At 42.0% G+C, this 144,179-nt stretch overlaps 6 protein-coding genes across 13 annotated transcripts; 4 read left to right on the top strand and 2 right to left on the bottom strand.

Moving 5' to 3' along the window:
* Window positions 1-8,472: 8,472 nt before the first annotated feature.
* On the top strand, window positions 8,473-9,993 carry sp5l (Sp5 transcription factor-like; the record flags this gene model as incomplete). Its single annotated transcript, XM_083920959.1, has 2 exons — window positions 8,473-8,556; window positions 8,953-9,993. The coding sequence occupies exons 1-2, from the start codon at window positions 8,503-8,505 to the stop codon at window positions 9,991-9,993; spliced, it is 1,095 nt and encodes a 364-aa protein (XP_083777085.1). The 5' UTR covers window positions 8,473-8,502.
* Window positions 9,994-12,308: 2,315 nt separating this feature from the next.
* arhgef25a (Rho guanine nucleotide exchange factor (GEF) 25a) lies at window positions 12,309-47,661 on the bottom strand. Of its 2 annotated transcripts, none has more exons than XM_083920721.1 (16): window positions 47,168-47,661; window positions 27,077-27,384; window positions 26,360-26,470; window positions 22,712-22,836; window positions 21,548-21,614; window positions 21,019-21,122; window positions 20,710-20,779; window positions 18,619-18,708; window positions 17,906-17,998; window positions 17,247-17,297; window positions 17,063-17,140; window positions 16,742-16,933; window positions 16,302-16,482; window positions 15,528-15,757; window positions 15,157-15,291; window positions 12,309-14,237 (listed from the first exon to the last, which is right to left on the bottom strand). In XM_083920721.1, exons 1-16 carry the CDS (start codon window positions 47,271-47,273, stop codon window positions 14,112-14,114), a joined length of 2,067 nt encoding a protein of 688 aa, XP_083776847.1. In that variant the 5' UTR covers window positions 47,274-47,661; the 3' UTR covers window positions 12,309-14,111. The 2 variants fall into 2 exon arrangements, with proteins under 2 accessions (XP_083776847.1, XP_083776848.1); XM_083920722.1 differs by having other exon boundaries at window positions 12,309-14,234.
* Window positions 47,662-69,247: 21,586 nt separating this feature from the next.
* ankrd33aa (ankyrin repeat domain 33Aa) lies at window positions 69,248-71,355 on the top strand (the record flags this gene model as incomplete). Its single annotated transcript, XM_083920530.1, has 4 exons — window positions 69,248-69,505; window positions 69,608-69,737; window positions 69,836-69,976; window positions 70,544-71,355. The coding sequence occupies 4 exons, from the start codon at window positions 69,248-69,250 to the stop codon at window positions 71,353-71,355; spliced, it is 1,341 nt and encodes a 446-aa protein (XP_083776656.1).
* Window positions 71,356-74,960: 3,605 nt separating this feature from the next.
* On the top strand, window positions 74,961-91,259 carry acvrl1 (activin A receptor like type 1). 2 transcript variants are annotated; one of them, XM_083919873.1, is made up of 11 exons: window positions 74,961-75,179; window positions 75,312-75,525; window positions 85,078-85,149; window positions 86,856-87,092; window positions 87,477-87,682; window positions 87,769-87,868; window positions 87,957-88,103; window positions 88,197-88,472; window positions 88,676-88,873; window positions 89,483-89,613; window positions 89,884-91,259. In XM_083919873.1, the coding sequence occupies exons 3-11, from the start codon at window positions 85,080-85,082 to the stop codon at window positions 90,028-90,030; spliced, it is 1,512 nt and encodes a 503-aa protein (XP_083775999.1). In that variant the 5' UTR covers window positions 74,961-75,179; window positions 75,312-75,525; window positions 85,078-85,079; the 3' UTR covers window positions 90,031-91,259. The 2 variants fall into 2 exon arrangements, with proteins under 2 accessions (XP_083775999.1, XP_083775998.1); XM_083919872.1 differs by having other exon boundaries at window positions 74,961-75,525.
* Window positions 91,260-95,647: 4,388 nt separating this feature from the next.
* Window positions 95,648-112,131, top strand: acvr1ba (activin A receptor type 1Ba). The gene is made up of 9 exons (XM_083920779.1): window positions 95,648-95,829; window positions 106,165-106,395; window positions 106,500-106,760; window positions 107,018-107,248; window positions 107,680-107,847; window positions 108,013-108,169; window positions 108,721-108,845; window positions 108,957-109,087; window positions 109,757-112,131. The coding sequence occupies exons 1-9, from the start codon at window positions 95,763-95,765 to the stop codon at window positions 109,880-109,882; spliced, it is 1,497 nt and encodes a 498-aa protein (XP_083776905.1). The 5' UTR covers window positions 95,648-95,762; the 3' UTR covers window positions 109,883-112,131.
* Window positions 112,132-113,177: 1,046 nt separating this feature from the next.
* On the bottom strand, window positions 113,178-143,039 carry kmt2d (lysine (K)-specific methyltransferase 2D). 6 transcript variants are annotated; one of them, XM_083919914.1, is made up of 55 exons: window positions 142,462-143,039; window positions 140,105-140,187; window positions 139,725-139,836; window positions 139,391-139,593; window positions 139,179-139,288; window positions 138,909-139,071; window positions 138,567-138,738; window positions 138,321-138,435; window positions 137,942-138,120; window positions 137,543-137,844; window positions 137,152-137,271; window positions 136,201-137,009; window positions 135,940-136,053; window positions 135,718-135,831; window positions 135,480-135,584; window positions 135,204-135,385; window positions 134,757-134,921; window positions 134,443-134,552; window positions 134,274-134,318; window positions 133,977-134,162; window positions 133,708-133,878; window positions 133,493-133,615; window positions 132,958-133,079; window positions 132,730-132,865; window positions 132,543-132,623; window positions 132,371-132,448; window positions 132,100-132,258; window positions 131,842-131,911; window positions 131,424-131,662; window positions 131,225-131,298; window positions 130,766-130,816; window positions 129,032-130,648; window positions 128,743-128,949; window positions 128,420-128,559; window positions 126,254-128,052; window positions 126,038-126,161; window positions 125,485-125,566; window positions 125,236-125,302; window positions 124,890-125,122; window positions 121,740-124,760; window positions 121,507-121,656; window positions 121,261-121,425; window positions 120,984-121,131; window positions 120,787-120,868; window positions 120,505-120,695; window positions 120,276-120,400; window positions 120,061-120,196; window positions 119,590-119,711; window positions 118,103-119,477; window positions 117,848-117,984; window positions 117,408-117,538; window positions 116,900-117,185; window positions 116,499-116,572; window positions 116,301-116,409; window positions 113,178-116,172 (listed from the first exon to the last, which is right to left on the bottom strand). In XM_083919914.1, the coding sequence occupies exons 2-55, from the start codon at window positions 140,151-140,153 to the stop codon at window positions 116,080-116,082; spliced, it is 15,273 nt and encodes a 5,090-aa protein (XP_083776040.1). In that variant the 5' UTR covers window positions 140,154-140,187; window positions 142,462-143,039; the 3' UTR covers window positions 113,178-116,079. The 6 variants fall into 6 exon arrangements, with proteins under 6 accessions (XP_083776040.1, XP_083776043.1, XP_083776044.1 ...); XM_083919917.1 differs by having other exon boundaries at window positions 120,523-120,695; XM_083919918.1 differs by having other exon boundaries at window positions 132,958-133,061.
* Window positions 143,040-144,179: the final 1,140 nt, after the last annotated feature.

Genomic DNA, 144,179 nt, shown 5'->3' with positions numbered 1-144,179 from the left:
GCGCCGAAGAAAGAAAAGTGTGCTCTGTGCAAGTTTGCTTAATGAAGTTTGTACAGCTCTAAAGTAAATGTATTGAATAAGAGGAAATCATATTGGCAGGAGTTGTAGTTGCTCAATATACTGTACCGAAGTTCAAACTCTCCAAAGCCGATCCATCAGTTAGAAAACTCTCATCAGGTACATTAAGAATTCTTTTTGCAGGTTGAAGGGAAAAACAACAATCCCAAAGATTTTATTTTCAAAGGCAAGCACTTGATCAGTAGTCATCAATTAAACTTACTGAGGTGCAAATTACACCACAAGGATTAGATGAAAGAGCCTCTGTGTCATTTTCTCCCCTCCTCCTCAAAGCTTGGCTTGGTTTGCAGTACACACAAACAGCCGGCTGATCCCTGGCATGGTGGTGACAGGGTGACACTTCCCCTCACATTACGCAGGCTGGGCTGACTGAGGGGCTTAACAGATAGTGGCATCACAGGCGTACATTTACAAATAAATCTAGTGCTCTGGCTGTGCGGCACTCCTCTGCACATGTAGCCCTTGTATCTCTGTTCCTGCTTTGCATTTCTGATTTCAGCTGGAGCCTTGCCATAAGATACAGTTACCATACCGATGTGAGTCCCTCTTTCAAGATGGCATTTTGGGGCTTCCTTGGTAATATTTATGAAATGGGATCCATGGCTTCTTAGGTATACTACAGGCCTTCTGCACACATTACAATTTTATTCAACAAAGTAATTTTCTCCTGTGAGGTTAAACAGGATTAAACATGATCACAATAGAGAACATTCGTGAGAATCCATGCTTTTGATAACTCGTGTGACTTTCTTCCCATTTCCTCCTGGAGTCAGTCCCATCTGAGTACAGTAGTTAAGATCAGACACCAATATCCCTGTGACAGGTGCTCACATCCCCCACAGCCACTGAACAAAGCTATAAGATCAATTGGCAGGGGTCCCTGCATGCTACAATACCCACATTGAATTGATGGCTGTAAATGATATTGTCAAGTGTTACAGCTAATTATTTACCTCTGTTCATCTTTGTCTAAACGCGTTTGGAGATGCTTCATGACGGATAATCCCATTGTTTCTTTTTTCCTTTTGTCTCTGCGTTTGCTTTTTTATTATTCATTTTATGTGGCATTGTACAGACAGGCAATTGTAGGGAATTCATCTTTTTAGGGAATTTACACAGCAACCCCTATGAATAAACAATTCATTTTTTCCTGGTAAATTAGTTATCATTAATTTTATATGTTGTGTTGGGGATATGTATTAACATAAACGCATCCGGCTCAGAAAGGATGCGTTTTTTATTATACAGCAATCAGAATTAACATTGTTGGCCAAACATGTTGACTGTGTTTGTCAAGATACAAGTATACACATAAAACTAAAGACAGATAAGCAGTCAAATTATAGCTATTGGGTAACAGAAAATACATTAAAAAATACAAAAATGCTTTCCCATGCATTGCATTTTCAATTATTTTTCATGGGAATTTATTTTCTGCTATTTTACACATCCTCGTACCAGGTGCACGCTTCAATTGGTCACATTTTTTAAAATATGGGGAATGTTGTGAATTGAAACTCAATTATTTGGATAGGTTTAAGAAAAGGTTTGTAAAGGAGGACAGAGAACAGGTTGCTCACTCACGTGGGGCCAGAGGCTTTTTGTTGACATCAATAAACGTGCCGCACAGACCAAAATAAGAAAATACGAAAATAGACACCATCACACACTTCTAGTGGGTCATCAATGATTGAGAGGGATTCATTTAGCATTAGTTTATACATAATTTTTTTTTTTTTGATAGTACAGCATGTTATACCTTTAAACAGGTAGACCTTTAGGGGCCTACTGGATGAAGTCAGTCCAACCTCCTCCCTACATTGACTCTAAACAGACTTTGATTAGAAACATGTTTGTAATAAATTAAAAACAAACATTATTCGGGACAAAATACATTTGCCTCAAAACATAATTGTGTGGTTAAGTTGTATGGGAATGTCATTTTGGGATAAGGCTGATTTATATTCATACATAAACAACAGCTATACAAACATATAGTATAACACATATAATATACATATAATGCATTATTTATATTGTCTGTACATATAAGATGACGCAACTGGTTAGCTTAGCTTAGTATAAAGCTTAAAAAAAAGGGGGCAAACAGCTAGCATTGCTCTGTCCAGAGGTAATAGGATTTGCCTACTATAATTTATACAGCTCACTAATTAATACATATATCTTGTTTGTTTAATTTAATGAAACCGTGAGGTTCCCAGGCAACAACTTAGGGAAGTTACTACTCCCAGCTAAGAAACACACACGCACAACCCCCCCCCCCCCCCCCACACACACACACACACACACACACAAACACACACACACACACACACACACAAAAGGGCTAGCTGTTCTGTTGCTCCTTCTGTTTTCATTCTTTATGTTAAGCTAACAAGCTGTTGCCTCCAACTTCATACTGACCACCTAAGAGAGGCATCAATATTCCCATCTAAGTCTCAGCGAGAAAGTGAACAAGTTAATTTCCCCAAATGTTGAAATATTCCTTTAACTGGCTATAAATGACTCCATTTATTTCTCTTTAACAGTGTGCTGTAAACCATACTTGGGGTTTTGCTAGTAGCAGTGTCACATATTATCTCTTGATTGACTACACATCTTTTCATGCAACTTTGCCACAAGTCTCTTTTTCAGATCAAACGCCATATTTTATAGGCCGAAACCTTCAAAGCATGTCATATCCTGTCGAGATGATGAAATGATTATGAAGCACTATGAAAGTGACATTTGGCAGATGGACTGCATTCATCTTTATCACTGCAGAGTTCCTGTACTACTTTCCTTTGATAAAACATGAAACACATCCTCTGCTCAGATTTCCAGTCTGTGACAAGTGTTTTAGCTCCAGCACTGAAATATAAGTGTGAATCTTGAGTCTATTAAACAAAAAGTTCATGTCAGTTTTGTGCTTTCCTTTTGTGATATGAAATTGCCAGGCAACACAGCAGTTTGTTGATCAAAATCTGTTGTGTGATAAAAAAACAAATTGCATTAACTTCGGCTGCCATACACAAGAGTTTAGTAGATTACATAGGCAGAGTAAAGGGAATTTCAGTTCATTTTATATAACATTGCCACAAAGGTGAAAAAGGCAATGATTTCTTCAATCCATTTCTTTTACATGTACTTCCCAAACAACCTCCATCTTCCCTGGATCTCTTTTTCTCTCTTCCCCCTTTCGTCTTTCGTCTCAGGGAGTATGGGTGCATGTCAAGTGATTGTTGAATTGAAATATTGATGTGGAGTATCAAAGCGTGGCATAGCACTCCTGTGTTTCCAGAACTAACCACGAAGCGCTTTGATCAGATACTCCTGTGATCTGACTTCTGAAGTTGTTAAGAGTGCTGGAAAACAAAATGCAAACAAACTTCAAGTGCTCTTGGTATTGATAAAAGTTTTCTTTGACAAGAGGAGATGCTTGCTGTCTGCCCAAGACTGGAGATTTTGGGGTTTTCGTACATGCTAATGGACAAGAGATGAGGGAATTATTGTAGTTGTCTACTGCTCACTTCCCTAGCTTTGTAAACCGTAGTGCAGGAGTGGGACTCATCACAGAATCCTGTTGTGATTTCAAAGTACTCAAGTAATAACAAAAATATCGCAATTCTGGGATTTGTGCTATAATTTTTGTTAGCTTGTGGTTATCTGTTAGGATTTACCAGCTAATTTTGTAGCAAATAACAAAGCTCAACAATGAAGTAATAATAACTAATAATGGTAATATAATAATAATAATAATAATAATCAATAATGGTAATCAATAATGGTAATACAAATAATAATTACGTGAGATAATAAACTTAAACAAATAAAAAGTTATAATGCTTATCAAAAAATAATACATTTTTAATGTTTAAAGTGTTTTTGGAGATTGAAGTACTCTTCCCAGAAAAAAAGCATATTGGATAAGTGAATGATTTAATTGAGTTATTTCTCCATTCATTCCTAATTACATTTATTTTTTGATTAGTAGCAAAAGAAGACAGTTGTTTTCATCTGTTTTTCCATCACCTTATTAGGGACAAATAATGTTTCTTAGAAACAATTAATATGATATGTAGAAAGATATGAGGAGCAGAGGCCATTTTAAAGTTTGATGAGTTTTAATTCAACTTTCTGGAGAGGTAAACATGAAATATGATGGGAGCAAGTTTCAGTTTTCCTTCTCCACAATGACGTGGCAGAACTGAAGGGATAACATGTCATGACCAGTTTTGGGTAGCATTTCCTTTCAAAGTAACTTAAGGTACATTACAGGATCACTGCCATTAAAAGGTAACTTGTTACGTTACAGCCTTACCTAGTAACTTGTTAGAGTTCTTTTGTGTTGCCAATACAGCATTGTCACTGTGATGTTCTCGTCTTTTCACCCACAAATTCAAAATAATGTGAATACTTCCACAAAGTAAAGGCTTTCCTCTCTGCCATCTGCTAGCTGAGCTACACATGCACACTGACACCAGAGAAGGATTCAATACATTTCATTAGTATACAGCTACCCACCAAAAAGTGAGAAAAAGATTATTAAAAAATACAGTATATGTGATATGACGACATATAACGTCAAAATGCTGTATGTTTATTTTTTTCCGTCACAGTGATTCATTTGCTTTTTTGTTTTTGTTAATATTTAAAAATAACGGATTGAAGAAGAAAAAAAATCAATGATAACTTGAATTGCAAAGCCAACATGTTACGTTAACCTACTCATCACATCGTCGTTCACGCTGGTCGTGACTGAGGTGAAATGTTCGTGATCGATTTGATTTGCAAACTCTCCAATGGGCTAATAAGCAGGGCACATATACGGTTAATCAATATGCCTGATTCTAAACGTCGAACTCTCTTCAATATATGTCTCCGTCCCTACCTCTAAAACAGAGACACTGACTCAATAGGAAACAGGATAGAGACTCCTGAATGAGGTATCAAATTGTTGCACTGTAAAGTCCAGCTGCTGGTGTTGCTCCTCATCCCACTGAAACTGAGTGTCATGGTAATTACGCACCATCTTGTCCTGTCTTGGATTGCTGAATGGTTAAAGAGTGAAGCACTACAGTTAGCAGCAGGCTTCTACATGCTGTCTGTCTCATCCATTAGGCCACATTTGTCACATGAGGGTCATTGAGTCGGCACGGTGCTGTAAAATTGGCTTTTTGACATGGCCACCAGTACAAAAGCCGCTCTCCTCTGTGGCTGCTCTTTTCTTGTGCAGATGGTCAAGACAGCTGGGACAATTTAGTGATCTGAGGCTTTTAAACTGCCCCCCAGGCATGATAAAAAAAACAGCTTGAGTAGCCACTTGCATATTCTACATTCAGAGTTTAAGATAATGTCTGCAACAAAAACAGCACCATTTGTTTGTTTTTTTACAGTAAGCAAAAGGACTAAAAACTCTTCCAGGATTGTGAGATTTCAGAACATTAAACTATCACAAAAAGCCCTGTAGAGTTTTAATGTCTGTTCGTTTTTTCTTGATGTATTTTATGTTTTGGAAATAGGTGCATGAGAGTTTCTGCATCGCCTTGTTGGGACTTAGCCCGTGTTAGTTTTGAAGATGAATTTTTCTGGTAGCCACCCAGTCAGAGCAGCCTGCAATGTAATGTATGACAGAGAGGGCCTGATTACCGGCAATCTCACCAGCTGTTTAATGAACACAGGGACCTCTTTCTCTGGAAATGAGTTTTCCCTTGAAAACTGTGGAAGCCGTATCCAGGTCTATTTAAATGAGGTAACATGGGGAAGGTAAGCACCACCACATGAGCATTGTTTTCACAGTTCAAAGTGAGGAGAGAGTACTTTGCACTTCAAAGCCACTCATCTGGGAGGCAGTACAGTGGGGGTGGGGTGGCGTGGGGGAGAGGGGACAGGAAATAAGAATCAGGGTAATTAACAACTTCTGCTCTGTAATAAACCAGAGACATAAACCCTCCAAGATACACTCCTATTTTCATGTCCTCCGTGCTCTTTTCCTTTACTACTGTTTTCTTTCATCCTAAATGTTCTCTTTAATTTAGAATTAGACTATTTTCCTCAATGCTCATGGATTTACATCACATGTATTGATATTTGCATTGGGGATTTGTATAATACATACATATATTTATTGTTTTAACTGCTTTATGGACCTGCATATGTTTATCCTGAAATCAATTTTGTTGCATTTGTATTTCAAGCCAAATGCATTAGGGATCAACTGGACTATTATCACTTATTATTTTTTGCCTTGTCGCTTTTGCTAAAATATCTAATAATAATAATAATAATAATAACAATAATGATATAAACTAATAAAATACTAAACATTATTGTTACTATATTTTAAAAATTCCCGATTTTCCGATATTTTCAGTCTTGTCCCCATTCAAACAAACACTATCTTTGTGATTTATTAGCAGGCTCCAGTCTGCAGTCTGCACATCATTGCGAGTCTGGAGAAATCTTTTGTTTCAAGCTGAGGTGTCTCTCTGTCAAGGACATAATATAAACTGCACTCTGTCTGCTCTGTTCTCACACCAATCATTTAAAAAAAGACTGAACCAATTGTTACAGTTTAGCAATTACCTTCATTGTCTTTCATTCATTTTGTTTTAAATCTGTAAAGTCTAACAATTACAACAAAGTGGAATACAAGAACATTTACACTTCTGTTGAAACGTAATTAAAAAGTATACATTTTCAAGTTAATTTATTTCTCCTTTTTATCTGGCTCCTCCTTGAGGTATGTTTATTTAAGGATCACAGTCTGTGAAACAGGGAGAAGCAGATAAGTAAGGAACCAGGAATTTACATGAGAAACAGGTTCCCAGCCTGGATTTAAACTCTTAACATTGTAATGGTGAACAGAGTTACAGAATGAGATTAAGCCTCAATCTGCATTTAATGGAGCAGATCTGAAGCGTCCCCTACTTGAACTCTGAAATGTGAGAATGTCACACAGGGCAGCCTATTTGACATGTCACCCACTGGTGAGAACTCTGAGGCTTTGATTGAGTTTTATCAATTAGTTTTGTGAGGGAAAATGCTGTTACTGTCTTGGTGTGTCAGCCTCACCTCACGCCTGGCAGGCCGGGGAGCTGCCAGCAGCAAACAAAAAAGTTTGTTATGTGTCATCTGGAGAAAACGAATAATCAAACAGTGAATTAAATCACCTCCAACCTACTATCTACATATTTATGCATCCCTGTAAAAAAAAAAACAACATCTACTTATGCATGGTTTGCTGCTCTTGAGCTGAATCATGCACATTAACCCCAGCTTTACATTGTAAAATGCCACATTGAACTAAATAAAAAGTGCATGTGGATGTATTGTTACCTCTCTGACATAACGCTTTGGTGTTTAGTTTTTGTTGCAATGAGTGATGCAAGCTGTATGATGACAACAAGGAAATGTATAAACTACTTTTCTATTTTCCTGTAAAATAAATATTTTTTGATATTGCTGGTTGTTTGTCTTGATGATTGCTGACTGGAGATCATAGTTTGCCCACATTTTCATTCAGAACTGCATCACTGATTGTTGCCAAAAATATAAAAAATCATGCATTTACTATATTTACTTGACTTCCCACAGTGGAGTTGAAGCAGTATGCAAATACTCCCAGAGTGGAAGATATTTTGACTAAGCTGGCTATATTAAACTTAGATCTTTTTACAGACTAAGCATTTTTTTTGTTGTGCAAACTGTGGTCCTAAGTGTAGAAATTGAAAGTTGCTGAAACATTAAATGTTTACACTTTGCTTTTTTTTTTTTTAAAAAAAGACAATCTTGCAGTTGTGTTTGAAATTTAAAGAAGTGGAACATATATCGATGTCCTGATAAGTTCAAATAGACTCTCAAATGTAGATATCACAGGAAACCTCTTATCATGCCTTCTCTTTTTTCTTTTCTCACAACAATTGGAGGAGGAGTCAGCTCTTGGGGTCAGCATTTGGTTGAAATGAGTGAAATTATGAGTAGCCCACCCCTTCAGCTAACAACCCCCCTCCCTCCTTCCACCCTCACATCTCCTCTCTATTGACTCGCTCTCCTGCATCATACTGGAGACCCCGTTGAGAGGATCTTTTCTCTCTATAAAGAGAAGATGCAGCTCATGCGCTTTTGAGATGATCGCAAGGATTTACTGCTGCGCCTCTCTGCCCCTAACTTCAGACGGTCATCCTCGGCTGCCTCGACACCAAAATATCTGGACTGCTGAGCGCAATTACAGTATTTACCTCGTGGAATGAGGGACATTTAAATGACGCTGGACTTTCCTAGGCACCTCCGCCAAAGTGTCTGAGTCATCCGAGACTCGAATGTGAGCATCTTTTTTCTTCTGCGCTCTGTAGTTGAGACTTCGTGCGTCGTCGCCTCTCGGCGTAGTTTGTGTTACAGGTGCGTGGAGGAGCGCGAGGACAGATGGCTGCGCTGGCGATTCAAAGGACTGACAACTTTTTACACACCTTTTTACAGGTTCGTTATATAATTGTCTTTTGGTGACGCATTGCACTGAGATGTATTTAGTTCCTTTGTGGTGGTGAAAGCCACTCGGCAATTTGTGCGTAATGAATGAATATGGTTCAATTCATCCATCTGTGTAACCACAAGTAAACTTGTCAAAGTGGTAAAATTATTTTCAAAAAAAACGGGAAAGCAAAATAAAAAGATAGAAGTACTATCAGGACAATGGTAATTAAATGTTTAAATTTGATAATATGTTTAAACTCTTGGATTATACAAATTGCCAATATCTGAATGCTCTATTATGGTGTAATTAAAAAGAAAGTATTTATTTAAATGAATGAACATTCAAAACTTTTAGTTTTCTTCAAAGTGGCTTATGATGTGTGTTTGTGTATCACCTCACAGGACCGGACGCCCAGCTCCTCTCCAGAGGGAGCACCCAACGCCCTCTCCTTCCTGGCCACCACCTGTAGCCAGGCCTGGCAGGTGGGGGGCACCATGGGCTCAGAAGGCTCCCAGTTCCCCTATGAAAGCACCGTCAGTTCCACATCAGGAATGTTTCAGCTCTGGAGCAATGACATGGCGCCCAGCACAGCCCTCAGCACACACCAGATGACCTTCACGGTGCCCAAGGTCCAGTTCTCCGGACACATGCAGCCCAGTCTGAGTCACCATCACCATCACCCCCATCACCACCACCACCACCATGAGCTGCCTCTCACCCCTCCGGCCGAACCTCCCTCTTCCTACTCCTTTGAACTCTCCCCTGTCAAAGTGCTGTCTTCACAGCCACAGGCCACTGGCCCCTACTACCCTCAGCACAACAGTATGGGACAAAACTTCCCCAGCTTCCTCCAGAACTCCTCAACCAGGCATCACCTGCCTGGAGGCCATGTGGATGAAGGGCAGCAATGGTGGAGCCTACCCCAAACCAACGCCACCCCCAATAGTCATCCCTTCTCCATAGGCAGACAGCTGGTTTTGGGCCACCAGCCCCAGATAGCTGCTCTTCTCCAAGGCACCTCCAAGGGCCTGCTGAGCTCCACACGCCGCTGTCGCCGCTGCAAATGCCCCAACTGCCAGGCAAATGGCGGGGGTTTAGAGTTTGGAAAGAAGAGACTGCACATCTGCCACATCCCAGAGTGTGGCAAAGTGTACAAGAAGACCTCTCACCTCAAGGCACATCTGCGCTGGCACGCCGGGGAGAGGCCCTTCATCTGTAACTGGCTCTTTTGCGGTAAAAGCTTCACCCGTTCAGACGAGCTACAGCGACACCTCCGCACACACACCGGAGAGAAGCGATTCGGGTGCCAGCAGTGCGGCAAGAGGTTCATGAGGAGTGACCACCTCTCCAAACACGTCAAGACCCATCAGACCAGGAAAAGCCGGTCTGGGCAGCCGTCACAGAGCACGGACCCCCTGCTCACCAATATCAAGAGAGAGTAGTCTCTGTGGTCCATCATTCAAACATAATAATCAACAATGAACAGACTGTGACTTACACTTACTGCTATAGGTTTGCACTAGAGCGTGAGCATCAAGCTCCCAGAACACCATCTATCGTCAAAGCACCACGTTTGACTTCAAGTAGTACCATTTAAAATATATTTAGAGACCATTTTTAATAAAAGTAATTGTGTGCTGGTTGAGGCAAGGCATCTTTAAAGAATACTTGAAGCATTTTTCAGTGATATTGTGAGAGTTTTACTTTCCGAAGAGATTTCACAACAAAACTGATTTTATGCCTTTAACAATCAACGATTTGTTTAAATTACCACGGATGTGAACATTTAAAAAAATGCCAGCGTTCATTTTGTAAATATTTTGTGAACGATGGGGCAGACATGGGAGAAATTCTGCAAGGGTCACCTTAAAATGTTGTCCATATTTTCATGTTGAAATAAATGTATGCCTTATTACAGCTAAATGTTGCTGTATAAAAAAATATAATTTCCGCTCTAGAAAACAGGCTCAGAAAAGAAGGATGCTTCTGTTGCTGTTGATAATTAGATTTTTATTTCAAAGCTTATTTTGTCAGCTTCAAGGTAGGGATCTTTTTTTTAAATGTAAGTCTTTGATCCTCAGATTTATCTTGTCTGCTCTTAAGCAGTGATGTGAAGCACCATTGATAAAGATTAGCGAACATTTTAAATGTTTAAATTCTTTGTAAATTATGTATAAATATCATTAGCAATTTTATTGGGGTTATGGCCGCATGTAAATTTTAATAAACATTGTCCTTGCTGAAACATTCTCACTTGTTTCTTATGTATTGACGACTCAATTTAAAGTAAATATCTACGACTGACAGTGAGAATTAATGCTTTGCTCTTAGCTTATTCAGTAAATGTGTGAATTTGCCGATGCCCCGGAGATCCCTGTAATCTAACAATTTATTGAAATGATAATTTGAGGCATTCCGAATATAAATGCTGCTCATTGTGCTGTTGGTGTGAAGGAAGACGATCCTAAAGAAGCCCTAACATGGTGGGCTGTTCAAAGATGTTCACACCTCAAAGTAAATACTCAATCCATTGATGGGGCTGTTTGTCTCTCCTGCTATAATCAAGTTCACAGTCATGTGGCTTTTAATGAGTGTTTTCTTTCTCTCAATGGAAAAGATTGAGTCAACAGATGCAACAGAGGGCACTGGCGAGGAATTCCCTGTGAATGGGACCCCTGTTGTTGCTGAGACCCCCTCAGTGGTGACAGGAACTCCCTTTGATTTTGCACCCTTGTGAAAGTTAATACCCCCCCCCACCCCCCAGCCTCCATATATCACAGCCGTGTTACGATCGGCCCTACTTTACTGCCCAGAATGGGGCTTTATTCAGAGGCCAGCCAACCAGATGTCTGCTCATCCAGGGGTTTCTTCTCTTTGTTTTTTTATCTTGTTTGAACTTTCTGCATGGGGGGATGCTGCAGCAAGCAAAATGCTTTGCCTTTGTGTTCCTCAGAGGTTCCCAAAAGTGGAGTCTGAGACTTTCCATGGAGTCTGTAGGAAAAATAATACTTATTTCAATGGTGGGAAGTAAATACGTATATTTACTCAAGTACTGCACTTAATCACAATTTTTAGGTGCTTAATTTAACTAGTATTTTCATTTTATTCTACTTTATACTGCTACTGAATATTTACTTCAATTTATGGTACATGCTATCAACTAATAGATTATAATGCATTATTTCAAATTAATTTTCACAGCAGTATATATTGATCACAATGAACTCCTCCTTTACCAGCAACATTAAAGTGATAAACACATTAATGAATCACAAATTATAATCCAATAATATAATATATATTATTCTGAAATGGGTCATTCTGTATAAGGAGTACTTTTTGTATTTTAGGTTTTACATAAATAAGGTTTTGAATGCAGGACTTTTACTTGTAACATAGTATATCTGCACTACTTTCTACTTCTGTGGTATTAATACTTTAACTTGGGTAAAAGTTCTGAGTACTTTTTCCATCATTGCTTTAGTTGCACTAGTTGAATTAATAAGAAACAAGCACACTGTGAGAACGCTTAAGGATGACCGTATACATCGTCATAAGGAGTAAAAAGCACTTCCAGTGAATATCCACCCACAATACAGCAGAGAAACATCTCTTTGGACATTAAAATACAGTTATTTTAATCAATAGAGATTCTGTAGAGAAGCACAAACACTGCGCTCAGTTTCAAAAAGACACTTTTATTTGATATTATACAACAGTTTCTACTCAGTCAAACATGGCATTAACCAACCCTCTCCTGGTTTATGTCCTTGCTTTTGGTTCTCTGAAGTGGTATTACTTTGTGTTAAAGAAAAACTGCCCGATCAGTATAACACACGCCAGTTCACATTAACTGCAGGTTCTGTGAGTTGGTTCCTTTCACGTAATGTAGTGTAACCTTTCAGTTTATTTTGTGCAATTTATTATTATTTCGGACAGATTATTGAGCAGCTTTTGCTTCATTGTGAGCACTGAAATATGAGGCCTATTGATCTTTGGTGCAGCTGTATGAGCTAACTAAACTGGAAGTGAAGGCCTTGTGGGGACCTCTACTGGCCACAGAGTAGAACTGACCTGATATTGACAGGTGCAGCCTACTTCTACTCCGCTATCCTCTTTTTGTCGCTAAGCAGATACAGTCCAGATAGTAATACAGATATCTACAATTGTTTTTGTAAGAGTAGCGGCAAACTGAACTATAAGTTACAGCATGAAACATTGTGAGTGGTGAGCTGCTGTTTTTGGCACTGTTGTCTGAGGATGCGGGAGCATGCAGAGTCAGCGTCACTCTGTTTGTCCGGTAACATATTATCCTTCATTTTAACCAACTGAAACGGTAACACTTCTTGGCATACCTGGGTCATTCTTCATCTTACAAATGGAAATGTATGGTTGCATTTATGGTATGTACTGTACAGTATTTAGTCCATTAGGGCAAAAGCTAACAGAGATTATAGAAATTGGTGCACAGCCTTTACATGACAACAGGGCAATAATGAAACAATTCATATTCGTTTAACTTAAACCGATGCCCCCAAAAGTGCACTACTTCGGCCTGGAAAGAAAGATCTGTGTAAAGAAGCATTGTGTCAGTTAATCACCAAGGAGATGTTGCATGCAGCACTTTGGGTCAGCACAGCAGTCCCTTTGAATGCACCTACTGTAACTTGCAACTCCTCTGGAGTTGCCCAAAGAGCAGAAAGTATTCCGAAGTGACGTCATACCCACAGAAAACCTCCAGGGGGCTCCCTCACTCCTTTTTTGTCCGGATCAAACAAGGGCCGGTCAAACAGAATAAGAGAGCACACAGGGGCTCTCAACACTGTGGCAAGAAAGAAAGTTCTTCACTTTCAGTTGAAAGTCGAGTGAGTTAAGTCTCTGTGGCATGATCACATCAAGTGTTCTGCCTTTCCCGTTTTTGTCGACACAAACAGCAGTTGTCAGCAGGGGAATGACAGTATTAATGTAGCTGTACTTGTCTTCACAATGGGGCAACAGAAAAAAAAAAAAGCTTTATCAAGGAAATTTACCAGAGAGTACAAGAGGAGCCACTTCCACTCCTTGCACACTCCACACTCTCATGCACTCAAACACACCCGCACATCGTTGCATAAACATACATTCAGGCACACACGTAACTCCAGTGACCGCCCCAATTAGGAATGAATATTTCGTCTTCAAACAAATTCCCCTTGCCCTTTGAAAGAGAGAAGAGTGTACAAACTCTCAAAAAGGTAAAAAGCAGAAATTGTCATACCACTGAGTGTCCATCGAGCCCAGTAACATCCCACTGGGTGCTGTCCATGTGCACTCAAGTTGCCCAAGGCTAGTCACCTCCCACTGAATGGCTCTCTAAAAACAGGAGCAAAGTCATTTTATAGTTGCAGCTCATAATTCCTTCATATATTCCTTCAGTTTCCTTCATTATCCTCCAGAAATCTTGACGGAACCAGTTAAGGGTCCATCCTGGCATAAACAGACAGTAGACAAGCCTTCTTGTCTCCACAGCTGTGGCATTAGCTGCTGTCCTTCTAACTCAGGAGACAGATAGCATCAGGGTTCATAGGTCATCCTCAGCGAGCTGAGCCAGGTTGCTAGGGCGACGTCCAGCTGAGGGGCCCGACAGTGGAGCCTGACTCCCAGCATCAGCAGCCTGACCTCTTCGGCAGCCCTCTACTGCTCTCTGCTGGGGATAGAGGGGAAATCCATCAGTACTTCACTCACATATCTATTAATAAAACTATATTTTCACTGACCAACAAGAACAGTATCAGTCAGTATATCATGTGATTTTTTTTTCATTTACAGCCGCAGTTTAAAAATGCATCAGTCCAAGTTCCATGTAATCATTCCAGTACCAGTATGATAAACAATTATCTGGCTTTGATAATAATCTCTCTCTCTCTGTCTCTGAATTCCTCGTCTGGCTCAGCCTACTTCCTGTTTATTATGTGCCAAGCCCATCTAGCCTGAGTAAACAAAGAGAGAGGAGGATAACAACAAGTTGCTGGCCTGTCAACACCACCTAACTGAGGACAACAGCCCAGTGATGACAGAAGGAGACGTCACTAATGGTAATGTAAAGCCCAACAACAGGATGATCCAATAATTGACTGCCAGATGGTTAAAACTTCAAAGGGCAGAGAGGACTGAAATGGAAAATGTTGTATTTTGTGTAAAACATGTGGGAATTTCCTTTCATTGTATTCAACTGACTGAAAACGATCAATTTCCTTCCGAAAAATCCAAATTTTTAGTGATTCCTTTTTCATCCAACAGGGGGAGAAAAAGCTCCTCTTATGACTCACAAATCCCTTCACTTTATGTGTGTCTAAATAAATGGTTGCCATTTACAAGTCTTTCATCTTTTAATGACCCTTAATGAGCACATTGGAATTGCTGTAAGATGTTGTACAATGGCCTATTATTTCTTTGATGGTTAGCTTCCTGTGGCTAATGTTTTGTCATTTATTTCCCCAATGCTGGTGTTGAATAATGACTACTATAGAACCCACAAGCAAATTTCAGCTTTGGTTACATTTTAAATGTAACATTGAGGTTCCCATATAGACAGCACGGTATAAGAATGCATGCATATACGCTACCTGTGCACTTTGTGTGGTGGGTGTGTACAGCCCATTTGACACAGCTTGACAGTTTGGCTGATCGGTGAAGCCCAGTTGAACATGTGACGCAGAAACAGTGTGGGAGTCAGCAGGGCATGGCTGGACCACAGTGGGCTGCAGATGCAAACAACAAGGTCACTCACCAACACTGTAGTGCATGCACACAGTACCTTTTGCTGTTCATCCCATTTTTTCCACAGACTTGTCCCACAGCCAAAAAAAAGCTTAAGAGATAAGCAGACCTGGTGTCTCAGGTGTCTCATAAATAGAAATACTGCGTTTGAGTGGGTAGTTATTGCAGAAAAGTGTCGCAGTATAGGGCAGACAAAGAGACAGCTAAAGAAACCTACATCCCGCAGTGAGTATGTCTCGCTGGGTCCTTGAACCTGGCCTTGGCTGGGCAGGTAGAGCGTGGGCAGGGAGGTGTTGTGAGAGTGAAGGGAGGGCAGCTTATGACGGTCAATAGAGGCGGAGGAGTGCGGCCGCAGGGCACTGGCAGCAGACAGAGGGGGCCTCATGCAACGGCCCAGGCTATTAGACTTGCTCTCTCGTCGCTGGTACTCAATAGGTGACTGTAAGGCTGAAAGACACAGAGGATATAGCATGTGGATTCAGCATTTATGTTGCCAGTAACACTTTACATTAATAAGCATTATATGGAGATTTACATAGTGTAGCTACAAGCACATAGGGCATTTAGGTTTTTTAATGTAAAGCGGTGGTGGATTGTAATTAAGTACAATTATAAGTACTATACTTAGTTACAAATTTAAGGTATTTGTACCTTACTTGAGTATATTCTTTACTTTCTACATTTACTACTCCAGTACTTTCAGAAGGAAATACTGTTGTTTTTACTTCACTACAATTATCTGACAGCTTTAGTTATTAGTTACTTTACAAACTAAGACTTTTTGTTCACTTAACATACTTATACTAGCTTTTAAAATTTGACCAAAAAAACAATAAAATAAGTAAAGAATCAAAAGGTCCGATTCTGAAGGTTATGTTTACTAACAGCAATATTTTCTACATATAATACCTCTAAGCAAAGAATCTATGTACTTCCATCACTGATGGACAGTGTTTGTCAACAATTTCTAAGTTACTCAGCTGGGGCTTACCGTTGAGGAAGTTGCGCTGGCTTTCCAAGATCTGAACCACGTCATTGAACCAGGCCCTGCAGATCTCAGGGGAGGACGCCTGCAACTGGAAGCGCACCACACTCCCGTCAGGGTTGCGTGATGTCAGCACAAAGCGGGCGTCATCGCTGTCCACACTGGGCTCCATCCCCAGGCAGCTCACCTGGAACATATCACATCTGATCAGCATCTGTGAGGAGTCCGTACTGCCAAGTTGTTTGTTAAATACTTTACTAACACATGCAAACTTCTAGCAGGTGCCTGCTCTGGGATTATATAACTGATTCAAACAAGAATTAGGGTGGTGTGAATCTGTTGTGTAACATATAACCTGGGGAGGAAAACACACTCTTTGGTATTTGTTTTTGCTTAAACATCCTGTGTAGCTGATCTGAGTTCACTGAGGCCAGGCATCCACCCACCTTGATGCTGTTTTTAAAGATGTATCCAGGGAGCGAGAAACCTTTCTTCCTGTCGATTGGCTCACTGAAGATGACCAGCTGCTCAAACAGGAAGATCCGTCTTTCCTTGGCTCGGGACAAGAAGCCAGTGTCCTGCTCAGTCACAGTGAAGGTGTCTTGCTGCAGCAGTTTCCCCTGAGCTGTGATCTTCCCCTGGTACCACAACAAAGATAAACACAACAGACTGAGGAAGTGGTTACGGTTTGACTTTTTTGGGCTGAACAGTTGGCACGAGAAATGTTTTGAAGACTTTAAAGGATGGTCTAAATTCCTGAGACGTACCTCGAAGCCTTGTAGTCTGCCCACATTCATCATGTCATTGCAGCGTTTTGGCACAAAGCACATCACTTCTACTGCTTTCTGTTAAAAAGACCAAACTGAGTTTATTAGGAATACTAATGATAAGCATTTTTTAGCACACAAAAATTTCACTTTAAACCTCATATTTATGAATCAGGACACCCACCTCCAACTCCTTTGTGTCCATCCCAGCTTTAGTGTAATACTTCAGGAAGTCCTGCTCAAATAAACACAGCATGGTCACCAGAGCATTCCAGGTTTACTGCTCAAGAGTAAGGTGAGGACATCTGGAGGAGTATTTATGGGTGTTGAACTCACCTTTCATTTAAATGCCAAAGTTCAAAGTTTTAGATTTAGGCCAAGTTTTATACCAGGGATGTCATTTTATGATCATCTTCAAAGACTCTTTTACAAATGATTCATTATAAAGCCTATTGTAAGAATCTCAATATGCGAATTCCCTCTTCCTCTGGTTGGAAGGTGTGTCGTCACTGTTGTCAGTTTCTGGGATGTTATGTGTGTTTGTGTGTTTACAACACTGTGCCTGACCCTGCTGTGTCAGACATTGAACACCAGAGTGGTGTGTGTGTGTGTGTGTGTGTGTGTGTGTGTGTGTGTGTGTGTGTGTGTGTGTGTGTGTGTGTGTGTGTGTGTGTGTGTGTGTGTGTGTGTGTGTGTGTGTGTGTGTGTGTGTGTGTGTGTGTGTGTGTGTGTGTGTGTGTGTGTGTGTGTGTGTGTGTGTGTGTGTGTGTGTAGGTGTTTGTGTTGGTGTTGGTGTTGGTATTGGTTGTGTGATAAACAGCATAGCAGTGCCCTGTTTTTCACCTTGAGCAGCAGCTGGTACTTCATGATCCTCTGGACAGGTTTGATGAGCAGGTCGTTGAGCTGCAGCCTATGGCCCAGCTGCTGTCGCAACTCCTGACAGCGGAGACAGACACAACAACACGACACCAGTCAACATGACAACCGCAGCACAAAACACGGCAGCTAATGGCCAATATAATCCCTCTGAGATACTGTTTGTCTATCTGATGTTTACGGTCAACGAAAAGGAACCAATTACAATCTGAATATTAGAGCAGATGAAAAGACAACAACATGTATAATATATTATAGGAACAATTTAACATCCATGTATAATACAGTACTGATTAACTACAAGTCTGAGGGGCAGACGACCGGTGTATTATTGGTGTGCAAATGTTTGTCCTGAATCCATCAAAAAACTACTGTCATATTTTGATAATAATATAATTCAAATCTATTAGGTTAAAATTCAATTCAACATTTGCTTCGAAAATTAGCTTGATTATGTCCTCATATGTGAGAATTAGCTGGTTTTCATCTTTGAAAATGTACTAATAAATTAGACTTTTGGTCAAACAAGATGTCCCCTTCAGGAACTTTTCGACTTCAAATTTTCACTATTTTCTGACATTTATAGACTAAACATGAACTAAAAATAGATCAATTAATTGACACATTTATTACAGTATTTCTGATTTCTTATTTTCTGAATTGAATAAAGAATGACTCACCTCAAAGTAAGTCTCGATATACTCTGAAACGATATGTTCCGACTTGGGCTTGTTCTGACAGTATACAACGTACATATGCAGACGCCTCTCCTGCATTACAAACCAAACAAACATCTCATTACAAAATCATTAAGTTGAAACTTTGACACAAATCAGCCGCAAAATGAAACATACTTTTTACTTTGAGAAATATTAATCTTTAAAGGACCCCATTTTACGCTCATTTTCATGTTCTCACTTGTATTTTAGGTTTCTACTAGAACACGCTTACATGCTTTAATGTTCAATAGGGGAAAAAAGCGTGTCTGGGTCTTCCACATATGCACTCTCTGCTCATTGCAGCCTGGGAATGACTGTAACAGCAGTGTATCGGCACTTTCTACCTGTATATAGTCTAATAGTGACATTAGAAGTCCTGAATACAGGTTGTGTGCGTTTCTCTGTGTATTGAGCGTTTTGATACGTTCCCAGTATTTACAAACCACAGCGCTTGATCTGCTTTATAATCAAAAAAGACATGGAAATCAATTTTCTTTTACAATATGGGACCTTTAAATACATTACATGTAAATGAAAATGCCCCCAAAAAGTAATTGTAAACAACAACAATCAATGGCAGCGTCTCTGAGCAGAGCAATAATGATTAGTCTCAGAGTGCAGGGACCTTTGAAGCTGACGCTGTCTGGTTAGCGCTTACTCTTCTGTGACTAATTGGCATGGCGCTGCAGATGTGGCAGCCCTGTGCCTTTGAATGGAGGTACACGTAGATGAGCATCAGGTTATGTATAATTCACCCCGGTTACCCTCAGTGTAACCAGAGCCTTTTTAGAGACTGCAGATATAAAGCTGTACATAGCAACAAGCTGCATGGCTCTGTAACCTAGAGACCAGTGAGCTGCTCCACCTGAATATGGACATTGTGTAACAGTGCATAAGATGGCTGCATGTGAAATATGAGTGTTCCTTGTGCGGATCTGTCTACCAGCATCCAGCACACTGGTGTTGCTGCATGTTTATGTGTGTTTATATGTTGCAAGTGTGTAAATGAATGCACATGTTGCATATACTGCTCTTGTTAAAAGCAGATTGGGCTTTCTGCTTTTCATTAGGACCATGTTCCCAGTCTGCTTGTTTTCACAGTTTGACACCATGCTTAGATTTAGTTACAAGTTTCTTTATTCCCCCACAGGCTTTTTAAGTTGATTATCCAGTGGGCTGATTCTTATTGAATTGTTTAAAGAGCTACAGACATAGAGAGTGAATATAGTAAAAGAGACATTTAACTTAATCATCTTCAGACAAGAAGTAAAGACAAGTTGGTCAAATTACCTGTCATGTCTGCCAAGCCAGCATGTGCCACCACTTAACCAATATACATAAATCTAATTTTGCTTCCCGTATAAGCCCTGTGACCCTATACCATCTCTGGCCCTATTCTATTCTAAGAACTAATTATTTAACAGTGAAATCTTTCTTTGTGTGCATCGCTTTGCTTCGTTCTTGAGCAAGGATAAGTAGGAAGAAGTAGGTCGTTGTTTTGGGAGGAAAAAGCTATCATATCAAAGAGACTGAGCTAAGGGTTTGTTATTGTTCTTCATCTTATTTGTTGTCTTTTCTGATTGTTTTTTCCCTGGTGTTTCCTGATCGGTCCTGCCCAGACTGGGAATCAGCCAGTATGTTGTTCTTATGTGTGTGTGTGTGTGTGTGTGTGTGTGTGTGTGTGTGTGTGTGTGTGTGTGTGTGTGTGTGTGTGTGTGTGTGTGTGTGTGTGTGTGTGTGTGTGTGTGTGTGTGTGTAAAAACACAGCCTTGACTGAGACGTATCAGCAACATGGAAGTTGAAGGGGAATGAGAGAAGGGGGGGGGGGGGGGGTACAGTATAGGATAAATAGGAGCTCTGCATGTTTTCTTAGCTCTATTTACCCTCATGCCAAATAGCACAAGGAAGCAGACCCAGACACAGCCATTGTGTGTGTGTGTGTGTGTGTGTGTGTGTGTGTGTGTGTGTGTGTGTGTGTGTGTGTGTGTGTGTGTGTGTGTGTGTGTGTGTGTGTGTGTGTGTGTGTGTGTGTGCCACAGAAGTCATACTCACATGTTTAATAAAGAGTTGAGCCAGCCTCTCTGGCTCTGCTATACACTTCTCCAGCTCTCCCAGGAAGTAGCTACAAAGAGAACCCCCCCGCACACATGCACACACGCACACATGCACACACACACACGCACAAACGCACACAGGCATCCCCAAAACGGAAGGTCAGATATTTCTCCTGACCTATTGTTCTTCTGTCCCTCGTCCAGCCATAAACACAATACTCAGTGTTTGTCTTTCACATTGAATGCAACTGAAGCAATCATACATATTTTCCACTTTAAATGTATCTTAAATATATCAGGGACTTACTCTTTATGCCAGTCAAATATTTGGTGAATGTTCCCAAAAACAATCTTGTCTTTTCCCTTCATGTCCTCCGGTATACCTTTGGATTGCATTGTGGCCATGTAGCCCTGCAAGGAAATGACAGAGATGCTAACGTGTGTTCACACCCACAAAAACAACACCTGGCTCTGAATAACACCAGTAAATACAGCTACACACCATAACAATGAAACACCAGTTATTATTGAGGTTTTTATTACTACTTTCAGATGGCAAGAATTCTTCTCTGAATCAATATATCTCCCTCTTTTAAGGCACCCGGGAGAAGGATCACATTGCAAAATAATACTCTTCAAGCTTAAAATTCACAGAATCTGCTTAAGTCTGGAGATGGTGGGATGGAGGCAGAACAAAGTGTTGAGGAAAGTGTGAAAGAAAGTGTAGAAATTGTGAGGAATAGGATTTAGGACTCTCTTTGACTGTGGATGACTAAGTTCTCTCTTCTCTGTCAGGCCAGATTGTGTGTTCTTAGCTGGCAGACTGTGAGGTTTACCTCCACTATGAGCCCCAGGTCCACCACATAGTGCTTCTCTGTCTCAATAAGCTCCTGCAGTACATACCTGTAAAGATAGAAATAAGGCATGATTAGTAATCTTGGTAACACTTTATTTTACGGGGTCCCATTTTCAAAAAATTTCCTCATTAGGGAGACCACATTGTAATTGTGTAGGAAGTTTCCTGGAAATGTGATTTGATAATAGTTACAGGAAAAATGGAGAAAGTGTTCAACTGATCGACCTTTAATTAAAGGGAACATATTATTCTAATTTTCGGGTTCATACTTGTATTTTGGGTTTCTACTAGAACATGTTTACATGCTTTAAAAACACATTATTTTTCTGTCTGAATAAACCTGTATTCACCCTCTGTCTTATTAGCAGCCGTCTCTTTAAGCTGCCCTACTGAAAAAAAAATCACGTTTGCTCTGATTGGTTCCAGCTGGGGAATGACTGCACTGTAGCTGCTGTAGCTGCATTTTCTACCCATACATAGTAAAGTTGTGACATCACAACCGTACGGAAGTCCTGACGGCTCGTTCAAAAGCACAGTTTCTGAATACAGACTGTTTGCATTTCTCTGTGAATTGAGCATCATACTTTCACAGTATTTATACAGAAACTCAACCTGCTTTATAATCAAAAAAAGAAAGGGAAATATCATGTTTTACGATATGGGACCTTTAAATAAATCAAATGAATTAGTTTAGCCTCCTAAACATGTTAAATTAAAGTGTTAAAGTTCACTCACCCAGGAAATAATAGTTTCAACAAATTATCTTAACTCAGTGTCCACGGACTAGCTGTTTCCAGGGCTTTGATATGCATCGCACAGTCTTCAGCAGGCTCCATTGTCATGGAGATGGCTCACTTGTCATCAGATAACCTGAGTATGGAACTTCGGTCATGTGATTGAAGCTGCTGAAGACTGAGATGTGGTTGAATGCTCAGTAAAGCTACAGTAATAAGTGGACCTTGAGTTAAGATTATTTTGTCATAGATAAAAATGTCTCTTTTTGTGAAAATTACACAAATATGGAGAATAACAATTACAACAAATAAATGAATATTTTCTTGAGTTAAACGGGTCAGGGAAATTCCTCTGGAAATCAGCAACTGCTTAAAAATGTGTTTGATTCTTTACATTGATAAAAACATACATGCTTTTCTCTAAGGCACTCCTCCTCTCCTCCTCAGTGTCAGCCGCAGCTGACCATTGACTGGAGGTGTCGTCCATCAAGACAGAGCCGCTGTCATCTGGCAAAACACTGGTGGACTCAGTGTCCTGAGAAGGCAGAGGCAGACAGACGGACAGACAGACAAATAAACTGTTTATCAAAGGTCCAATGGCAGTAATGGGGATCATGCCAGGAATAAACTAGGCAAGTGGAGATAAAAAGCAGGAGAGAGATGATAATGATGCAGGTTGCCAAGGTGACCAGAAAGAGTAGAGAGACATGAGGAACAGAGATTGAATGATTCGAAGATCAGATTCAGATTGCCACCGTTAATGATCCGTGCTGTGCACATCAGCCACAGATAGATGGAGAGAAAGAGATTAAAAGATAAAGAGTTAGAGGAACCACAGGCCCCAGAGCTGTAGGAGATGACAAATAAAGCTGTTGAAGGTGCTTGATGGAGTTTTGGCTTCTGGGGAAGAGGAATACATTTACTGCTCACCCGCTGGAAATTACATTTTTGATGTATGTTTGTGTGAATTGATAAATAACATTTTCTTGTTTTGCCACCTGAAGGTTCAAATCCATTTGTAATACATAACAGCAACATTTACGTAAGTGTTTCCTACTACTATCTTAATGCCTGTGAATAGATATGCACGGAGGATAAACATAAGGTCACTCTGATCTAATCGATTGTGTTCATGCGTTATGTACATGACCTTCTTTTCATGCTTTTTCCTGGAATTGATATAATTTCCTGTGGGGGTCCTAGTGCAAAAATAGAATCATTGTCCACGCTACAACAAAGTCTGCAAAAGCTAAAATCATCAGTAACTCAACAAGACCCTCATGGTTGTGCAACCTATTTCTCTTGCACAATAAGTATGCTTATCCCCTTTATGGTCGTACAATGGCTCACAGTCATAATCTGTACAATTGTATCTTCTTGCTAGTAAGTTCTTTCCTCTATTTTTAGATATGCTGTTTCTTTTTTAGCTATTCACTCTCTCCTGACTGTGTAAACATATCGAAGCAGCCGCCTGTCTTCACCTAAATCCTTGTGTCCCGTTGTCCTAGTGAAGCGTAACCTCCCTACCTTAAACACATACACAAACCTGGACACACACCACAGACATTAAGCTAATCCCTAGGACTCCCCTGGTGGACGGCTGCCCCATGGAGAAATAAATACATAGATTGGATAGATATGCTTTCTCCTTTTCCCCTATGGCCAAGATTGTTTACCTGTCATCTAAACTTTGTATTCAAGTTGTGAGTTTTCTATTCCGTCATAGAGACGTGTGTGAGAGAGACAAAGAATGAGGGAGACAAAGCGTAGCTAAGCAGAGCGTCAGAGGTATAGGGAGAGACAGAGAAGTTCCATAAAAACCCTCGCTCCCCCAACTCATCTTGCCCTGCTAGGAGAGCTCCAGCCTGTCTGACAGGTCTCCCCGGCTCCCTGATCACTTCCAGATGTGCTGTGGCAAAGCCCACAGGAAAAAGTTTGTTTTTTTCTACTCGGAAGCCCACAGAAGAAAAAAAATTGACAACACTTTTGGTAAAAGCTGAGGTCATGCTTTTGTGAAGGATCTTAGAAAAGCTATCCTTACCCTTTTTGTCAAAATCTGGAAAATCTGATAAAATCTTAAACTTCAAGTCTCAAGTAAGAAAAATCATCGAAATGTCAAAAAAAAATTTATTGGGTTATACAATAGCAGAAATAAATTTTAAAATATTTTTCGTCTTTTATAATTATAGGTATATATTATATTTTATTATTATATGTATAATTATGCGCATTGCATTGCCTCTTTGGGGACTTACAAACCACTGAATAAGACACTGTAAATCAGTAGTTAATAAAATTATATTGAAGGGATTTGCACATGAGGAAATGCTACTCCTTATGGCTTTACACATGAGGTTTTTCTACATACCCAAGAATATTTTCTGATGCTTAAAGCGTTTGTGTTTTTACATTTCCAGTGGTGGTATCAGCAATTCCTTATTATGGGGATGGAGCAGACAACTCAAAGGACCCATCAGTACTCATACATGCAAGCACAGATCAAAGGTATGGTTCTGTACCAAAGAAGGAACAGTTATTAGGTTCCAAGTGCTGAAAGCTCACAATAGCAGCACCATTTGTTTTCACCGTTTGTTTTTTTCCTGTTTCATAAAGAAGTTGTTTGACGTTTTTATCCGCGGTGCGAGATGACAGACTGTACAACCTGTCCCTACTTCATAAATAATGTGATCTGCAGTTCTTTATTCCTTTTTGGCATTTGTTTAACTGCTGACATACAATCGCAACAACTTTCCAATGACCGAAGAAACCGAAAAACCATTGTGTGTTCTGCTGGAGTTGTGAGATTAGGGATGACAGTGTGAAGAAAAGAATAAAAACAACAATGTATACAGTATAACACTGGACATGAGACAAAAACCACAGCTAGGAGATGACTGACCCACATAATTCTTTCTCTCTCTCTCTCTCTCTCTCTCTCTCTCTCTCTCTCTCTCTCTCTCTCTCTCTCTCTCTCTCTCTCTCTCTCTCTCTCTCTCTCTCTCTCTCTCTCTCTCTCTCTCTCTCTCTCTCTCTCTCTCTCTCTCTCTCTCTCTCTCTCTCTCTCTCTCTCTCTCTCTTAAAGAGTAAGAACACAAAAAGCACTGACCTCATCCCTTTGATGTAACTGTTATAATGGCTTTTGATGTGTTGTTGTTGAGACCGAAATTAGGATTTAAGTGCTCCAGTGTCGATTTACCAACAGGAGACACTCCACAATGCTCAAATGCTCAGATATCATTAATGTTTCACTGTGTGTTGATAGAGCCCAGGCACTGGTGATTCATGCAATATTACTGCTGTTTCTGCCATGCTTACATCTCACTGCGAAAAGGGACCCTCTGAACACCCGCTTAAAATGTTCCTTTGCCACAAGCAACTGACTGAGTGTTTGATGGAGCAATTAAAGCATATGTGCACACACACACAGTGTTCTTTGTCAGCTCACAGTTGCGGAGTCATCTTTCATCACATCTGCCGTTTTTGTGATATATGCTATTTATCTCCAGGCATGTCCTTTTGTTACATGTTAAATGTGAGTCATGCATCACACAGGTCGCTGTCAAGCTCTGCCCTCTGGTCCTCCGGTACATCGATCTGCTCTGAGAGAGCCTTGTATTCATTTGGACTCCCTTACATGAGTGTGTTCTCTATGTGCATACGCATGGGTCTGTATATCTTTGCATCTGTGTGTTTCGTTGTGCTCGATAGTTGAATTACGCCAACAGCAGTGAAGTTAGTCATTTCCAGATCAGGCTGCAGGGCCATGGAGACAACAGTGCTGATGTCACCTACCCGCCAGGCAGGCTCCTCCTCACTGAGTATATCACTGCTACTGTCTACCGTAAACTACAGTCTATGGTAAACTGCCAACTGAACTATAAGTGGCTTTACTCCTCACAGTTTCATTCTCATCATAGCCAATCATTGAGTCTTTAAAACAAAGAGGGTACGCTCAAGTATTTTGGCATCCTATCAAAAATGACTATTTGTATTTAAGAAAGAAACATCAGCTCTGCTTGATGTTGATGACACACACAACAGGTAAGATGGTGTCAGACCTGGGTGTTTGGCAGTGACGTGCAGCCAATCAGCGAATCAGTTATGTAACAGGGGGACTGTAGCGTAGCCGGTGACAGGTCCTCAGGGCTCGCCAGGCCATCTTTCCACTCCTGAAACACGCACACGCACACGCACACGCACACGCACACGCACACGCACACACACATGCGCGCGCACACACACACACATGCGCGCGCACACACACACACACACACACACACACACACACACACACACACACACACACACACACACACACACACACACACACACATCCACAATGTCAAGATTATACAATATCAACATGATGCAAAATTTCTGCAAAGCACATGAATTACAGAACGTGGCGCCATGAGTTCCTGCGGGATGAGCCGGCAGTACTGCTGTTATGTAACAGCATTGTCACCTGCCATGATACTGAGTCTTCTGTGGCTCAACTCTACATTAAACCCGTCTCTACTAATATTCTTGAACTACCTATTGTAAAAAAGTCAGCGTCAGGATGTTGCTTTTAGACTGATACTTTGCATGTTTACACGAAGGCCTTGTGATTATACTGTGTGGGAATAATTCCAAATAATGAGTTTACTTATGAGGTGGTTCACCTCAAATGTGTTAAGGGAACTTGAAGCTCAAAGCCAGCATGCAAGACCTTGTTTGATTAGTTCATGTGACTGGGAAAAAAAGCATTCTTTTTACAACTTCTCACTTCTCACCAGTTCTCTGTGTGTGACAGGCAAGATGGTGAGAGTGTCATCAGTCCTCGGGGGGCTGCCAAGATCCTGGCTGTAGCTGTGGGACGGAAGAGGTGGGGGCTTTCCCTCAAGTTTACGGACCTGACGCTCCCCTTTGGCGGTGCCCCCGACGCTGAGTTTGCGCACAGGGTTCGTGAGCCACTTCTTCAGGGTGCTCACAGAGCGTTTGGAGCCTGGGGAGCTGGGGGCAGAGCTGCCTGATGCCTGCGGGGGCAGAGATGCCACAGATGTGGAGATGCTGCCTTCACTGCCTGCTGCCGAGTATGAGTCTAGAGAAGAAGCAACAGAGGGAGAACAAGAGACCAGAGGGTTATTGGTAAAGCAATCATGCAAAAGTAGAGAACTGATAAATAAGGGTGTAATGGGTCAAAGGGCAGAGAACATCGTGACTTTCTCACTGAGGCTCCCACCATCAATAAATCAATTAATCTATGGACAAAAACAACAATATAGTCTTGAATATTAACTTAAGGGCAGCGGTGCTGGTCAATGAAAGGTGATGGAGGACTGGAGGCAGAAGACGTGTCAGCATCAGGAGAGAATTAAAGGGAGGCATAAAACAAAAGGGTGGATCTATAAATAGCGAGCCTCTTCAAACACAGCTGTGCAGCTGTGAGCCGCACCATAAAAGACGCACTGTTCAGTTTATGTCTAGCAGACCATGTTTTTTATGTTTGAGCAGTACATCCAGTCACATGACTAGCACACACTCTAGATACAGCAGACAGCAGGGGTCGGAATGGTAGAAAATACTCCAGACCAGTTGCAGGCCGGCTGCTGCACAGTGATGTCAGGAGGACATGGGAAGTGAGCTGGGGGGTGGTCGTGGTGGTGGTGGTGGGGGGGCTGGGACCGGACATCCACTTTAAGCCTTTGTAGAAGGGAAGACCCTTGCTTGGGACTGTTTGTTTTTTCTGTCTTGTCCCCCATTTCCATCCTGCCTCATCTACTCAACCCAACCACCCTTCCTCAGTCTTGAGATAGCTCTTCCTCTGAACTGTGTGTCTAGAATGTTTTATCTGTTGTGCAAAAATAGTTCAGTCATGCCTCCCAATTCATCTTCTCGCCCTCGACCTGACCTCTGACCTTTGATCACCACTCTCTTACAGATGGAGAAACACTCTCCTGTGCTAAGATTCACCGCTGTGGCTTATTATTGTTCAAATACAGCTATTTCACACCGGTTTCAGCTGTATGTGACAAAACTGATAACTTAAATGACCTTTGGTTTCTAAGAAACTACACTTTTCAAAAAGCTTGTACTGAGTCTGTGAATTTGTTATGCATTTGTTCATACAAAAACAACACTGACCTCTTTTCAGCGTTCCTTATGTGAGCCACAGAGAAAGATCTTATCACAGCACTCAGCACTAAGACCCACAGCCACACTGACACAGCGTGGCCCATTTTGTGAGTGTGCCATCTTCAAAGGCAAAGCCAGAATAAATTTACAATCCCCCTCAGTTTTCATACTTAAAAGCGAATGAGCTTTTCAACACTTTATTCATTCAATGACTTTCCCTCGGGAACGCAGTAGTAGCAATTGAACTGATCAGTGAAAATGAGCGCTGTAAAAAGTGCAAAAAATCTCAGTCAAAGTGTTTAAAATGAAAATCTAACCTCAGAGCAAAATAACTCAGGCTTCTGACAGGACATCGGTGCCAGTCCACACACATTTAGTTAAAATACCATGTTTATGCATCATAGCTACTAACAGAAAACCTCTTACTTGTCTGTTTGTGTATTTTCACCATATAAACAGCCATTCCTCTGTAATATTTCTCCAGCTTGTCTCTCCGTACATATTAGAGGCATCATGCAGGGTGGCCAATTTCCCAATCCTCTCCTCCCACCCTCATCCACATGAAAGGGTAGAGAGTGTAAGGAGATCTGAGCCTGGTAGGATGAGGGGGTTGAACGGAGGGAAGCAACATGGAGCAGAGAGGGGTACAAAGAAGGGAGACGGCTAAAGCCTGCAGGGAATTGACAGAAAGAAACTTTGAACAAACACTGGATGGGGTCCAGAGATAGTAAGATGACCGGCAGTCTGAGTTCAAGCCTTTACCCTTGTGTGTGCCTTAACTGTAGAAGATATTAGGATATCAAAAAACATCTGAAAGGTATTGGATTTATGGCTGGAACTGCAAATAGCCTGAGGAAAGGCATACAACCATTTTTAAAGCTAGAGAGAAGAGAGAGGATGTGAAAATGACGCTGAGAACATGTGATAACCCCCGGCCCCAGCTATTCTGACCTCTAACAAGGGCCAGGCCTAGAGGTTTGTGTTTCCCAGTGTTCCCTGCTCAGGTTCATTCAGGCCAGGGTTTAGGGGTCACAGTGCAGAGATGCAGTCGCAGTAACACGGTTTCTAACTCACTCCAGACATCTGCTAAGATAGCTTATCATAAAAAAAGAGAGGCTGACACCCTCTCTGTGCCTGGAAGCAATTAAAAGTGAGTGCAGACAGCAGCGCAGCTTCATGATTTGAGACTCTACGTCAGAATGACACAGTGGCTATGTCAAATGTACAAATTTACAACGTGCAGAGTGTACATAATTTATTGGTTTTGTAATGAAGATCGCCAAATCTGCATCTGTCACCATGGCAACTCTGGAGTTCCAGTATGAATCTACGGATCACTGTGGGTCAGTTTCCCTTTTGACCCTGGAAAGCGTAATCTCTGTATTGTTATGAAACCTTAAGCCACTACGGGGACATCATTAACAGCTTTTTGTTTTCACAGTAACGAAAGGAAACTGTAAAACACAAAGGGAGATGATGAGCTTCCCTTCAGAGCAGCATGCCTCCGCTCTCCCTACACATTGCAAGATGAGAGGTGTTGATACCATTATACATCTACCTACACAGAGGAAACTGGGAAAAATATCCTTCCCACTCTCGCTCTGTCTTGCTGCGTGCTGATAGTGCCCAGTGACATTCATCTCAATATTGGCGCTGCTAAGAATTACACAGGCTGATTAATGTGACTTGACTATTGTTTATGTGTTTGTGATAATTAACAGTTAAGGCACAGGTTGCATTAAGCTGGCACGATCTTTGTGTCATCAGTTAATACTGGGTTTTCACCAGTCGCCCACTCACTGTCGTCTGGAAGGCTGAGCAGAGACCGGATGGGAGGCTTGCCCAAAAAGTTGATGTAACGTTAGAGCCGAGTGGATTTCTGCTGAAAACTAGTTCCAGGCGTTCTCTTGATGCTGTTCACTCACAATAGTGAAGTTTGACAGTGCTATTCGACTGAGAGGGCAACTTAAGAGAGTCTGATTTAGGCAGCCTATGCTTCGTTTATCCATAACCAATTTCTGTTGCACTAAATTAAGCTTTTGACCCCCATGTCTGGTCTAAGCATTTTAGATCTGCAACTGATGATTATTTTCTTTTTTTTACATTTTTGATTCATCTGCTTTGATTGTTTTTCTGAGTAACTTGATAAATTGTTTGGTGTAAGACTTCAGAAAAATTGCTCAACAAAATATCCCAGAGGCCAAAGCGATGTCATCAAATGTCTTGTTGTATGAGAGTTTTACAATAATGTAAGACGAAGAAAAGCAGAAATTTTCCCATTTGAGATGTGGGAATTATCAAATATTTGGCATTTTTGCTTGTAAATTGATTTAAAGGGGGACTATTTTTTTGTTCATAATTCATATTGTGGATTAATATTAGTAAACATGAACAACTCTCTCCCAAATCCCCAAACTAGAGTGCCAAAACTAAAATTTTATGTACCAAATTTGTGTCGTAAAGTGTGAAGTGTGGTAGACAGTGAATTGTGCAAGATGTTAAAGATGACACTGAAAGCCCCCAGGGGAAGGTACTGAGAATATTGGGACATTTTCTGTTTCAGAGCTGACAACACTACAATAGAATAAAGCTCATTTTGATATGAAAAAGAAAATTAACAAAATCAGTCTCCATTCATTGTCTATGGAGCAGCTCCAGATTTTACACTTGATGACATCACAAGTTTGAGCCTTATTTCTCTGGTTCCTGGCTTTGAGGGAGAGAGTATCTCAATTCACAAATAGTGACTGAATTTTCCTAGCCCATGGAAACGGCATATCGGAATTCTTGTGTGCCCCTTTAAACAAATAAATAACGATCAAAATAGTTGCCAATTCATTTTTCAGATAAATTAATTGCCTGATCGTTGCAGTTTTAAGTCATGTGATGTTAGTGTTTGTGTTTACAGCGAGCCATGTCCGTTCACAAAGTTTTAAATTTAATTGCAGCTTAATCGAATTATCCAGTGCAATCTGCAACACAGCCTTTCCCCATCATGAGGAACGGAAAAACAGCAGATGTAATATTCTCATGAAGGTCACAAAGCTTTGATTTGGATATAATTTAATAAAAGATACATTTCCTGGCAAGTTATGTTTCAGACAGAAAACAAAAAAGGGTACAGAAAATTAGCAAATCACATCTCAAGTTTGTAGGTGGATGATGTGGATGGATGGGCTGTAAGTGTTGGTCCCCCTGAAGTTTGGCCCAACTTCCCTTTATTGATCAGTTGATAAGTGAGTGCTGCTGAGCCAACAAATCAGGCTAAAAGCGTTGGCTGTAATGGAGCAAACTTGTTCACAGCTGCTCCACTCTGGAGCTCTTTGTCAATCCTACAGCCTCTTGGGACAATATAGGCATCACTGAACTCCACCAGCACACATATACATACAGACATGTAGGTGCCCACAAACTTGCACATCCACAAAAATGGTGCATGTACATTTCTCCAGGGTGGCTGTCCAGATGTGTGGCTGCAGACTGTTATGTGAGGTTCCAGTGTTATCCATCTGTCATAGTAAACAACACACAGCACATCAGAGACAGGCGACCTGCTGGTCACCACGGTGCCATATATGTCAAAATGTCCAGTTGGGTCTAAGAGCCTCTTAGAGCTGCCAATCAATGCCAGCCCCTCACAGATCACAACCCCGAGGGTCTGAGAGTGCAGCAGTCAACACACAGGCACAGGACGCCTGCCTGAGTCATAGCTAACAACTATCAACACAACACCATGCTTATCTTCTTTATTCTTTATCTCTCGTTCATTGCCTTCCCCACCTTATGCACTTCAACGCGGGCTCTACTTGTATATTACATTTCACCTACTCAGAGGAAATGGCCACTCTTCCCATCAACTAGCAGGACCTGGGCTGCACCCAGGCACTCAGATGCGCAGACTGATAGACCTGTGAGACAAGGAGGCACTAAGTACCTGAAGCATATGACTGGAAACCCTTTAACTGTCCTCTGATGAACTAGTAATAAACTACAAGGCCACATTTAAGATATAATTTTTAAGATATCATTGTATACTTGTAATCTCAATGAAAAGATGATTTTTGGACCTTTGGTAACTCCTGACTTTTTGCCTCTCTGTCTCGTTCACCTTTTTTTTTCATTATATTCAAGCCTGTTGGCCCCAGGATGATTCATGTGTATTTTGTTTGTGCTGCTTCTGATGAAAAAAAACTTGGCATTTGGCTGTTTTCTCATTTTTCGGCCCTCCCCTTTTCCCTTCCTCTTCATTTTAACTCCTTCCTTTTAACAACAGGGCATGCCCCCACTTTTTTTTATTAACTACCTTTTTTTGCAATCTAACCCGTTCTATCCCTCTCTGCACTGCAGTGTTTTTTAGACTTTGTCTGGGTCCCGTCCTGGGATCTGGACACACAGCTCCCTCCTCTGAGGAAATGCCCTGCTCTGCCCTAAAGCTGCTGAGACCAGCACAAGCTTGACACGCAAAACCAACTGGCAGAGGAGACACTGACACAGGAGCCAGGGAAAAAGTACTTAGAAAATGTCTCTTCTCTTCTGTAGTGGTGACTTTGACTATTCGACTACAGCAACTGAAACTTCACTCTAGAAAACTTCTTAAATAGCTGATACATTTTTCCAGTGTATATGAACATGTATTTTAATAACAGCAGAGAGAGGGAGAGGAAAAGAGACGGATTGATAGGGAGAGCAGGGATTATTTATGATTAGGGCTGTCAGCAAATGAAGGTTAAGCACACTTGCCAGATAGAGTAAGAGTAGAGGAGGAGACACTGAAGAGAAGAAGGGAAAAAAGGGTGATTAGGACACATGTTTGTGGCTTTTGAATATACTTAAAGCTGCATTTGGTAAAATGTACGTGTATTTGCGGGCAGTAACAGTTTGAGAGAACCACGCAGTCAGACAGACAAGTGAACAGAGATTTCCTGTCCCCCTACTGACCTAGTTTATCCAGACACACATGCACACACTGCTAGGATTCCAGGAGCATGGTAAAAATGATATAGGCGGCAGACACAGTCAAGTGACACACAAACAAGCCATCAGGGTCGATCTCCTGCATCTGCACACTCAGCCAGACTCTAGCATTTCATCAGCATAAAATCAAAGCAATGTTAGTCACAGAAAAAAAGGCCTGAATAGATGATGCTGGCATTAACCCTTTTGTCGATGGAACAACGTGAAAGACTGAGTCAAACACTTCTCCTAATGAGAGCCTATGAAAGATAAGTGACATAACATAAGTAGATCTAAACCACCACTAGTGCTCTACTGTCAAACTCAGGTTGACATGAGTATAGCAACGCATTTAAGGTTTGCTATGGTTTTGCATTTTACGTCACAACTACTGCTTCTATCTTAATCTCTTTAAACAGATTTTGCATATCAATGTAGAATATGTTGGCAACAGGCCAAGATTTGGGTAGGAGGAGCAGTTGGGGCTCCATTTGTAGTATCGGCTATTGTCTGACAACCATTTAGCTTTTCCTTTTGCTCTTTCTTAGTAGTTATTTTCATTCATATGCAGATATTTGTTTATAGAGACCCCGTCTCTTTACACCAACTCCATTCTTGTGTCTCAATTTGCCTTTCGGACTTTAAACAATGACTGCCGCTCTGAAGGGGAAGTTCTGGCCTGGATATCTACTGACCACACCAGAAAGTGGGAAATAGCTGTTGCCTTTAGAGGCTAAATCGTCATCAGACCGATGGGTTCCAAGACTGCTTCTATCTCGACCAAGGTTTTAATCAATCCTCCGGCACTTACTTTGCATCTGAATCTTACTTTGTTACAAAAAAGGATGCATCATTATGAGTGGGCAGCGCCGATCACACTCACTTTCTGTTAAAAACATTATTCTATAGCTCAATCCAAGATTGTTTCAAACTTTAAAAAGCTTCATTCAGCTTCATTCAGCTTCATTCATTCAGCTTCGTCTCAAATTATGTTGACTCGTACTTGTATCAGTGTTTTTGTCAAACACTCTCTTTCACTTTAATCAGAATGATGTTTTCATGGTCAGAACAGGGTTTTGATCATTAGGAAAAAAGAGGAGTCATTAAAAGGTCAGTGTAAGCTGAATCTGTTATGCTGCCAAAGTATACAGTGATGAGAAAATCACACACAGCTGCTGGTTCTTCTCTAACTCCTGTTTTTGCCTGAGGCCTTCATCACATACCCTGGCAAAGAATATTTATTTTGCCCATTGTGATTTGACAGAGAATTTATCTAGACAGATGTCATGTCAAGTAGGCTGTATCACAGATGACTGATACTGAACCATACTTCACTTTATATCTGCAAAGCCTAATTTTACATGAAGGTTCCAGATCAAGTGGTAGAAGAAGTACTCCGGAGCTTACTAAAATGTGTACAGTAAAAATGTTGTAAGAAAAAGTTTAAACATTTTAAGTTAGTTAATGTAATAGCATCAATATATACTTAGCGTACTAATAGTTAAAGTACTCATTGTGAAGAATGGCCCATTTCAGAATAATCTGCATTATATTATTGGATTATAATTATTGATTTCCAGCGTTTCCACACACAAACACACACACACACACACACACAAATAAAGTGAGAGTTTCGCACACTCCTGTTTAAGGGTAAACAAGCTGCCATCAAGCCTGAGGTACCTGAGAACACAGAGCAAATTAAAAGCGATTGTGATTCCATATGGCAGCAGTGGCAGTGGCAGTCAGGAGGCCTGCAAGGAGAACTAGAGACAGAGCTGTGGTGCCTGCTGGGCCGTGGGGGTGTGGAGCCTCTCCTCCTGGCCCCAGCCTGCCTGAGAGCTTTGGTACTTTTAGCTCTGGGCTCTGGGCTCTTGCTGTTTTTCATGCCGGCTGTAAACAAGGTCACTTCTCTGAACTGCAAGTGACCAAAACTACAGTATATGCCTAAACGAGTCAGATATGAATTGAGGGTAGGTTTTTTGTTTGTTTTTTTACTTCCTGAACTGAATTCTGCAAAAGTGGCATAACATACAATCACGTCTTTAGCCTCCTTAAGACATACTGTTAATGTGAGCTAAACATAAGGGTCACATGTTGAAACCACAAAAAGTAAAAGTGGCTCTATCATGCTGATCTGGCAAACTGTGTTGACCTGCGGATGTTAGAGATGTGCTGGTACAGTTATTCTCAGTCAGACTTGATGGGCTTTCCAGACACATATTCTCATTCCTTTCCATGGCTCTACACCTCTCCCCACTCTCATCGCCATAGCAACAAAACCCAGAAGGGAGAGAGAGTGAGGGGACAGCCGCACAAAAGATTAGCCATCAGAAAGAAAATCAACCAACACATGTGGGCATACACACTCACATTTACACAAGCCTGACCGTAGCACACATGCACAAAAAGAGTAATAATTGGCAATAGATTTGCATCAATATTTATACAGTAACACATTACTAAATATGTCCATGCCTTATTTGTAAAACACTGCTGTGCGCACAAAGCATGCCTTTGAAAAGCTAATTCCGAATTCAACAGAACCATCTGCACCTGTCAGCTCAGTCTATTTCAGATCAAATCCTGCATTTGGAGCAAGAGCTCTCCTTATGGCCATTAAGAGGGTGTCTTATGAATACGCAAAATCCATTTGAGTTTTAGCCCACCGGAAGACCCGGGGTTAAGGACCACCTGTTAATCCATGGATTGAACAGTGTTGACTACTTTATGGATAATCATTTCTGGATAGGTTAATAAAATCTTATGATGAAAGTGAAGCAATAGAAGGTACACATATTGTCAGGGGGTTACTGCAGTCTCTAAAAGACTGTTTATATCCTCATTGTACACTGAACCGTTTTGTTAGCAAACCATAAAATGAGCCTATGTTTTCTTCCTAGTCATCAGCAGGTGTCCTTTTAGTGTTACCAAGGAAACATGTTATTCTGATATAGCCTGGGGGTAAAAGGATTAAAGCTATGGTTGTCTTAGTTTTGCTGCTACAACGAGGCAGGCAGTTGTACAGAAATAAAAACCATGGAGATTTTTAGAGGGGGCATTATGCCTTCATTAGATGTCTTACTGTGAAGATGCTGACTGGAAACAGAGACAGATGGGGTTGACATGCAACAAAGCTGAAATTTGTAGTTTTCGTCTTAAACCACCAAGACTGGTTTAAAACCTAAAGTATTAGCTGTAATAGACTAGCTACTGGCTATCTCTGAACTGTGTGTCTGTGGTAACAATCAATGTAACCTGCTGACTACTGACATCAAAGTGATCTGCTGACAAAGAAAAAAAAGTATTTTGGTTTGTTAACAATGTAGTGGAGCAGACAGAGGCATGGAGAAAATTTGACCAAAGACTGCAGGGACCTCTTGGAAATGTTTTCTTTGCTTTATTTTTTACCGAATTTCTCAGAAAGCTCATTGTACTTTTTACCTTCTTCCACAAGACACGTTTTCTACTGGACAAATTCAAGAAGCTCGGCCAGCAATGATTTAGCTTTGATTTACCAAGAATTAATTTCATGAGGAAGTTACATCTCATATTCTATTATTACATTAAAGCATATAAACATGTTCTAGCAGAAACCTAAAATTCAAGTCTGAACCTGAAAATCAGCATAGCCATGGTAACAACAGGGTAAATTCAGGTCACAGTTCAATACAGCAGTGATGCTTGATAAACTGATTTTCTATCTCTAGAGTTAAAGTGTAACCAAAGAGTTTAGGGCTGCCTTCAACATACTGTGTTGCATACTTAACGCAATGGGTGGGTGGATGGACCCTGACATCCATTGTTTGAACTGTAGATCTGATTACGAACAAGGTAACCTTTCCTAGACGCAACAGGCAGTCATTCTCAGGGTCAGTAAATATAGAATCAGAGATCCTCGGCTCCTCTGAATTGTAGTCAAAGCTTCAACACAACGCCACATCACTTTGTCACTTTCCATTGTTTGCTTTGTGCACTGTTTTGGAAAGTTTCTCAGCAAGGCCTCTATCAAGCGTTCTCTGGGGAGAACAGCAGAGGAGAGCAGCCTAAGGGGTCACTGAGGCAATGGTTGTAGTCCACCTGTTGTGAAGACTAACAGTAAGCATGCTCCAATCTTGCTGGATAAAAATATGTAGAAAAGACATGGGGTTTTTTTTTCTCCAACTTTACTCAATCACACTTCTTTACAGCACTGTTAGAATTTGACAGAACATAAGTGAGAGTGAGTAAAACAAGAGTAGCAACCAAGTTTTAATAGAGTAAGAACAAATTTCATAGACACCCCTAAAGACTGCAGACATAAAAAGAGCCATATGGTCTGAAAGTGGGGGTAGGATCACAGGGGGAAGTGGCTCCTCTCCCCCTCTGCGCTGTAGGAGAATTCTTTCTAAACAAGGTATGGAATGCACTCCTGTGTTTCATAATTTGTTCCCTCATTCTTCTCCTCTGCACGTTTACAAACAGAGCCCAAAAGAAGAGAAAAAAATGAGGGAGAGAAAGAAGAGGAGAGAGGCACATAGCAGCCTTGGAAATAAGTCAGGGCAAGGCCGTTTAGTGGAGCAAAGAGGAAAGAAGACTGAACTGTTAAAAAAAGGAAGATGGTGAAATGAAAAGGGGATAGGACATAATTAATAACCGTCTGACTGGCTCTAGGCCGACCAGTCTGAGAGAGAGCCGGGAGAGAGGAACGATGGGAAGAGGAGGAGAATGAGAGAAATGAGAATGCCCCAGGAATGATCTTAATGCTCCACTTGGTGTTCACATTCCAAGCCGGCAAATCATGCTTACATTTAGCCCCAAATTCAGACCGTGTAATTCCATCATCCAGCTGGGAGACTGGGAACACTGGTTAGCTGTGCAAGTCTGCTCATCCTTTCCTTTATCTCACTGTTATGGAGACCCAAACGCAGGAACCTGAAGAAAATGCTTTGTTTCAAACGTACATACAAGCAAGGCAAAACAGGACTCAGCATAACAAAACCAAGGATGCAATAAGGACTGAACTGAAAATCATGGCTTAAAAGCTGGTGGGGGGGAGGGGGTGACTAATAAACCAATGGAACACAAAGACAGGAAGTAAGACAAGACATAAGAGGAGAGTGGCTTTCAAAATAAAACAGGAAATAAACTGCTGTAAAACCAAAAAGATCATGACGGTCCATTTCTCCCTCTCTAAGTTATTTTCTCTGTTGCATCTGAGCGAGAGAAACAATATGGAGGAGATCCGTTGCACAGCAGAGAGGAGACAGGGGGTTGGGCAGGAGGGCAAAGAGGAGATGACGAGGTGGAGGGTGGGCCGGGGTGCAAAGTTTAAAAATATCTCAGACTGCCGAACACAAGGCTGGGCCACAGCAGTCCAGCAGCATACCTTCAATTTCAGCTATTTTTGTTGCTTTTTCCATAATGTCTGAAGTCTGCCTTATAAGCTGATGACAACGACGGTTCTCCAGCTGAGACATAAAAAGGCACAGCGGTTCTCTCACGGCAAATTTTCCCTCACATTTGCCAACAGGGCGGCTTTCTGTCAAAAGCACACTTGACTTGTTATCAAAAGTAGTCATGGGTCTCGGGGGGTCTCAGAGAAATCTGGGGATCAAATTAGATAGATAGATAGATAGATAGATAGAAAACTTTATTTATCCCCGAGGGGAAATTAGGTCATCGTAGCAGCGGTACGCGTTGAAACTGCGACACAGTCAAAGTGCCCTCAAGCAAGACACTGAACCCTCCAAGAGGCTGTAAAGCATCTCACACTCCGACTAGTCTGAGAAGCAGGGCGAGGGGACAGACATTATTTTCCAACAGTGATTAAGTATTTTATTGTAAATTGCCTGGAAACTGCAGCAAATGAGCCATGTACCGAAGTGAACATTGCCAAGTAGCTATTCAAGTACAAGAGACGGACAAAATAAGTATATAATAAGTAAGTATTTTTGATGATTGATTAATGCTGCTATTCTTTGTCATATGTGATAGCAAATTCAATAGCTTTGGATTTTGGACTGTTTTCTATAGACATTGCAAGGCAGCTCGCCAATGATCAATAATGGCAATAATTGTTAGTTGCATCATAACAATTTCACAATATTTATCACAGGTCTAAAGTATTGGATTACATTGTAGAGGTTCCTTTAAGTTTTTTTGCAGTTCAGTTATAATTATGCAGCATGTTGCCAGTGATGTATATAAAATGAAATGTATACTACATGTACATCTGTTTGCTTGTGTGTCTTTGCAGTGGACACGGTGTATGTCTCTGTTCTCTCCGTCTCTGCCACCCAACCATGTAAATATACCATATTTGTATGCATGCGTGTGTGTCTGGGTTTCATTGCTGGGGGGGATCTCCCTAACTCATTGCATGCATGAGTCAACACCAGTCTCCAACAGATACACGCTGCACGTACAAAGCAGCACATCGCTTTTTCCTCTTGTACAGGAAGAGAAAGGAAGAGAAAGAAAGACATAAAGTGATATGAGGAGACAAGAGATAGTGACATAAAACCTGTTGGTAATCACTTAATCAGGGCCTTTTTGTAAAGCTAAAACCTACTAAAACATGTTGTCGGCTTTAAAAAAGCACTATTTTTCCCCTATTGTTTGTGTGAATAAATCTGTATTCGTCCGCATTTTAGCAGCTGTCCTCTACCCTGAAAAGAAGGGAATTGTGGGACTGTAACAGCACTGAAGGCATCATTTCAAATACGAGCTGTGTGCATTTCTCTGTGAATTGAGCAATTTGTTACTTTCACAGTATACATATAGCACCTCCACCTTTAAACAGACGTGAAAATTAGAGAGGAAAATCTAGCAATATATTTGACATACAGTACATCTAAAGTACACTTTGTACATGTAAATAGATTTTTAAAAAGGTGTGTCTAAACTTATATATTTTGTGATGTATCACTGTAGGATTTTTTTTCATATTTCTTATTCTAACTCTTTCATGTCTTTCAAATGTATGCCAAAACCATTTGAAATGCATTTTAGGAGTGCATTGTTTAATCAAATGTCCTATAAGCTGGTTAAAAAAAAGACACTTTGAATATAATTTCTATGACACATTCAGGTTATATGCTTTTTAGACCACATTTCAGACATATAAATACTGTGCTTATTTTAGCATGTCATATAATGCATTTTTAAAGACATTCTAAAAAGCTCATTTCCATATGGGCTGGCAATCTGCCTTGTTTAAGTGTAATCTTACCTACATCCCATCGCTAGCTTTCTTTTGTTTCCTCTGTCAGATTTACGTCAGGGTGCATCCCAAATACCATTAGGTGTGTGGGAGGTTGTGCTGCAGTAAATATGCAATGTAGAAATGATTGTGTTGGCTTACACTGCAGTGGTATATATCAAGTTTAACATTACCATTTATGAACAAGGAAAACATTTAGACATCATTGGGAATCTGTACACTCCTTTTATGTGAATTACTTCCTTTGTTTGAAAGTCGCTATTTGATCCTCAAAAAGGAGCACACATATAGTCAATGCTCTATTATTAGGATATTGTAGATATCAGTAGCAACACTTGCTTTATTCCACCTTTGCCTCACACATGAAAACATTTCCCAATACACAACCCTCCTACCAGGTCTGATTTGGTGAATCCACAGTTGGTATTTCCTCCCTCGGGCCTGCAGAGGTAATTGACTGAGGCCAAACAATGGCACACCATCTATTTTTAAATGGTTTGTCAACAGTATTTGGAGGGGAGCTGCCCTCGCTAATGTTCCTCCTGAAGTCAATCGGCTAATGTGCTGTGCAAAGCTAAAATGATGCTTTTCTCTTTCTTTGTACCCATCTCTCCACCTGTCTATCATTCTGGGCTTCTCTATCATGTTGAGTACAGCTCAGATCAATAATCCCTCACCTCCAGTCCCCTCTCCCCCTTGCACTCATATTTATACATTGTCATATTTCCTCTGAGTTTATTTTTAAAACCATTTGACACTTGGCCATCCTGCCATAAACCTGCAACAAGCACATCACATTGACAAACCCCTACACACATTTACACATTATCATGCTCAGCTCGAATGTTACTGTTCTTCGTGTTTCATCACACATTGATTAAGAAGTGAAAAACAAAGCGTGGCAGGATATCCATGTAAAACCCCAGAAAGCCATTGATTTTCCAGTTTCTTCTGAAGTACTGAAATTACTTCAAATTTTGTAATTTATTCAATGATAGCTTTGTGTGTGTGTGTGTGTGTGTGTGTGTGTGTGTGTGTGTGTGTGTGTGTGTGTGTGTGTGTGTGTGTGTGTGTGTATGTGTGTGTTTGTGTGTGTGTGTGTGTGTGTGTGTGTGTGTGTGTGTGTGTGTGTGTGTGTGTGTATGTGTGTGTGTGTGTGTGTGTGTGTGTGTGTGTGTGTGTGTGTGTGTGTGTGTGTGTGTGTGTGTGTGTGTGTGTGTGCATAATGGCATACTGCACTGTGTGTCATCATCCAGCGTACAAGTGTTATTATGCCTATGTAGGGAATGAATCACGCAGTATCATTTCCTCTGGTGTCAGTGGCTTTTTTAGAATCAATGAACATTGCTGATGCAGCGTAAAGAGCTTTGTCCAATACAATTGACTGAGACAGCCTGTCACTGAGATGAAATTACTATAAAGAGACAAAATAGAAATCTAGAGGCTCACACCAAGTAATTATTAAGTATTTTGACCATGATGATCTCAGCTAGTGTTTTATTAAAAGTTCCTGTATTGTAAGTGAGACGTATCTGTCTTTTTTGTATCATAAAGCAGGTCAAGGTTCTGTATAACAAAGAAGAAGAAAAAGAAATCATATATTCAGATAAGTGTTTTTGGATATTAAAGCATGTAAACACTTTCTAGTAGAAACCCAAGATACAAGTATGAACCTGAAAAAAACTCCCCTACAGTCAAACACAGACATTATTTCATACTGTAACATGCTTGCACTGCAAGAACAATCTCTTGGAATAGCCAGAAGTGCTGAGGACATTGGCAAGTGAGGTCAGACCTGCATTGTTCAGTGTTTTTCCTGTAAACACCACAATAGACTACAGGGGTCCTGCAGTTTAGAGCCCGACACGAAAAGATACAGTTTGAGTTTGAAAAGTCAAATGTATCAGATAAAAAGTGAGAGTTCCAAAGAGATAAAGAAAAGAAAAATGGGAGTGCTATCGAAAAATCCCCCTGTTGTGTTATTTATAGCAACTGCTTTACAGTATTGTTAAGGACTGTAAGTGAGCTTCTAGTGGGACCTAACCAGTGGCTGCAACATAGAAATGTACTTTACATGATCTATGAGGAGGTTTTATAGAGCACACAGCTTCACGTTAATAGTTAAGTTACTCTCAGAGACTACTGTATCTTTATAATGTGGCTTCTCTGGAGGGTAGAACATGTCTGTCCTGCTCAGACTGTAAAATGAGATCAAAAAGTTTTCTGCTTCCAACTGTAAAACATAAAACATCTCATCTTGTAATGTTGGACCAAAACCAGCCCCCTGATACATTAAAGCCTATTGGACTATTGGAATAAAGCTCTTACTGTATGATTATTGGGGTTTCTTTTAATAGCCTGGAATGTTTCATTCTTTCATTCCCCCGCATGCTTATACATCATGATCTAAGTGTGCATGTATTTGCTATGATAACATGGTAGAGGTACAGTGGGGAGCTGCAGGCTATGGAAAGGGAGAATATCCATTACATAAGAGATTAAACTGGAGGAATCTGAGGTATGTATCCAACAATGCTGGCCAATAATATGAAAGCCTACTTCATGAGCCCCCCCATATGCAGAGCCTCAGCGGGTAGGTCCACTGTTTATCCCTTTGATGTAGACTTGTAAAAAAGTGACAAACGCAGCTTAGCACTGCAGCGTAAACTCATATAGTGCTATTAGTAGTGGTATAGTCACTGTTATTGTTTTAGCTTCCAAGCCACGGTAAAAAGAGGCAATGTGTGCGCAAGACAGCAACGGGGACAAAGAGAAAAGATCTAACGGTGAGTCCTGAGCTTTGTATAAGCTCTAAAAAAAAAGCAGCACCAGTCTTGTTGTTACATTTCATGCCACCCGCTGATTTTACTCAGTCACACTGTTGTAATGGACCGCTGATACTTGTGCTGCACCTCATTACAACAAACAGGAGAGTTAGAGGGAGAGACACAGAGGCTACATCCACACTACTAGGTTTTCATTTTAAAACAGCTTTTTAACATGAACTCTGTCCACACAAGCATTTTAGCTCCACACAGATGCGTTGTTAGGCCAAGGCATTCAAGGCTATAGCCCCGGATCTCTGTGCCATCATACATTTAAAAAAAAAAACAAAACATAATAATGATGAAAATATCCTCATACAGTAGACTTTTATGTGGTTGCATTACCAGCAACCACATATGCAACATTGTAGCAGTGAAAACCACAAAATTCTGAAGTGCCCATATAACCTGGAGATCAAAATAACAAACAAACAAACAACGTATTAATTTTTTATTTATTCTAGACATAATTGTCTAGACATATCTTGACATGTGCTGCAGCTGGAGTTGCTCACCAGTTCAGTGCTGAACAGGGCAAATCTCGGCACACAGTGTCTCACTGTTTAAGATCATTTGGTCTGAAAGTCCACTTTGCAGTGACCAAACCTCATCAGCAGAAAAAAATAAAAAGGTGAGACTTGCCTTTGCGTATGAGAATGCTGTGTGGACAGAGGAGAACTGGTCCAGAGTGACTTCAGTGATGAGAGTATGTTCAGTTTATCGGGTCTGATGAGAAATTTTATGTTCGGCGTAGGACTGGGGAAAGACTGAACCTAAAGTGTGTAAAGAAGTTTGGAGGAGGAAGTTTCATGGTTTGGGGGATGTTTTTGCAGCAGGAGTCAGGCCTCTTGTACAGCTACATGGAAGGGTGAATGCAAAGGTTTATATGGACTTCCTCTCGACAATATGAGATACATTCACTGCAATTGTCTCCCAACCAGCCCACAATTTTTATGCAGACGATGCATTACAGTATTTCAGAATAAATCAAGTAATTTTGATCTCCAGTGTATAGGCAGATTGAGAATAATTTGTTGCAAAATGTTATAATTCAACATCGGTATTCCTTTTTTCTCTATGCATAGTACACCACATTGCTTTTTTGTATTGCTAGCTAGTGAGATCAGAGAAATAGATATAAGAAGATTCTTTTTTTGGTGGCGAGTGTGGCATCATCTCCTGCAACCCCTGAGAACACTAAAAGCTGTCAGGAAAGGGGCGGTTGGGACACAGGTGCGGACCCAGCGGTGTCTTAAAGTTATCCCAAATTGATAACCAGAAAAAAATAATAATAAATTGCATGGCGATAGGTTGGTAAGGGGAGAAAAAACATCAAAACTGTATAGAGCCACTATAGACTTCCTTAATGAAATAAAGCACTAAAATGATTAAACCACCGCTGCCAAGCAGGTGACTCAAAACCAAAATAGTCCAGGAGACCAAGAAAACACGAAACGAAAGGCAAAGGCTGCCCGAGAGACCTTTGAAAACCCAAAGGCTGGAGTCACAACAAACTCTCCAGCACCCCTAGTTATACACTGGGAAACAGGCAACTGACATCATATACACACAAAGTTGGTGTTTATTGTTAACACCTATAACTTGAGAAGCCACAGGGAGAAGCGCTCACTACCTCTGAAGGTGAGATAATAAGTCAGCAAAGAGGACTGCAGACTCAGTGTCTATGAAAACCCCCCACACCTGGGCTTAATCAAAGCCAATCAGTGCCACACACACCTGACTGCAGTGAGTTGACTCTCTCACTGAGCCAAATGGTTGAGAGCCCTCACACAATCGTCTCAGGTTTTTGAAAAGCAGGCAGCCTCAAAGATAGCTTTTGATTAATGCTGGTCTGGCATTAATAGCTAGCTAGCTAGCTAGCTAGTAACCACTGCACCTCACTAGCTTTAAGGACACTTTGCTTGTGTAACTTAAAAAGATACACTTACTTACGTTTACAGGCTCTGTAGAATGGAATCACATTCTTCACCACCAGCAATAATTCATTTCCCATGACAGTACAGTACTAGTTGCGCCAGTCATTTTACACAGCTAGAGCTAGCTACCAGAAGTTAGCCTGGATGCGGATTCATTCATTCACATTGGCTTTGTTCAGACTGCTGCCCAAATCCGATTATATGCAGATCTGATCAGAATCTGATCTTACTGTTTGACTGTCCACATTATGTATTACAAGTGAAAATCAGATCTCAGGTGGTGTTTCACTGTCCGGACCGGCAAAAAAAACAAACTACATACAATCTGGATGTGCTATTAGCGATTCAAGCAAAAGAAATTGAGTGGAGGGGGTGTAATGCGTTTATTAGGCTATACGCTATTCTAATGTCTCATTTTGACTGCTTGTGGTACACTTTCCTATCCTTAACGTAAACATTAACCTACTCATTAGGAGAAGGGTCTTTCCTTCTCAAACTACCTCACAATTGTATGTTCATCAGCCCAGTTTTAAAAATGTTCCCTGTCTTAAAAGGACTCTTAACTTCTGGACGACAGCCCCGAATGTTTTCAATAGCTAGTGATGCCACTGGCTCCGTATAATCGGCAGAATACATCTCTGTTCATATTTACATGCCTGGAAACACATATCCCATGACCGTTCACACACACTGGGTATGCACATGCCAGTGTAAACAAGAAGGAGCTTGTTACTCTGTGGTGGGACAGACAACGAGGAATTGTCACTGTAACTGAAAGTAACACGAGTGTAACTATATTATATGAAGAGGTAAATATTGTTTATTTGTTGTTGTTTGTATTCTATACATGTTTGAAATAAACACATCAATTAACCAATAAGGCATTAAAGGTTGCAGAAAACACAGTTTTGGAGTCATTGTAGTAGTGTGGATGCTACGTGTAAAAGTAGAAAAAGTTGTGCATTTTTAAAAGAAATGCAGCAGTGTGGATGTAGCAAGAGAGAGAGACAGAGAGATTACTGCTGTTTTGTTCAGCTCTCACTGTTTGGGGTAGAGTGATTTTTCAGCTCAGTCCTCCTGTGTGTTCACCCATCCACGTGCTGCACATACCTGAGTGACATACACTCATCATGATGAGGACAGTCACTTTCCAAATCCCATATACATACACAATCTCTCTCTCTCTCTCTCTCTCTCTCTCTCTCTCTCTCTCTCTCTCTCTCTCTCTCTCTCTCTCTCTCTCTCTCTCTCTCTCTCTCTCTCTCTCTCTCTCTCTCTCTCTCTCTCTCTCTCTCCTATTTTAAATGGAGGAATGTATGATGCATGCCCTCTTCCCTCTTCCTCACTGTGTAGTCATGTTTTTTTCACCTGCTCTGATGTGTACGTGACACACATCTGTTGCTTTAGCTGGAGGCGAGAGAGCAGGAGGAGAAGATTGAAGCTTACATTTAAACCATTAGCATACGCTCGCAGGAATGGAGGGAGAGATAAGGGAGAGGTGGGTGGACATCTAAGAAAATGTGGAGGAGAAGAAGAGCGGGGGAATGTAGAGGTATTAAATGGAAGGAGAGGAGAGGACTTATTGCCTCAGTTCAGCTTGATCAACGAAAACATACACACATAAGCCTGAAAAGTAACTACTCAGAAAAAAACAACAAAGTCAAAAGCATCTTTTAAAATACAGTACCAATCTCAAGGCAAAGAAACTTACTGGACTAGACTGACAATGACAAACTCCATGGATATCTACATGCTCACTGTATGTGTGTGCGTGCGTGTGTTTGTGTGTGTGTGTGTGTGTGTGTGTGTTTGAAAGTGTGTCACACTGACCTCTGACTCGGGCATAGCAGCAGCCACACTTGGCCAGTACTTTACGAAACAAGTGTTGGCAGCCACAGCCTCGATGGTGGCGATGGTGATGGTGGCCCCCTTTCATGCTGTTGAACCATGAGCAGAGGTGGGCATGGCCCGGCACTCTCTTTCTCCCCCTTTTCTTTTCTCTCTCTCTCTCTCTCTGTCTCCCTTAGTCTCTCTCAGCCTCACACAAGTAGAGGTTTACTCCTCAAAGTGTATATCCCCAAAAAGGTGTAAGTTGATCCTCCTCAGTTGACTGAAGACAGACTTTTTAAAGCCCACATCCAGACCAAGAAGAGAAAAGAGTCCACAACAGCAGCAGTCAAGAAGAAATCCACACACGCAGGGTTTTTCAGATGGTGATAAACAGCCAAGGAAACATTCCAGCAAGCTTATCGTTACACTGAATGTGCTCCCCTTCCCTTTGTTTCTCTTTTTCTCTGTGTTTTCTTTTTGGTGCTGAGCTCTCGCCTCTGTGAACTGCCTGGTCAAATGACAGACTAGGAGACTGCTTCAGAGAGAGAGAGAGATTGTAAGGGAGAGAGAAAGAGAGAGAGTAAGGGGAGGGGGGAGAAGGGTGGAGTCTGCAGCTCTAGTTGCTGGCTATTCCAGGATAAGGTTCCTACTCCCCTAATTTTCTCTCTTCCTGTCTTCTGTTTCTCTCCTCTCAGCTGTTTCCTCGTTTGTCTGCTGTCCCCTGCTATCCAACTCGGAAACTAGACTAAATGACTCTCTCTCTAATGGAAATCTAACTCTCCTGGAAATAGTAACACCAATGTCTAATGATACATAATGCTATTTGAGGAGAGGCCATGTTTGGTTGAAGGTGTCATGTATTTCCCAGTAGACGATAGTGTCTGTAAGTGTGTTTAACATACAGACAGTTCAACAGTGTGTGTTTACCGCATTGATCAGTGGGACAGCTCCAATGTTGGCCTCTGTGCTTATTTATGATCATGGGGGCAGCATAGCAAGTGTTTTTTTTCCTCTTTGTGTTTCCATGGAGGGAGAAGGCAGTCTCGAATTTCACAATGCTGGCATGTTGGCAATCTTAGTGTCTATGTGTATGTGTGCGTGTGTGTGTGTGTGTGTGTGTGTGTGTGTGTGTGTGTGTGTGTGTGTGTGTGTGTGTGTGTGTGTGTGTGTGTGTGTGTGTCTGTGTGTGTGTGTGTGTGTGTGTGTGTGTGTGTGTGTGTGTGTGTGTGGGTGTGTGTGTCACAGGTCATTTAGCCTGACAACTCATTACAGTACATAGAGGGGCAGTATAACCAAAGAAATCTACTGCATAAAAACCCCAGGTTCACTGGAGAGATAATGCAGATAAGGAAGAACTGACTAAGAAGTGGATGATTTTTTTAAAAATGTAAAAGCTCATGTTATTTCATATTGCTATATCAATATTGTGATATTGTAAATTTGTAAAGTCTGCCATGATATGATTTCGATTTGATTCACTCCAGGGGCCTGTGGTCGCTATGAGACAATATCATATGTCCATTCAACACAACCAGTTACATTTATATCAACTTACAAAAAGTAATGAAAAAATGATTAGTGATGACAATGATTAGACAATATTATTACTGAGCTCTTCCCAACATGTATATGAAAAACAATCTATAAAAATATATATAAAGTGGGAATTTCAAAATAAGCTGATGACATACAGTATGTATCAATAATATTGCATCGTTGATCGTTGAATCGATACAGTATATTCATACAGATCGATGTATGTCAGGCTGTATATCATCAAATACAGCAAATAAGCCGGAAGTCCACTGTAGAACTTCTAATTTCTTGAATGGACTATATTTTACTCGTTATACTAAAAAGAATGTGTTCTTGTGGAAGACACAACACAGGCATGTGTGTCTGAGACTGAAAAGAGTCCCCCACCTCCCCTCCACACATACACAGTCTACCTGCTCTCACTGTGCTCCATCAAACTACCAGCTATGATTAGGGAGGCCAGCTCTGTCGAGATTTTTAAATCCAGGCTTAAAACCCTTTTTTCCCCCTGTTACCTATGACCAACCATAACATTTTTTTATTTGATATTATGCATCTTCTTTTGTGTTTTTATGATTCTTGTGTTTTTATGCTTTTGTCTTCATTTGTTTACATGCATTCAATACATCGCTTTGAATTGTTTTTAAATCACTTTTACTGGCTTGATAGTGGTTGCCCACTTCAATCCATCAATGTGCATTTGTGAAGCCCATTGTGTCATTTAATGCGATTTTGGGCTCTATAAATAAACTTGACTTCACTTGACTTTCTTCATTAGGCGTTTGATCATCATGGTCATGATTATGTTTAATCTGGAAGCTGCTGAAGTTGTTTAAATATCAACATCACAATAAAACCTAAGTACCCTATACTTAGATGAGTGCTTTACATCAGAGCAAAGAGAGCTCAATCAACACTTATGACTCATCAGCTTTCCTAACAGATGAAATCAGAGTGTTTTTGAAAAGTCAGCATAGTCAGTTTCTCCAAGAAACAACTCAAGATGTAACCGACAGAGGCAGGATAACGAAGAAGGTTTGTGATGATGCTATTCTGAAATACTGTGTTCTGACACAAAACCAATTACCAACAAATGTCATTTCTCTGACCCATAGCCACCAAGTATATGACTCAGTACAGTGATCTCATCTCACTTTTGCAGCACTCATCACGCAATCCTCCGTTCCTACAAGCAACAATCCGACTGACTTGGAAATCACTTCCTGGTTACTGCAACGAAGACGAGCACCCACTCAGGTTCCTCTGGGGGCATCAACAGAAACAAGAGAAGGCTGAGTATCGGCTGGCGCTGAACCAGCATGCGTACATACACACAAGCACACACATCCCTGTGGTGCACTGTCAAGTGCTCCAACAGTTGCCAAGGCTGTCTCTTCAGCATCCATCTCTTTACAATGACAGGGTGGTGGCAGATTGCTGTCAGGATGTTTCTGTTGTCTACAGGAGACAGTGAGAGCAAACAGAGAAGCCTGGCTGCCTCACCCATTAGCCACACAAGTAGAGTACACATGGTCAGTTGCATTAGACTTCATTCTCTCACCGTCACTCACAAACACACAGGACAGACTAAAGCAACTATAACATGTAAGACTCTTCCTTCACAAGTAAGAGAAACCCCACAGTGACAGACATATCTATCTACATTCACGCTCAGAAAGATGCAACATGCAACACTTTCACTCTGCATAGATACAGATAGATCACAGTACTCCCCCCTCCTCCTACCTCCATCTCTCCCTTTCTTTGCCTATAATAGATGCTTTAAGCGACTGTGATTGAAGGGGAAATTCACTAGAGGAATATTGAACAGCGCCGCTGAATGTCTCCACTTGTCTGATGCTGATATTGCTGCCAAACACTGTCTAGGCATGGGGAGCACAATTCAAAAGGGGTGTTGAGAAACAACAGATTTGACAGCAGAACAAGATTGTTTAAAAGAAACAAGATAAAATGAAGACACAGGGGCAAGAATCCGAGGGCAAAGCATTACAAATTGAGCAAACGCTGCCTGCACCGACACAGCAGAGGGATAATGACGAATATGCTGCTCTTAAGATGCATTCAAAATTCATGAAGTGAATGCAGGGGAATCTTTTCATGTGATCCTCAGTTATAGGGTGCCAGAATGTGCTTCTATAAGGCGCCCAGTAAGGGGCATTTGTACTTTTTGAATTAGGGATGGTTGGTTGGTTCACTCAGAGTGCTGCTTCAAAACTGCTGTTCTTTTTCCCCTTAAAATATATCACAGAGGAACACTCTGGATTTATTATAATACACAGAATGGCCTAATCTGACATGCATATGGTCTATTCAATGCTGGTTTTAGTGACTCTCATTCATTGCTATCATTCATCACCTACAGTATAGTATCACTTTCTCAGTATGGAATGAAACCTTCGAATGAGTGAACACCGAAATAGGCCCAGGAGAAGTGTACAAATCCCTGAATGTTAACAGAAATATGGAAAAAATGTTCCTGGCGTGAAGAGGGGGGGGGGGGGGGTGCAGAGGGATGTGAGGTGAGGCGGGCATTAACACTCATTCATCTCCCTCCTTTTATCTCTCTCCTTTGCTCCATCACTCCTTCCCTCTCTCTTTCCATCTCCCACTCGAGACACACTACGATGATTCATCTGCACAAGTATGCTTGCATGTGTAGAGAGAGACCTACAGTGATCGAGGATGAATAAAATTCATACCGGATTGGATTTAAAGGCTTGTCCGTGGATAAACACACTAGTAGATTGATGTGTGTGTTTTTATGAGCCAAGCCAGCCAAACAGGGAGAATGTATCACCTTTCCACTCTTTCCAAAGTGTGACAGACATGTTCAGAGAGGAATCTCCAGTGTGATTTATGAATGTAAATTAGCTCATGTAAATAACACAATTTTCAGTGTCTAATGTTGAAAACACAACACACTGCTGGAGTAAGCTCACATAATGTACAGTTTTAATGAGTGCACACTTAAAATGCTGATAAATACACAGAACTCATATGACATAAGCAAGCATACTAATAGCCAAGGCAAGTCTCAGTTCTGCTGATATGCAGTTGCTAATTCACAGTGTGTTCCCCAACCCCCCACTGAAATTAGCCTCTCCTCACCCCATCAGCCAGCTGAAATCCTGCCAAAATATGCTTCACTTAGATTTTCCTTCCTCCCTCTATCTATCGCTTTTTCTCCCTTAGTTCCTCTCTCTTTTTCTTCCTCCCGTCATCTCTCAGCTGAGCGCCAATTAAGGAGAACTGGCATTCTGCACAAGCTGGTGTGAGGGGGAGATTTTTTGGCTTTTGGCTATGGTCCCATCATGGAGGAGAAGTCACAGAGTAACTCTCCGTTCTTTTTTTGTGGAGGGAGCTGCTGTTTTTGTCCAATTAGACTAAACTGCACTGCTGGCATACACCAGAAAGACGGATGGGTAGGATAGCTGTGTTTGTGCACTTTACCATTAGTACCACTCAGTCCTTCCCACTGTTATGTATACTTTACCATGCAGTGCAGCTCTCAGGCAGCAGGAGCTCTGCACTACACAGAGGGGAGGTACACCGCCCGTGGACACTTGCTTCTCAAAACATCGACAATATTCACATACCACCCGCAATTACAGGCACACACACAGAGACACACTTTGTACATTCTCAAAATCATATACTCCTTTTCCCAGACAACCACTGTGATAATACTTAAACTGGAGTCTTTCAGAGTTTTCCTCCTCTACCTGACCCACAGCCTTACTCCCTCTCCTTATCTCTCTGGAACCAGCCTTTGAACTTCGCTCTAGAAGCAACAACGCTAGCACTGAGACTCTGGGACTGCTGCTGACTGTGCTCAAGGCTTAGCCATGTGCTAAAACGACACCCAAAGGAGAAAATGTTAATTAATCAAAAGCAAACCCAGGGACCACACATGGAGAGACACTGCTGCCTTATCTTTGATTAATAACGACATTGAAATACAGTCTGAATCCTAATCCTAATATATAAACTGATAAAAGCAAATTAGTATTCACAATTTTTGTTGGCACGTTTGGATACATGTATGTTTGCACATATGTGCACCCATGAGACTATGTTAATGTGTCTCCATCTGTCTCTTCCAGGCCAGTCTATGGTCTATGGTCAGCTGTGCTGCAGAGGTGTCCTGTCTGAATGACACCTTCCAGCTAGCCCTGCCTGACCCACTTTGTTGAAACACAATATAGACTTTTACTATTTCATTCTACAAAAACACAAAAAAAATGTTTTTTAATTCTAATTATTCATGTTAAATGGCATGATTCACATGTTTCAGGCTTTTTACACTGCTTAACACACGTTCATACTAAGAGAACAGCCACATAAAGTTTTGCTTCTGAAGGACCTGTGGTTCACAATCCTCAAAAGAAGCATTGATGTAAAACGGGTCACTCATAGTGATGAACCTACAGATAATTATTACCCAACTCTTCAGTTCCTCTCATTGTTTATCTGTCCAGTCTGTCGACGACACTCTCATACGCCCCTTTCCAACTGGAAAAAAAACACAAACTGGCAAATCTGGCTTTTGTTTTCAGTAGGAAAGGTTACAATTGGCATTAGAACAGTGATGAAAACATGACACACGTTCATTTTTACCCCTTTTTCCAGCCCGATGCTAAGAAGCACGTCAACTCTGTCGGTAACTTCTGCAGCTTTTGTCTCCTGTGAAACTTCTACTTGACGCTTTGAAATTCACAGACCAAACAGAGCCTATACAGATAGTCACGTCAGTGTTGCAAGGTACAGCTGGCAGCGATTTTCAGCGAAAACGCTCTAAAAAACCCACTGTACGCTACCTGCTCCACACCAAACAGTAGACAGCTACAGTGAGAGAAAAACAGCAGGAGAGTCAGTTTTTTCCCAAAACAGTTGGTAGCGACCAGGAAAAGAGAGTAAATATTGGATTTAAATCTGCCAGTTGGCCAAAAAGACAACTCCAAATTAATGATAATGTAGCTTTTGTAACTGCTGGATGAGTAAATTAGCAACTGTTCACATCAACGTAAAAGGTCATGATGTGCCTGGTGTGTCAGAGTTGTGTTCACAGCTTTTTTTCTTCCTGTGCCAAGTGGCCAAAAGTCAGTTGTCGCATACTCAACAGCAAGCTTGGGTAGTTAATCAACATTGCAAATTCAAGGCAAAGAGAATCCATGTGGTAAGTCCAAATAAACATGAGGTTACAGAAAGGGGGTAGATCTATAGGTCAAAGGTGCAGATATCAGAATCAGGATTGTTCTTTGTCCAATGTTTACAACAACATCAGGGGTGCATCGCAACACAGATACAGAATATCAAACTATCTCGACATGACATCACACAAGAACACAGGCAGTATTTGGAAGAGCTTAAATGACAATAAGGTCATGTCTAACAAATTATAGGCTTCCATACAATAGGAAACATTTGTTATTTATGCAGGAAGCACTAATTATATTGTCTGATTCAGTATATAGGGAGTCCGACACAGTGCAACAAAACAATTAAAAGACTGTTGCGAGGGGCGGCCGGCGACTTCGACTCCGACCTGTGGCTCTTTGATGTATGTCTCCCCCCTCTCTCTCACCCCATTTGCTGTCTGTCCTATCTTATACAAGGCTGGAAAATTGCCCCAAAAAAAGACTGTTGTGAGATATTATAAATATGTAAATAAACATAATTACGCCATCCACATGCGTGATGTCATTTTGTCTGATTTCCGACCCTTACAACCCAATATAATGCAGCGTCAGGTTGATCTCTGCCCACTTAAGGTCACACACACACACACACACACACACACACACACACACACACACACACACACACACACACACACACACACACACACACACACACACACACACACACACACACACACACACACACACACACACACACACACACACACACACACACACACACACACACACACACACACACACACACACATACACAGTTCCACCCCAGGGTCCTCTGATATCAGCAGTCCCCTTTGAATGGCACTCTCTCCCAGCCTTTCATCAAACCCGATTCGGACAATGGCATGTTTTTTCCACATAGTTTACCTCACATCCACTAATGAATATGGTGAATGATGGCATTTAATGTGCACTCCTGTGAGGTGCTGAGTGCCAAACTGGGTACATAGGCCTTCCAAACATAACTGTGTTTTCATAGTTATCGCTTTTCATCTAAAGACAGAAAAACATATTTTTAGAGACTTTTAGAGACACATAAAGACTCTCCAAATTATTATTTTGATCTCTTGTATTTTTGTGCACTGACTGTGAATAATCTGTAGCACAGCGTATTATGTAAATGTTCCTCATATTACATTCCAATTATTGTTCATCATTAGTATGTCTTATATTATATGTATGTCTACAGAATAACATGTTTCTAACAAAATAACCTTCATAATGTAGCATAACTTTTTCTACACTACTAATAAGCACGTGTTGTGTCCAAAAGAGCCCATTCAGGGTTAAATAGAGACGTGCATGTGTGTGTGTGTGTGTGTGTGTGTGTGTGTGTGTGTGTGTGTGTGTGTGTGTTTGTGTGTGTGTGTTTGTGTGTGTGAGTGTATGTGTGTGTGTGTGTGTGTGTGTGTGTGTGTGTGTGTGTGTGTGTGTGTGTGTGTGTGTGTGTGTGTGTGTGTGTGTGTGTGTCTGTGTGTGTGTGTATGTGTGTGTTTTTGTTTGTGTGTGTGTGTGTCCGTACCCATGAGCAGTGCATGTGTGCAGCTGTGGGCCAAATACAAAGCTGTTATTTTTAATGGTTCAGTGCAGTTTCCTGTTGATGTGGCTTCATGCATTTACCTTGAAAAAGACAACATCGTAAAAACACACAGACTTTGGACAAACATGGCCAGCCATCACTGATCGATGTTACGAAACAGACACTGGAGACACATATTGTCTGTGGAGAATTAGAGTACAAACTATATGGCTGCTAGGACTCTGAGGAGCCAAGAACCAGCGGAAAAAAAAACGAGATCTGAGAGAAATATGATCAGTATCTCTGCGTAGTTGGAGGGGGAAGCCAGGTTTAAAATGCCACTGCCGAAGACACTGCTTCAAGGAATAAAAGGAGATGCATGGGAATTGAAGAACAGAGGGGCGATGAGAGGGGAAACACAAAGAGGAGATGATCAAAGGAAAATAGAAAGCCAAACTGTAGTAAGATTCACTACCAAGAGGGGGGAAGAAGAGCAAAGCTGGATCTGAATTCATGGAGGTTGGCTTGGTACTGTCTTGTGATCCCTGGAAAGCCACTAGCAGGCATGCTGTGTCTAACATATAACAGATGGCCCTTATGGCCCCATGAACCACGTCTTTAAAGAAAGCTGGGGCCTCTCCAGTTTTCCCTTCTTACTTACTCTGCCAGTCAAACCATAGCTAAACCTAATCACATCTCACAAGTACTACATGTTTGAAGATCAACTTGAACAACTATTAATAATAAATAGTGTATACAGTATTTATATGTATATATATATATATGGGGGGGGGGGGGTCACATCAGAAACCATAAAAACTAAAGATTTTGTGGGGACTACGTTTTAATGCCCTCTGGAATACAGGTTGATTATATAGTCAGAATAATATTGCAATAATTATCAATAAGTCATATTGATGTACTATGGTATTTTCTAAAATTCTTTGCATTGCATGACATGTTAAAATGTCATTTAAAAAACTATTATTTTCAGCTAAAACTTCATTATGGGAATTTTGTCCTGGTTTGTTTATATGGAGTGGCGATAAATGAAAATACTTCTGGTCCAGCCCTACTCTGTGCTACGAAAATGTCTGTACTGTATCTTGTTGTTGTGTCTCAGACGTTTTCTGCCTCGTCTTTCATTGATTTTCCATCCAATTTCCCATCCGGGGGAAATTGGGCTATGCAAAAACAATTGAGCAAAGACGCTCAGTGTCTGGGCCTGGAATAAACCATCTCCCTCCCCGCCATCAGCCATCCACATGGCCCTGAATAATGTATTTCTTTACTTTTTAGCTTTTCTGAACGCTGAGTTGTGCACTAAAATAATATTTGGCAGCATTAACCTCAACAACCCACCCCATCCGAGTAAGACTACTACAGATAAGCATCGCTGACAGCTTCCTGTGGCCTCACTTACACCCCTTTTCTACGCCATGTACTCTTCTGCACAACAGTTAGTGGTCCAGCCACATGGTAGTCGCCACCAAACTCTCCTCTATATACACACACACTCCGTCTAACCCAAACCCAGATGCAGCTACAAAGATCCTTTTGTTCCATTCCACTCAAGGAAAATGGCAACGCACGCAACCCTTTCACAGCAAAATCAGAAGAGTGCAACCAACAGTGTTGGGGAATGGAGCTCAGCTGAACATGTTGTTTGCCCCCATCTGGAAAGTTGCATGTGTATACACACAAGAACTCTTTCTCTCTCAAACATAATTATGTATGGTACATTACAGCAAAGCAATTTATCGCTATCAGTGCTAATAGAGGGTGTAGTTTAATAATAGTGAAGAACCAATACTTAGGTGACTCCTATCTGATACTTTCCCTGAAGTTATTACTGCCTAATGACCACCATCAGATATTGCAGATGGGACTCTGGCCTGTTTTTAATCCTGATTTCACATATGGCTAACATGCAAGAGCAGGCTGAGTGGAAACTGAGCAGCAGCTCACGCTGCATGTATACACTTATGAATTCAAGATTGTTTATTTATGTCATGAATCTTAAATCTAGAAATCATCGCTGCATATATGTCAACGCCAACACAGACTGCAGCAAGGAGTTTTTAATGAAAGTGATTGAGTGGCTGAGCAGGCTGTGTAAGACGTCACCGTGCAGAAATCTGAGACGTTCCACAAAAGAATCAAAGCCGAGGCTGGTCGTTTGTGTTTCGGTGAGTTTCTAAGCTTGGACTGGTTTGACGAGGGCCAGTGTTTGGACTAGCATTGTGGGTTTGGGGTCACAGAATGGTCTGTCACGCTCAGTGCAGCCCCGTCAGGTCTTACCTGTTCTTTCTCTCCGCTCTGGGTTTTCTGTAGTTGTGACCTGCTGCTCCCACTCCAGCCCTTCTGGCTCCCACTGGCCCTGCACAGGCCTCTTCTCCTCCTCGCTTGATGGGAGGTCCGCCTCACCCCCCTCTGAGAGCTACACACAGAGATGCCTTTGTCAGCGGTGGAACCCTGCTCTCAAGGAGGAAGTGATGGTAAGATTGTACAGAGTGCTTACGATCACATAACCACAATACATTATACCAGTGGCTATTTTTCCACGATTCCTTGCATCTTTTTCATCCTTTTCTCCATTACCCATGGAGCAAGAATGCAATAGAAATCTTTGAGGTCCAACTTCTGCCACAGAGCTTGGATAAGAACTGCTTCTCATACGGCAGTTAATCTATTTAAAAACCCAGCAGCACCAAAGTAGAGGTTATTAGAGGTAGTTATCAGTCTTCTGCAGGGATGGAGGGAGATTATAATCACTGTTATGGGTTTTTTTTAAACCACACTCTGCTAGGGAGGAAATTATTTATCAAGATAAAACCTCTGAATGTTTGAATCTTCAGCTGTTCATGTCGAAACATACATGCTGTCGTTCAATAAAGTTCATTAAAATGCATTTTGCGTATGAATTCAGGTCAGACTTTGTAGATTTTCATTTGAAAAGGAGGATAAGAGTAACTTTGTCTGTATTTAACAATGAAAATTGATGTGGCTGCCATAGTTCCCTCCAACCAACCAGAAAGCATATTACTTCCGGAAAACAGATGTTCTTTAATGCAGTCCCTTTTCTGTTGTAATGGAAGATAAAGGAATGGATTGCAGTGGGGCGTTAGACCTGCGTGAGTTTGTTTATGGTAAGATGGTTTAATCAACACCACTCTGCTTTCTGTTCCTTTGAAACAGCCAAGATTCCTCCCAAGCACTGAACAGAGACAAGCAATCCTTCCATCCTTCTCTCTCTCTTTCTGTCTCTCTCTATCTATCTATATATCTCTCCTCTGTCTCCTTGTCCAGCTTAACCATTTTAGGTTTATGACAAAAATATAGAGATGAGACAAAATAAACTTATCGACACGGACCAGAGATAAGCTGGACGTCATGCATGTAAATACACAAACAGATCTCTACAACTCACCCACTGTTGATTGGGCATGGCTATAGAAGTAAGCACATCAGCCATGGCTCCCAACATCTGGTCAGTGCGTCCCTGGTTCTTCTGTAGAGCCTTCATTCTCCCCAAATGGCAGACAAAAACCGTCCCTCAAATGATTCTCCTTCTGCCGTTGTGACCCTTCCTCTCTCTTTGCCCTCTGTGTCTCTCCTGTCCCCCCTCCTTCAGCGCTTGTCTCACGGCGCACTGTGCCACAGTTTGGATCCGAGCCACCGCAGCTCACCTTCCTCTAGCCTGATGCACAGGAAACCTCATGCACATGAATAATTGATCCTGGAAGAGCTCATCCCTACCTTGTCCCTCTTTCACCTTTGCCAATTCAGAAACAGATGAGCCGGCTGGAGGTGTCTCTAACTCCGGCTTGGTCCAGTGAAAATATCCACCTTGTGCTCTCAATAGAAGGTTCTCCCAGAAACTCAGACAGAAGATTATTCCTGGGCCTTTTTGAGCAGAGTCCTCTTCTTTTGCGTACCTCTATGAGGAGTCTAGACAGTGTAGAAATAGTTTCCTGTGAGGTTGGCCTTCTCCTGTCCTGTCTGAATGTTGTTGAAAGCTGTGACTTCAAGACCGAGCACACCACCCTCCCTGAAATCCTCCTTTCTTGTTCTTCATTGGCTAAAGAGGATCACCACCCCCCTTCCCAAAACTTCTCCTCCTTCCATCATTCTTGCCCTTCTTTCCGTTTGTCCTCCTTGTCTTTACCACCTGGATTTCTTTCCCAATCTCAAACTCATCTTCATCTTTTCAATATCTCTTTCTCTTTCTGGGTCTTTCATTTAACTATCCTGGCACCCTACACTCTCTCTTCATCTTTGCCCAAGTCTAAGCAGTGACACAGGGATTGTGTGAACTCTGGAGCAGCGGGGCAGCCCCAAATAAGGTATGAATACACAGCCCATGAAGCTCAACTATTTAAAAGACTGTCACAGATTGCACACACACACACACACACACACACACACACATACACCCACACACACAAACACACATACACACGCACGCACACACACACATTTAACTGCTGAAGTAGCGATTAGTCAAATCAGAAGTGTTTGTTTGTGGCTACTTGAAAGATTGTCAGCCATTAGAAGTTGCTCGGCTTGCAACATTGTTTACTGACAGATTGGCCCCGCTGGCCATGTGCAGAGCCTGTATCATGGACACACACACACACACACACACACACACACACACACACACACAGACACACACGCACACACGCACACACACACACAAACTATATAGAATCAAACTTAATTCATGTTGCACATTCAAACATCAAGATTGTTGATCACCTGTCATTGAGAATTAATTTATTTAATTCATATAGACAGGTCACGTTGCATTAACTTACCCCTAATGATGATGGTGTCCTGTCAATTTCTATGACTATTATAGTTATTTAAAAGTTTCATTGCAGAATTTAATAAAGTTTTCCTCCAAGAGATATACAACACTGTTTCGTGTTTTGACTTATTTTCATCACTGGGCATAGTAATTGTGTGAATAAATTCCAAATATTAAACAAATGGTAACATCTAACTTTGCAATTTATATTATTGCTATGCACACTGCAACTGTTATGAACAATGGAAAAAAGATGAAGAAGAGGAGGCGAGACAAGATAAAGAGTCTACAGCCATGTTGGCGTCTCTATGAGGGAGTGCTGGCGTTTATAGTGAAATACCAACATGTTTTTTTTTTTTTACCATGTTCACCCTCTTAGTCAAGCACATTAGCATGTGAATGTTTGGCAGATAGGAGTTAACACAATGTACAGCTGCAGCTGAAGGGAGTGTCATTAGCTTTGCAGATATTCGGTCAAAAACCGAAGTATTGAAGAAATTACAATTTTAAACTGATTCTGTTTAAATTCTGGGTGAAAAGGGGAGCGTATCTATGTTCCTATGTTCCCTAGCTTAATATCCTCTTAATATGACACATTAATAAGACCTTTCAAAGGGTTTTATTTTCTCATCAATTATCTCAATTCAAGGTCAATTAGGGTCCTACACCTACAGCCTATGGATGTTGTACTCGTTGAAAAATAGGCCCGTGCCCCCTAGGTTTCAAGAAAGTTTATTTTCTTTAGACATTGATATCTCAACAGTGGCTGAACAGATTTTTATCATTCAAACTGCATCTCCCTTCATTAATTTGCAATTTGAAGATAGCCCTTACAAATGTCCTAATATGTTAGATCATATCAAGATCGTAAGACCCAGGGAACACTGAACCCCAAGGAGGCTAAAATAGAGGAGGGGTCACAGCGTCATTACGCATCATATCACCGGGGTATCACATGGCAGTAAAAGCTGGTCTGCTCCTGCTGAAAGGCTCAATAGCTGGGGTGTGATCATAGAACATGGGGATGGTTGTTTTGTTTCTCTGAGGCTTCTGCAGTCGGCCTTTGGTCAGAATATGTTCCCATGTACAAAAAACAAAGATACGTAAATTAACCGAGCGTATCCAAACATTTCTGTCAGGCCGGACACTATTTTACTCTAAATGGGACCATAATTTAGAAAATGGACATCATGCTGTATTCAAGAAGACTTGAAACTAGTGATTAAGACCATAAACTCTTTAGAAAAATGTGTATTGAGGTAATAAATCAGGGGAAAGTAGGGTAATGTCCCCTTTGACTTGTATACAATATGACTTCTTTTTGAAACCAGCGGAGTCGCCCCCTGCTGGAAATTAGAAAGAATGCAGGTTTAAGACACTTCAGCATTGGCTTCACTTTTGAGACCCGGATGTCCATCTGTATTACACAGTCTATGGCTGTAACCCTCCTACATTGCAGCTCCAGTTACATTGTATATGAGTCACACCCCATAGCTCCCATGGGTCGGACACTGACTAAGCCCGCTAGGGGCTATCACCAAATTTCAGTGTGATTCATCCTCTATGACCATGAATGCCTGAACAAAATTTCATGCCAATCCATCCAATAGTTGAGACATTTCAAAATGTCATCATAAAACATATTTGAAGTCTCAGCTGAAGTACCTGCTTCCGTTCAAAGGATTTAAGCCTGGATAAACATACAAAGCCTTGCAAAACAGGTATCTCAGACAGTGTTTGCCTATACATTTTGTCCAACTATCTGAGGCAGTTGAGTATTTCCAGTTTGAAAACAGTCCAAAATGTTGCTACAGGAATATTTTTGGACAACCTATGTCCCAGTAAGGACCACTGAGCCCAAGTGCAGCCTGAGATCCTCATGCTGTCCTGTTTTGGTCGCAGTCTAGGCCAAGGGTGATGGCACTTCCTCCATGAGAGCTTCAACAAGATCTTAAGACCTGCCCAGCATAAAGGTTGCCATATTGGTGTCTTCATTTAAAAAAAAATAAACAATGTGAAAAATGAAAGATAGCCCACAAGTGAAGACTTTTACTCCCTAATAAAAGCATCTACAGACTTCCCTCCTCTGATATTACCCCAATTTCAGTCAAACAGAGGCACAGCCAAACATGCACAGAAAATATAACCTCCCAGAGAAAGAGGTGACGTCTTCAGTTTTTAAATTAGTACTGCTGAAGCAATTAGAAAATAACACATCTGTTCAGTCTAAAACATTTTCCATATCTTCCTTTATTTATGTTTTTTTTTAAACTAGCTCAATTCTGGAATACACTCAGAGAAACACAACCAAACACTACAGTATAATATTACAAATGTCCTGATGCAATGAAAAAATACAAGGCAAAACGAATACAAGCACATTGAGGACATGAGGCACTGCAGAATAATCTGAAAAAACATCATATGGGGTTGGGCCTTAACAAAAGCATCCTGCCGTTCATCAAATGTAATCTCAACTTGTAAATCCACCCTCCAGTGTTTAACCTTGATTCAGAGGATTCTGTACAGGTCATATATAAGAGAAACTTGAACTAAAGTAAGTAAAGTAAGTATAATTAAAGTAAGTATTTTTGCACATAGTGCCAGATATTAATCATCTTCGAAACAATTGGGCTGGCTGTTTGATTTAAAACTGTCATAAGTAACATGATGATCCATTGAAAAAAGTGGTATTGCCATAGATCAGAGAGCCGGTTGTTGAGAGTCCAAAATGTAAATTCAGAAATATTGCCCGAAATGTCACTTCTTAAATTAAAGGATCATCTTCTGGTTTGGTGACTTTATTTCCCTTTTCATAAATGCAGCAATATTCCCTTCAGCAGTTTTTTTAATCCATAGTTATGGATTAAAATTATTTATTTTTTTAACTCTGCTGAAGGGAATTTTCTGGATTCTGGTTTTGCATCCTGTGTTTTTCAGGTCACTCTGCTATGTCTCATGTCCTCAATGTGTTTGCATTTCTTTTGCATTAGATGTTTTTTATCTGGACATTGATAAGTTTGTACTGCAGTGTTTGGGTATTTCTCTGGGTCTGTAGATTTTTGGTTAAAAATCAAGAAAGACATTTCATATGTTTTGCATTATACTAAACAGCACTTTCAATCTGAAAAGGTGTGCATTATTTTGTTACCTGTGTTTTGGGTTAAATGACATGTTGCCTTGAAGCAGTGTGCAACAAGCATGGAGAAATATTTTCTCTCGATGGGTATCAGAAGTGTTACTGAATCAGCGGCAATGTATATATAAACTTGTGGTATTAAGAAGGCAGCATGCCCACATACACAACAAGATATTCAATGCACCACCATTTCATCTTTGTTGTTTACTAAGGTGATGCTAGGCATATCTCTATTTGACTTGAAAGCTCAAAGGAATTGGGTATATACAATGGAAGGAAGTGTGTGCTTTCCATCCAAAATATTAGGGGTAGCTTTCATCTTTATTAGAGTACAGTTAGTCATCTGCAACAGTGACGGCCTCAGGGAAATTACTTGCAGAGGTGAAGATGTGATAGAGCATGAGGAAACATTCAGCTAGGAGTTGGATGAAGCAATATACATATTATTTCAACAACCGCTTTGTGATCATACAAAGTTTCCACATCACTCGCACCATCCATTAGCACAAGGTCAAGAGTGACTGGACACATCATAATCACTTTCTCCAAAGAGAAAGTCGGTTGTGTCCGGTTTAAATCAGGCTCAATTTTGTTGCATCTCTCTGATAAAGAAACTAGAAATTAAAAGAAACCCAACAATAGCTGAATAGGTTTCACATTTTAACATTATCTTGCAATATCAGTCCACTCCCTTTGGGGGCCCTGTCATCTGTGGGCTACATACATTTTTATTATGAAAAGATTTGAATAATATGTACACTATATGCACTTATTAGAAAGCACAGAAAGTGAAAGGAGATATTGAAGGAGCCATGGTGCACACACTTGTTTATAACCCTCACCTAGCATAGAAAGTTTCATTTTGGTTAAGGAAAAGGATTGAGTACTCCAACCAGATTTTTTTACTCGGGCCTTATTTACCCACCCTTGAGTCAAAGCACAAACACCACATACTTCCACTTCCCATTGCCGGTTGCAAAAATGATTGTCAAATCTCCCAGAATCTTCCATGAACAAGCTTAGCTCTGCTTCCTTCCTGCTTCCTTCCATTCACCTGATTACTGCGGGATTTTAGGCACTTTAGAACAAGTGGCACAGGAGGGCTCTGCATCTTAACCACATAGCTGGAAATAATATAGCAAATGCTCACAGAGTCTGAGCAAAGCTCTGGTAAGACCGGTCATGGAGAGACTGCCAACAGTCTAATATTAGCTGAGCACATGGCTGCCTTTAGAATCAGTCACTAAGATGGCTAAACTTAGTTCATTGCTTCCCAAACCTCTTTCCAAGTTCTTTTTTGCTCTATCACTGTCCTCTGCTGGGTACTCTGGTGTCTGGGGAGAAGTTGGACTGCCTTTAGTACTGATGAGTGAATGACTCTGTGAGGAATTTGCAGAATAGGAAGAAAATAACTTTGACCCTAAAAGGAAAGTACTACCAGGAGGTGGGAATGAGAACACAATGTTCTCATCTGATTATTAAGCATTTGTAAAAGTTGTTGGATTTTCTTTTGAAATAGAGCCATACCGCTGCCGCGTCTGAAGCGTGCTGTGCTGCCCTCGTCTGGTAAATCTGTGAGATCATTCTTGTATATCTAACAGGATAGAGGGAAATGTGCAGACCACTTCTCCACCCTGTTGTGCCAAACAGAAATCCATTTCCTCTGCATTTCTTCCTATCAACTTCCTTTCTGTTTTGGCCTTTCACAAGCTTTAAATCTTCACCCCCCAAGCATGCCGTTTCTACTTTTTACTGTGTTTCATATCAGTTAGGAGTCAGGCTTTTGTGTCTAAACAGAGCACCTTGAGGAATCGGTCAGGTTAGCATGCTATAGGTGATGCTTCCCTGGCAAAGGGGCAGCTTCTGATAGGGAATTTATTGGGGCATTTGATGGGATTTAGTGAGATTATGTTGTTGGAGGTGTGTCCGCTTCACATGGCTCGTATCAACAACACGTCTGTGTTGGTTAACTCTTCAGCAACTACTATTCTCAGGATCAAAATGCTTTTGAATGAGTGTTCATTTTGTCACCTTGTTTTTTATCAGTCAATACAGGGCTCTATAGTGGTGGGACGTCTGATATTGGAATTATTTCGCTCATTAATAGTGCTGTCATGGAATATTTGATAATACTTTTTTTAATGTATGTTCCACTCAAAGTGCAAATTGAAGACATGTAAGTTCCGAAAGAACAAGATGTGCCTTATTATGAGTTTGTTAGACAGCAGCTGTAGTCTACAGTTGGGATTAATTTTAAATTGATTGATTTGAGATTTTTTTAAACATGAGTTGTCTGAATATATAAGTGAACCACACAAACAAGGCTCATTTCTAAACACTTCATTACTTAGTTTGATCAGAAGAGGGCAGTGTGCATCCCTCTAACAGAGATGAGCTGTTGTACAAGGCCAGCTGCATTCACATACACATAGTCAAAAATTGGCCCTACTCCAGTTCACTATCAGGGTTAATCTATTTACATGTACATTTTGTACCACGTGATTGAGTCTGCAATGCTATGAATAATCCTGGTAACATGATATGCCTATTCATGTAAACAAGAAGTGTCATGGTGACAGATAAAGCAGAGCGCTTAAACCAATGTGAAACTTGTGGTAAAAAAAAAAACGTGTGATATTTTTGTTGATGCAAAACCTAGAAGTCCCGAGTAATCATATTAAGAAGACAATCAAATTAGCTATAGAGAAAAATCTTGGTACAGAAACAATGAGTAGGCTTTGTTGTATTACAAACCTTATCATGTAAGCATGCAATCAAGTTGCTTCCAACTTTTACAGCATCTGTGTGGGTGTACAATGAGTTGTGTTTGTGTGTGCATATAGCGTCTTGTCCATGTGTTCCCTTGCATGTCTGTGTGTGTGTCATCCGTGTCATGGGAATAATCACAAGCAAGGCCCCCTGGCTTCTTGTAACAGCAGGGTTAGTTTGTTGTCCCAGCCAATGGATTTCCATGGGAAAACAGACCCAAGATGCTGTTCTCCCAATTACACAGACGCACTGAAATTATTCCAGCAGGGGGTCCTCAGCCGCACAGCACATCGAGGAGCTATAGCCTCCATGATTCATTCACAGCCCTTAAGGGACAGTTATGGAAGTTGTCTCTGACACAAAAGAAGGGCAGCAGAGAGCTGTGAATGGACGGATTCAGAGAGAGCTGTGGAGACAAGTGAGAGAGGGGGAGAAAGAGAGCAGACTAACTCAACAGACTGTAAGGGTTGGCTGCTGTCTGTTTCTTTCTCGTAATCTTTAAATCTTCTATAATCAGGATGAGAGGGAGAGAGCATGTTGCCTGACTTAGGACAGCAGAGTCTATGTTGGGACCTGGACATTTGCCGGCTCATGAGGCAACCTAACTGGCCAGTAGGAGAGATGGAGGGAGGGGGGAAGCTTTCAGCGGGAGCCAGTTTGGGAAACTTTAACTTAACCAGTTTCTACCAAGAGTCAACAGGAAGAGGGGAAGTCCAATATATGAGGATGGTTTAACCAACAACAGCAAGTTCAGAAGGAGAGCTTAAAGAGAAGAGGAATTACCCATGGCTGGATTGTCTTAGGGTGAGACTTTAATATTTGTTCAAAAAAAAAAATTACTTTGCTGTGGCACACATTGTTACATTTTTTATCTACATTCCACAGCTCATATTTAGGAATTCAGAGGAAGAAGCTTGATCAAATTGCAAGGGCTTTCCATGCAGGAAGTGTAGGTTATAGCGTTAAAATGGGAGAGTTATAATGATATGTTTTTGCAGAAAGAGGAAGAGAGAGAAACGTTTGTCTGATAGTAATATTCATTATTCTGCATGACACAATAGAAACATTTGTTTGTGGGATTAAAGGAGTTAACCAGTTCTATCTGGCATTTAACAAGAGCTTATTCAAAAGATGCTATTACTCTAATAAATTGTCAGCAGGTGCAAAGCTGCTTCTGTGCAATCTGTGTGAACGTGTGCTTAGTGTGTGGCTATGGTGTAGCTGAAACCCTCAATCCCTTACTGGAGAGCAATCAAGCTCACGCTCATCTGCTGTTCCTTCAAACACATTAACAATGATTCATTATCTCATTATTAATCTCATTATCAGCCTGAGCCTTGAGATAGTGTGTCATCACTGTTTTCAAAACGTCCTTCATACAATCAAAACATTGGTATTTATATATACCATAAAACCACTGGAAAGCACAGCGCACTTGTACTGAAGAGCAGTGTGACACCATGACAAATGCCATCAGCCTTGCCTCCCATTGCTCCAGGCACCATATGGCCTTTATCAAGCCAGTACACTACTCCTACTATGCCTTCATTCACACACTTCACATCAGCTTCTGCAGATGTACAGGGTTTCTTGACCATTTACTGCACCCGTTATTCATTTGTAGGTATACCATATATGCATGTCTTATTAGTATTTATTTTCATAGAGTATATAATAGTGAGAATATTCCTCTCAGAGTCATAACCACTCACTCTTCTTTATTACATAATTGGCTGAGCTAGCGAACACACACAGTCATTTTACCTGTGTTGTAAATCACAGATGTATGGATCAGCTGTTCCTAAAGAAGAAGAGAGGTGAGGGGAAGCTTGTCATCCTCTTTACACCCCGTGCCTTATACACAAGGCCCTTGCAGGTAATCAGATCCATTTAACACGCTAAGTTCAAAGGCTGCCAGTGTGCTATTGTTAGTCTCACAGACATACTTGAACTGATATAAAATGCTTGTTTTGAGGAGAAGAAATCAAACACAATCCTAATCTAGATGGCACCAGGGCTGGGCAATATGGCCAAAATCATCTATCTTAATCGGTAATTTCAAATCTCGATAACGATATATATTGCGATATAGTACGTTCCTGGTAATTCAATAAATGATAAGTCTACATGAAATTACCACAGGGTGAAGCCTATTTTGTATACCCCAGTGTGAATTTAATACATGACAACTGAAAGTACACCATATATCCTCATTTTATTAAAAACTTATATCCTCATTTTATTCAAAAATTATAATCTCATTTTATTAATTATAATGTTTGCCAAAATGATGTAAATATGGTCGTATCGCAGTGCGGCCGCTGGCTTTTCGACATTGCGATAGGGACAGTATAGAAAAATATAAAAATTTTGACGATGCATATTGTCATATCTTGATGTTGATGATGATATACCTTTTACACACAAAAATATTTTTGCAGTCACCAACACCTTTCACATTGGGATAATCGCACATTTTTGACTGTACCTGAGATATGTCAACTCTCTTTCTTCTTACTGACCTTCTCAAAGATGTAAACATAGTCATTCTAAATTGACTCGTATAGCGCCTTTATAGTCTTCTGACTATTCAAGGTACTTTCCCACTACTTGTCACATTCAACCATTCACACAGACATTCACACTGATGGCAGTGGACATCTTCACCTGTTGCAGTGAATGTGAATGACATCAGCTGACAGGAGGTTAACAAGGACCGTGGCTGTTGCCTAGCAATGGAACTCCATTAAAAAGGTCTATATCAGCAGCATGTGGCCACTGAGCACAGCATTTGTTTAGTGGCCATTAGGGTTACTTGCCTACCACTAGTACCCAAAAAAGAACATTACTGTTATCCAAAAGAAACATGAGCTCTCCTGTGCCCTCATGCTGTTTGACTGCCAGTACAAGAAGGGTTTGCCTCTTCTTATGTCTTCTGATAGCATACTGCCTGGGGGAAAAGGGGGGGTTCATTGTGTTTATTTTGTGTCAATGATAACAACAATTAATGTTTTCCTTATTCAAGATGAAGGTGGTGCGCAGCAGACCTGACACCCAGACGTGATCCGAGGCAGAAGGGGGTCCAATGGCCACTGCAAATTATGACCCCCATCTGGGTGCAGGCCCATCGGATGACTCAGAGATTCTCCTGGACGATTCTGATTTAGGGAGTGTGCTTTCTGATGACTCAGTGCTTCCCGACTATGAAAATGATGAAACGTATACAGAGCCGGCTAAAACGTTGTATGAGGCCTGCGCTAGGAATGACCCCACGTCCCTGGGCAGGATCCTGGAGAGAGGGGTCACTAAAGACGAGGCCATGGAACTGGACATCAATGGCAAGGTGAGATGGATTTCAACAAAAAATTATATACAGTACTTCTACGATTAAAAAGGTTTAATAGTTTCATGAAGGCCAAAATCTTTCTCCCTCATTCCTTCTCAGAATGGACTGATGCTGGCTGTGGGCAAGGGGTTCGTAGACATTGTCACCATGTTGCACACATGTCCATCAATAGACATCAATCACCAAGACAGTGATGGCAATACTGCCCTCATGATTGCTGCCCAGGCAGGTATGTCTGATGACATGTACAGCACATCCTCAACAACTGGTCTAAAGTCACCCTATCTTATTTACATAACTGTATTTGTTTGTTTTTCTTCGTACTAGGCTTCATCACCATTCTAAACCATATCCTTAACTACTTCTCTGGTGTGGACACAGAAGTTAGGGATCCTCGTGGCTTCACAGCCCTCATCAAGGCAGGCCTGCAGGGGCGACAAGAGTGTGTGTCTGCCCTGCTGATGCATGGTAAGTTTATGGTACATATGACTGGTGTGTGTGAACATGTGGACAATAGATTTATATGCAGGGATTAATCCTGTATGAAATGAACAGATGCACATTTAGGATATCACTATAACACCTCTTACCACATTCTACTCAAAGTTAATTTACGTCAGAGACACATAACTTGACAGGCAAACATAAGACCATGGGGGATAGAAATACTGTACATGTCTACTGTTCTTGAATTCGTTGTAGAACCTTGATTATTCACAAAGTGGATTATCATGGTCTCTGAAACAGACACATGCTCCTCCAACAATGGCTTAAACTGAATTAAAGTATTAGAACCAGATAGCTTTAGAGCAAATCTAAAAAAAAATTACACCTAATTACAGTCTATATCCCTTTTCAATGGCCTCATTTACTTTTGGAAGCAATACATCTTGTGATCACCAAATGTGGCCACATAATGAGATCATTTTACTAAAAGAGCAATTGATCTCCTCACATCCTTCAGCATGCAAAGTTAATTAACTTGCGTCCTTGTATTTAATGTGTTCTGCAATTTTCTCCCATTTTTGTATGCAGGTGCAGATATCAATGCAATGGACGAGGTCCAAGGGAAAGGTCTGAAGGAATGGATCATTAGGACAGGAGGGTTTGAGACTCTTAACAGAATACGCCGTCTGCAGGCTCATTCTATCGCCGAGCAGTTCTGTGAAAGCTACATTCCTGAGTGGCCTGAGCTGAAGCAACTTGTAGCAAAGGCTACCTCCACAAAAACAGCCAGTCAGAGGCTGAAGCAGGGCTTAAAAGACAACTTTTCCTTCAGCTTCCCTCAAGACCCACAAGACAATGGAGTCATGGACCATATGGTACGGATGACCACAGGTATCCACAGCCCTTTGATAGCCAGTGGTTGCCGTCCACTCTGTCCCACCACCCCCCCAGAGATTGGCAAGCGACGATTTGCCGTCCCTGAACTGCTTGAGAAGCACAGCAGCAAGGAGTTGGAGGAGAGCGCAGTGTCCCACAGTAAAGGCTCCATCACCATCTCACCTTCTCCCACTGCATTGTCAGCCAACTCTGTATCTCTGACGTCCTGTTGCCAGGACTCGCCATCAGGGGGCTTGAGAAGCTTCATGCCCCGCAGCATAGCACACAGGAACAGCATCTTCCCCTCAGGCTGTATTCCTAAGATTGAAGTGACAAAATCTGGGGAGCCAACTCCAAAGAAAGAGAAAAAAAGGAAAAAGCAGAAGGGCTACCTGGAGCCACCTGTCTGGAAATACAAGGAGGCCAAGAACGAGAAAAAGAAAGAGAAGAAGCAGCAGCAGGAAAAAGAAAAAGAGCAACAGAAAAAACAGAAGGAGTCCAAACGTTCGTCAAGCCAAAATTGAGGTATCAATACCTTTTTCCTCACTGTTTTCACTGTGATTAAGTCATGCTTGAGCGATGAGCTTGTGATAGTTTTAACAGAAGACTAAGGAATCGTGCATTGATGGATTTGAACTTTGGGATGGACAGAAGGAAACTGGAGTGACTTGAATTTTTTAGATGTGACTTTTCAGCATCTTCAGCAAATGTAATTTGGTTTTGGAATATTTTTTAGACAACAGCTGACCTCACATGTTCAGCATAATGTTACTCGGGAAATCTTTTGTTAATAATACATTGGGCATTATACATAGCATTTGTCAAGGCATGAGATTTCTTTTTGTGGTCTGGCTTGCATTGGGGTATTTTAAAATATTCTGTATTGTATAGATCAACTTGGTAATTGACAATTAATTAACATAACTGATAACTCATGAAGCTATAATTGCAAGACCTATTCTAATTCTAACAAAATATATTTAAATGTGTGTCTTAAAAACATTGTTTTTAGATACTGTTATTACAAAAAATTAGAGCATAATTTCTGGAGTTATATATTTTAAATTGGAAGCAAGAGACACAGAAAACTCAGATCTTCTACATCTTGAAGTGTGAGACAGATAAGAATGTTTGTATACAAGCTTGGAATAAATGTACTGACCTTTTCAATGGTATTTGATTTCTTCACTGCACTTTACCTCTGATTTGGTGAGCTTACAAAAGTACACAATACTGTATATGAGTGTTTTATAGGACATAATACACATTTGACGATAAACAGTAACTAGAACAGAAATAGACTGCTCTTCACAACTCCTTGAAACATTTTCCTATAATATAACGTGTATATATTGTATTAACACACTAGAAATGTTATATTTCCTTAACAGGCATGCATGTGACGGATGAGCCTCTTGTATGGCACGTAACCTCAGTTACTCTCCCATAATGAAGTTACTTTGAGCTTCTTAAGAAGCCTTTAAGGCGCTCTCTGGAGTGGCACGGGATGACTTTTGAACCCTGGTCTGTAATCTTTTAATCCAATGTGCAGTATCATTACATAACAATAAGATTTCATTGGTGGTAATATAAAAGCCAAATGGCTGCACTGATCTGTTCACAAATATTTCATGGAAATATTTCTATGAAAAATGTTCAATTTTAATTTGAAGATCTGAAGTTTCATACGTGGAAAGCTAGCACAGGGCTGCAAGCATCGTATTTTATTCTCAGCATTGTGGTTTACTGCCTCTTCACAGGGGGGGACCTGGTGACTTTAGGTCAGCTTAAAAATAAATAATTCTCTAGACTTCAATTAAGGAACACATTAGACTTTAATCGTGTCCAACCAATCTGCCCAGTCTGCCCTGATTGGTCAGTATTTCCGAGTATGCGCTCTCAGAGTGACTGTAGCTGTACCTGTAGTATAGCTATGATATCACAACAGTACAGAAATCCTTACAGCTCGTCTAAAGCCAAAGTTTCTGAATACTGTGTGCATTTCTCTGTGGATTGACTGTCTTCATACTTTCACAGTATCTATTTAGCACCTCAACCTGCTAATATTTAAAAAAGACATGTAAATCTTACTATTTACAATATGGGACCTTTAAAGTGGGAGAAAAACAAGTCTTCTCTTCTATCAAGAATTCTTTCATTAAAACCTCAATGTATGAAAACATGTCTGTTGGAGCAATATCACACTTCCTCTACTCTACACACTCTAAATAGAGTCTTTTTAGAGAAGCCCCCTGGGAATAAGACCGTTCTTGAATCACAGAGATTAGTAGAAAAGAAAAATGCTGATTTAAAAAAAGAACAATTTGCTCTTTTTCCTACATGACAGCCGATGTGAGAGCTTCCAGCTGTTTCTTCAGCCTTAAGCCAAAAACTGAGAGATTACCGAGCCTGAGAAGGGGGGGGTTGTATTACAGACATGAAGACATCTCTCTCAGGCTCTGCTGAATGAAGTGTTTTCATACAGCCGAGTCTGTCTGGCATCCAAGAGACAAATGTGTTTGCCATTATGAGACACTTTGACTGCATCAACTTCACTAACAGAAAGACACTTGAGCACTGCTGCGCAATCCTCAGTTTGAGGGGATATGTGTAAGCATACTCACCAAATACATTGGATACACAGATTAGCAGGGTAAAGCAGTTTCTTAAGAGGAAAATTAACCCAAAGTCCCACACCACTCAGAAATATGTTATGCTTATTGTTATTTCACATGGATGTTTTACCTTTACTGTGCAGAATGATGAATGTGCAGAGTTTGTCAGAAGTTTAAGACATACATGGCCTAATGAGCATGATTAAGAATGTGAAACCACTGGAAAACGCTTCTGAACCTGCAGAGAATTATCTGAATATGCAGCTCCCTTCATTCGTTAGGCCCTTTCCTATCCATAAACCATCAATTAAAGAAGGGGGTGGTGAAGGAGCTACCCTTTGCTTTCCAGAGCTTTGTAGCAAGTTTCAGCTCATTGCTTCGTTGTCCGGCCCACTTCACCGCTCTAATATGTCTCACGATCACAGCGTTATTTGTTAGCATTGTTTTCAGTGAAATAGCTCCAAAAAAACACTTTACCTCACAGACAACGACAAGCTGTTGAACATGTGGTGCATATAGCAGGTAAAGAGCCAGATATTTGCATCAGTAGTTGGTAGAGACCAAACACAGAGTTTGAAGAGTATTGGACTACAGCTAACAGTTTTCCATATTAACCTAAAAGTAGGCCTATATGTTATGTTGTGTTCACAGCTTGTTTCCATTATTGTATATTTGCATAATCATACATTCTGGATTTTACGATAAGGTCTCGGGTCTGTCTGTCTATCTCTCTGTCTGTCTCTTTCTCCCCCCAACTGGTCACGCAGGTGACCGTCAAAAAATAGAGCTGGGTCTGTTCGACGTTCCTGCCAGGTTTTCATTGTCACTGTGTGCAAGATTGCTGGATAAATACTGAATATAGATATTTTTTTTATTATTATTATTATTATTATTATTATTATTATTATTTTCGATATTGCGCCTACTGCTGCGGCTCATGGAGAAATTGGTGTGTCTCTGTAGATCATAAATAAGACCATCTCTATATGTTAAGTTTCCAGAGATAACGTTTGTTGTAATTTGACCCTATGAAGAAAATTGAATTTAATTAAATAAGAGTAGGCACTGGCTACATAAGCCTTTTGTTGAAAAAACATCTGACCAAGCAAATCCTTTTCATGTGAATTTGTTTTAAAAATCTTTAAGTACATCACTGTTTCTCTAATAGCCTACATGACAATTGGCCTGACTTCATATAAAAAAGATTTTAAAAAAATGGGTTAGCAAAATAGAATAGGATATAATAGAAATACTTTATTGATCCCAAGCTGGGAATTACAGGTGCAAAGTGGGTAAGAGTGACTAAGTAATTCTTGTTTAATATAACCACAGAAGTGTTATTATATGGGGGGGGGTCTTTGAAGCACATTCCTGTCAGTGCAGTGCAGACAGCAGTCCACAGGGGAAAAGGGAAAATGAGAGGTTTAGCAAGAAACAGGAAAACCGCTAAGAGAACACATTCCAGGCAGAGCAGACCCTGTGCGAGACAATAAGGGGTGGGACAAAGCTGTATACCATTTAAAACAAAATCTGTAATCTTGCCTTTAGATCAGGGCTGCGTAGACAACTTAAAAAACGTCCTTACTCAATGAGAAGAGGAGTTGCAGAGAGGATTCACTTGTGAGGTTCTTAAAGCGGAAGGAGTCTCGATGTTGTCGGTTTATCAGCGCAGATTTGGACCGAGATGAGATAGGTCTGCAGCCCGCTGTTTGTCGTCCTGCCAGGACACCGCTGTGAGCTCTGCTTTCATTTACACTTATTTACACACGTTGAGGCGTCACTTGTTTTAAACGAGTGAGCAGTTTTTAGTTTATTTTTTAGCAAAAAGGGGAAAAAACTGCGGACGAACTTTCTTTTTCCCCCAGAAACGGCGTTTGGTTTGGTCGTCACCGAAGCAGGAAAGGATGTAAACATCTGCAATTGAGTAAAGCGACTTACTCCACTCTTCTGGGAATGGAGCCAGTTATATTTTGAACGAATCGTCTGCTTGTCTTTTGACTTGAAATACTCCGGGGAGACATTTGTACCTGACTGTGATATGGAAGACGTGCGGCGTTTGCGTCGGTCAAGTTAAAAAAGGTGAGTAGAGGAGCACAGGTATGCTGATGGTGTAACAGTCTGTTTCCCCCCCTGTTCTGTTTGTTTGTTTTTGGCTGTGCTGCTTAAAATGTAAATTATAGCTACACACTGAACGCTAAGTCGCCTTTGACAGCGCCATACATCACACATCACTCCACGAGTTTCCAGATGTGAACCAACAGGTGTCGAGACGTGGCCAACCTGACCCAAACACAAATGAACAGCAGTGAATGATGTCCTTAAAGCCATCTCCTGTGTCGTGACACTGTTTTCTCCCATAAGGGTAGTCTTATTAAATTAAATGCAGGCCTAGACCTATTGAACTTTGTTCAGTATACTTGCGGTACGTTCAAGTAGGCCACATATACTCAAGGAGACTGCTGTACAATGTTAAGATAGGCCTATTGTTTCCTGAACTTGAGTATTTCCATTTGATTCCACTAACTTCTGGTCTAGCCCACTTTTTACTCCACTAAATTTATAATACTGCCAGTTATAGTTACATGCAGACTAAAGCTACACTGATAAACCAATAGTAATTTGTGTGTTTATGTAAAAAAAAAAAAGGTTATTGGCTGATATAATTCTTATCTGTAATAAAATGTCTGTATCAGCCTGGCTTTAATTACAAGCTACTTTTACAGATTAATATTCTACACATAGTATAAACTAGAGACCATCTTGTGGGATCACACCAAATCAGACCAGGGGCGTAAAGTGGTGGGGCAATGGCCCCTTCCATACTTCAAACCCCCCTACCTCTGCGCCCATGCTCTGACCACACCCATCTTTGAACTCTGCCTTCGTTTTGATCTGTTACATATCTAGTCTACATAACTAGAGACCATCTTGCAATGGGATTTCACCAGCCACAACGCCCAATCAGGCCGGGGGGGGCGTAAAGTTCCCATACTTTCTACCAGCCACTTCTGGCCCATTGGCACGGATCACGCACATTTTGGGACTGTTCGTTGCATGAGTGGGATGCTATCGCAGTGTCGAACTTACATGTATCATAAATATAACCCTGAAAGAGGTCATTCTGCTGCATAATAAGTGCTTTTGATACCATAAGCACATTTGCTATGTGTTTTCTACTTTAGTGAGATTTTGAATGTGGTACTTTTACATTGTTTTATAGGTACTTTTGCTTCAGTAAAGGATCTGAATACTTCCTGATCCATGGCCTGTACTTTGTGTCAAGATCCTTCTTTCAAAACATGTTGGGGGGGGGGGAACAGTTCATACCTCATGCTACAGATGTTGGTCTGTATTTAAGACCATGAATCACAGATGTATTTCTTCTCCCTGCATAATATGTGTCCCCTCTCCTTCACCCATCTACACACACACACACACACACAAACACACACACACACGAGATTTACCCTTTTTATGTACAGATCATGATATAGGTCAATCTTGCTCTTTCGAGGTGGGTGCTGTTGTCAGTCCATGACATCAGGTGTGTGTCGTTCATTCTCATAGTCACGCCTCCATGTATAAGTCACTTTTCTTTCTTCGTTTTTTGGAAGCAAAGACCAATTTGTGTTCGCAGTATGTCTGAGGTCTATTTCTCCTTTTCTTCCCCAGACATGTATTCATCGTAGGTATGCGTGTGAGAGCATGCAAACTGCAACTGAGCCATAAAGCCTGCCAAGCCTAGCTTTGTCTGTGAAATGAAGATAAAATCAGTATGCCGCTGTAACTAGCAGACAGTCACAAGAGGTTTTTGCCACTTAAAACACACAGAGAACACAGCCGTTTAAAATGTGTGGCTATGTCATTAAAAAGAGCTGAATGTGAGGTTTTCTTGCCATTTGAACCACATAATAGAAGCTCTGACTGTAATTTAGCTTAAAGTGACTTTCCAGAGACAGAGTTTTGGGCTTTTTGGTGGGATGAGGCCCAGCGGAGGGACCGCTGGAGGCTGCTGTACTATGCCATGCCCCCACCATCCACCGCTATAACCACACAGTCATCCAGATGGAATGAGAGATCTGCCTCCCCAAGTCAAAGCTCTGTAGATGAGAGGAAGAGATGACAATGGATCTTTTCCCCTCGGGTCACGAGGGTGTAGCTTTGGATGGAATAGAGACAAACAGGAGAGAGCTCAGAGAGGAAGTGTGCTGGAGCCTAAAGTCAGGCGGCCTATGGTGGAGGGGCGTGATTACTGCTCTCTCCTGTGTCAGGATGATAAAAATGATAGCTAGAGAAATAAGACACAGTAATGTTTCTCCTCTGGGAATAAGTTCACTGTGTGGGCGGAGTTGTGTTTAGGCTAGTCCTCCACTGGACCCACAGATTTACCACATGTAGGCTTCGTGACACAGGAAGTGCATGTTTCTGTTTGGTTAGAATATGGCTTGTGGTTTCTCTTGAGAGCAGTGGGTTCTCATCTGTTGAGCTGGAGCCTCACAGCTAACACAGAGCTAGTTTTTCAGACATCTTTATCAGATTGCTCAATGTGAAAATGGAAATCTAATCTGACAGACTCACATTTGATTCGACACTTTGATAAACATCGGGAAACTCCGCTCAGACCGTGTTCTCATTGTCAAGACAGTCAGCTATGTGTGTTCTTAGAATAGATGCATTTTAAAGAAAACAGGTAAAAATAATGGGAACTTTTAAAGATGCAGACAGCAAGGAGTGTCAGATCAATAGTCATGCTAAACACCTTCACTCCTCTGGTTTCTATTCAGTGACATTCCACACGATTTAATGAAATGACTAAGGTAATTATGGCTTCCTGTAGTCGTACTTAAATATATCTCGCAGATGCATCAAAAGGAGGATATCCGCAGTATTGTGCTGACATATGCAAGTTCCTTTGCCAGATGTGTGCAGTTTGAGGATTATTTGCTGTGTGAGATGTGAGGTAGAATTCTATACAAATATTTGATGATGAAATGTGTGCTGCTCACTTGCAGCAAACAATAGCTAATCTAAAAAAAAAGACTATTTTTGAAACTTCCATTTTAATTTACACAGCCTGCCCCAGATAAGCTAAAGCAGGATTCTCCGTACAAGTTTTTTTTAAATTTGTAATGAAAAGGCAGGATTGTAATAAGCACACTGAAGCATCACTGAGGTGGGTGGGAATTTATTCAGTGTGGCCAAACACGTGAAACAGGTTAACCCTATTCTCTGAAGAAAATGATGTTGATTAATGGACAGGACTGTACCAGAATCTGAATTTCTCAGTGTTCCAAGTATATCATTATTAAGGCTTTAAGATGTTTTGTGGTTTTCACAACAATCCCTGCTCTTAATTGTCATCAGTCCTGTTAGTTTTGTACTGCATTACTGACAGTATCTCCAGCTTTTAGGTATCTTAGTTGATTTTGTTCACCACTTAAATCCCTGCCTTCAGTGCAGGTCAGATGTATCATATGTAATCAACCAAACAGTGTCTTTGGAATATGGTTTGTGTGGTAACCCGAGGGTAATAATGCACGCACACTTTCATAGTAGTTCTTTGTACTTTACTGAAACTTTGTTGTAGCCAGCCATCCATGTGCACAAGTGGGGAGTAACCACAATAACAGTCCCACAGGGTACAAAAACCCGACACTAAGGTTCCGGGGTACAAACCTCTAATAAAATACTGACACACCGTTAAGGCTATAACACTTCTCCCCCTTTAAGTACGAACATATAAGGTACAAATGAAAACCACATACCTTTACTTACAGTCCCCAGTATAGGCTACATTGTAAACAATTTACTAGAACTTAGTCAGTCATTTAGCTGCCTCTTTAGAATTCAACAGAACTGAACATTGCACAATGACAAACTGATGCTCACATACAATGACAACAACATTGTCTTCTGTATTGCACAGCATTTCTTTTCAACAGTTCAGCCTATCGGGAGGCTTATGCTGCCTCTTTGATTTCCTCAGCCCTGCTGTAGTGTCCACAGGTTCTGGAGCAGCCTGTGCTTCCTGAGCAGAGTTTGAGACAAGAGCAGGTGGGGGAGTTTGAACTAACAGTCCATCAGATGAAACAGACAGTCCATCAGTGTGCTCAGGTGATGCAGGCTCCACCCAACAGTCCATAGAGCCGCTCACACTGTCCTTGTGTGAAACACCCTGTGAAACCTCCCCACCCCTATCAAGGCAGAGTCGCACGTGATCCTGGTGGCGGCGAACTTGCCTGCTATCCTTTAACTCCACCACAAAAGACACCGGACCTGTCCGTTGTTGAATAACCCCTGGTAACCAGGGCGGGCCCCTGGCAAAGTTCTTTACATAAACAGCGTCCCCTGTCTTAAAGGACCGTTCTTTGGCATGTCGGTCTCGCCTCACCTTCTGCTCCTCCTGTGATCGAGCCACTCTTGCTGCCACGTCTGGTCGGAGAAGATCCAGATGAGATTTAGGTTTTCTCCTCAGTAACATGTCTGCTGGCGGCAAACCCGTTGTTGTGTGAGGGGTAAGCCGATACTGGAACAGGAAACGTGCAAGCTTAGCTTCCAGTGAGTGCCCTGACATTTTTCTCAGACCCTCTTTCAGAGTCTCCACCGCACGTTCTGCTAAGCCGTTGGAGGCTGGGTGATAAGGTGCAGTGAGGATGTGGCGTATACCGTTTCTCTCCATGAACTCCTTAAAAACCTCACTAGTGAAAGTGGGCCCGTTGTCTGTTACAACAGCATCTGGCAGTCCATGTATAGCAAACACGCTTCTGAGCCTGTCAGTGGTGACTGGAGCTGTGATGTTTGTCATGATATGTACATCCATCCACTTTGAATGTGAGTCCACCAGTACTAGGAACATATGACCCATAAATGGACCTGCAAAATCCAAGTGGAGCCTTGACCACGGGCGGCTTGGCCACTCCCATGGGTGGAGGGGAGCAGGTGCTGGCATCTTTTGATTACTTTGACACTGTGAACATGCTTTTACCTTTTCCTCTAAGGCGCAGTCCATCCCAGGCCACCACACAAATGACCTGGCGAGGCTTTTCATCCGGGAGACTCCGGGGTGGGCCTCATGCAGTTCGTCCACAATCTGGGCTCGTCCTTGGGGTGGAACCACCACCCTGGATCCCCATAGGATACATCCATCAAGAACACTCAGCTCCTGCTGCCGCTTCGCATAAGGTTTGAGCTCCTCATGCTCAACCATTGCCGGCCAGCCCTGCATCAGCATTCTCTTCACCTGCGACAACACCGGGTCTCTTTCCGTCCACAGTTTGATTTGTTTTGCCGTCACAGGAGAGTTAGACAGTCTTTCCAACAAAAATACAGTTTCAGGAGGTAGGCTCGTTTGGCTTGGTGTCTCTGGGAGAGGAAGACGGCTGAAAGCATCAGCATTTGCATTGTCACTGCCTGCTTTGTAGACTATGTGATACTGGTACGCTGACAAAGTTAATGCCCAGCGTTGCACTCTTGCTGCAGCCATGGGTGGAATGCCTTTTGATTCACTGAACAGACCTAGTAGGGGCTTATGGTCCGTAAAGATAGTAAAAGGGCGTCCGTACAGGTACTGATGGAAACGTTTTACAGCAAAAACTACAGCTAGCCCTTCCTTCTCTAACTGCGAATACCCTTTTTCTGCTGCTGTGAGAGTGCGTGACACATACCCAACAGGCTGTTCATCTCCATCCTTCATGCAATGCGACAGAACAGCTCCCACGCCATAAGGGGATGCGTCACAGGATAAGATGACTTCTTTGTCTGGATCAAAATGCACAAGTAGCGGTGCAGAGTGTAACAGTTTTTTAACCTGCTCAAACGCTTTCTCTTGAGCCTGCTGCCACGTCCATGAGCTGTCTTTGTGCAGCAGCTGGTAGAGAGGGGTGAGCACCGTGGAGAGCTCGGGTAAGAACTTCCCGTAATAGTTCACTAAGCCCAAGAATGACCTGAGCTCTGCTACATTCTTTGGACTTGGAGCCTCCTTTATTGCCCTCACCTTCTCTTCCACCGGAGATATGCCCTGAGCCGAAATCTGGTGGCCCAGGTAGGTTACACTCGGAGCTTGGAACACACACTTACTGCTCTTCAAACGCAGCCCGGCTTCTGCCAGTCTTTTTAACACCTGGTCCAGATTTTTAAGATGCTCCTCTTCTGTTTTACCTGTGACCAAAATGTCATCTAAATAGACTGCCACGTGTGGGATATTCTGCAGCAGGTTGTCTATAGTGCGTTGGAAGATAGCTGGACTGGATGCGACGCCGAACACCAGGCGGTTGTACTTAAACAGTCCCTTGTGGGTGTTTATGGTCACATATTGTTTAGAATCCTCATCCAGTAACAGCTGCTGATATGCATGACTCATGTCCAGCTTGGTAAATGTTTGTCCACCTGCCAGTGTGGCAAACAGATCCTCCACGCGAGGCAAAGGGTAGGTGTCCAGTTGTGAGGCTTGGTTTATTGTTAGTTTGTAATCACCACATATGCGTACCCCACCATCACCTTTCAGCACTGGCACAATCGGAGCTGCCCAGTCTGAGAACTCAATAGGCTCGATGACACCCATCTGCTGCAGCCTGTCCAGCTCAGCCTCTACTTTAGCCTTCATGGCATATGGGACTGTGCGTGGTTTGAAAAAGCGTGGTGGCGCTTTGGGGTCCACACACAGCTTCACTGTAGTGCCACGTAGGGTGCCAAGTTCGTCTTTAAAAACATCTGCATATTTTTCTAGGATTTCTCCCATCACTGCCACGTACCTGATTTCTCTCCAATTCAGGCGGATTTTCTGTAGGAGGTCACGTCCCAGCAAACTTGGTCCAGCCCCTTTAACCACGAGCAGTCTCACTGTAGCCTCCTGGCCTTGATACAGCACCTCCACCTCTATAGCCCCAAGAAGTGGAATGCACTCACCCGTATATTGTCTCAGTCTGATATCAGTCTTTTTAAGCACAGGTGCCTCTCCAGAGCACCACAAACTGCAGTAGGTTGCTTGACTTATCACTGAAGCTGAGGCGCATGTGTCCACCTCCATTTTCAGGTCTTTTCCATTCACATGCAATGTTTCATAGATGGGCTCCGCCCTTGGCTCACTGAGGTTGAACATGTTGAAGGAACACTGCTCCTCAGGCTCCTCACTCTGAAGGTGATGTGTTGCCCTGGGTCTTATCTTCCCCCAGTCTTTGTTTTGTTTATGTTTTGCACCCCTGCACTTCTTTGCTATGTGTCCCTTTTTCTTGCAGTTGTGACACACAGAGTCCTTAAAACCACAATCATTGGCAAAATGTGCTCCCCCACAACGGTAACATTCAACGGGTTTTGATGGCTTGCCTTTGTTGTCCTTGTACACGTGATGAACGGCGCTTGGCTGTGTGCTACCGTTAGCTTTTTGAATGTCTTTAGTGTTGTTGACTGCCGTTTCCAATGCCTGAGCTATGTCCAGCGCTTTCTTGAAGGTAAGTGTGGTTTCTCCTAATAATCGGCGCTGCATGCCGTCATCATTTATACCACAAACCAACCTGTCCCGCAGCATGTCGTCCAGTACAGCCCCGAACTCACAGTGCTCCGACAGTTGTCTCATCTCCGCCACGAACGCAGCTACTGAAACCCCAGGCTTGCGTGAATGAGTGTGGAACTTAAAGCGCTGCACTATCACCGATGGCTTCGGGCTGTGATGATTTTGCAACAGCGTCACCAACTCCTTGAAGCTCAAGTCACCTGGCTTCCGCGGCGTTGCTAAATTGCGTACCAACTTATACGTCTTAGCACCGCACACACTCAGAAGAATTGACCTTTTCTTTTCCTCTTCAGAAATGTCATTCGCCAGGAAAAAGTGCTCAAGCCTCTCGACATATTCAATCCAGTCTCCGTCCGTCTCGACGAATTCACTAAGCGAGCCGACCATAGCCATTATGAACGTCTTCTTCGACTCTAACTTTACTTTCGGCTGCTCTCGGTTTTAATCCTCGTCGCCAAAAAGTGTGGTAACCCGAGGGTAATAATGCACGCACACTTTCATAGTAGTTCTTTGTACTTTACTGAAACTTTGTTGTAGCCAGCCATCCATGTGCACAAGTGGGGAGTAACCACAATAACAGTCCCACAGGGTACAAAAACCCGACACTAAGGTTCCGGGGTACAAACCTCTAATAAAATACTGACACACCGTTAAGGCTATAACAGTTTGCACGAGGGGCCTGAGAAGATGCTCAAAGTGCATCCAAAATGTATTTCTACGAAGACACTTTGCTTAGTTTTTAGGCATAACTAAACGATAAATGGACTTCATTTATATCTTATATGTATTATACCGATTTATAAAGCAACCACTCAGAGTGCTTAACAACACAAGCCGGCATTTACCCACTCACACACTGGTGGCAGAGGTGCAATAAACATTCATACACACACTGGAAGCAATTTGGGGTCCAGTATCGCCCGAGGACACTTCAACATGTAGACTCTAATGGCAAGGGATCAATTCACCGACCTTCTGATTAGTGGAAGAGCAGTGTACCTGTACCTCCTGGGTCGTTCCTTAGCCTAGACATGTGTTATGTGTTGTTCTTGTGTGACAAAGGGAAAAGACTCCAAAGTGTCTGTTGGGAATGGCAGCCATTAAGAACCATCTTGTATTCTATTTTGGACTTCAGTCAGCATCCATGGCAACTGTCTCGTGTATCTGAATTCACACAGCCCAGATGGTGTATATCTCAGTCCATCCAGTTGCACACATTTTAAATTTAATATGAGGCCCCATCTTAGAGGTTGCAGGGTTCATTTTTAAGCATTATTTTCTCCTCACACAGGCCCTGGGGAATCCTGAGTCTGATAAAAACCACCACATTAGCCAGCTAAACTGCTGCTTAACACTTCTCAAAAAACAGCAGGAATACCACTGCTCAATAATTGCATTGAACGACCTTAAAATACCTACCAATAAAATAAACAATGTAGAATCTGTTTCAGGAGATATTAAAACATTGTTTTAAAGTACATTTTGTCACTTTTAACTTATGTTTTAAATTAAATGTAACATGTCTAATCTCACCTGGGTGTCAAGTTAGAGACTAAAGTGTGCTTTAAGGCTGAGTTGCGTATGTTGGCCCTCTGCGTGCGTGACCCTCTGGAGTGCAGCCCTAAACAATGAGCAGACCTGAGTCTCGCCGGCCAGCCGGGTGGGGCCACTCAATGGCAGGAAACGTAGCCATCAATATTTACTCTGCAAGCAGGGTAGATGTGGAGTCAACAGGCCTGGAGCCTGGGTAGCACTGCGCCACACGCAGTCTCAGCACACATACACAAACACTCTGGAGTGCTGTTACAGCCTCCTTCCTATAAGCCCCCTTTTTCCCACCCAATGCAATTACAACACAGGCAGACAGGCTGGGCCCTCGGACTGTTGTTTTTGACCTCATAGCTTCCTCTGCCAAAGAGTCCAAGCTTTAACTGCTGCTCAACTCAGACACTATTAAGTTACAGTCTGTAAATTCCAAACATAGCAGTCAGAATGCTCTCCAAAATCCAAATTAAATCACTGGTTTCTCATTATGACAGCTTCTAATGAAGAGACAACACTAACTGTATCATCATTATTTGATTAGATTAACTGATGTTAATTATTTTGTTTCTGCTTCACAGAGATGGGAGGCTCTGCTCTGCTCACAGTTGTGCTAGTTGGGGCATTTCTGTGGATCTCCACTATCCATGCAGGTGAGTTAATGATCAGTGTAGGAAGCAGCCATTTTGTTCCATCAAATTAAAGCTCCATTAAAGGAAACGTTTGACTGTGACGATGAATCACATTATTATAATATGAAGGGTTTCCTAGCACAGCAGAATCCACTGAGTATGCAGCTTTTAGTTCTTTGTGCGAGCTGGATTACAGACTGTATATGATTCAGTCTCACGGTTCTCACCAATCCTCCAGTGTAAAACAATAGGTAGTTGTTTCTAACAAACAAGATCAGACAAGCAGAGACAGAGACAGAGCACATTACCAGAGTCTATAAGTGGCTGTTTAAGAAAATGAAATGTCAACACAGCTAAAAGGCTGGAATATTAGGCTTTCATTTGTACAGTGGTCAGTAGGGATGGGTATCGTTAGGATTTTATCAATACCGATGCCGATACCGATACCTATCCATACTCTTATCAATATTACTCTCTATAATTTGGTGCAAAAATTAAAGACATGATGATATGAAAAGATGTTTTGCAAATTATTTACGTTATTTTATAACTGCTAGAGGGGTAACACTTGCAACATCATGAAACTGGTTTGCATTGTCCATCCACACAGATAAGCAGCATTATTACCTAGTGTCGGCGGCTTCGTCATCATTAGGGGACGGTGGAAATGGCAAACAAGGGATATGCCATTAACACCGAAAGAGGAGAAGAAGAGAAATAACGTAAATACCTATATAGCTTTAGCCACAATGACCAAAGAGTCAGTGTTAAACTTTGTGATAGATGTGTGTCGCTTTTACCCACATTTTTAAGTTAAATGTCTTTTCTGAAGAGCTTTGTTTCAGACAGAAATGTATATATGAGCATGTCTTTGCTGCAGGTTTTTTGCCTTTCTATGCACACACATTATGTGCTGTTTAACTTTTATGCTGCTGTGTGCATGAAAAGGATATGAAAGGTACTGATTACTGTAGTAATCACCATGAACATCACACCTCTCCCATGAGTTATTCAGACTTTTAGCATTCTATTGTTCTGTAGTAAAAAAAAATACCTCTCTTGGTTAACCACACAGCCTTTGTAATCAATGATGTCTTGTGGCTGACAGGAAATGGCATTAGCATATTCCTTTCTGTTACCACTTGTGTTTGCCCTTAAGAAAGCCAAGGGGTTTCTACTAGTATAGTTTATCACTTACCACTAATCTTTTAATAATGATCTGTTGTTCTGTTCTTGGAGCCTTTAGAGGTGTTCATGGAGAAAACGATGTTGCACAAACTGTTGTGCATCATGGAAAAACCTAACATCCTCTTAACAACCACCTGGTAAAACAGCAAAGTGCTTTCAGTAAGGGACAGATCCAACTCCGCTATGACAAGGACCGCTACAGGAGGTCCTTCCTGCCAGCTGCCATCTCACCGTACCACCACTCCCCTCTGTGTCAGGACAGGGGGGTCGGGAGGTGAAGCCTCACGCTTCCCCCTAATGGACTAAGGACTGATACAAATACTCTCTCTTTTAAATGATTTGATCCATAACTTCACTAAAACATTACACTAAATGTTCATTTAATTTTACACTAACAAACCTAATTTGTAAATTTACAGTCCACTTTTTATTTAAGTAACTTTTTTGTATGCTTCTATCTTTCTATTTAACTGTGGAAGGTTTCTCAATTTACTTGCCTTTCTGTCAACACTGTCTGTGTGTACTTCCTTGTGCTTCAGATTCTAAAGACGACGGGAAGTTGCTGTGTACATGTGAGAATGACAAAGGCACGTGCGTAAATGGAACTTGCAGGGGAGACGTCTGCTTCTACACCTGGGTGCGCAGCCATGAGGAGAGGGGCTGTTTCTCCGCAGTTAACTACAGGGAGCAGTGCTACACCTCCTTCGAGCGCTTCTTTGTCCACTGCTGCAGAGAGAATCAGTGCAACGCCCTCACCACACCTCCTCCAAACATTGGTCAGTACCAAAAAGAATTTGCTTTATACAATATTTTAACATCACATCCATGAAAGTGACCACTGAGCCTCCTAATTTAGTGTAATTTAGTCTTCTTGAGTCACTAAGTTCAGTGCACATCCTGCATTACTTTGTACTGGTGGCATTCAAAGCTTCCCTCTATAGTAACTGGTTCCCCCTTGTGGTCAGTTAGAGAGAATCGATAATGTGTAGCTTTCCTTTTTGGAACTGATGATGCACAGCATGTCATGTCACCTGTTTATTTAACATTAATCAAAAAAAATTCCTCTATAAATAAAACCTCTCCACCTCCTGGTTCCACAAACTCAAAAATGTATGTGTGTCCCTGTGTGTGTTTGTGTGTGTGCCTGATTGTGTACCCAGATGGAGAGCCGACAACAAGGCCCCCAGAGCTCGATCGTCCTGAGCTGTGGATCACATTGTCTTTGCTGCTGTTAATCACAATCGCCAGCGTGTGTGGCCTGGTGCTGTTCCTGCGCTTCCGACGCGCACATGGCAAACTGAAAAATGTTGACGACCATGACCTCAGCATGCTCAAGGTCCCTAACGGAGATGATACCCCATACGGCGTAAGAGACATTTGATGTTTGACATAGGACACAGTACTATCAAAAGATGTTCAAGTTCTCACATTTGGATTATTTCTGTGTCTCAGGGTTTCATTGATGACTTTTGTACATCAGGGAGTGGTACAGGGCTGCCCTATCTCGTCCAAAGGACTATGGCAAGACAAATATCACTTGTCCAGTGTGTCGGTCAGTCCCGTCCTCTCCACTGCTGCTCTTTTGTGCCCTGTTTTGTTTATTACTTTGCAGTTGGGTAACTGTGTCACTCTGTTTCCAGGTAAAGGCAGGTATGGGGAGGTGTGGAAAGGAACTTGGATGGGGGAGAGTGTGGCTGTCAAGATCTTTTCCTCTAGGGACGAGCAGTCCTGGTACAGAGAGACAGAGATCTACAATACTGTACAGCTGCGACATGATAACATACTAGGTGAGGCAGCACATTAAAGTTCCAAATAATGTGATGAAAGCTGCAGTGTCAAGAGACAGATGTTGAAATAGCGATCTCCTACTCTGGCTTCAGGTTTCATAGCCTCTGACATGACATCCAAGAATTCCAGCACCCAGCTGTGGCTCGTCACCCACTTTCATGAACTGGGTTCACTCTATGACTTCCTGCAGTACAGTAGCTTGGAACCCGAGAGCTGCCTGAGGATGTGCCTGTCTGTGGCCTGTGGCCTGGTCCACCTTCACACCGAGATTGTCAGCTCCCAGGAAAAACCAGCTATTGCCCACCGAGACCTAAAGAGCCGAAACATCCTGGTAAAGCGGAACGGACAGTGCTGCATCGCTGACCTAGGTGAGGGTTGTGTTGAAGCAAAGCAAAGACACCCAAGCAAAGACCGTAAAATCACAATTGATACGTTAGACTTCATATTGTGTCCTTTCTGACGTAGTAGTTGTAATTAATGTGTTGAGACAAAACTGCTGTTTCATACTGATTTTTACTAGTTTTGTAATTCGCTCTAAATTAAAACGTTGCGTGCGTTCTACTCTCGTCAGGTTTGTCTGTGACAGACACTCAGTCCCGTGACTACCTTGATGTAGGCAAAAATCCTCGTGTGGGAACCAAGCGCTACATGGCCCCTGAAGTGCTGGATCAGACTATTCGTATGGATGTGTTTGAGTCCTACAAGAAAACTGACATCTGGGCCCTGGGCCTGGTCTTCTGGGAAGTTACCCGCAGGACCATTGTCAATGGTAAGGAGACAACCGCCAGTTAGAATATTCTACCTTTACAGTCATTTGGAGAGATATTTGTAGATTTTAGTTGTCACCTGTTCAAACTCCACGATGAAAATGGAACACAGTGTATTTATATATCAAAGTTGATGTATTACCCATCCACCCAGGCTCATCATGTTGAGAATGTGTTTCCTCTGTCGTGCCTTTCTGGCTCTGTATACATTAGAGGCAGCCAGTCCCATGTCTCTCAGCACTCCAGTGTTTTCCTAGTCTGTGTCTGTCTCTACTATCCTCTCTCATGATTAGCACTGCAGTAATTATAAACAGTCTTATCTGGTGTCAGCACTCACTTGTACATAGTCCAGATTCTTGTGCACACAATTTGTGGACGCAAGCACACATCCATGCTCAAATGTCCGTGCACAAACACACTTAGTCCAGACGGATAGATGTTCATAACTTTATGTGTGCATGGGAACACGCGCGTGCACACACACAAACACACGCACACACACACACACACACACACACACACACACACACACAGTTTGTGGTAGTTGTTTTTCTCAACTGGATAAGAAATGGCACACTGAGTCTTTTTTTCTCTCTCTTGGATTGTTTTAGGGATTGTGGAAGAGTACCGCCCTCCCTTCTTTGACCTGGTGCCCTTAGATCCCAGCTTTGAGGAGATGAAGAAGGTGGTGTGTCTGGACCAGCAGAGGCCCAGTCTGCACAACAGGCTCCATTCCCACCCTGTAGGCCATCTCATGACACACACACACAAACATCTAGACAGTGCAAAAGCAGTCATGTTTTCCAGAGCTTCAAAAGTCACGGTACAGGTTATCACCATTTCCATGTACAAACATATTTTCAAATATACACAGTTACGCCTGATAAACAGGCTTGCAAGCAAGCACATAAACATACACATATTACATGCTACATTTAATAACGGTGCCACACATGCTTCATTCCTACTGGGATGATCAAGTGGTATTTTACATTTGTCTCCGTGTTTCCAGATCCTGTCAGCCATTGTGAAGATCATGAAGGAGTGTTGGTACCAGAGCCCACAAGCCCGCCTTACTGCCCTGCGAGTGAGGAAGACGCTCTCAAAACTGGACCATGACGGTGATTTCAGCATTGAAAAACTCAAACAGGACATCTAGACCGCAGCACCGGGATGCAACAGGGACAAACGATTGAAAACGCCAGAAGGGATTAAGCACGACATTCCAACGGCAAGGTGCTTATCATTAGCATATTTTGCACTGCATTGTACTAAAAACTATAAGACTTTGAGTATCTAGACTGGCTCCTGGGGCTATTTCTTTTTTTGCATGTAGCCTATATTGTTCATCTGCCTTTATTTCTGGTGCCTCAAACCAAAAGGCCCCATAACATTTTAACAATATACAGCGTGTCCCAAAAAATGTATACACACTTTAAATAATTGTTAAGTAGGTGTTTATTAAAATTAATTTCATTTTCAAAATGTAATAATTTACAACTATAATTTTATTGTTTTGTCACCACCTGTTCTCAAACTGACGTACATTCTGGTCAAGACACTGCTGACAACAAAACAAACAGCGAAACAATGGAATCGCACATTTCACGAAACAATTCCTTTGATATTTGCGTGAATTCGTGTTCAGTGGCTGCTCTCAGTTCAGCAGCTGTTGCGGGTCTCATTACGTAGACTTTGTCTTTTAGGTACCCCCATAAAAAATATATATATATATCCATATATATCTAAAAAAAAAAAAAAAAAAAAAAGTTATCAGCTGCTAAAGTGTGTATACTTTTTTTGGGACACCCTGTATATTTATTTTTTATGTTTAGCCAAAAGACATTTCCAAAGCATAATAATTAACACAGGACAATTCACAGGCCGTTCTACACACATGCGGTTTTATTGTCTAAATACCCCGTGCTCATGACAGAAAGGAACATCTGGCACAGTTACTCATCATCCTCTCAAGAAGAGCATGTCATTCTGGACTTTCTCTGATACACAGTAAAATTGCACAAATGGGTTTTCCCAAAAAATAACCAAAGCCACAGAAAACACGGAGGCCTTTTCCTAAGAATATAGGAAATATGTAAGTAGAACCATGCTCACACCTAAGCACATTTCCTGTTGTATAGGCATATTTAACTTATATAAAATGAGCATTTATCATGTGCACACAGACACATTGAGCTATTTAGTTGTACATATTCAAACAGCATTGAAACTGTCGTCTTGTATCACCATTGGGTTTATTGTAAATATATTTTAAAAGGGGTATTATTTTCTACTATTCAACAATGAGACACATTTTTATACACTTTTTATATGACACAAGTATTTTTTACATATCTGTCGGCCAATAATGTACCATCACCCTTACTATGGTCAGTAAAGGAATTCACAAACATGTAATATTGTATATGTTGAATAAAGGATTGTATTTTTCAACAGTTTGCGCTGTAGATACTATTTTGTACCACTGATGTTTGCAGTTCCCTCGTTAACCTGTAGAGGTCATTAGATAACAGACAAACATTAATCCATGTTGCTTACTGGAGTGTAGTTTACCATGGGAGATTTACCGTGTCAACTGTTTTATGATCACTTGTTTAGTTGTCTTTAAATTATTATTTTTTTAAAACATTTGAGACCCATATTTCAAGTATACAAGTATAATTAACAATTATCAATGTCAGGGAGATGTAGGGGATTGAGTATTTTTCAGGACTCATGTACAATACACTTGAACTGCCATAATAGCCCATGTGTCACTTGCATGAAATGTCATTATTATGAGATAACATGTTCACATTTTCTCTCAGTCACACTTGGGAAATGCTAACCTACAACATATAAATAGATTCATGCCTGACTGAATGGGGTCTTCATGAATAAGCATTTGAAAATAGCTTATATATTTATTTTTTCTGCATTATTCTTTTATAGGTATTGGTGTGATATTTTGTGTACATTGAAAATACTGACATAAACTTACATTTTGTAATTTTAAAGGAAGAATGCAAACCTTTAGGGCTATCCAATCTGAGGAATTTCATAACAAACCTAATTTATAGATACTGTTTTGTTTTTTAAAGACATTTTAAAGCCCCCATATTATGCTTGTATTCAAGTTCATACTTGGCAACGTGCTTTTTTTGTTTCTAAAAGATATTAATGCCCTTAAGCCCCCCCCCCTATATATATATGTATATATATATATATATATATATATATATATATATATATATATATATATATACTGTATATATATATATATATATATATATATATAGTATAGTTGTGACATCACAATTGTACAGGAGTCCTGACGGATTGTTTAAAGGCACAGTTTCTGAATATGGGATATGGCTGGAGCATTTTGATATTTATATTTATATAGTACCTTGACCTGCTTTATATTCAAAAAAAGACATATGGGAAATATCTATCAAAATCAAAACTACTTGTAAACACATCTGTTTACCCTTCCGATGAGTCAAAAGTCTATCCACAACTTAGCTTTAATGCCAAAGTGCATGATCATCTTTCAGGTGTATCCAATTTAAAACAGTTATATAACAAAACTATTTAGTTTTACCAATGATCCAGTGAGAAAAGGTGGACAAAGTGAAGTGTAAAAGCAATAACTTTGAAGTGCAGAATGTCACACTGTCACAAAGAATGCAAAAATGTCAAACAAGAAACAAAATAGCCAAGAATGTTGCCCAGTGGAGCTCCTTCATGTCATATCTGACTATCTGCATGCCAGTGTTTTCTCTTTCTATTACGCTTGCTCCCTTTATCTGTGTGTGTCTGGTTCTTGAACCAGCTCCAGAGAGATAATACTCGCTCAAAGCCCCAGTCTGTCTGGTCAGTCAGATGAAGAGCTGGTTATTTTTAACACTGCAGGGGGGTTGTTCAAGTATCAGAGGGGCCAAACTCCCTGTCTGTGTGAGAGTGCAGAAGCCCATCTCACTTCTCCCTCTGTGTATTCTTTTTCACAGTGGGATCATTCCGACTGGCTCGGTATAGAGACAGAGGGATTTGTTTAGCGGACAACGTACACTGAAGTAATGTGGAAATAAAGTGGACAGGGCTGATAATGGACAGCTATAAAGCCACAGAGGACACTATGAAGACACAATTAGACTGCAGGATAGATCAGTGAGAGTGCTAGCAAGAGGACAGGTGATAAAAGCATGTCCCAAATGTAACTGTTACAGCCCAATTCACCTCTTTTTGAGCTACATTCTCCAGCAGTGGCAGCTGGTGTGTGTTAGTGGGGCATAGCCGGGTCGTGTCTCTAAGCTGAGAGAAAAAACCCTGGTTGGATCTGGAACAGAAAAGCTTCTGCCATCTTTAGGTCCAGGATAATTTTACACTCTCTGACTACAAACTGCAGGTGGCTGTTACCTTCTCAAAATTCAGATACAGCAGCTTTTATGTGATTTGGGATAAACTGGACGGAATCAAATCACAGTAAGGGATCAAACGCAGCAGACTTGTTTTTTTTTTATGCAAGCCAAATTGGTGTGACAGATTTTGATCAGGGGACAGCTGATGGAAGTATAGATTAGATAGTTGTAGTGCCCTAATGCTATGATATCAATACGGTGTTTTTGATAGTCGATCAGTCATTGAATAGGGATGGATAGACAGATGTGTCATGTAGTCTGACTAGCCTAATGCTGGTGCTGTCAGGTCAAATGCAGGAAGCCCTGCTGCCTTCTAACCTACATCCATAATAAGAGAAAAGGCCTCATAGTCAGTCAGAGTCACATTGGATTACTCTTTTATTTGCCTTAGAGGGTGTCATGCCTGACTTCAAATGTCTACTTTGAATGGAGGTGTAGCCTAGTTTAAATTAGAGTCGTGAGTTTGGTGACTGACTCTGTGAACACATTTTGAAAGAACAAGATGTTTAGTCATCAGATATGTTCACTATTTTTACCATTGTTTTAAAATGATCTTCATCAAGGACCATTTTTTATGCCACAAAAAGAGACATTTCATTATTTTCCATTATCAGCAATAGTGGCAGTGAAAGTTGGCAAGAGTTTGTTCCTTGAATAAATAGTTGTTTCTAATGGACACCAAAAGTGTCATCTTGAGTAATAACCTCAATCAGTAATGTCTAAGCCGAACATGACCAAGTTAACACTAGCAGATGTAATTGATGTAACCACTTTATTTTGGTGCTGTTTGTTTCATGCCTTGAAACAAATGATGTACCCAACATGTTATAGTTTGGCATAATCTTAAGGTCATTTTTTTAAATCATAAAACTTAACCAATGATGAAGCGAAGTAACCATAATGTACTGTTTAATAAATGAAATACTGACTGAATTCAGACTATTCAGATTACTATCATAATCTTTAATATTATCTTCATAAGTGAAATCAATTTCTTATGTAACGAAAAGAGAGCTTTCATAATATAACAGCGGAAGGTGGCAAGTTAGACCAAGTTTGTTCCCTCAGTACATGTTTGCTTCAAATTGATCATTCACCACCACCACAATTTTAATAACAAATATGCCCAAACTAATCAAAACTGAATTTACAGAAAAAACAATGTATTTGTGTGATACAATCTTAAGGACATCCAACAGTAATTTAGCAGAATTTTTTTTAACATTATATTTATGAGTGAAGCCCATTTTTTTATGCCATAAGTAGAAACACTTTATTATTTAACATACAATTCAATTGACCTTCCATGTGTTGTTGTATTTTGTCATTTTTAAAGGATGAATGCAAACATTCTGGCCTATCCCAATCCAATCTGAGGAGCTTATTGCAAACCCCATTTATGGATCTTGTTTTAAAAAGAAAGAGAAAATGTGACATACTTGAAAAACAAAAATGATTCTGTTCTGTCATGATTTAACAGGTTCACTGATAATAACAGTGGATATTTCCTGAATATATTTTATGTTTCAAATAGATCAGCATTTATTTATTTAAAAAGCACGGCCATAATAGGACACTGTATGACCTCAATTAAGGTTAAAGGTTCAATTTATTCGTCCATAAATCAACCAATGCTGATAACAGAAGATATACGCAAGTAACTAGATAAAAACAACATAAAAAACAACATGCTCAGGAATACATTAGATATTACAGCATCTACCAGCATTTTAATATGACATACATCTTTCCACATAACATAATAATAATAATAAACTTTATTTATAAAGCACCTTTCAAAACATAGTTAAAAGGTGCTTTACAAACAAAGAAACAACAACAACAACAACACAAAAAGACACAGAATAGACAGAAAAAAGCAAGTTTATGTGTCATACAAAATCAATAGAATCACAGAAAGACCATTTTTTAAAAGAGATTTAAAAAAACATTATAAAAATACTACTAAAGACATTAAAAGCAAACTGATAATGTAAAGATGATGACATTTCTCACTCAAAAGATAAACATAGTATTTGACGGTGCTCACTTTGATAATCTGATACAGGAATATCTTTTAATCCAGCCAACATGTTTTAACAACACACAGCCGTGACCTCAGTGGCAGAAGGGGGCACATGCATGCAGCAGAGCAGGAGCCCTCCCCTTTAAACACACACACACACACACACACACACACACACACACACACACACACACACACACACACACACACACACACACACACACACACACACACACACACACACACACACACACACACACACACACACACACACACACACACACAGACATCCCTTTAAACGCGTCACTCGCCAGGCTGGCTGTGCTGGCTGGCTAGTGTTTGGCTGTGTGGTGTGTGTGCGGTCGGGACTGTGGTTGTGTTTCAGGTCCGGTCGGTGTTGCTAACGGACGCATTTCATCGCGGAGAGATGGGAATTTTGAAGAAATGGCTGTAAAAGAAACTGCCCTAACGCTGCTGCTGGCCCTGCTCGGGTTAGTGGCCCTCGGTGACGGTAAGTTTCATGTGAGCACCTTCTCCGGCTTTTGTCTCGGTGTGTTTTCCTGGACTGTGGGCATCGCCTGTTGTCGCTCCTCGTCGTCATGGCGCTCTTGTGTCGGGGATTCGTGCTAACCGTGTGCAGCTAGCGTCGACCTTTAAACCACGGTGGCTGTTTGAAACAAAAGTCACGCTGTACGTGTTTGTTTGTGGTCAATTTTGATTTTCTTTTTATCGACTGGGAAAAAATCCGACGGTCGTTATTGAACAAGTAGCTTAAACCACAACAACAACAACATGGTGGTGCTGTTTGTCTCGAGGCGCGAGCTAACGTTGGCTAACTGGATAATAACCGTTTAAAGTTGAATCTGCTTCGTTTGTGAGCTATAAAACTGAATTAGAATAATAATATGTAGTATAGGTAACACCCAAGTGGTGAATAATACCACGAAGTCTACTATTGATGTTGAAGTTATCTGTTATGCTAAGATATTTACAAAACAATGTCTTGTCGACTGCTTATCACTGTAGTGATAGCAGACATTAAACATGAGCAGTGTGCAGCTCGTCACATGTTGTGTGTGTGTTTATGTGTGTGTGCACATTGGATAGAGCTAAAAAGGTTTCGCTGAATGAAGGAAGGCCTAACCTACTTTGTGCATGAAATGTGTATTTGTGAGAGTAAACACTGGCAGCTCTTCCATTGGTGTCCATTTGTAAGGAGAGAAAAGGGGCTGCTTAGTGGCCTCCAGCTGAAAGTGAATGCTGGCATAGGCGTGACAACAGCCGTGCATTCAGCCATCCCAGACAGAAGTCAGAGTTGAAGTCTGGGTTCATTGTGATGGAAATGTGGCAAGTGGGGTCCTTTTGAGGCGCCAGTTATGGGGCTGCTTCAGTCTGAATCCTCCCCTTCTGCTGGGGGCAGCTGATACCCAGCCCCAACACCCCTGCCTCAGACAGGCATATGTTCAGGGTTAGTACGGGTGCCGTAAATCCTTGGAAACACTTGAATTTTAGTGTGGTTTGCAGAGTGCTTGGATTTTGAAAAAACTGCTTTAAATGTTATGTGGGTTGGCTTTGATATTTTCTGACATTCTTGCATGAAAAATGACTTGATGGTCAACAGATTATCAATAATGTTGGTGATTATATTTCTTTCGAGTTAGTTTTCATTTCATTTATCGTCCTGTTGAAAGCTGAAGCAAAACTACATGTTGGTTGATCATAGGACAATAACATCTAATTTAATGTGATGCCAATGAAAAGGTCATAACACAGTATACACATAGTTTACCACAGCTGTAAGGTGCTGGAATAGCATGAAAGTGTACCTTGAACTGCTTGAAAGGTGCTTGAAATTGACTGGATTGGAAAAGATGTAGGAACCCTGTATGTTGTACTACACATTTGTTTGACTCTGCAACATGGCCACGCATCTTTGACTTTACTCTAAATGCCACACGTTTACATCAAGATTTCACTGCCATTAATTTGAGACACGCATGTTGTGGCTTACACATATCCTCCATTTGTCCTGCCGTGTTGCAACTTTCCAATCAACAGATAAACAACTCTCACTGCCAGAATAATTATCCTGACTGCCTTGTTATCTATGAACGCTCAAGTTTGTGCTTTAGTCATCATTCCAAGAATCATATAAATATTCTTCCCCCACCTATTTTAGATAAGGGTGCAGTACACAAGGCTTGCTTGAAAAATGATCACACCTGAGTGGTCAGTTTGTTTGACCGGGTTACTTCAATATTGACAGTGATGTGGGGGCTGGTTTGTGTGGCCTGACCTGAAAAGTGGGGGGTGGTGGTGGGTTTGTCCAGCTGGCGGGGTCTGCCATTTAAGGGGCCCAAAAGTCTTGTCTGGAGCAATGGTTTCACACCATGTAATGAATTATATGCAAGCACTGAAACCAGACAAACCTGCAAGTAGCTATGTTGGAGCAGATTCCAGGCCTGTGGCGAGTGTAATATGTTGCAAGAATACTCTTTACTCACAGGTTTGATGAATCTCTCACCTGTTGTTGACTAAGGATTTGGAGTCACTAGAGTTATGGACATTACATGCTTGTGTGACGCAGTCTGCCTGGGTGCATTGAACACAAAAGCAATGTGATATGGCTACTGTCACTACACTGCCGCGAGGTAGGGCGCGTCCCTCTTTCTCCTTTCCTCCCTCCCTCCCTCTTCTTTATCTCTGTCATATAAAAGGACTGGCATTTTAGCAGAATAAAACCTGCACTTTGTTATCTGTGGGCCCACTTTTGACTGTGCCCCTCAGGTTAAAGGAAGGCGTTTGGTTAGACGAGCTCCTGCTATCTCTTGTACTCTGCACTCTCTTTTAGTAGCCCTTCCATAAACTATCAAGACTATGCCAGGGTCTTGTCAATGCCTGTTGTGCACATCAAAGACAGGGCGATTAGAGAAAAAAAAAAGCCCCTACCCGTCAACTACTTCAGGGAACTGCCACTGTACAGCTAAACACTGCTACAGGTGTTGTTAAGTGTCAAATTTGATGTGAATGAGTTCAGGTGGAGGAAGCATGAGCTATTCAGATTGGAACATGTGTACACCTGCCCATTAGTTCAGAGCCAAGGGAATGTACGGAGAAAGGTTGAAACCTATTGGGTTTAAAGGTGTGTGTCTGTAAGAGTTTGGACAGGGGGTGGTAATATTTTCAAGCTTAAGTGCTGGATGGAGAAAGTTGTCTCCCCCCCGCAATGTATAGCAGTTGTCAAGGCCTGTTCCAAATGATTCAACTGCTGGATCCCCGCAGCTAAATTATGATTAAATCAAGTTGCACTTCCTCTGTATAAACTGTCAGGTGATTAAAATATATATATATATCTGTATTTTACCATTTATTTACCATTTACTTCTATAATGTGGCTCTGAGCCAGTCAGGGTCAAGTCAGGTTTGGGGTGGTCTAGTTTTCCCTCCATAATGACCAGTGTTGTAAATGACCTCTGTTGCTCCGGAGGCAGAGAGCCCTAATTGCTACGGCAGACGGCGTAGCCTCTGACTGACCCAGCTCCTCCATTACTGATGTTGTACCACTAGGGATTACTATTGCCGCAGAGCCACTTTCCCATGCTGTTTACTTACTCACGCTACACAATTTGTCTTTGTTACAAAGATATGTGTAGTGAATGCGCCGTCGGTGGTAAAAAACGTCTGATTTTTGTTCCATACCTTAAATGCAATTTAGAGTTGTTATTGTCACAGTACACCCAGACAGACCCTGTAGCTATGTGACTTCATGTCTATAGGGTTAAACCTGACACCTGTCCTCTCTTACATGTCTCTTTGTAGAAGTGTCTTGATTAGTTTTTTGGCTGTTGGAATGTCGATTAGACCTGCGTTGTCTCACCATTTTCTGCTTGAAGATGTGCAGTCTACTGATTGTTGTGATCCAGGAAAGGGCAGTTGTTAAGAAATCTTTCAGTGTGGCTGTACATTAAGAGAAGATGTAACTAGCACTTGAAGTATAATTTAAAACTCTATCTCTCGCCTCTGTCAGGCCGCCATGCTGTTGTTGCGTGTTTCCCTTTGCAGTTAAACAATCTTTGCAATACACTCCAATATGCAAAGTGTGAGTAATAAATGTATTTTTATTAGGAGCTTATGATTTAAATTCATGTTGCTGGTGTCTTTGTGCCGGTCCCAGCGTTAAGGCTAGACTATTTGATGATGATAACCATAAGAAGTTGTTTTGATGTCAGAACAGTGTCTGATAATGCATTGTATTCAAAATAACGTTAGATAATCATTGTTTTTCCATACATAGAGCGATGAAAAGGGCATTCACATCCCTAGTGCCCAACAGGATCGTTGTGGGGTCAAAGAAACCTCATAGAAAACAAGTAGATTGAACATTTTCACTTTTGGGATATCTTACTTCAAGTGCTGCTAGCATTAGCTGAGTATATTAGCTTTCTCTGCTGTATTATTATTATTATTATTATTATTATTAGTGGTGGGACACGATTAAAAAATAAAATTAATTCGAGGCTTTGTATTGAAGTAATTGCATATCAATTTTCAACACAAGTAGCAACTTTTTTCAATTTAAATGGATTTTGATTGAGGACTTCATATATTATAAAAAATAAAACGGTGCTTAGGACGGTATATTCAAGAAAAGTGGAAACTTAAAAAATATTTAGAATAATATCCATGACATAAAATACACAGTTTAACATAGAAAGCCTTTCATCCCATGTTTTCAAAACACTGAAACAAACCCCAATCCATCAAGTAATGATAGTCCCTCCTAGGAGCGTTGTCTGTGCTAGGGTTGGCTGCAACACGTTCAGCATTGGCGGAGGCTGAAGAGCTCCAAAAGGAGGTGAATTTTTACACGGCTGTCCGTGTTTCCACTCGGCCGTTTCTAAAGCCCAGTTCAGACCAAAGATCCACAAAGCAACTTTTTGAATGTCGCAGGTGAAAGTTGCAGCGGTGTGAACTGACCCGTGCCGTTGCGAATCTAGCCGGCTGATGATGTCGCCAGCAATTCAGCTTGTTAAATTGCTAGCAGCTGGTTTTAGAACGTAACACATGTGACCTGTTTCAACAGCCAATCAAGTCTTTGCAAAGTCTGCTAGACAAGTCACTGACAAGCTGTCAGCTGGTTGAAAGGCCTGTAGATGGATGGATGGATAGATAGATAGATATCTATCTAAGGAGAGCTAGCGCAGTGAATCGGGGAAATAAAACAGTATTTTTTCTGTTTCATCTCTATAAAAATGCAGCTGTAGCAAGTATCTCACTAACTCTGTCCTCATTTATATTAATATAATAATATATTAATAATATAATGCTACATATTACCGTATATCCAGCTAAGAAAAAAGACTGAAAAGTCGGGAGGTCAGAACGGAAGTACAGAGAGCTGTTGCTATGGAGATGATACACCGTCTCGTCGCATTGGTCTGCATGGGCAGGTTTCAGAACGCTGCAGACCTGCACGATGCAAGTTTTAACTCGTTGTGTTGCGAATCTTTGGTCTGAACTGAACTTTAGAACTCAAATGTCCACCCACTGAACCCAGCAACAACTCATCACCTCGCTTCTCATCAGTTTCATTTCTCTACTATACATTTAATGGTTCTTTACAACACAGTTTTTAAAAAAAAACGATATTCCTGATCTCTTGTCAGTTGTCTTTGGTATTTGGTTCTTATTTAGACAATGAAGTATGCTTCACCAAAGTTATCCTGCACTGTAGCTAGAGCTGGGTATTGTTTAAATATTTCAAATTATTTTGGCACTGACGTTAAATAATCCCCTTTCTCAACACATTTTATATGATTAGAAATATTATTTTTTTCTATAAACCCCTTTTTTAAAACTGTTAACTGTTGTCTAAACACAAACATACAAGAGCTCGCCAAAATAAAATTAGCATTTTGTTCTAAATGGGGTCACTATTTGATCTAAGATCATATTAACAACATCTGATTTAGGCAAGATACCCAGCCGTAACTGGGGGTAGATTAAAACCTTCTCAGCTGTCGTGAAGACACAGAAAAAGGAATAATTAAGGGTACGCCCACACAATCAAAAACGACATAGTTTTTTTTCTCCTTCCTTAAAGTTTTCTGTCCACACTGCCTTCACTCAAGAAACATCTGCGTCCACACGAAACCGGCTTAAAAACGCTGTAATGCACATGCCAGGCCTGGATGTGGCGCTGTAACTGCCACAGAAATAGAACAACAACAGAGAAAAAGAAGAAAGGGAGAGCCGCTGTTGTGTAGAATCATAAAACAAACACCAGAGGCTTTCTTGCCAAATCTGGCGACTTCCCAAATCCTCGTCCATCCTAAAGAGATATCTGTTGACTGTTGACTGGTGTTAGTGGAGACTTTTTTGGTGTTTTGGACTCTCCGATGCACAAATCACTCTGTAGTCTCTCCTCAACAAACAGCGGGTGCTGCTGTGAGCCCCTTCCCTGTCCCAAAGCACTCACAGGCGGGCACTGTCTTGCTAGATTTAGCTACTTTTTCTACCTTCATAGCAACTTTATTTATAAAAAGCCACTAGCAACCAATTTTGCGACTTATTCAGAGCATCAGGGAAAAGGGAAAAATATATGGGTGGACTAATTCATTCCCATGCATGTGGCTTAGAGTACAGTTCAGTATACAGTCTATGGGTCCGTGTCTCTCTCCACGCAGAAGCACTGTTGTTATGTGACGCCGTTATGTGTGGATGGTTGGCCAAAACAATACTCAAGTTGTGCGGTTACCGGAAAATGCCTCTTAGTGTGGACGGGCCCCAAGTCTCTGGACTGTTAATACTCAGAAGGGCTTTTAATCACAAGTCATGTGGCAGATTCATTGGCTTACAGTACTGCAACATACTGGAGCGTTATAGAGGCAACATTGATCAGTTTGAGCAGCAACATGGAGTCCACAGTGAGCCTGTGCTCACACTTGCCTTTGTGCCTGTTGAACTCATTCAGGGCAACTGACAGACAGGATGGGATGTAGCCTAGAGGGTGGTGGTTGGTAGGATAGTGGAAGCAGCCTCAGCCCCAGAGACTTCACTTTAGAATCAGATCAGTAATCTGACCCTGAGATGCAGACAAAGGTAATGACTCTCCTCCTTCCCCAGCATTGATTAGGACACTGTTTGTGTGTGTGTGCACTCACACTGTCTGATGGCGTCTGCTTGTCTTGATCAGCTCTGTCTGGTATCTGTATGGATCTAATTTCAGCCAGTGCATTTTAGTAATGGTGCTCTGCTCCCTGTACACACGCACATACCCGACTGTCTCTGTCTGCGCCACTTAGCTCCCAGAAATCCACCGTGTTTGTGTAACCCTGCTGCCCTGTACACATTTTCCAGACTCTATCATCTAACCATACTAGAAAGTTCCCCTACTGTTTTGACTGAGTTGCTCCGCATGAGTAGGTCTGAACAACACTTGCATAAACGCAAAACACGGTCATCAAGTGTAATGTGTAAAGGTGTTTGGAGTGGGACTATGCTGTGGTCCAAGTTAAAGCGATGCTGTTTATGGCAACAATGTTTTATTAATCCCTTCCACAGTGTCTGCCATTTCCTGTCTCAACACGAACGGAATGATAGGAACTTCACACACTAGCAGCTCAAAGCAGTCGCTCTTTGCGCTGCATTCACCCCTTTTTTCTCCACTGTTCCCTTTTCCTGTTATTTACCCCTTCCCGTAAGTCAAAGTCTAGACTGGGTGTTAATGACGGTCGCAGCTGGTCACTTGTGCAGACCCCAACCGCAGCTGGGGGGCCCCTGTAAGTCCTACTCGTTACCCCCTCTGCCCCCTCCCCTCCGTATTGTCCTGACCAATTTGGGACCAGCCCCCATCCTGTCTGGCCCGGAGCAGCCCCCAAACATCAGGGTTGTTGCTATTAACCCTGGTCTGTCCCTTGTGCACCGCCCATCCCCCCTCACTGCTCCACGCAGAAGTGCGCTCCCCCACTCCACTCTGCTCTTTGTTCGTGCAGGGCTAGTCCAATCCCTCCTCCATGTCGTCTTAATCTCCACACAAAGAACCAGTGTAAAGACCACCAATTATGTGGATACAAGAGCAGAGTTAATTCAAAACTGCAAACACCCGGCCTCTACTCAGATCCATGTGTATTTAGGCTTGATATTATTCCTTCAAGTCTAGCTTTGTAGCACTTACTGCTCTGAATTCAGCAAGATATGCAGAGCACTGTGCAAAAGACACAGCACTTTAGCAAATGCCAATGGGCCAGGAGCTCTTTTAGACCTTGTTTGAATTAGTTATATACCAGTAACCTGTCTTGCATGGCATTCATTTTGAATTTGCCTTTTTATTTTTGAGGTCTTGGTTCCACTTTTGCTGTCTTTTGTGAAATGTTGTTAAGTGCTGGGTGATATGATAATATATTCTGTGGTGTCACACTGATTTTGCAGCCAGCAGAGATTTCCCTTCAATATGTCTGGTTGTTTCAAGTCAATGAGCAGGACTGTAGTGTGGCAGTATTAGATTTTTTGATTAATTTGTTTGGTATTTAGGTAACTGGATCAGGTTATTTTTTATCTACTAATGGTTTCTATCTCTGCCAGTATATAAAATTACATTCTGTCATAGATTTCTTTTCTAGATTAGCCACCCATAGTGTTGATGTTAGTTTGCGGGGAAGCAGACTACATATGGTATAGTCACAAGGTAGCCTTTAATGAGAGGGAAGACTTGCCACAAACCAAACTCTTGGTACACCACAAACCATCTATGGCAGACCCGAGAAGGCAATGTGTGTATTTTCAGCCATGTTTGGTTTCTTTCCTGCGCTTCGGTCTGTAAGTCTTTGTACCATCGGTTTTACCACGAGCAGAGTCTCCATGATGGATGGGCCTGTTCATTTCAGATCATGGTGTTATCAGATCACTGATGTTAATGTGTTGCTGTATATTGGTGCAATGTGTATGTCATTAAAAAGGGGATTTATAGCCTTTAATTTGATTCTGTAATCTTAGCTGATTGATTTAAATAACTGAAAACAAGTAAATATCCGGCCTGGAAAAAGAGGAGCCTATTGGAAGAAGGGATTAAAGTTGTCTGAATTTGATAATGGATATCAAGCTTTCAAAGCTTTCAGCTGTTACTCCTGTCATCCGTTTTATTCTTGCTAAACTATTTGCTCTGTTAATGGTGAAGATTAGCCTGATGTGGCACACAGCTTGTTTTTCTCTCATCGGGACCAGCCTGCTTCACCTCAGTGTAATCTGCAGGAAATTCCATCTGCATGTGAACTGTGGTGAATTTGGACACTCTCCACCAAGAGTTCCTGCCACTTTCCTGCTCACCTCCTGGAGAGCAACACACACACACACACACACACACATACACGTAAACAGATGAGATATTACTGAAACAAGTTTTCCACATTTCCAGTTACCACTCAGTGGACAAGCATGGACACATCAGCACAACACGCTACATGTGAAAAATGCTCCCACACAGAATGCAACCTCCCAGAGCTCGGTTGGTGGGAAACCGCTGCTATGACGCTTTGTGGTTTTGGCCACTTGGATGTTACATGCTGGTGGCGCAATCAGTGTATCCATCATTTTGAGCATGTTTTTTTTTTTAAATAACTGAACATAACAAACACCTAATCGTGTTGGTTCAAGAATGTGCTAAAATCTGCTCACACCTTTTGACACAGCCCCAAGTTGGTACAAAGACAGGAGATCAGTCAGCACATCTGGTCAAAGAAACCCCAGGATAAGACACTGAGGATTAGTGGAAGCTTGCCACTCTTAAAATCTTTTCTTTCCTCTGGGCCAGACATTGTCAGTGGTCCAACCGCGGCTGAGCCTCCACTTTTTGAGGGGGACTAAGGATTGAAATTCCTCATTTTGTGTCTCCTACTGCATAGTTGTTGGTACGACGATCTTCGCAGCGTTAAGTCTTGAGTGGTCTAGCTTTTGTTCTCCGACCAGGGATTAGCTTTTGGCATGTCACGCCTCACTCACATCCCTCTTGTCAGTCAGACAGTTTGTCATTTATTACTGACAAAGGTTCAGATGAGCTGAGCTGCTTCCCTGTGTTTTTTCCCACGTGAAAACCAGTCCCACAATCATCTAGCCTTGCCAGGTCCCGCTTTGCTCTCTGTTTGGTCGTAGAAAACCTTGGAAGAAGCCTTTTGTCCTGACCTTACTCTAAATGAGAAGCATGTGTGCTATGACTCAAAATCACATTTCACTCCAAATCTAATCAGTTTCCTGCTCTCTGGATTGCCCAACCAGCTCTGGTTCTGTTTTAGATGTGGCAGATTTGGTAGACTTTCTAGCCCTGACCTCATCTGTGTAGATGGACCACCGTAGTCTTATTAGGGTGGCGGGAGCTCCATTGTGTCACCTTTTAATAGGTCCCTGTGCATGAGTGTGCTTTGTTTAATAAAACTCCTGTCTCATTAGCTCAAACAGTGGCAGTGCTCTGTGTGTGTGAGAGAGACGGAGGAGAGGAATGGAGCAGAATGCTGCATCGGGGATTTGGCAGGAGCCCTCTCCCCTTGTTGGGTTTCACTTCGTCTGTCCCACTGGGCAGGTCTGTCTCCACCCTGCGTGTTTGGGTTCATCTGCAGTGAAGGATCTGATTTCAGGGCCGCCAGGGCTGTCTGGCTGCTGCTGTTCAACTCTGTCTGCACAGCACAAAATTCCTATAACTTGAAAGGGCCAGTACACTCTTTAGATCCATGTGAGGAAACTGGCGTTAGCTTGCCCCCTGCTGGAAATAATGGATAAGTGAAATAGATGAGTTGTTTTGTGACCTCATGGCCCGATTAAGGGATATTTACTTAACTCTCTCTATCCTTTCCCGCAGCTCTACGTTGTAACTGCACAAACTGTGAGAAGACCGGCTATGAGTGCGAAACAGATGGCGCCTGCATGGCCTCCACATACTACATCCAAGGGAAGGAGCAACACGTACGCATCTGTATAAACCGGGACAACCTTGTCCCCCCTGGACAGCCTTTCTACTGTCTGAGCGCTGAAGGCCTGCTCAACACACATTGCTGCTATGTAGATTACTGCAACAGTATTGAAGTCCCCGGTGAGGCTCCTTCATCAAACATCATAGGTCTCTCAGTTCTACAGTGGCAATGTTTCAGTTTAAATTAACCACTTATGCTTCTCCATCTCCCCTGCTTTGCCTAGTCCCAACAAAGGAGGGGGACTGGTCAGGCTCAGGGAACTCCTGGGGGCCAGTGGAGCTGGTGGCGGTCATCGCAGGGCCGGTGTTCCTTCTCTGCGTGCTGCTGATGGTTGGCGTGTTCCTGTTCCAGTACCACCAAAGGGCCTACAGCCACAGGCAGAGGCTGGAGGTGGAGGACCCATCCTGTGACCATCTGTACTTGGCCAAGGACAAGACCCTGCAGGACCTCATCTATGACATGTCAACCTCCGGATCAGGCTCTGGTCAGTACAAGCTGCTAACCTGATTTGACATACTCATGAAATGAAAAAAACATTTTTCCTTTGTCTTTTTTTGTCAGCAAGACCAGCAGCAGAATGGCCATATCATTTTATAAATATCCAGATTAATAATTGTTCAGCTCCAACATTCATTGAAAATGATCCTGACCAAGAATCTGAGGGTGCCTCCACCAAACCACACATACATAACAAGTGTACGTCGGCTAATGTTTTGTTTGCTTCTCTGCTGCCCCCCGCAGGTTTGCCACTGTTTGTGCAGCGGACAGTGGCCAGGACCATCGTGCTGCAGGAGATAATAGGGAAGGGTCGTTTTGGCGAGGTTTGGAGAGGGAAATGGAGAGGAGGAGATGTGGCAGTGAAGATCTTTTCATCCAGAGAGGAGCGCTCCTGGTTTAGAGAGGCTGAGATCTACCAGACAATCATGCTGCGCCACGAAAACATATTGGGATTTATTGCAGCAGACAATAAAGGTGAGGAAGTTTGGGGGCCGGTGGAGACTCGGCCCATTACCCACAATACAAGAAAGTAACAATAAGAACAAGTCCTTTCAAAGCAAAATGACAAGGAGGTACTGATAGTTAAACGGGATCTAAGGCTGCAGCTAACTAATTTTATTATTGATGAATCTGAATTGTTTTTTCGATTAGTCGTTTGACATTAAAGAAAAACAATTATGGACCAATCGACAATTGAGTCAATTCTTTATAGTTTGCAATCAATTTAATAGTTGACAACTAATCGACTAGTCATTGAAGCTCTAGGATCCATATTATAAGTTGTTAATGTTTAGAAAATCTTTTTTGCACTGTTACTACACTCATGATCCATTATCTGAGTGAAATGTAAAACAGTCTATATACTCCTACATGTTCTCTGACTCTTTTGTTCTGCTCTGTTTCAGACAATGGCACATGGACTCAGCTGTGGCTGGTGTCAGACTATCATGAGCACGGCTCTCTTTTCGACTACCTGAACCGCTACTCCGTCACCATTGAGGGCATGATCAAACTAGCACTGTCAGCTGCCAGCGGCCTGGCACACCTCCACATGGAGATCCTCGGCACTCAGGGTGAGATGACATGTCAAGTTAAAGCGCAGCACATAGTGAATAAACAAATAGACACAGCAGGGACTTTAAAGTGCACACAATAGTTACTCACATTCAGCAAGCATGTTGCTATTTCTGCTGAGCTCTTGATGCAAATGTAATGATATGTTGTCTGGTCCCCCGCAGGTAAGCCTGGTATTGCTCACCGTGACCTCAAGTCTAAAAATATCCTGGTTAAGAAGAACGGCATGTGCGCCATAGCTGACCTTGGCCTGGCAGTCCGCCACGAGTCCATCACAGACACAATCGATATAGCACCGAATCAGCGCGTGGGCACTAAGAGGTAAATGTTTCCATATTCACTCAAAAGCACACAAACGAATACATACACATGATCTTTGAAGGCTAAATCTGGCTACTTTCTGTATTTTTCTTATTGCCCACAAATCCTGTGAAAAAACAGCAGTGGATAAAGAGAATTGCCTTACATTAATGATCACACTATTGAACTGTCTTATATGTTTATTCATTACAATGAACACAGCCACATATCCCACCTTCAGTACTGTCCTGCTGCTGTAAATTCATAGTAGCAGCTACTTATTTTAAGTTGAAAATAGACCCCTCTTTAGAAACAATTTAACCTTAGATATTGAAACTTTCCATATTCAGCAGGACCCAGTGAGCTTGACTAAGTGCCACAATCAGGGTAGAAAAGTTATAAAGTATAGGGAGACTTGTTTTCTAAAAATATAGAATCCCTAGAAGTCACTAACCTTATCTTTTTTTTTTTTTTTTTTTTAATCCAATTTTACTAAATAAAGAAGTTGAAAAGTCATATAATGATTGTCATTGATTCTGTTACTCAGCGCTGCCCTTTGTGTCCACTCTCAGGTATATGGCTCCAGAAGTCCTGGACGAAACCATCAACATGAAACACTTTGATTCCTTCAAATGTGCCGACATTTATGCGCTGGGCCTGGTGTACTGGGAGATTGCGCGTCGCTGTAATGCAGGAGGTAAGTCTACAACCAGCAGCTGAAAAAAATGTCTGTTTAAAAAAAAATGTTTTTATATAAATGAATCGGTCAAACAGGAGCATGAATGCAGATACTGATTGTGTGCTGCAGGTATCCACGAAGAGTACCAGCTGCCCTACTACGACCTTGTGCCCTCTGACCCCTCCATAGAGGAGATGAGGAAGGTGGTGTGTGACCAGAAACTGAGGCCCAACGTGCCCAACTGGTGGCAGAGTTACGAGGTATTTCACACTCAATATACACTATACACCAACAGCTGATGGGTTTCTAAAAATACATTCAGTTGCTGCTTAGAAAGGCAGTTGGGAAGTACAGGATGTCCTGACTTGAGTACTTGAATATGGACTGCTAATTTCTAAGTCACTGCTGTGGGGGAGTATTAAATGACTTTTATTGCTCAATTCCATGGTTCTAATTTTAGTCCATGGTGTTAAGTTACCCTTCTATATTCTCATATCTTTTCATATAAGTGCAGCTCAGCATTGAAAATTGATTCTACTTTTCACACAGGCCTAATTGTCCTAATGTGGCTAAAACATTTTAAGTGGTTTTTGTTTCCAGAGATTTCATTATAATTTAGCTGATGGTCTTATCCAAAGTGACTTGCAACAAGTACATTCAACCATTTAAGATGCTACCTAAAAATTGCAAGAATCATACGAGCACATCAAATTAATCAAATAAACAAAAATGCTTCGGACGCTACATTTTAGAAACAAGAGCTAGAGAATGGTGTTTTTTTTATTTTTCCAAAAGGATATCAAACAGATCGGGCTGTATTTTATGGGAAACATTAAATACTTTAATTTGATTTAATGGTGCAATGGTTCAAATGTTTTAGACCAAAACTATTTTTTTTTTTGTTAATCTTTGTAATCTCTTTGCTGCAGTCACTGCGCGTGATGGGGAAGATCATGAGGGAATGCTGGTACGCCAACGGAGCAGCCAGACTGACAGCCCTGCGCATCAAGAAGACCCTGTCTCAGCTCAGCGTGGAGGAGGACGTCAAGATGTGAGCGGCGGAAAGGCGTGCCAGAGACGTGCAAACCAGACCGCACTTTCCCATAGGAAACAAACACTAAAGACAGACTGCAAATGAAAACCCTGCCAGTTTTAAAGCCACACTCCAAGTTGTGACGAGGCCTACCTCACCTTTTTAGCCAAAACTACTGAATCACTCTTCCCCTCTTGACTTTTCTCCCACCCCTTTGTTCCCCCATGTGTCCTCCCTGGTCCCTTCCACCTCCCCCTCCTCCATGGGCCACAACACTACAGCACTACCACTGTTAATATCATCACACTCAACTGTTGTTTTTTTTGTTGTTCTCATTTCCCATGGCAGGAATTATTACTATTGTACAGTGATGGGGATTTTTATTGTTTGTTTGATCATTTTTTACTTCTCTGAAATATGTCCCATACACGGGCCTAACTTGTCCAGAAGAGTCGAGAATGTTTTAACTTTAAGAATAATAATATTTCATACTCTGTTGGCCATGCAACATCACATTGTGTTGCTGTGTGTGTGTGAAGGGGAAGCACTGTTTGTAGTCGTATGTAAAAGGCGTCTGGACTACTAGCATGTTTCTAAGACACTAAGATGTCCTCTGGTATAGGCTGTAGTTCATTAAAACAAATCCAGTTATGGGACAGTCGATAATTAAGCATGAACAGCTAGGTGTTTTTTTTTGTTTTTTTAAATCCCTCACTTGAATATCCTTCAAATAGAAAACAAGTTGCACTCAACTGTAGCTTCCTGTGGATCATGTGTGACACCTGCTGGTATCACATAATGTGACGTGGTCCGGTTCTGGTGTTGGTGTCAAAAGTGGCAAGGATAATGTTTGGGATGGTTTTACTTTTTTATTTATTTGTTGATAGTTTTTATTTCATATTGATGAACACTGTGAGATGAGATGAAACAAGCCAGAAAGTTAATGTTTGTTCTTCAGTCCAAGTCCTCACCATCTTTCAGACATTAGTTCAAGGGGCTGTCGCATTATTTTAATAAGATACTGAGCCTAATATGAATGAAATCCCCCGTTGGTGACAGGTGATCACATCGTGCACACTGAGCAAATAAGAGGCGTCTGAAATGACAATGACAAATCCTGTTTTCTAAATATATTTTTGCTTTTCTTCTGTAAAGACATCATGATGGGTGTTTTTCCTTTTGACGTTGACATTAGACACTACTGATGATGGGTACATATGATTTGTATATAAAACATTATTTTTTATTTTCCTTTTTTATGCCACAAGCACCAGTGTGACACAAACAGGGATTTTTGCTTAAATGGTACTTTGAGAAGTCTATTGTTTTGATCTGTCTGCATGGTTTCAAACTGCCAGGAAATGGATTGTGTCTTCTGCTGGAATTTTGTTTGTTTTTGTGCTCCTCTCATGGCAATTTGGTGGTACTACTGATCCCAGATAATTTTGCTGCAACCTTTGTGTATAATTCTTGGAATTGCTTGTTGAATTCTTCTCAGAGCTCAGTGACGCAGATCTCTTTCTACATAATGTCCTCCGCGGAGGTCTCTCTGTTTCTAATTGACACTGGAATATTTAGGAGCCTCATGTAACCTTGAATTCTGATACTGCCAATGGCTATTTATTCAGAAAGACAGCTGCTGACAGTTCACACACAGGGAACATACGGTTAGATGTGAAAAGTAGCCGAGACGTTTTACCCTCAAAGGCTGACATGCAAGTGAAACTGCATGTTTTCATCCTTCTTCGTCGTCTGCAGACAGAACTATGAAAGTATTACACTGACATTTGTCACCGTTGGGCTCTGCACTGTTATGTCCACATGGACTTTAGTTAATGTTAGTTATGTCATCACTTGATCCAGAATCCTTGTGTCATGTTAGTATCCATTTTGCATGCCGTCTCAAACACTGGGTCCTCTGCACTGAGGTAGATGATCTTTCCCCTCGTCCTACCTGTCGTTTTTTCTTTTCTCCCATTTGTTGGGGTCGTCGGCTGTGTACCCCAGAAATGTTGCTGCTACTGTTAACATTGGTGGAAGTTCAGCAGGCAGATCGGAGAAAGGCGAGCCAGGGAGAGAGAATGTCAGTTGAACCAAAATTGTCAAAACACTCTTGTCCATGTTTGGTTTGTTGCCATGGGTATATGACCATCAGACATCCTGTTCATCAGTAAATACTTCAAGATTTCAAAAATCATGTTGTTGCAAATCTTTTCAGAGTTAGTTGAAAAGTGTATATAGATGATATACAATAAATTCCTCTTTTTCTTATCTGTTCTTCCTATCTTCATCTGTGGTGCTCATTCAAGATGTCATGCAGTTATTGTCAACATGCGCACAGGGATAAAAACAAGAAATAACCAAGATAAAGGATTAAAGGATAGGTTCATGTTTTTAAGACGGTCTTAAAGGAGCAATGTGTCGGCTTTAGTGGCACCTAGTGGTGAGGTTGCAGATCGCAACTGAATATCCCTCCCCTCACCCCTCCTTTTCCATGCGTGCAGAAGAACCTACAGTGGTCTTCAGGTAACATTAAAATCGTACACACTTGTACTTTAACACTTATTGCTTTCAGTAATCATTCCCCCTCTTCACACCGACCGTTCAAAGGATACTCCAGTGATTCAGCATTTGCACTTTTACAACAATGTCTGATCAAAATAGCAGCAGCTGAACCTGAGATATTGTCTTTTCAATTCCATGCACTTGTTCTCCTTGTCAAAACCTGGGGCCTACATTTCCCACAATGCCACTCGACCTCCAGCAGTTAATTCAAAGATTTGGGTGTGTTATGCAGGTAGCGGCTCACGAAAGCTTGAGTTGATAGCCTCATGCACAGATATCAACATGTTGTGCAACATGGACTCTGGACTGAAAACACAGTGATTCTTAGTTTGAGGTGTTCGTACACTTGTGAAAATAATATTTTTACCCCATTTCTGCCAAGAGTTCCCCCTTAAACTGACACACTGAAAAAAAATCTAGTAAGCGAACAAAGAGTTAAAACCAGAGAGCTTTCAGCTGAATCTCACGGATGGTTTTACTCTCTCAACCACAAACAACCTACACATACATCCACGACACAACCCCCTGCCTTCATGTGACTACAGCTCCATTATTAGGTCACATGACAATGGAACCATCACCATGACAACCTGTCAAACTCAATCCACCGATGAAGGCCATAAGCTTTTGGCAGAAAGCTCCACAAGGAATTAAGTGCAGTTAAGCTGATTTGCTAATTGTATTTCAAGATCAGACGCTCAAACTCAGTATCGAGGCCGCTTGAAGTTTGAGTTAAAAAAGAAAAATGAGCACATATTTAAAATGCATTTTATTTTCCTTTACAAGAAACAAAAGCAGACAAAGAAATAAGATGAAAGGGGACAGGGAGTGGGAAAGCTGTATATAAAGAGATGCAACCTCTGGCGTCCTGAAAAAAATATATGTACAATTCAAAATAATATCCATACAAAACATGCCACATACAATAAAAATGATCATTATATTTATTCATATTCCCTAAAAGTATCTCTGCTGTACAGATGCAACATATTTTTAAAAAGTAGGTGAGGTTAAAAAAAACCTTCAATTTGAGCAAACTTTATTAAATTATAAGATATGCAGAGAACTTAAATTAAGATTCAGAGAAGTTAAAAATTATTCAGGCTAAAATCCAGTGAGCGGCCTAATGTCTCGTCATGGTCTTCACTTGAAATAGAAACATACCAAAAAATATATATATCACTGCTTCGGATACTTGATCAATATCTACGACTTTAGAGAAGTTCTCCGTTATACTATCAGAGTGCAATTCATTACCAGGTTAAGTATGGGATTAACTTTGAGTATTACATCATAACATACATTAGGCCAAGTAACCATTTCACAAGGTTTACCAACACATTCACTTCTATAGGGAAGATATAAAAAAGCAAAACACTAACAATATTCTAGGGAATTCAAGATTTTCCATTCAAGAGTATATTAATCCAATTGTAACCGATTAAGGGACAGGTTTTGGTAATCGACAAGCAGTAGCATAAATAAAAAGAAAAATAAACACGAACAATATTACATAAATACAAATGCTATGCACCATTGTACTGCTTTACGCAAGAAGTGATTTTCATGTCCAATTATCGACCCTCCACATGAATCCAAACTGTTTTGTAATCACATCGTCTTCTCGTCGCAATTGATTGGAGAAGACCAGACATTTTTCTCAAACCTATTTTAACAAACTTGTCTCTGAGAGCTTATAGCAAAAACACTAATAGAAAAACAGGTAAATGCAAAACACTCTGGTTCATATACATAAAGATATTAGTTTGCCATTTTACATATATTTATATTTATATACAGCTTTATCTTTGTTAAAATGATATCCAGTGGTTGATTTTTTTTTTTCTTCAATTTTATTTCTCTGCACTTTTGACTTTATTGATTACAAAGGGGCTGGATAAAGAGTTGCTGTCCCCTAATGCATATACTATATATACAGTTTGTACAACTTTGCATTTTTAAAATCATGTGAGGTCTTAGGTTAGGGGAAGGGGGGAAACAAAGTAGTATGGGAAGGTGGAGTTTTAGTAAAGCTCCCTTTAAAAGACTTTTCATTCATCTTACATAGAAATGAAAACAAATGCCCTTTTTTCCAATAAGTCTTTCCCTGCCATCAGTTCAGCCTCGAGAGGACAGTACCAGCACTAGAAAAAGCACACTACAGGGGAAGTAGAAACACTGCAGGCTGTACTCAGGCAGAGGAAGACCTACTACAGTAAAGTTTAACAACAGTCCACTAAATAATACAAAGAGGAAGAGGCATGATTCAAAGTTAAAGGTTGAGTTGTGAAAAGATTAGAGTTGTGGGGGAGGGGGGTAAAAAGCATTTAATGGGACAGTAGTCATGCATCCACCAGCTGGTCTTCAACAAGTGGAACTTCAACGTGTGAAGCAAGAAGCAAACGCGTATGTACTTGGTTAATTTTGAACTCTGTAGTCTTCTTCAAAGACTGCGTGTCCTGTGATCCTAGAGCCATTCACTCACACCATTACTGTCTTTAAGCAACTTAAAAAAGGTGGATGTTATTGTGCTTTCACACAGCTGCTAATGTGTTTTTTTGATACGCATAAATAAGAAAGAACAAAACAAAAAGGAATAAGCTACATCAATATCCGGGAGGATTTGGTGGCATACAGGACACCCGCTAGGCTTCTGATTGTGATTTTAATGCAATATCTTATCAAAACTGTCATATATTTCCTCTGTATAAACAATTCATGAATAATAATTATGTTGGCTCATTATTGTAAATCATCATCAGCATAGAGTAGATAGAGCAAACCTGCTGCTTAAGATTCCCTGCTTGTCCGAGAAGGCTAAGCCCATAAAAACATTCCCCCTCTCCCTCCCCCCCTCCCGTTCCACAGTAGCAGTTAACAGTTTTATACAAAGCAGTCGCTTCCCGCTAAATCAATGAGGTAGACTGGGTCCAACTAACCCACCTTGGGACTCCACACAGTCAGAATATCTGGTGCCCGTGGAGCCACAGATCAATAGCATCTCAAATTATATTAACTTACATCTTTTTTTTTTTTTTTTTCTTCCATCGATCATATGTAGTTCTTTCACAGAGCCACATCAAGATTGTCTAGCTAGCCAATATCCGTGTTGTCTTCATTGATGACTTGATGGGAAAGTGCCTTTTCTGGGAGGTGAGGGGGAGGTGCGGTCAGGTGGGACAGGAAATAGGTCCGACTTAAAACATAAAAATGCATCATTAGTTCATTCTTAGTATTTTAAAAATGGCTTTTTGTCGAAGCTCTTGGTGAGCTCTGTACTACGAGTATTGATATCGGAGGGCAGAATCATTTGATAGATGTTGAGGATTGTTTTCCAGCCACTGTGAGATTATTGAGAACAGTCAAGGGGGTGGGGGGGGGGGTTGGCTGAGGAAAAGGTGATCACTAGTCCAAACATGAAAGTTAGTCCCACCATCAAGCTGCTGTTGATGGAGGTGGTCGGTTGCTTTTATTGATTAATGCTCTTCAAAACTTTGGCTACGGGTGTCAACGCTTAAGTCTTTCAATGAGAGGCCAGCCTTCCTCCGTATCTTTCAGAACAGCTTATGCACTGGCTATGTAGGATTCAAAGGCTTTGGCGCAGGAGTGTTCTGGCACCAGCGAGAGGGGATTTCTCCATTTTCTTCCTTTTTGTTAGTTCATCCACTTTCTGCAATTCCAGGCTCCACAATGGCAAGGGATCTTGTGCTGATCGTCCTCGAAATCAAACTGGTAGTCGTAGGTCAGCTGGTAGTAAAAACAGAGACAGTTAATGGCTGCTGAGACTAAAAAATTTAACTTAAAAAAACATACAAAAGGTTGCAAATTTAAGGGCATGTGTAGTGAATAGTGGTTCGATTTCTAATGCACTGCACCTCTTCCCCCTTGGGGATCCTGCGGCTGGAAATGATGATAATCTTGTCTTCTTTGTCAAATGTTACAACTTCTGCAACACAGTTCGGGGCACAGGAATGGTTGACGTAGCTGGAAAGGAGAGAAGAAAATTAAAAAGTTAGTTAAAAACAAACCTATTCAGTTTACGATGAAACAACGAATCGCATCTCAACACTTACCGAGCTGGGCCTCCTGTCAGAGTGGCATCAATCACCTGTTCATTGTTGATGCGGAACATGTAGATCCCGCGGTTCTAAGTTAGTAGAGAAAAGAAGAAAATCAGGGAAGGGTTGAAAAAAAAAAAAAGAGGCAACTTTCAGGGCTGAGAAATGAAACCAAACGCACCAAGTGCAAAAAACTGCAGTTCCTTGAAGGCCACTTGAGGCACGTTCCAAAAGCAAGTCAATCCCCACAAACACCCACATTCAAATGCTCAACTTTACAGTAGAAATAGACCAGAATCCTACGGCTGATGTCACATATTTACAATGTAGTTGAAGCGCACTTTTCAATTCTTAATTTTAAAAAGGAATGCTTTTTGTGTTCTTTGTATTCATGTGCCAGTGTTAAGTAAGCATACCTGCTCCTCGTAGATCTTCTCACGGCGATTGGCCACTTCGTTACGTATGACGGTGCCAATGTACTCGATGACCATGGTGTGCTTCTCCAGATCCTTAGCAGCGTACAGACCCAGGCCCTGGATGCGAGAACGTGCCAGATACACGTTATTCTTCCACTCCGTCTTCAGCCGCCGATACTGGGACGACTTGGAGTGGACAAACTGCTTGCTGTATGGTGTGTTGAGCTCTCCAGTGAAGGTACTCTGGTAGGCCTTTGACACACTGGTGCTATTTAGAGTGTGAGGCCTTTAGACAGACAGAAAGGAAAACGTGAGTGGGTATCTTATTATGCATCACTGATAATGCATTTATAGGTTATAGCACAAAAGTAGTACAAATTTATACCAACAAAGACGCTAAGTTATCACAGGTTCTACTCTGCTTGTTAACATGCCATGCAGGACACGTGTACTACAAAGTTTTCTGTAAACTTCTTGTGGCTTACTGCCAAAAATAACGCTGCGTTACCTCTTGCACTGTGTGGGGACTTTGGGCTCAGAGCGAGCAGAGCCAGAGGGATTGATCATAAGAGGGAGCTCCATCAGAGGATGACGGCCATATCGGAACAGGTAGTTCTGGCAGTTCTCCACTCCAGGCAACTAAAACAAAACAAACAAAAATCATGTTAATCATGCACTTTTGATCTACAGTAGTGGCTTTAACTCGGTGTCTGCTCAATTTTTCTTTAGAATGTCAAGTCTGCTTTAAACTATAACAATAAGGTGACTTAGTTTATCCATTTTTTGCCAGTATTTCTAATATTGTACTGATTTGGCTTTTTTTTGCACCAGATTTACCATTAATTCATTTTTAACCATCTGTTCACTAATTTGCAACTATTTATGAATCTTTGCTGGTCTTGATGGAATTAATTGAGAGACATATTTTTTCCTGCTGCATTCTCTTACCGACTCAGTGATTCGCATGACAGCATGAATTGTGAGGCCAAACATCTCCTCTCCCTTGACATGTTCGGTGAACAGCTTCAACATGGATGAGTCATCTCGGAGTTTAGCCACCTGTTGAACCACCCGCTCCCAGATCCCTAAAGACAAAGGTGGTGTATTAAACACAGTCAATGGTAAAGAAAGTAATTTCAAGTGGAAAAGTTAAACACAGAGATTATATGTAACATAAAGTGGGAGCAGTGTATGAGATCTTACCCTCTGGAGTTGTGTCACGGTACTGCAAATCCTCCAGGCCATGCTCCAGAACACGCACCTCAAACAGTGGGCGACCATCGTCTTCGTTGATGCGGCAACGGTAGCGACAGCGCTTGTTGGGTACACGTGTGCTCCAGTAGATGCGTGTGGCTTCATAGCCGACAGGGAAGATTGCAGTGGGTGAGTGGAAGTTGGCCATCTGGGATGGTAACAACTGGCCAACAGCATGAAAGATGAGACCACCAACACGGAACAGGTGGATACGGTCACCTCGCTGTAAGATGCTGGCAATCTGCTTCACCTCATCACGCTCAATGTAGACACGCCGTAAAACAGCAAACATGCTAAGTTCGTCTTCACTGGGGCCCTTCAGCTTATGCTGGGTGCACAACATGGTCTTGTCTTTGAAGAACATGCAGCGTGCCCGGATGGCACAGGCAAAGTGGTACACATTCGGGCAGCGCATTCTGTTGCAGCTGTTTGTGGCACCCGTTTTCTGACAGTATGCGCAAAGAGTCCGTAATCCACGACGCAGGGCTACCTCCACGTTGATAAGGGCACCTCCCTGTGTCTCATACACCTCTGTGGACCACAGGGCACAGTTGAGGTGCACCCACAAGTCCACATCAATGTTAAGCAACCGGGCAGGCCCATCTGTGGCTCCATCGCCTTCCTCATGGCAGAAGCAGCATTTACGTTTATCCCGAGGCAGTCTGTCCGGTCGAAGAGTAATACGCAGGCGTTCCATTAGCTCAGACACCTCACGGCTGCTCTCTTTCTTCGACCCACCCTTTCGTATTGTTATGACAATTTGAAGACGCTTCCAGCGAATCCCCTTCCATTTTTTCAATTTCGGATGTACCACCTCCTCATCAGGGGAGAGAGGCCTGCGCTGCTTGATAGCCTTCGGGGAAGATTCCATGTTGTTAGGAGAATCCCTAGGAGGTTGAGGATCAGTGGACAAGTCCTCCTCCTTGATAGTAAGACTCAGGTGATCTTCGGTAGGAGTGGTAGGATCTGGAAGTGCAGAGGCAGTTGCTAGATCAGTGACTGACTCTGGAGCATCAACTTCAGACTCTGTGACATCAGTTGGTTGAGCAGCTTCGATAGGTGGACAATCATCCTGTTGAGGCTCAGTCTTGATCTTGGCAATGGTGGGACTGGAAGGAGGCGGGGGTGGAGAAGCTGTTTTTTTGGGTTCAGCTTCACTAGGTTCAGTAGTTGGGACTGGCAGAGATAAGGGAGGATGTGGAGGTGATGGTGATGGGGGTGGAGATTCTTCCACTGGTATAGCAGGAAGGTGGCGCACATCCAAGTCATTTACTTTGGTTGTGTAACAGTGCTGGGGTGGTTTGTCTTCTTTATCTGGGAATTCCTATGAGACAAATGCAATCATGAGATCTACAGCTAACAAGAAATATATAGTATGTGGCATATGATAAAAAAGATCAATAATTCATATGGTTCCCAAGATTGTAATAACCGACCTGTTTAATAAGTGCCAGAATGTCCACTTGTTTCTTCAGTGTACAGCCTGGCAGAGACACATCAAATTGCCGTAGCCACTCGTCTTGACTGGGTGAAGCTCCATCCTTTGTACACAGAGCCCCTGGAAAACATGACCACCTTAATATTAGTCTTTATTTATGGATTACTAAACATAAAGGTCTTGCATTCATGCTTGAGAGCAATGTAAATATGAGTGCCCCCCTAATAGTGTAGTCAACTCACATGCTCAAGCTAAATGCAAAAGATTGACTTTAAGAGGCTGAAAAAGGCCAACACTGACATTTTGTTCCCTTTAATAGATATTACAATTTAGATGCAAATGGCTCAGGATACTTGTCATGTGACAAAAAAAGAAGTCATGAGCCACACTTGCAGGCCGTTGTCATGATTGTCCTGACCCAATGACACAACAGGACACTCCAAATGAACAATAATCTGTAAATGTATACCTGACTGTTCAGGTCCTTTCCCAGGCCCTTCCACTCCAGCCATATCAGGGTTTTGGGCAGGGAACGTCACCTCATAAGAACCTGGCATCCTAATATTAAGCAGCTGGGCCATGGCCATCATGACATGGTTCAGTTTCTGGAAAAAAAAGTCAGTTTAAGTTTGTGTCTTAAGTCTTTAGGTTTAAAAAAGGTGCAATGATATCATGGCTTAGTACCTTGGCTGCAGCAGAGGACAATGTGAAGGTAACAGACACTTCATTGTTTTTGGTCTTCTCCCAATGGTTGGATGTGGGAACTGCCTTGCTATCAGGGGCTTCGAATGGTTTGTTTTCTGGGAAAGCTACCAAAGAAAATGTGCACATTGTTTTTTTTTTTATATTATAGCTGGCATTTTAATAGTATAATTAGATTCAATGGTAAAAATTAAAGTAGATTTAAACTAACCAGAGTATTGTATAATACCTGGGATGGCAGTGCGAGGTATGAGGGGGATGATGGGGGATATTGCTCTCTCTGTCTCCTCCTCTTTAGGTTCCCGTAGGTGAGGGAAACGGGGCGTTTCATCTCCTACGTTACTCTCAGGCGATGATGCCGGGATTATGCTTTCTGTGGCATCCTCGTCATCACTCTCCATCCTGTAAGAAAGACATTTCCTACATTTATAGCCCCCCAGCAAATCCATTTATTCTGGTTGACAAAGAACTCAAGAGAATTGTCCTATTGTACCTTATGTCCTCATTCTGGTTATGTGGTGGAGTGGGGAGAGCTGCTAGAATGTCTACACTCTTTACTTCCTCTTTAACAGAATCTGCAAGGAAAATTATAAAATATTAACAAAGAAATCACTGTACAGCCTTAGATCAAATACTAATTCAATAATTCTGAACAGAATTTCATGTCAAATCCCTCAATGTTTAGCCTACCCATTGGCTCTTCCGTTGGCTCTGTGTCTTTCTGACCCTCAGACAGCTCCTCCCCAGCAGTCACTCCATTCAGCAGTTTGTGCTGTACTGAAGGTGGAGGAGTAGGTGGCAGGGAGGATGGGGGTGTTGGTGGGTTGCTGAGGTTACTCTGTGAAGGCACAAAATATTATAATCATAAACCAACTTTGTTTTTTAAAGACTTTGTTCTTGAAGTAGTATTAAACAACAACCAGCTTGCAACAACTAACAGTTAGTGCATGTTGCAGCTGAGTTATACCTTTGTGAGTAACTGAGAATAGTAGTCTGGGATATTGTCCAGCACTGCATTTCCAAAGGACCCCTTTAGCTGGGCTTTGCCATTGGCAGGGCTGCTTCCAAAAGGGGCAAACAGGTCCAGACTGGCAGAAATCGAAGGCTCCATCAGGGGCAGCAGAGAGAGACCCTGAAGAGTAAATGTCTGTTAGCCTTTCAAAACATCAATGAGAATAGGCATTTAGAAAATGTATTTTTGCCAACCATTTACCTGTTTGAGTTGCTTTATCAGGGCTTCAGCACTTTTTCCGACTTCTTCCTTCTTATTCTTCTTTCGTGCGTTAGGCCCTCGGTCTCCAACTGCCTTATTAGTGCGCTTTGGCTTTTGTGCAGGAGCCCTTTTTGTTATAGACTGTAAATCCTGTAAGGGTCAAGAAAAGGAATGTGAGATTCTTTCCCCACAAACAACATGATGAGAGCAAAAAAAATTAATGAAAAACATACCTCCATATTTCTTGGAGTCCCTTGAAGTTTTTGTTCCAGCATTGCTAGTTTGCTGTTTATGTGGCCATTGATCTCATTGTGTATGCCTTCAGAGGGCCTCTGAGCACCAAGCTGTAGGTTCTTGGTTCTCAGGAGTTTCTGTAGTAGTTGTTGTCCAGTCTCAGATCGAGGACCCTGAGTCCCAGGGTCTCCGGCCATGTTTCCAGCATTAATAAAGCTAGTGTTGTTCCCAGTAACTGCCTCACCCATTGCTTCTCGCTTTATAGCCCCAGGATGAGCCTCTGGCGCACCATCACACTGAACCTCTCTTGGTTCCTGTTTAATGTTCTGCAGAGTCATCTTGCATAGCTCCCCTACTCTTGAACCATGTTGTGTTGGAGGACCATGACTCTCTGTGACCTGCTGCATCTGTTGATGTACATTCATGCCTTTTTGTTGACCATTGGGGATAACTGAGGCGGAGAGAGAAGTTTCATGGCCCGGTGTCTGAACTTCTACTTTCAGTCCCGGACAATCAAGCGGACTCTTGGCTCCGGGTGACCTGAGTGGAGATGCCTTAATGTGGCTGTACGGACTCCCCCTTCCAGCCCTACTGTCAGCTATAGAAGGTGAGGAGACATGGGATGAATGAGGTGAGGCCGGGTGGGCCGGGCTCATGCCAAAGGGACCTCTTGGAGAATATGCATGGGAGGGAGAACCCTGCATGCGGCCTGCAGCTGCCATTAGTGCTTGTTGGTTCTGGTTGGGATTGGGTGGACGCATCCCCATAGCTTGATTGAATGTATGCCCAGGAGAGTTGGCTATTGGCTGACGTGGAGATGCTGGCCTTATAATACGGCTCTGGTCCATGGGAGATGGTGGCACTGGTACCTGGCCTCTCATAGCATGTTGCTGCATCATCTCCCCTAATTGTGGCTGTTGTTGCCCAGGGACCATCATCCCCTGCTGAATTTGGGGAGCAACACCGGGTTGTTGGCCCAACATGCCTGATTGTTGCTGAGTGCCTACTGACCCTGGCTTTCCCATGGCTCTGTATGGCATCTGCTGCACAACCTGTGGCATCTGTCCTGGTGGCATGTGAGGCCTCAGCTGACTTTGCTGGCCTTGACCCATTGACATCCGCAGCATCTGTCCCTGTTGGAGCTGCCTCTGAGCAATCATGGCCTGGATGTGCTGTATCTGCTGGTTTGGGGGGAGATTGCGGAGCTGAGGATTCTGAGCAATAATAGCCTGGATGTTGATGGGGGTGCGGATCTGTCCAGTTGGAACCCCAGGCCTCTGTGCCATCATCCCCTGCTGCTGGGCTCTCATCATGCCCATCATGGCCTGTTGTTTTTGCTGCTGGGCCATAAGGGCTTGTTGTTGTGGACTATGGCCCATCACTGTGGGCTGTGGATGGCCAGGGTGGTTGTGGCCTATGATCTGCTGCTGGATGTTGGGATCTTGTGACTGATGCATGGTATTCTGAACCGTTTGCTGCTGCTGTTGTTGTTGTTGTTGTTGTTGTTGTTGCTGCTGCTGCTGCTGCTGCTGAGCTAATAAATCAATTGGTTTCCCTTCCTCTTTAACAGTCATCAAAATGGGCTTATCAACATTGAGGGAACCATGCCTCTGGAGAGTGAGTGGAAGTTGTTGCTGATGTTGCTGAAGCACACCAGTTTGCTGGTTTCCAACCAAACCCGTTTGTTGCTCAGGCACAGACTGGGGATTTGATTGTTGCTGCTGGGCCATATAAACCTGGTTTTGATGCTGCTGCTGCTGCTGCTGTTGTAATTGCTGCCGTCCCAAGTCAGTTTGATGATCATTTGCAGAGCCTAGCTGGGACATCTGATTGGGAGTGGACGGTCCACTCTGTTGTGGTGGTGTTCTTGAATCCGGGCTGAGGATCCCAGCCTCTTTTGGGCCTGCGTTTTGGTCTGCTGCTCCCTGTGGCTGGGGCGTGATACTTCCTGCTGTAGGTGAGGAGCCCATCTGAGGTGTAGAGGGTTGGGAGAGCACTCCTTGCTCTTGGCTGGATTGACTGATTAACTGTGTTTGTTGTCTTTGCTGTACCATCTGCTGCTGCTGCTGCTGCTGCTGAAGGTGGGCCAGATTCTTTGCAACATTTTGCTGCTGCTGAGATGCAAGCATGCGTTGGGCCAGAATGTTCTGTTGTTGTTGAGTCAATTGAGCATGGGGACCCCTGAGGCCAGGATGACCTGGAGATCCAACCATTCCCTGCTGACCTATCATCAGCTGAGGCCTCTGTTGTTGTGATGGTGCAGCTGGTGGGTTCCCCATAATCCCTTGTGGAACTGCCATCATGGCTTGAGCATGGTTAATAGGCTGGCTTCCTGCGAGGTTCTGTGGCAATGGAGCCACAGATTGGCCTCCAACCATTCCTTGTGTAACCTGCACCATGTTCTGCTGATTGACCTGGGTGGCTAGCATTCCCTGTTGAGTGTTTGCCTGTTGTTGGGCAATAAGTGGGTTCCCCATCATAACGGACTGTGGCTGAGCTATTAAGCCAGACTGTTGATTTGGGTGTGGCATCGGTTGCTGGCCCATCATCACCTGCTGCTGCTGCTGTTGTTGTTGTTGTTGTTGTTGTTGTTGTTGCTGAAGCTTTGCCATCTGCATCCTATGTTGAAGCTGTCTTTCTTGAAGCAACCTGGGGTCTGAACCTTGCATCCCAGGCCCCTGTGGGAAGAATCCTGCTGGAGCCCCAGGAGGACCTGGGGCCCTGGCACCACTGGCTCCAAGAACTGCAGAAAGCTGGGATTGAGCTCCACCAATAAAGGGTTGCCCTTGGGGCATCCTGACAGGCATTCCACCTTGGGGAATCACACCAGGGTGCTGGCCCATTGCTGGTGTTGCCTGTTGGCCCATCATCATCTGGCCAGGCATCTTGGGAAACATGTGAGGAGGGCCCCCTTGTCCAGAATGACCTGGGGTAAGAATGCCTGAGCTTTGCTGATGCTGCTGCTGCTTGCTTCTGTACTCTGCAATGAGATTAGTGTGCTCCTTTTGCTGCTTGCGTACCTAGAGCAGAATAATTATGAACAGATATAAATTTGCAAATCAAGAAGCCAAGTGCTGTTGTTGTTGGCACATTTGTAAACTTCTCATAAAAGGTGTATGCAGTTGTCAGATTTTCTAAATTATACACACCTGGTCAAGCTGTTTCTGAATTTTGCTCTGCTCTTCTGTAACCAACTTAAGTTTCTCTGCATCTGCCTCAGCAAACTCCCTGCCAGCTTTCTTAGCAGTACGTTGCTTGGCACACAGTGCCTTGCGTGATTTGCGGTGAACTCCAATCTGCTCCTCCAAAAATTTCAACTGCATCTGGAGTAACTGCTGGGTGTGAAGAAGCCATTCTTCATATTGGTGCTGTTCTGCATCATCTGTAACAGAACACAACAACTTAAGACAACCATAAGAGTATGGGTACAGCAATAAAACCTATTCCTAATTACTAAATACAGTTTAAGCAAGAGGCACTGTTGGTAGAACATACTGATGATTCCTTGCACAAATTGGGGAGGGTTAGGCCTCGACTGGGTAGGATCACTCATTTCTCCCTCCTAAACACAAAAAGAAAGCATTTAGATAAATCAGCGGCATAGAACTTAAACTAAAAGTAAATCAGAATCAGAAAAGTGTTTATTGCCAAATACGTTTTCACATACAAGGAATATTCCTTGGTGTTCGATGCACACAATTATTAAAAAGAAATCAATCACTTCTGACAAGAAAGACGGCATACCTTTGGAGGTCCAGACACAAGTTGACCTGGATCTGTGCCCGGGGCTGTGGCCAGCCTTTGGGCAAGCAGAGAAACTTGTTGCCTGAAGAGAAAGCAAAACATATTACTATACCTGCATAATACCAAAAAATTATCTGTAAGGGCATGTAGTTATATAAACCTATGCCTCTTGTGTTGATATTAGATAACTTTAGACCGTAAAACTAGGACACGGCTGTCAGCAGCTGTGTGCTTGCTTCTGAACCTATATTTATTTATTAATTTATAATTTTAAAAAAAATCAACATGAGCTGCAAATCTCAACTTCCTTTTTTCTATCCAGCATCTGCCATTACTACAAGCAACCAATGAGTCAGGCAAAGGTCAACAAAAAACAGGGAAACTCTGTTGGGTGTCAGAAGTATGATGATGTTGCGCTTGCTAGGTTTTTTTCAAAAATTTCTGTCATTTCCATTAAGGTTTTTCTATGTATATTAAAATGACCGTAAAACTATTGAATGAAAACCAAAACATTCCCAACTAATGTGTAATAGTTTTACACAACAATAAATACCTGTTAATGCCAGAGGGAACAGCCATTGGATCCTGGGCCAACACTCTCTTGATACCCTTAAGTGCCACCATCTTTGCCTTGGCAATGGGATCCATGATGTCATCAGTGGCAAATTTGTCTAAATCTGCAATAAAGGAATAACACAAAGTCTGTTGATATAGTAATAAAAGAACATCATTACGCAGAGTGATGACAGCAATAAGCCACAGCGCTTACCTTTATCTGGGAAGAAGTTGTTGGCCAAAGGTGGTTTAACTACTGGCTGTGCGGGATGATTGACACCTGTATGGATCCCTGGCTGTCCCATCCTCACCATGGCTTGCTGCTGAACCATGTTCATGTGAGGTGGCGGTGCCATTCCTGTTCCCATAAGCCTTTGCTGCTGCTGCTGCTGCTGCTGCTGCTGCTGCTGCAACATGTGAGGAGCACGGGGTACCAGTCCTGGCTGAGCCATCATTCCTTGGGGTGGGGGACGATGGTGGTGTGGCAGCATTATCTGCCCTGGTGCCTGAGGGTTTGGCTGTTGACTTGAGAGGCCCGGAAAATTAGGCCCTATGCCTCCCTGGTGTAGAGAACTAAGCTGTTGCTGCTGTTGCTGCTTCTGTAGTTCCTTCTTCTCGTGCTCCAGCAGATCCTGTATTAGAAGGGGCAATTCCCCATCTAAAGAGCTCTCTACCTTTGCCAAATCTACAGCAGGGGAGTGCTGTCCCCCTACATCAGGCAGACCCAGCGGATCATCACCAATACCTGCATGTGGAGCTGCTGGAGGAAAAGGCAATGCATCAGCTTGGCCTGGAAGGGGGTACGGAAGTCCCCCTAATCTAACAGAACTGAGTGAAGCTGACTGGTTTTCTGGTTGAGCAGGCTTGGCTGATGGTGTGGTCCTACCAAGAAGCATTGACACAGCCTCTCCTATTTCGTCTTTCACCACAATCTGTCCTGGATGCAGCTGTGTCAGACCTCTGTCCTCTACTTTGACCTTGTTGATATCAACACTTTCTGCAGAGATCGGAAGTTGGGTAGCAGACGCTCTTGCAGTGTCAGGGGCTGTTGTGAGAGACTTATGCCTAGGCTCCACCTTGGCTTTTCCTTCCACTTTAACATGTGTCTTTTTAGAAGAAGATGAAGGTGCCTCACTTTCTGCTTCCACCAACCGCAGCTGGTCTGAGAAGACATCTTTAGGGTCTCCTTGGTCCAGTTCAGGGTCAGTGTAAGCAAGCAGGTCAAACTCATCACTGTTAAGCAAGTCGTCTAAATGTGGATCATTGGTTTCAAGGTTGTCCAGGTTGCCCAAGTCATCATCTCCTTTGTCAGGGTCCAAGTCTAGAGCCAAATCGTCCTCATCTTCCACACCTCCATCCCCTGGAGCATCCCCAAGCCCCTCAAGGTCATGCTCCGGCAGCTCCTCACTACTTTCTGCTGTGGGAGGGTGGGGTTGTGTGACTAGATTTGTTTGTCGATGCTGATGCTGCTCAGTGCTGGGAATGTTTGGAGTGGAAGTAGCTGCCTGGGGCAGGTGGGACTGTTGTGTTCCTGGGCCTGTAGACTGCTGAGGCAGTAAAACTGACAGTCCACCCTGCTGTAATCCCAGCTGTGAGTTGCTGCCCACTTCTGTTTGAATGCCACCAGCTTGAGCTATGGGATGTTGCTGAACATAAGGTGCTGCCATCTCTTGCTGTGAGACAAAGAGACGTGGTCTAGGCTGGGGTCCCCGGGGCATAAACTGAGGTCGTAAGGGTAGCCTCTGTGAGTTGTGTCTCAATTCAATGAACTGTGGTGGGGGTCCTTGACCCATTGGCTGCATAGGCTCTCCTCCATGTCCTGGTATCATGGTGTGAGGGTTACCCATGCCTTCCATACCCTGGATGTTGACAGCAGGGTTGGGGTTGTGCCTTATCCCCATCGCCTCCATGCCAGGCTGGGGGAATCTCCTTGGACCTGAAGCCTGGCCCTGCCACTGAGGAGGGAATGGTGGACGAGCAAACATGCCCTGAGGTCTGGTGGGCCCTGGTAGCCTGAAGGACAGAGACACACAAAAGAAAAATATATTTCAATCCGAACAGTGTTTACTGTATTACAGAATTTTGAAGATGGGACTAATTAAGGGGTCTAATTAAGTAATAATTTCTGTGAACAATTTGAGTTTGTGGGTTATTAAATTACCAAATCAGTTCCAGTTACATTACAATTTAGGAATGTTTTTATTTGGATATGTATACAGCTAGAAAACATGCTATAATTTTAACAAACCAAAATGATGAGATGCTTAAATGTCTTGGGTTACCGTTATTCAAACAGTGGGGGGAAAGTTTTAAATGTGTAAAGGGAACCAAGTCGTATTATGGCACACCAATTATGAATCTACTTTAATGATGTGGCTACCTTAGCGCACTAGGGTCCATGATGGCAGGGGTTCCTGTAGGTGGTGGCCGAATCAGCTTGTCCTCCATGCCTCCAACAGCCAAAGGCATCTTTCCTGCAACAGAAGCCTGAGGTCCAGCAGAAGTAGCTGCAGCACGATCCTAAAGGCAGTAATAACATCAAATAGAGGCAGATGTAACAATTATAGTAAAATGTTGCATTTATACATTGTCAGTCAGGAATTCTTAAACGGAGTAGCTATTTGCTGGGATTGTATAGAGGCCATACAAAGACATCTTCCTAACAGCTACATCACACTATGGAATACTGCTCAAGGTGTGTACCTGTGGATAAGGTGGTGGTGCTCTGTGGATCTTGTCTTGTTGAAAGGCTCCCATCTCTCCTCCAGACCAGCCAGGGGAAGCACTGCCACCAGCAGCAGAGGCGGCGGCGGCGGCGGCGGCGGCAGCAGCAGCAGCAGCCTCCTTCTCTTGTCTAATGGAATTTCTCTGCATTTGCTGTCTGATTAAGAATTCCCTCAGTCTCAGTCGCTAAAAAAACATAAGAAGCACTAATTAGCAAAACGCCTAAACGGTGCATAGCATGACCGTTCACTGGTTAATATTTTGATACCTGTCGGTGCTTCTCCAATTCAGAGGGGCTAAGGCCTACTAATGCAGGGTCTTGCACTGCTGACATGTCAGGCATTTCTTGAGTGCCTGGCAAAGCTGGCTGATGAGGTGCGTCTGGAGGGCGGACAGTGGATAGTTCTTGAGATCCAGACGGAGGTTGCATCCTTGAGCTGAAGCTGTCTGTCCCCATATTTGGCTGAGCTAGTGGCTGTTGTTGCTGAAGCTGACCCTGTAACATCTGACTCTGCTGTTGGCTTACTTGGAAGCCTCCTGTGGTGGGGCTGCGGCTGAAAGTAGGAGGTGCTGACGGTTTTCCAGAGAGAGGATCCCCTATGGAATTGTTGGTTGGATGGGGTGGAGGTGGCTGGTTAGGATGAGGAGAGCTTTTGTAATTTGCAGTTCCCTCTGGGGCAACAGAGGAGGGACGAGGGGGTTTGTGTATAGTAGCAAAAGGGTCTCTAGATTGTGGCCTTGAAGGTGGCTGAGAACAAGGGTCCGGGGATTGGAAACGAGGGGTAGCAGGAGAATGGACAGAGTAAGCATCATTGGAGAGGCCACCAGGAGTGTGGGGAGACTGTGAGCTGCCCTGGGACTGAGGGCTGGAGGGCACTCTAGGGCATAGTTCTTGTTGAGCTACAGGGTGTCTCTGGGGTCCAAGAGAACAATTTTCACCTGACTGCGGCCTGGGAGTCAGTGGTGGCTGGGTGTGGGGGTCAGGGAAAGGATGGGAGGGAGACTGCCTATAGCCTTCTGAGGGGTGGCTAGGGGAAGCTCCAGGATGAAGTGCCCCACCCTCCCCTGGGTGCATTCGTGGCGTCATAGGTGCCTTAAATAAACCATCCCCAGCCTCCAGCATCCCAGCAGGAGAGCCAGCGGATAGATCAGGTCTTCGTGGAGAAGGTGCACTCATATCAGCCCTGTACTGCCCCGTGCTTGCTGGTGAAGCCACTGCAGAGGGTGATGGGGATGAACCATATTCTGGCCGTCCCATCCCTTGCTGGGTTCTGAAAGGGTCTCCATAGTGGGTACTGTGGGGTGGCGAGAAGATGGGTGACTCCCCAAGCCCAGCGCCTCTTAAATGAGGACTTTCTGAAGGTCCTAGAGACTCCTGGGAGCCTTGCTGTGATTGTGGTAGATGACCCTGTTGTTGCTGCAGCTGTGACCTGAAGTAGGGGTCAACCTGCTGAGCTCGTCTGGGGGTTCCAGGAGTTCCTGGTTGCATGTCAAAGGGGCCAAGACTGGCTGGCCGTCCCTGAGGAGGGCCCTGTGGGCCGGAAGCGGAATAACCTGAGGAAGAGGCCTGTAAGGGGCTGGCCCCAGCATTGGAGAAGGGTGTGGTTGGGTGAGAGTGAGAATGGGGTGACTGAGGAGGAAGCTTGGCCAATGGATCTGTCCGGATTTCAGCTGACCCTGGGGTCTTCACAGGTCCATCTGAGAAAAAGACAGAGGATGATCCTGAATCTGGAGGGAAGGGAAATGGGCTTCCTGCAGAGCTGGGCTGGGAGGAGACTGATGTAGAGCCTGAAGGTGGAGGGATCTGGAGGTGTAAACTGGGCCGTTCGGTCTTCACACGCACTCCCTCCGTCTTGACTGGTCTGCACACCTGACTCTCTGCCTGCTATGGGAAGACAAAAGCACAGAAGAAGCATTAACAATCTGCACCACAACTCTAATGAAAAGTACCAAACCTTTCATTCACCTCGACTTTACAAAAGGATGCTGCTGCTTTAATCACCTTCTGTGCCTTGTTGATCCTCTGAGCTGCCCGGTTATCTTTGGCCTTTTGCTATGGAAAGAAATATATGGATAATTAAAAGAATGTTAAAGAATTTAAATTGGATTTTTTTAACTTCTGCAGAGAAAAAATTATCAGTTAATTAACAATTTGCTAAATGTGGATCATCCTATTGCTGAATGCCTCACTGGGGTTCTAATACACAGTACCCACAAGACATTTCAAATATGAGTAACAGGTTCAGATATTTCTGTTTGGTGATATTTTCACTTGAGGCTTTCTACAAAGCAGTGAGGGTACCATAAGCAATTGAGGACAATTTAAACCCAGAATAACAAGAACCTGGCGTCAATGATTTCATTTCAGAAATGTGTGTTTCAAGAGAACTGCAAGAAACAATAAGGCAATATAAATCAATCCTTTTTTTTAAATATATATTTTTTTAAAAAGAGAACCTACCAGATATGGAACTTTGTCAGCAGCTGACACTTTCCTCCAGACCTTCATGATTTGCTTACAGCGACTAGCCCAGTCTGTGATAGGAGAAATATTTAACAGCTGCTCAATAACTAACAGAGATATAAATATCACTATGAAAAATTCTGTTTAGTCTAATAAATGGCAGCATATATTGGTGACATACTTCTTCCAAACTTACCTGGGTAGTCCTGTTTGAGAGTGGGAAAGTTGGTATTGGCATAAAGCACAGGGGAAATGGTTGAGAGTTCTCCCAGCTCCTCATCTTTCTCCCAGCGCTGGAGACTGCGCTGGTTGTAGGATAGCCCATCACCCTCTGCCTCAGTGGGGGTAGGTGGGGAAGAGGGTGTTGCTGGGGTAGAGGGAGTGGCCCAGGGGCTCTCCTCACCCCCGTCTGGACTGAACAGTCCTCCTCGGTCCCTGTACACCATATGAGATGTTATTGTCTTATATAAAATAAAAGGCTTACATGTGTCAACAACTAACTCAAATTGTGTGTTAGCTTTTACACTTTGATCTACAGCATGAGTTGTTGCAGAGGTACATACTACAGATAATTGTAAAATAAAATGCAGTAGGCAATTCAGTACTGGTCCTACCGCATATCAAAGAACGGTGACTGAGAGAGGCCAGGAAAGGCATCCATCATTCCAGCTGAGGGCAGGGACCCTGTAAAAGATTTTCCATGTTTGAATCCCAATTTGAACTTCACGCAAGCCTTACTTTGATAGTCAATCATTCAACAAATATGGTTTTGAACTTAAAATTTCAACACAGGGACAATAGTGGCAAAAAGTATATATTTATCTAATATGGTTTAATGATATAGTCATCTGCAGACATGCCCTTGTACACACCTGAGAGGAGAGCTCTCTGAGGCAGAGCATTACGATTGAGTTCTCCCTTACTGCCCTCCAAGATGGGCTTCATGCCCCCTAAAGGGGAGCCGTCTGACACTCCCAGAACCTTCCTGAAGAACTGCTCAGAGTCCTGACTCTCCACTCCTTGCGGAAGACCTGTCACACAAGGACAAGATCATGTAAGGTATTATGTGAACATCATGTATTAAATCTACCGGGAGTTAATTTTGCATACTGTATAGACTAAAGTATCCTCTCAGGGGACTACCTTCACTTTTTTCTGCATCAGAGTCAGGAGGATCAGTTGACACTTGGTCTTTCAGCGATGAGGATGGTGCAGAAACTCCTATAAATGCATATGAAATACATTTTAAAACAACCTGCAATTACACAAAGGCCATAACAACAAACCAGTAGCAAAAAGTCAAACAGACACTTACCTGCACCTTCTCCCTGAGCCTGGGGGGCTTCACCCGCCTCTTGCTTGAGAGGAAAATTATCTTTCACCACACGATCCTCAGCTAGTGAGAGAAGAACAAAGGTCACAAAGGCACTAACCTTTTCTACACCCAGTGTCACAGATAAATTGCAGTTTTCATGTGCCATAGGTCAAGTTAGTGTTCTTACTTTCTGGGGCATAAGTTTTGACCCCTGATGATGCTGGTATAGAAGGTCGGACAAGGCATGCACCTGGCCTCTGCCCTGGGGGTATCATCACAGCTTTCTTACTCAAGTCTATTAGTGTCTTCCCAAAGAAAGCCTCCTGAATCGGATAACAAGCATTTCAGATATTAATATTTTTCCCCTGGTTATCACAAGTTTCAAAACTGTTTAAAGCATTAAGAGACTTGAAACCTGGAGATAAGCTGGAAACATGTCCTCAAGTTTGCTCTTCTTCCGTCCCCGACGTTTCTTGGCCTGTTCCTCACCTTCCACTGGTTTAGGATCCATTATGTTATCTGTGTCAGGGTGAGGTCCTACACATATATAACCATGCAATTCAGTTTCCCAAATTTACAATATTAACAGAAAACATATGCTGTTATTCTGCCCCTAGTAATGGAAGGATAATGAGAGGGTGTTCAGACCAAGAACAGCCATGCATAAAAAAAAAAAGAGCCATGGACATTAGTGGATGACATGAAAGTGTAGCAAAAGTTTAGCCAGGATCAACTTTTTTGAACGGTCCCTTTACACCTGCTGTGTCAACGAAGTGGCCTTTTTTTCATGCAAGGCTAATATTGCGTGTTTAATAACTATCAAAATGTTACCAAGTCAAGCACTGACGCCCCATCCCATTTAGTCACTACTACTTTCTGAATTATGGAAATATTTTTAACATTTTAATATTGGAGGAAATCCAATTCAACAGTGTACCGCCATGACTGACCTTCATCAATGGTTCTCTCAATTGGCTGTCCATCTAAGGTAGTCTCTCCAGCCAGCTGGGCAAAAAATTCTTTCTTCATGCGCGTATGACACTTTCTTTGTCGCACCATGAAGCCTCCAATTCCTGGTACAATTTATAAATAAATATTTGTTACTATTTTGTGCATGCTAATACATCTTTGAGGAAGTTGTTTTGTGAAATTCTGGTTAGTTTACCAGGCCTGTAGGGTTTCCGTTTTCTTTTTTTGCTATCATCTGTCTCCTCTGCTCCTCCTTTGAGACCCTCGCAGTCAGCCATGCCTTCAGTGCCTCCTTCTGCACCACCTTCTCTGTCAGGGCTTCCAGGGTTCTCCATCTTGGATTCACATTCCATGGGCTCCCCACAGCCTACACGATAACATTGAATTTGCACTAAGTCTTAGATTAAAAAAGGAGAAAAACACCTCTGAAAAATACAGTAATGGATGGGCCAAAAGTGTGCAAACCTTTTCCATCCTCCCCATCTTCAACCTCCCTCAGATCCATTCCATCAGGACCTCCTTCACAACACAGAGTGCCGAGACGGGAGCGACGCTGCCGTCTCTTGTGCAGGGGAGACATGGAGATGCTGCGAAGCAGTGACATACCCGACTCTGTCAGCCACACACCCTCCAACCTGTAGAACTGGGGTTCTGCAAAAGTGACAAATATGCAAATTTCAGTGACTTACAGTAAAACAAACAAAACATGACAATGCAATATGGGCTTGTGATAATAAACATGAAAAAGCAAAATCAACTAACCTGGTTCTTTGATCTTTATTGAAGCCATAATTGCTGACTCTACTACTGTGAACAAAGGCAAAAAGCATGTAGAGAAAGCAAAAAGAAAATCATGTTATATATACTGTGTATATTTTTAAAACCAGTCTTTGTCCCTTCAGTTTTAAAATAGTACCAGCCTGGGACTTACCCACAGGTTTTGGAACATATGCACTGCAGGATGTGCATGCAAAGCCCTCATCAGAAGCTTGTTCCACCTCATCCTCCGTGTACAAACTCTCGCAGACAGCATGGACCCATCTGCAAAGGCACACAGAAATACATTGATACACATACTTTTCATAACTCACACCGCAAATCAAAGATGTTATGGAATAATTCATGATGTAAAAAATACATCAATAATCCATTCCCCGCTTGTCTTCATTAGCTGCAGTCTCATAAATATCTGTATGTGTGTGTGTGTGTGTGTGTGCATGTGAAGTTCTAATGAGCAGCACCCACCGATCACAGTATTGACACTGCAGCAGCAGCTCCTCCTCCATGAAGTTCTCTCTGCATACTGGACAAGTGACGAGGCTGGCACAGGGGCCACAGTGTGTGTAGTTGTTCTGCCACTCACAGTGGAAGCCAGGGGAGTGGGAACCACACTGTACACAGCACACACACCTGCACAGAAATAGTGAAGCACTCTGTAACAAATATATGGCTTAAATGTATTAAAAATATATACTGAAAAACATAGATGCCAATTTGAGTGTTGCAACAATTTTTTTCTGTTGCTACAGAAGCAAGTGGCAGAGATATGGGCCTCGGAATTGCTAATGTAGGGCTGAGGCATGAGTGTTTTACATAATATGCAAATTTACATGTATTCATTTCCATTTGACCCCATTCAAAGCTACAAGGCTGAATGAAGCATTGTGCGTTTACATTTTGTTTAGTTTTTACCATTTGCACTTCCAACCACCCTTGGGAACATTGTGCAGGGGCGGGTCTAAGCAGTAGGTGTGATAGCTGACATCACAGTCATCACACAGCAGCAGACGGGAGGGGTCCGAAGCTTTTCCGCACATCTCACACACAATACATTCCAAACAGCGCCAGCCCTTACGGAGCATCGTCTTGGTGATCTACAGAAGATATCAGGTTTAATCTATCTTGATTTTAAAAAAAATACACTGATGAAAAAATGGTAAATAAATCAAAGGATAACTCTGTGCTTACTTTGCTGTTCACACAGTAAGGATGGTAACACTGGGCACACTGAGCGCAAGCCAACAGCTGCCCCTCTGCACCCTTTCCAAAACTGCCACACACAACACACATATCCTAAAACAGAGGAGACAAAGTCAATGGAAAAATTAAAAGAGAGGCAGAGAAGAGTATTTGAGTTGTATTTAAATGTGGTAACTGTAGTTATATAGCTGGTTAATTAAATGTGTTACTGCAACATACGATGTACCTGAAGCAGGACAAATTTATCTGTGTTTGAGAACAGAACCACTGTGTTCTGCATTGTGTCATCTTCCTCATCATCTTCCTCCTTACTTATTCCAGTCTCTGTAGTCATGCTTAGCTGTGAACAAGGGAATAAACAGTTAAACATACTGCCAATATATTGACCATATTATAAAAGTGAAAGAATATAAAAGGACATCTGAATGTCACGTAAAGTTCCGCTCACCAAGAAAGCATCAATACAGGAGGCCATGGCTTTGAGGCGAGACCTCCCACCACGCCCTCTCCCTCCACCGCCCCCCCGAGGTCTGCGCTTCCCAGGAAAACTATTGCTTCTCCCCTACAAGCCGAGGAAAGCCCATTTCAGTGTCAATGTTGTGTCAATGTAACAATGGCATAAAAAACAACAATGAGAGTTAAAGCACACTGTCAGCTGTTAAAGCAAAATCACTCAATAAACAGACTACTTTGTATGAAGTGACCTCACCTGTTTGACCCGTGAGCGGCCTGGGGATCCTCTGCGTTTTGCTTTCTCACTGTCGCTTCTGAAGGGTTCGAAGGGAAGCGAGTCATCAGTCTCTGTGAGCAGGTTATCTGTGTGTGAGCGGCCAGCAGGTACAAGGCCAAACTCCATGGAGAGCTGAGGATCGGGTTCTCCTGGAGAACCCAGAAAGCCGCTGCTGCTCTCGTCTCCATGGCTCATATTAGACATCTCGTCCAGCAGCAATTCACGCTTATCATCTTCCTCCTGGAGCTCCTGCTTTATCTCGTGATGAAGTCCTTCTCCTTTCATTTGCTCATCATACTCTTCATCCTCATCCTCTTCAGAGTGAGGTAGTAACCTTCCCTCCATTTCCATAGATGAGAGGGTCTCTCGTGTATCTATGGATAAAGAAAGTGGAGAAGGAGACTGGGGGTCCGGGCATGGACTTCTTTCCTGCAGATCATCCATGGGCAAATACTCCGTTTTGACCACAGAGGCAGGAGAAGCTGGTAACTTTGGTGGATCCTTACTGAATGGTTCTGTGACAGGTGTGCCACCAGAGCCATTATTTAATAACTCTGGTATTGCTTCCACTGAGGGAGTGGCCTGCTTCTTCTCCTCTTTCTTCTCCACCTCCATATTTTCAGGGCCCTGCTGTGACACCGGTGTTGGTTCTACATTAGGGTTGTCGGACTGTGTTTCTGCTGTGGGGTCATGGGAAGGGCTGGCTTCAGTCACCTGGCTGGCTGCCTCTTCTGCCGTCTCTCCATCAACAGCTAGACAAGAGGCCCTCTGTTCTTTTCTTGCACACTCTACATTTGAGATTAAGGAATGTGTGGTTATTAGTGTAAACATAAAAAAATCTATCATTAGTTACAGCACACCATCATACAAATTATAAAGCACTGCTTTGTGTTCATTTTCAAATATGTTTACAGTGAGTTCTGAGTTTACCTGTGGACTCAAGCGGAGCAGCAGGCGTCTCAGAAGCCAATCCTTCTTTTGCTACCGGCAACTCGTCCTCCATAATTTTCTCCTGAACGTCTGTTGTCTCAACAGCTGCAGATTTTACCTCTAAAGTCAAAAGTAGTTAACTGTGAGAGGAACATCTTAGGCTTAATCATATGACATTACATTCATTTAGCAGATGCTTTTTCCAAAGCAGCTTACAATAAGTGCATTCAACCATGAACATACAACCTAGAAATTGCAAGAATCATGCAAGTACATGGCCATCATCAAATATTCTGAACTGCTTAAGATGCTACATTTAGAAACATTTATGTGGCCACGGTGTAGTTTACATAAACAAGTGGCATTCTTTTGAATTATGACTCAGGCTTACCCAGGTCCATGGGTGTCTCTTTGTCAGTCGTAGCTTCGGCCTGACCCATCTCTGATGTGCCTCTCTGTCCTGGTGTCACCTCTGACAAGTCTGTGTGTTCTTCTCTCACCATGTCTGCATCTGTTTGGATTGTCATCTCCACCAAATCCATGTATCCTTCAGTCTCCTCAGACACCTCTCTGGTGTGTATCTCTGCGGTGTATGGTTGAGTGACAGACTGCTGCCGATCCTCTCCGCAAAGCCGGCAAATGCATTTTGCTTCTGGAAGCTCCCCTGGTGAAGCACACTCGCTGTGCACCCACCTAAGACAATGAAGAGATCATTAAGTATTATTTAATGACAATATAAGCAAGAAACCCACATGTGATAGCGACCTCAAACGAACACTATTGTAATTACCTGTGGCACATGCTGCAGCACTGCAGAGTGCCAGATGGGTTGGCAGCTTTGTTGCACACACCACACATAGAGCTTCGGTGATGCTGGCAGCCCTCACACACAGCATAGTTGTCAAACCACTGGGCTGAACCTGGTAGCGATAGTCCACGGACACCACACTCCATACATACACGACACCTCTGACAAAATACAGATTGTGGAGGTATAATGTAAACCAAATGATCAAAGAAGCATGTTAAAAAGAGCTCTCTTTCAGATATACTGGTATAAAAGAACTTAGAGCATTCAGTTTCTAAAAAGTAAGTGAACTTGCTCTCACAGTAAGTTTGTGAGGCAAGGGCATCTCTTTGTACCAAGTTGAAAGAAAAATATGACTTACTCTGCATTTCCATGGGTCAGAGGGGAGAGAATCCATGGCTGGCTGGAGACAGAAGGTGTGGTAGCCCTTATCACAAGCATCGCAAACCAACATTTTGGAGTCTTCTCCTGGTTGTCTGGAAAAATTAAGAATAAAGACATTTCTCTTAAGAGGGGAAATAAAGCTCAAGTACAAAACAATGTAAATATAATGCAAACGTTCAGGCACTACATCACATTTGCCACTACTGGATGCAGTTTGACTCACCTGCAAGTCTGGCACACTTTACACTCTGGGCACTGCCATCCCACCCGCTGGATAGGCGTGGCACCAATCTCCAGACAGGCTGCATGATAATGTAGGCCACAACCCGTACAGAACAACAAGTCTGTGAGCTCCCCCGCTGAGTCACACACTGCACACCAAGCCTCCTCACCTGCTGTAAAAAAAAAAACACAAACATATGAATGGGTATGGGATGGCTGATGTTTGGTAAAGCAAAGTATTTTTTTAAAGTTGAAAATGTTTCAACTTTGTTTGTAATATGCGTTGTACTGTGAGCATGCCCTAAGTAAGGACAATTTTGACAAATATGTCTGTTTCTCTTACCCAACTCCTCTGCCTTGTCTATGTGCTCTGGACAGAGGAGGACCAACTGCTTCATAGACTGGAAAGATCCACTGGCTGCCGAGCAGGGGAAGTGGTAGAACCGCGAACAGCCCTCAGCATGGCATTGAATGGTTGCGCCCAGCCTTTTGCAATATTCGCAAAGCTGGAACAAACCAATGATGACAAGTAAGATTTTATGAAGGAAGCCTGTTAAGCCTTATATTCTCAACCAATATCATCTTATTCCAAGTCTATGGAAAGTGCACTTACCCGCTGTGTCCCTGAGATAACGGCCTTATCCACATTCTCCAGCTCTTCATTCTCTATCCGCTTCACTCCTTCTGACCACACTGCACACCAGTGATGAACCAAACAGCCCCCTGTTCATTATAAAGCACAACATTGGTAATACGATTAATTATTGAAAGCAAGTATTTATAGTACACAAATTAAATGAATCAAAATAATATCTGGAGTTCAACCTGAGTCGTCAAAGAGTGATGCCAGACAAGGGGAGTCTGAAAATCCAATGGAAGACAGGTCATCATTCCCGGGCTGTGGCAGTGGGGAAGCTGATGGCTTGAGATTCGGCCGCTCAAAAGATGGCCCAAAGTGTCTCAGTTCCCGCTGTCCATGAAGGCTCCGCTCCACGCAGTTACAAAGCGCACAAGCTCGAGTGCTCTCTCTGTGAAACCACAAAAAAATAGTTAAAAACACGAAACACTCAGTTTTTTGTGTTGCCCACCATGACCAGCTTCTTGGGATATATACCACAACAATAAACAATATAATTTAGGCTCAGAATGAATAACTTACACAGGAGTGCTGGATGAGGCTGCAGTAGCACCAGACATCTCCTCTGCAGCAGGAAGGGCTTGGGACTCCTCCTCAGAGGAGACAAGCTGCTTTGAAGGGGCATTGTCATCAGCTAGAGATTGAAAACAGACAAGAAAACCTTAACGGGAATGAATGGCTTTCACCAAACTAATATTAATTTACCTGCTATTATCACCTCTAATAGATTATCTCTACAAATCTCTATTGAGGGAAAATGAACAACTGTTCTCAACCATGGTCATCTCTCTTTCAGAGCAAAAGCCCATAGTGATATTATTCATCTTCCCGCAGAATAGTGGACATTCATAATGGAAGACGTGGGGACATGGAGAAAATTTTAAAAAGAAAGAACACATTACCTGTTGGTTCAGAGTCATTTTCTTCGCAGTTTGATTTCTGCTCGTCCATCCCCTGTACTGATTTTGACCTCCTTGACAGAGATCTGCAATTCAAAAACATAAGTAGAAACACTTCATAATGACATATTAAGCAACAGCAGTATAGTTTAATAAAACTATCCACAGCACGCAAACATGTGCAATCTCTCTGATACCTGGCTATGCCATTATCATCAGTCTGTTAACAAAGTGTAATGAAGGTGACAATAAATCTGAAACTGAAAAATACTAAATGCATGGGATTTCAGTTTTCTCCCACACAAACGAACAGCTCAGTATGTAGGTCCCCACTTAACAAAATAGAAAAGGACATTTTAGTTAGCCAACATATGTTATTCATCCTATATAGAGGTATCCCCAAAATGCATCTTTCTTTGCCACAACATACAACACACGATGCTCCCTACCCAACCAAAAGCACTTTTCACATAAAGACTAACAACCAGCAATGCAAGCAATTAAACATGGCTGTTATGCCCTCACTTTAGACGGTTTCCCCTGTGTTAATCTTTACTATCGTTAGCACTAATGCAACCGAGCTTACTCGCAAACTCGTGAAAATAGCGCGAGGGTTACAGAAGACAGATCGATCAGAAACCGCCTTAACAATCCAAGTTATTATTTACCCAGCAATGCATAATCCAAATGGGGTTAACTGCTGTGTGAAAAAGCACAAAATGATAAAACTAAAATGGTGTTTTCCCCCAAATAAAACAACCATAAATCGGGATACACAAAGAAAACACAACTTCCGTGTGTAGAACTTCCTGTTGCAGCGGGGCTCCTTTCGTGCAGAACCTTTGTCGCTCGCATCATGGTTCCGCTATGAGATTCACGCCATTAACAACAAAAAAAAATGTTAAATAAGCAATGCCGAACTGGACGGGCTATACGTTTCTTCCACCCACAGCTAACAATATGAGGTCGTGTCATGTTTAAACGTTTAATGGCTATAAAAAATGAGCAGATCGACATGTTATTTTACTCGATACATGATACATCACAGCCTCACCAGTATATCATAGTTAATCTCCAAATGTGAGAAAACAATGGACAAACCCGTCGTTGATGCGTTGCTTATTTCCTTAATAAATTGTATCATTTGACAATAGCTTTGCAAAACAGATCCAGCTTAGAGACTCGCAAGTGTTTCGTCAGTTACAAAACAAAAAACTGTGCCATCATACACAAAAAAAAAAAAATCAACCTCACACATTTCGAAATGTTTCCTATTCAGTCTCACTGAGGCAGTTGGGTGCCCTCTAATTCTGCTCGTTGGTTATTAACACTAATCAAAAGCAACGAATTAACACCGAACCAACTACAATGTACAGTACGTGCACCTTTATCAACATTGTGTAAGTGTTTTGAATTCCAATCGTCCAGTTAGAAAAATAAACGAAACATAGCGGCGCTATAACAACCTAACACACACAATGCATGGCGTTACATTAAAAACGCTGTTTAGCAAAATGGCAACAAAGGCGGTAAACAACAGCATGAATAGCTATATGAATCGTTAAATCTACGTCACGTTAATAAACGTTATTCGGTGGCAGCAACACTGGAAACGACAACAAACTTACGTCCCAAAAAAACCTGTCACACAAATATGGAAGAAAACTAAAATGTCTTTCACTCTAAAAATGAAGTGGTCAATGTGCAGAGAAAAGTGATGACATGAAGTTAACGTCTTAACACCTTGCTAGCTTCAGTTAAGGTTAAAAGTGTTAACGCTACACATTAACTTTCACGTTGAACGTTACTGTTCTTATTTTTGCAATGCTAGCCTAATGGCAGCTGCTATTTGTTGCAGTGTTACGGTGAGAAAAGGCTATTGGGGCTTTTTTATAGTTGAATAATTGCAAAGCTAAGCACTATTCCTCAATGTAAACACCGACTTCAAAGGGTTGGTTCTATCCAGCAAATAGCCTTAGCCCGCGTCACTGGCGACACACTGGAACGGAAAAGCTACTTACTACCAACGGTGACGTAGCAACGAAGTAGTCCGAAGGGGTAAAACTACGAAAAATAAACCCAAAGATCATGCACGGGCGCGTGGACTTCTAAAACGTCAAGCGGTTATTCTGTGGATAACACCTTGTATCCAAACCAACGTGAAACATAAATCAACCTAAAGTCCAGCACCCAGGTAATATAGCTAGTTCTCCAGCAAGTAGACGGATCCATCTGGTTTGAAGCTAACAGCTAAATGTTACCCATAGTGGAGCTAACATTACCCGGTCTAAGGTCAGGGTTGATGTGTCTTTAGGTTTTCCTGTCGCAAAAAGTCCAAAGATAATAAAGGAACAACTCACCTCACAAAAACAATATCGTCTCCTCATACATCAGCAGAATCCAAAAACAGCCACACAGCTTCCCAAAACGCTGATGGTCGCTTCATTTTATGTACCGGACTAAACGCTGCGGCTCGCCGGCTGGAGGGAGAGTGGGGGAAGTGCAGTTCGGAGGAAGAAGGCAGGTTGTGCGGCGGTGCTAGCTTCTTAACTAACAGTTAGATGGATAATGCTATGGTTAGCAAGCTCACCAACAACTTGAGCTTTGTGGCGAGTGGTTCGTCTAAGTTACTGCCGGAGACAAGTCTTCAACCAGTCCCGACAAAGGCTCACCAGCTCCATGCTGGCAATCCCCAAAAAACTACCGAGCTAACGTATCTGGTACCTCGCTTGTGGATGTAGCTTGGATGCTAACAGTTAGCTTCTGCTCTGTTCTGGAATCTTTAGTCGCGAGGTCGTTAAAGCTTCTGCAAGTTTGCACAAAATAGTACATCCGGAAAAATAACTGTTCCAAACTCTGTCAAACACGTCAGTTGCTATATTTTTTCTTTTAGTTTTTTAGTCCACTGCAAAACATTCGTCTTCCTAAAATGTGTAGCTCAACTTTACATGGGTAGTACCCTTGTATGGGTCACTAGCATCGCTTCACTCCGCTGAAGTGCGTCGCACACACACGGCTGTTCTGTTCCGCCAAGTGGCTATAGCAGCAGTGCTAGCTAATAACAACGACGTCAAGAATGATTTCATGCAAAAGAACGAGCATTTTTTTTTTTGCAATAACTACATAACAGATGATATTGTTATAGCTTAGTCGCATTGGACAACGTTGTGCAAAGGGTGATTATTTTAGCACACGATTTTAATGTGGAGAGAGCGGACCACTGAATTATGGTGGATATTAGATATTAGGTCATTACATCTTGGATCCAGGGAAGCCATTTTTCATTAGATTGTTAATGAGTGTAAGCTACTTGTACATGCATACGGGTGAATGCATTTGATTTGATCACTCGCGATTTAATTCGTTATTCGATTAGGTCATATTTCTTTCAAAATTCATTTTTGCAATTAACAGAAATGTGTAGGCTACTGTGCACTTCATCGTGGTTGCTAATTACTTATTCCGCCGCTGTTAGTGTACTCTCATACTGTACTGTACTGTTCTGTCGTGCATTTTGCTTTTGGCTGGAGCGATAGGGAAGAGTACGTGATTAGTTGAATCCGCCATGATCTAAAATAATCCTCGACCCCAAATTATCAGCAGGTTCACTGATAATGACCTACATAGCCTAAACCAGAGTACCTGTGTGGCTGTGCCCACGTTGTTTTGTCTTCATACCTAGGCATATATAAATATCATCCAAGCAGGTGGCAGGTTATTTGCAATTCTGTGTGGAGCGATATTTTAATGAATAAATATAGAGGAAAATAATCCTGTAGACTTTTATAGGCTAATATTATTTTGGGTTAGAAGTGTTGACAACAGCTCAACACTGCAGCCCCCTATCATCTGACACTGAATGAAGACATTTCCATTTTTAAATTATAAATAGCTATTTGTTCATGTAGTGCATGTTCAAATCTGGTTTTACAGAAGCAAGCATAATGTATACTACTGTGGGTGAACATATTGCAGACCCAGTGGGTGTTAGGAATGAGAGGTTGGCTTTCTCCATCATTAGGTTGCCTTATCACTGTGAGAAAACCACTGAGGTATGGTGACTCTGGAAGGATAGGAT

The sequence above is a fragment of the Echiichthys vipera genome (genome assembly GCF_963691815.1).
Source record: "Echiichthys vipera genome assembly, chromosome: 9".
In the NCBI taxonomy this organism is placed as follows: Eukaryota; Metazoa; Chordata; class Actinopteri; order Perciformes; family Trachinidae; genus Echiichthys; species Echiichthys vipera.
This window is presented reverse-complemented; position numbering and strand designations above follow the sequence as displayed.

Coding starts and splice junctions, on each gene's coding strand:
- arhgef25a (XM_083920721.1), bottom strand. CDS start 47,273: ATGAAAGGGGGCCACCATCACCATCGCCACCATCGAGGCTGTGGCTGC. Junction 21,615..22,711: donor AGTGCCTTAGAGAAAAGCAT/GTATGTTTTTAT, acceptor CTATCTTTACAG/GTATGTACTGCAGGAGCTTA. Junction 20,780..21,018: donor ATATTTGACTGGCATAAAGA/GTAAGTCCCTGA, acceptor TTCTCTTTGTAG/CTACTTCCTGGGAGAGCTGG.
- acvrl1 (XM_083919873.1), top strand. CDS start 85,080: ATGGGAGGCTCTGCTCTGCTCACAGTTGTGCTAGTTGGGGCATTTCTG. Junction 87,093..87,476: donor CACACCTCCTCCAAACATTG/GTCAGTACCAAA, acceptor TTGTGTACCCAG/ATGGAGAGCCGACAACAAGG. Junction 88,104..88,196: donor GCGACATGATAACATACTAG/GTGAGGCAGCAC, acceptor CTCTGGCTTCAG/GTTTCATAGCCTCTGACATG.
- kmt2d (XM_083919914.1), bottom strand. CDS start 140,153: ATGGACGAGCAGAAATCAAACTGCGAAGAAAATGACTCTGAACCAACA. Junction 121,657..121,739: donor GGACTCCAAGAAATATGGAG/GTATGTTTTTCA, acceptor TGACCCTTACAG/GATTTACAGTCTATAACAAA. Junction 121,426..121,506: donor TGATAAAGCAACTCAAACAG/GTAAATGGTTGG, acceptor TTTACTCTTCAG/GGTCTCTCTCTGCTGCCCCT.
- acvr1ba (XM_083920779.1), top strand. CDS start 95,763: ATGGCTGTAAAAGAAACTGCCCTAACGCTGCTGCTGGCCCTGCTCGGG. Junction 106,761..107,017: donor AACCTCCGGATCAGGCTCTG/GTCAGTACAAGC, acceptor TGCCCCCCGCAG/GTTTGCCACTGTTTGTGCAG. Junction 108,846..108,956: donor GCGTCGCTGTAATGCAGGAG/GTAAGTCTACAA, acceptor TGTGTGCTGCAG/GTATCCACGAAGAGTACCAG.